Below are 144,179 nucleotides of genomic sequence, written 5' to 3' on the forward strand. Positions count from 1 at the left end.
GGAGCCTCAGTGGTAAAGAATCCAGCTGCAATGCAGAGGACCTGGGTTCCATCCCCAGGTTGGGAAGACACCCTGGAGAAGGGAATGGCAACCTATTCTGGTATTCTGGCCTGGGGAATCCCATGAACAGAGGAGCCTGGTGGGCTACAGTCCATGGGGTTAAAAATGAGTTAGACACGACTGAACAACTGAACAACAACAAAGCTGAACTCATAGAAGCAAAGAGCAGAACTTCAGTTGCCAGGTTTGGGGATGGGGAAGAGGAGGAGAGTACAAATTTCAAATTTTAAGAGGAAGAAGTTTTGGGGGATCAAATGTACAGCCTGGTGACCACAATGACAATACTGTACTGTATACTTGAAAGTAGCGATAAGAGTGGACTTTAAATGTTTTCACAGTAACAACAATGGCAATTACATGAGGTGAAGGATGTGCTAAGTAACCTTACGGTGGTAAACATTTCACAATAGGTACATGTGTCAAATCATCACACTGCACACCTTGAACTTATACAGTGTTACATGTCAATTATATCTCAATCAAGCTAGGGGTGGGGAGAACAAAATGAAACCCTAGAACAAAAACCATACAGAGGAGCACAATGCCTAAGTAAGGAGAAGGAGAAGAGGGAAGGGTAAGGAACTTCTGTTCTTGAATATCTACACCATGCTGGGACTCTGGGATGCCTACCATGGTTATGGGGCCTAACCATGGCAGCCTGTGGGGTAGGCAGGCCCCACATCTGACTCTGACTCCAGGAAACCTGAGCTCAGGGCGCCTTCAAAGCCCTGCCCACAGTCACAGGGAGGAGCTGGAATTTGAACCCAGGTCTGACTCCCTCCTGCGGCACCAGCCTCTATCATCAGTTCCCCCTGGGGCTGCAGGAAGAGTCAGCAGAGGATGCGGAGGCAGAAGAGACTCCTGGAGAATCTATCAGGACCACATTTCTCTTCCGTGCACAGATGACTCACCATCCACTTCTGCTCCTGGGTAACTCTACAATTATTTCTGTTACAAATAGTTAAAAAAACATTTTCCTATGTGCCTTGGAAGATGAAAACCACTTTTACACAGAGCAAAACAAAAACTGAAGCCAAGAAAAGAAAAAAAAAAAAAAAAAGAAGTCCAACACTTAACAATCTCAAACCCCTAAACAACAAATGTACTGAAAAGAAACTTCCAAAACGAAAACTGCCAGATTCGTTGTTATTGTTCTGGGACCATAACATCGGAGTAGATCATAAGTCTAATTGGCAAAAACTGACAGCAGAGGAAGGCGAGGAGGTTCTTGGACAGTGAGCTTGCCGGCCAGAATTAAGAGCTGCTGAGCATCCCTGAGGCAGAAGTGGTACCCGTTCTTTTAGTTAATGAATCAATTATGAAGCATCCTGAAAGGGGGTACGGAACTGTGTCTACACACAACTCTGACATCAGCCAATTTCAACAAGTTTACTAAAACGACAGTCACGGCCTTTGACAATACTGAATGCAAAATAGTGGTGTACACAGACTTTACAGGGCAGCTCCCGGGAGCTGGGTTACAGAAGCAGGTTTAACAGATGGGAGAAGGCCTGAGGGAAGCCAAGCACACGGATTTTATTGAGAAAAAAGCTTATATACTGTAAGGGTTGCCGAAGTTTAATAAATAAAGGTCAACTTATAATATATAAAAACAATATAAACATTTATATGCTACATGCATATCATATAATTTAAAGTAATAATTTATATATGGGGAGAGATGCCAAGTTATGTTCTTCCGATCTTTCTCGACAAGGCACACACACAGGATGTGTCTATCCGTATCCATCGCCAGCCGACCAGTTTGTTGTTTTCTGACGTCAGCGCGCGGACGTAGGTTTGGGAGGTTTTGCACTGAGAGTTCCAGTGTTTGTCATCAATTCCTCTGCAACCGTTCTTGACAGGCCTGGCCTCCTTACATCTCGTCTCATAAAAATATTGTTTGACGGGGGAGTTGCCAGTCTTGATCTCCCCCAGCACCGTGACCTGGTGTCCCCGAATGTCAATGGCCGACGACTTGTCGGTCACCCACAGGCTCTCGCTGTCGCACACGGAGTACTCGCCCCGGTGGCTCTTGTGCTCCGCGTACCTCTTCCTCCGCGATGTTCTGTTGGCTACCACGGGGTTGCCCACATAATCCTCCATGAGGTACAGGGGAGGGGGCTCCAGGGGGGTGCTGTCACTCAGCAGGACCCGGGGCGAGTTGTAGCGTCTCTGGTGCCGCAGCAGTTCAGGGCCCATGGCCGTCACTGGCTGGAATTCCGACTTGGCCAGCTCCCGGGGCGGGGTCTCTGCTTTGGGCAGGGTGCTCTGGTAGTTCTCCTTAACGTCCACCATCTGCTTGGAGAGCTTGTTTTTTAAAATATCTGCCTGGATCAGCTTAATAATCAGGGAATTGAGCGAGTCTTCCGACAGACTCCTTTGATCCATGCTGTTCCCTTGGACGCCACGGAGATAAGCGAGAAACATCACATAAAACAAGATGGACATCACCTTGTTCACCTGTAAGATCTGAAAAGGAAACACGGGTGTTAATAGCAGGTGGTGGCGGCTGCGTCTGTGTCATTCCTGGACCAGATACCTGAGCCTGGGGATCCCTGTGAGGCAGGACGGAGAGCTGAGTACCACCATCCAAGGAGAGCATCAAAACGCCCCTGCCATGGCCAGAGACAGAGGCTGTCTATTCCTCTCCCCTTCCCCTCTTACTCTCCTAGATGTCCAGATGCCTTCACCCCAACAATCCTTCTTCCAGCAGTGTGGCTGGGTGAGAGGGAAAGAGGGTGTGTGTGTGTGTGTGTGTGTGTGTGTGTGTGTGTGTGTGTGTGTGTGTGTGTGTGTCTGTGTGTGTGTGTGTGTGTGTGTGTGTGTGTGTGTGTCTGTGTGTCTGTGTGTGTCTGTGTGTGTGTGTCTGTGTGTGTGTGTGTCTGTGTGTCTGTGTGTGTCTGTGTGTGTGTCTGTGTGTGTGTTGTGTGTTGTGTGTAAGAGAGAGAGGGCAAAATAATCTGTCCCACAAAGATAAATAATATCACTGAAGGGCTACAGCCTGGGAGAGTCAGGTCTCTCCCGAGGACCTAAAGTGCCAGAGGAGGTCACCTCTGGGCATTCAGCCTGGATCTTTCTTGGACAGACAGTACCTGCCACCTGTGCACCTGAGGTCTACAGTCTGCAGCCTTCTGCTGGGTGAGCATGACATCTTGCCGTTTCTTTAAATGTCCCTTGAGCCTGAAAAGACCATATCTCGTTCCACCTCATGAAACTACGAAGAAATGGAACCTGAAAATTCTAAAGGTGCATACACTATGTTTCTAATTAAAAAATACCAGCAGCAGCAGCCTAGCAATTGTGTCAAGAATCAGAGTTCTCTTGCCCACTTCGCTGCGGCCCCTGGGGTCTCTGGAAGGAGTGCATACCCTGAGGCTGGGGGTTGGGCCAGCTGCCCCTCAATCTGCAGCATCAAGAGGGGTCATCGTTGGCCAGCTCGGCAGAGCGGTTCTCCTGCCCCTGTAATGACCCACTCTGTGAGACAGCCTGAGTGTCAGGGTTCTCTGTCGAGCTCTCTGATGGACATGCTTGCCAATGTGCCCACCTGATCCCCAGACACCCCCTTCCCAAGACAGCAGACCCCCCACAGCACTGCCTGTAGAAGTTGGAGACTCAGCTCAAATGAATGGGCTGCACTTGTCCCGAAGCGCAAGATTCCCTGTCCTTTTCTCTTGTCTGATGTTTTAAGTTTCCCACTATGAAACGCTCCTCTTTCGATGGTTCTATTTCTAACTGCCGTCTCCTTGGTTCAGTGGCATCTTAACCCATCAACGCTTTCGTTCTGTTGCCATAGTAGAGCCTCCACTTGGGGTTTCTGCTGAGTCCTTGTGGACTTAGAAGGCTGATCTCCACATACCTTCCTGTTGGTCACTCCCTCCCTAGAGCACAGCCCTGGAAGCACAGCCCTGGAAGGAGAGGGTTATGGTGCGGGAGGGTGGCCACTCCTTAGACCCTCCCCAGTGCCCTGCGCTTCGCCCCACCCGCCAGGGGTGCTCATTCTGTTACCACCATCGCAGCCGCCTCACCGTCCCCGGGGCTCTGTCGTTTCCTCTTTAAAGCTCTAAGCATGGAAAATAAAATCCTTCCCTTGGCTCACCTTGGGTATTTCCAGAAAGGCTACAAAACCCAGGGGAAGAAGAGAAGGGAAATAAACAAAGGTGGCACAAGACACAGAAAATCAGTCCTGGGACTTCCCTGCTGGTCCAGTGGCTAAGACTCTGCCCTCCTGATGCAGGGGGCCCAGGTTCGATCCCTGGGCAGGGAACTAGATCCCACATGCCACAACTAAAAGTTTACATGTCACAACTAAAGATTCTGCGTGCCATATCTAGAAGACCCTGTGTACTGTAACCCTGCCCACCCAAATAAATAAATAAAAATAAATATCAATTAAAAAAAGAGGAGAAAATCCGTCCTGCTTACCCATGGCTCAGAACTTGTGTCTGAGCCCTGCCCCAAGCTAACTCGCTCCCAGGACTCACAGATGTGGCCTCTTTCCCCATCTTGCCTGAAGAGCTGCTCTGGTGTCCCCAAAGGCCAGCAACGCTGCTGTCACTTTCCTCCAGCTTCCTCCTCCTGGCTCCCAGCCTGTTTCTCTGATAAGGGGAGCATCTTCTTTCCATGGGAACCACTCTCTGGACAACTGATTCTTTCAAGGTCAAGGCTGAGCAAAGGATTCTAGCTTTGCTGCCCCCACCTAGAGATGGCCCCCCCAGGAATGGTATGATCCTGGGAAAATGGTTCTCATGGAATAACTAATCTCCCCACCCCATTCCAACTCCACGTAAAAGTGATTTTTCCCTTCAATCTTGCAGGCTCAACAAAATGAAACTTGAACAACACAAAAAATATGGCGTCCATGCAACTAAAATTATACCGCCTTCTCCCTTCCAAAAAAGAAGACAGATGTCATGAAATAATTTGGGATGGAGAAGCTATCAATAAACAATTTATGAACCACCCCTCCCAAAGCCCCATCACTATCAACTAAGACTATGCAGGCTACCCGCTCATACAGAAATTGAACAAGTGTGGTGACTGGAGGGAGGTTCCAGGTGGGATAAGAGACCATGTCTAGATTGGTAAGGTCATTGCAAAGGTGAGTGGGAAGAGCCTTGATGGATTGGGCTGCTTTATGGGGAGTGGCCTGTGTATGGAACCAAAGGGTGTTAGAGGCAGAAAGGCATTTAATCCAACTCCTTTATTTCATATGGGCTTCTCTGGTGGCTCAGATGGTAAAGAATCCACCTGTAAAGCATGAAACCAGGGTTCGATCCCTGGATCAGGAAGATCCCCTGGAGAAGGGCATGGCAACCCATTCCAGCATTCTTGCCTGGAGAATCCCATGGACAGAGGAGCATGGCAGCTACAGTCCATGGGGTTGCAAAGAGTCAAACATGACTGAGCGACTAACACTTTCACTTTTCACTTCATTTTATAGATGCTGCTGCTAAGTTGCTTCAGTCGTGTCCGACTCTGTGCGACCCCACAGATGGCAGCCCACCAGGGCTGGGATTCTCCAGGCAAGAACACTGGAGTGGGTTGCCATTTCCTTCTCCAATGCATGAAAGTGAAAAGTGAAAGTGAAGTCAGTCGTGTCTGACTCCTAGTGACCCCATGGACTGCAGCCTACCAGGCCCCTCTGTCCATGGGATTTTCCAGGCAAGAGTATAGATGAGGAAACCCCAAACTGCAGTTTAAAGAAGAGGAGAGACACAGGAAGCAGAGAGGGAGGGTCTCTGCAGTCCAAGACCAGTGTTCCTTTCCATCACATCATGACTGGGCTCCCATGCCCCACCCCCAGCCCGGCTCACTGTTCAGCAGCCATTTAAATAAGCTTTATGACCCATGTGACCCTTCCTCTTGCACACTCTCATCGCCTCCTCTTCTGCTGAAATGCTGCTCACTCTTCAGCACTCAGTTCAGAAGCTAACTTTTCCCTTATGCTCCCCTGCTAGCAGCAGCCCAACCCCCTCTGCATGCCCACAGCGTGGCGGCACATGTTACAGCCCTCTTGGCATGATGCGGTTTACTCACTAGACTCTGTCCTCCAAGGCCAGGGGCCCCCTCCTTCTTGTCTGTGTCTGCCTCTCCCCTGAGTCCACACCACAGCGAATACAAAGTGGGTGCAGTGAGTCAGAGATGGACTGAGGGTAGGTGAAGGCAGAACCAGCTCCCAAGGCTGCAGGGCCGAGAGCAAACATTTCTCAGAGGCAGAGTGGTGGCAGGAGGTGTGACCATGTTAGAAGCCACGCTCCGAACCCCCAGGCGCATGTTCCATGGTCCCATGTGGCTTCACTTACAAAACCCACAAAGATAAAATTCTGCAGAATTTCAAGATGGTAACCACAGAGTATTACACTTTGAGTTCAAGGTCCCCTTTATGTGTGTGGGCCCCTGTGCAATGCCCTGGCTGTAGGAACTAAGATGGTTTGTCTCGATGAAATTGTTTGAACATAATAGATGGGGGAAAAATGGAAACAGTGACAGACTTTATTTTCTTGGGCTCCAAAATCACTGTGGATGGTGACAGCAGTCATGAAATTAAAAGGTGCTTGCTCCTTGGAAGAAAAACTAGGACAAAACTAGACAGTGTACTAAAAAGCAGAGACATCACTTTGCCACCAAAGGTCCATATAGTCAAAGCCATGGTTTTTCCAGGGGTCATGTACAGATGTGAGAAGTGGATCATAAAGAATGCTGAGTGCCGGAGACCTGATGCTTTTGAACTGTGGGGTTGGAGAAGACACTTGAGAGTCCCTTGGACAGTAAGGAGATCCAACCAGTCAATCCTAAAGGAAATAAACCCTGAATATTCATTGGAAGGACTGATGCTGAAGCTTCAATACTTTGGCCACCTGATGTGAAGAGCTGACTCACTGGAAAAGAACCTGATGCTGGGAAAGATTGAAGATGGGGGAAGGGGATGACAGAGGATGAGATGGTTGGCTGGCATCACTGACTCGACGGACATGAGTTTGAGCAAACTCTGGGAGATAGTGAAGGACAGGGAAGCTTGGCATGCTGCAGTCAGTGGGGTCACAAAGAGTCGGACACGACTTAATGACTGAACAACAACAATAAAGGAGTGGAAAGTCACTGTTGGTCAAGAAAGATGCACAAGGGCCACAGGGTACCGTGAGGCAGGGTGACGCGAGGACAGCTGTGGACGGGAGCTGCGACTTTAGTACAACCTGGCTGGGAGGGCCTGGGGTTGTGGACCATGAGAAAGGCCCCTGAGACCACCTTCTTTGCTCTCCTTGGCAACAGGGGTAGGGGGAGAGGTCAGGGTTGTCAGAGAGGAAGATTTCATCACCAACACTGCAAACAACTGCCCAACCCCATGATCAGATCATACAAAGCAGACTGACTTGCAGTTGACTTATTGCTTTTCAATTTTCTACAGAGACTTACGGCGGCTGCACTGTTTCTACCATCCCATCTACCTCTGGGAGTCCCAAGGCAAACCCCGCCACCCCCTTGGGTTCCAAACACACAAATTCTGTAGAAACATCTGGCCAGCACTGGGGAAGGTGGCGGGGGGGAAGGACAGATGAACAAAATGAATGATATAAAAACTCCCAAATGCCCTTGGCATAGGTCCTACCCATTTCTGGATCTAGACTCTTGCCGTCAAGTCCAAAAACCTTGTCATGATACTTTGGAATCAGCTGCAGGTTGGTAAGTGTTTCTAGATTATTTGCAAGGCTGCATTAAAACCCAGCAGGCTTTCTGCAGACTTCACTTTGATAATTTGTTTTCAGCTTTTTTGCACAGAGCAAGCCCAAGAATGTTACTAATAAAACACGCCCTAACATAGATGTTGAAGCCGGAAGGGGCTGTAGGTAACCATCTCATGTTCACCACTAAGGATGCTGAGACCTGGTGTGGTGTAAAGTGAGCTGCGTAAGGGTCACACAGCTACACGATGCAGAGAGGGACAGGGGAGATTTGGCTCTTTTTTAAAAAAGTATTTGAAATTTTAATTTAATTAATTTATTTTTGGCTACGCTGGGCCTTCTTTGCTGCTCAGGCTTTCCCTAGTTGTAGTGAGCTGAGGCTACTCTTTGTTAAGATGCTCCGGCTTCTCATTGCAGTGGCTTCTCTTGGTGTGGAGCACGGGCTCTGGGACACAAGGGTTCAGCAGTTGTGGCTCCTGGGCTCTAGGGCAGAGGCTCAGTAGTTGTGGCACATGGGCTTAGCTGCCCTGAAGCTTGTGGGATCTTCCCAGACCAGGGATTGAACCTGTGTTCCCTGCATTGGCAGGCAGATTCTTAACCACTGGACCACTTAGGGAAGCTCGAGACTTGGTTCTTAAGTGCAACAGAAATGACAAGGCTCAAGCATGATCAAGGTCACTGTCGGGGTGGATCACGACATTGCTAGGAAAGCTCTCAGCACCGAGCCCGGCACAGAGTGATCCACTGGCCATGCTGGATCAATATGAACCTGAGTTATCGGTGGCAGCAGAGATGCTGCATCCTTGCCCTCCATGCACACACACTGGGTACCAGAGGCCTAGCTCCCTGACGTGGGGAGTGGAGAAGGAAAGACAGTGCCCGGCAAGGCACATCAGTGAAGGTTTCGATTCAGAGAGACTTCTGTGCTCCTTTGCGAGTGGTGACTGCAGGGTACAGAGACCCCCGTTCAAGCAATGATCCTACTGTGTTAACCTTGTCTGCATGTCTCCTCTTGGATGACACGGCCACACCCTTCTCATACCCCAGTCCCTGTTGTCCAGCCCAGGGCTGCACTGTCATAGAATCTCCAGGTCTGTTTACTGAATGAGCATCTATAGCAGGCAAGACCTACCAAGACACGGCTTTCTGGTCTGGGATGCTGTTTGGGCTTCTGCCAAGCCTGGTTTGGAAGCCAATCAACTCTGCCTTCTTCTCCCAAAGAAAATATGGGCCTGGCTCTGCAGCAGGCCAGGGTCCCCAGGCTCTTCCTGGCTATAATTGGAAAAAGACCTGTTAAAGACCCCGGCAAGCCCCCTTCCTGCACTCTCCCCAGCGCCCCTTTCCCCCGCTCAGACTTTTCCAAGATCCCGACCAACTTGCAGATGCTATTTTCCTCACTCAGAAATGCTTTCCCACATATGGTGTTTTCCCAGTCCCCGGAGCAACATTCCTACAAGGTTTCACCATCCCTCAAAATACTCAAAAGAGAGCAATTTCTGATTCCTCCTTTCTGGCTCAGTGTACAACACACACAGAGGGTTTGGGGTCTGCAAGAAGCAGCTGAAATGGAAGAGAAGCTGGTGAGGACAGAGGTACAGGGTCTGAGGCCACAGAAACCCGGGTCTGTTGGGCCACACGCGGCAGATGGTGGCCGTTGCTGCTGGGTTCTATGTCACCACTCCATGACTAGCTCCCTGGCATGACACGCCACCTCCTGGTCACAAACCTGGAGACCTTGCTTTTTGCACCTGTGTATGCGTGCTCAGTTGCTTCAGTCATATCCGACTCTTTGTGATCCCATAGACTGTAGCTCACCAGACTCCTCTGTCCATGGGATTCTCCCAGCAAGAATACTGGAGTGGGTTGCCATGCCCTCCTCCAAGGGATCTTCCTGACCCAGGGACTGAATCCGTGTCTCTTACAAACTTCTGCACTGGCAGGCGGGTTCTTTATCACTAGTGCCACCTGTTGCAACTGTGGTGAGTGAATCTGTAGCCTGGGCATTGGGAGCAGCAAACACAAAAGCGCTCCGGGTAGGGTACTGACACCGCATCTTTCATCTTGGTAATAACCCCTCGGAGGTAGGTACTAATGATGGGAAAAAACCAAGGCGTGCGGAGGTTTAATAATTAGCTAACAAGCAGCAGAGCCCAGATGGCCACCTGGCTCTGCAGCAGAGGCCCTGTGCTGTCTGTCTGTCCTGGATCTCATACCTTCCAGAGGATGCTCAGGTTCCAAGCCTGGAGTCAGGACAACTCAACCTGGCAAGCTGATCACCTCTACAAGCAGCTTCCAGGCAGCTCTCCGCAGAGTTACCAGGGGTTTGAGGACACCACTCCTGTTTCCTCCTGCCAGACTCCCTAGCAAAGTGTTCCCCAGGGAACGAAACAAAACCTGGTCTCCTCCCGTCTCTCCTGCAGGTGCCGGTCGCATGCTTTGCATCATGGGGCGTGAATGTACCACCTCAGACCCTGGGTTTGGTCCCAGTGCTGGAACTCGGGGTGTGACTTACACAGAAGGCCCAGAGGCTCTGTTTTGGCTTTCCTCGGGCAGGAGGCGTGAGATCAAAGGTGGAAATGCTTTTTAATGTGCCAAGTGTTGAATATGTGAATTCAAGAGGTTTCATTACATCCAGGGCAGCCACATCTGTCTGAGATGAGAGTGCTTTCTGGCTGGGGTGAACCAGCACACTGGCCAGCTGCAGCCAGAAGGATCTCATTCCCTGGAGACTTGCTGCAGCGATGACCTGGTCTCTGACGAATGCCAAGGGCTCCAAAGACCACATCCTGCCAGATAATCCTCATATCTTGTTCAGCGAGTGGAAGAGGAGAGAGGTGGGAAGGCAACAGATTTAAAGCCGAATGACAAAAGGGAAAGGAATGTGGTGGAAATATTAAACTAAGGCCTTTATATAAAAGGACCGGCTAGGCTCCTTCCCCTATCTTAATTGCAAAATTAATTCAAATTGGCTTTGTTCTGAGCACGGGTCCCAAGGCCTCAAAATGAGTCAGCTGGGACCACATGAAGGTGTTGTGACCCATGACAAGGCTGGGAGCTGGGACAGAGGGGTCCCAGCGGAGCTTCTGCTGGGGATCGGTCTGGTATGGCTAAATCTCTTTATTAATGATCCGGAAGCAGGAGAGAGGAAAAAGTGGCAGATTAATTAAAACGCACAGATGACGCGTAGGGGGAAGGCGCTACAAACACGGGTGAGGACAAACCAATTACTCCCCAGCCCCCCGAGGGGCCGGCGACCTGGAAGGAGCAGGATGAGATTAGCCTGGAAACACTTAGGTTAACTCGCTGGGGGCAAGATGAATCCAAAACCAACAGAGAGGGAAACACTTGTGGAAGGATGGAGGGAAGGAGCAACTTGGGGTGGCTGGAAGGATCGGATGAGAAATGAACTCACGAGTACAGGCTGGGTGGTGTCCAGGGCCCCATTTCCCCGATGGCTCCATGTGCGTCCCTCAGACCCACCTCGCTCACTCTTAGCACATCTCCGAGGGTGGCCACTCTGACCACTCCCTGTCTTAGGAAGCACGTGTGTGCATTTTCAGTCATGTCCGACTTTTTGTGATTCTATAGACTGCAGCCCGCCAGGCCCCTCTGTCCACAGGATTATCCAGGCAAGAATATTGGAGTGGGTTGTTGTGCCCTCCTCCAGGGGATCTTCCTGACCCAGGGATCGAACCTGCATATCCTGTGTCTCCTGCATTGCAGGCAGATTCTTTGTCTGCTGAGTCATCGGGCAAAAATACATAAATCGAGCCCTAGAGAGGGTAAGAAATGGAGCCAAGGTCAGAGAACTAGTTCACAACTCTCAGGGAAGATGCTGGTGAGCATGGTCTAAACCACCCCCCCAAACTAAAAAGACTCACCTCTCTGCTGTATTTGGTGAGACTACACGTGAGACCCCTGATACCTGGGTAGGTGTGCATCACACAGCCTCAATACAGGGCGACAGCAGAGGCAAGGAGATGGATTCCTAGCCAGTTCTTTAAAAGCACCTCATTCTGCATACCTAGAGGCAGAAATGGCAACCGGCTCCAGTATTCTTGCCTGGAGAATCCCATGGACAGAGGAGCCTGGTGGGCTACAGTCTGTGGGGTCGCGAAGTGACTTTCAGCATGCACTCTGCATAGTTCCTCTTATTGAAACTTCCTGAACCTAGGTTCTGAAACCCATCGACACAGACAACCCTTGGCCAGTATCTAAAGGAAGACAAGGTCCTCGGCTTTCAGGGGATACTAGCTTCCCAGTAGAAACGAGACATGCAGTCAACAGGGAAGGAGTGTTCTAGGATGAGGGAAGACAAAATAGAGACTTGAGAAGGGTGACACCTCCCTCAGAAAGGAATTGCTAAAACTGGTTCCTCTTGGAGGCCAGAAAGTGAATACTGGTGGTAGTTTAGTTGCTAAGTCGTGTCTGACTCTTTGCACCCCCATGGACTGTAGCCCGCCAGGCTCCTCTATCCATGGGATTTTGCAGGCAATAATACTGGAGTGGGTTTCTGTTTCCTTCTCCAAGGGATCTTCCATACCCAGGGATTGAACCTGGGTCTCCTGCATTGCATGTGGATTCTTTACCATCTGAGCCACCAGGGAAGCCCATAAGTGAAGACTGGAAACCCCTGAATGGGAGGAGGAACCAACCTCCCCCCAAAAGCAAGCTAAACGCCCTGAGCTAGAAGTCAGTCGAGAGCTGGGAATTTCTTTGGCACAGCTACTGGAAGAGGAATTTTACATCATTCAAAGCACCCCCTCCTTGGGCCCCAAGGCCGTGAGACGGAAGGTATGGCACATGTCAAAGCAAAGTGCACTGCCCCGCCGAGAGGAAGGTAGCATGGTTACTCCCCAGGCAGGGAACCCTCTGGCTTGGCCCTGTCTTGGCAGAGAGATCTGAAAGGAGCCTGGGATGCCGACACAAGCCCCAGGAAGCCTAGATTCACTTTATCCTTTACGTCCTACCAACTCTCATTTCATGGCCGGAGGGTGAACAAGGAAAGATGTGCAGAGAACGTCTGAGTCAATCCAGCTACTGGCCATAATGGTGATTATAGTAAATTCTGTTTTCTTTGTTCTGGGCACTAATACTCATCTGCCACTGTGCTCAGAAATGTGAGTGCATGGGCCTGTGTGTGTGTGCACACACACACACCACACACACTGTAGCTTCCCAAGACAGGATAGATTACAGTGGAGTTATTTCCAAATTCTTGTATCCTTTCATACGCTGAGACATCTTGATTTCAGTTTCATTTTCTGCATCTGGGTTAACTCCATTTTTCCAAGTGAGGAAACACACAAGGGGAGGTTGCTTCCATTACACAGACAGTTGGGGGTACGGCTAGCGTGAAACTCTTAGCATCAGAGAGTAATCACCCCAAGCAAGTGACACTTCCTGTTCTAGACGCCTCACATCTGAGCCGGGTTTCTGTGTCAAGCATACGCATAACACGCGCAGCGCTAGCCAGCTGTAAGTTAACTGTATTGGGAAGGCTGCTGACTATCAATCTTTAATCATTATAATCATTATGATGATCAATTATCTACTTTGTCTAACCGGCCAAGGGTGGGTCTCAAAATGGCAGGATTAAGGAAGTTGGCTTCATCCTGAGAGCTGGGAGAGAAGGGAAATCCCAAGGCAGGACTCCCCTTCGCCCTTGGGATGCCTCTTCCAAACCAAGACTACAGCTGGCTTGGAAGGCCCAGACCTATGACCGCACCGGCCAGAGCAGTGGCAGCAAGGCCGGGGTGAACCCAAACCATCATGGTTTGGCCCACGAGGACTTGGCCGCAGTGAGTGTGGTCAGAGGGTAGACTGTCTCCTCCAGCCTTGGCGATGGGGCTTGTGTCAGATATAACCCCTGGCCCACAGCCAGCCTCCATTCAGGAGGATGAAGGACTGGCACATGGTCCTCATCTCTCTTTGGTCTGGATGCCTGTTCTAGGAAACCGCGCTGTCTGGGGACTCGGAGGGCCAAGGCCTCCTTCCATGCTGCTGGGCATTCTCTCCATGGCTTGCCCGGCCACCATCATTCACCTGAACTCCCTGCCAGGTCCGGAAACCAGGATGGGAGAGGTGCCTGCATGGAGGTTTCCTAAGGCTCTCTGTGCCCACTTGTTAAGGAAGGCTGGGATGAACACACAGGAAGAAAATTCATCTTCCACCCAAACTCAGGTGTGTGGCAGGCACTTCATAAACATTATGATCCAGACCCAAACTGTCGACCAACTCAGGTTCTGGGCAGCTGGGCAAGACCAGAAACCAATCCAGAGCTTGCCCTCTGAAAGCAATTTTGGCACCAACACTCGACCCAAATCTGTCTTTCCTCATGGACATAGTCCTCATAATCTCTGATAATAACAGCTAGTATTTACTGAGCCCCACCATATGCTGGGGATTTTGAGAGACACTACATGGATTATCTCAATTCATCTTCACAGATATGATGATCAACCCCACTTGTCAGCTCAGGAAACTGAGGTTCAGACAGATTAACTCGTTGTTTCTGAGATCACACATTAACTGAGAGGCGGAGCCAGGATGCAGAGCCCTGGGTGACCCTCAGGCTGCATTTTCAGCCAATACTGCAGACCACCTCCCAACTCATTCCACAGAGGCTAAGGCACCTGCAACATGCTTGCAGAGAGCAAGGCGGGGAGCCCCATGCTGGTACCCTAATGCTGCTTTCCTTATTCAGAGAAAGACCTCCAAGACAGGTCCTCTGAAATGCAAGGAGTCATTACCCTTTCTAAGGCTGGGCATCACCAATTCACAGTGATTGAGAAGCATATCTGTGCAATGCCAGGCTGGTGGGCTCACTTATTTGTGCTTTTAGTTTCCCCAAATATTACACATTCCTTTCCTCCATCCTTACTGTATGGGAGTAAGGATGCAAAATGCAAGAACCCAGAGATTTTTTTTTTAAAAATTTGCTGGATTTTGGAATATAAGACAGATTTCTGATTATTAGGTTTTCATAGATTTTAGCATATTGACAAGGAGAAGTGAAACACTGTGGACTCAGGACTTCCCTGCTGGTCCAGCAATGAAGACGTCACCTTCCAGTGCAGGGGGTATGGGTTCAATCCCTGGCTGGGGTGCTAAGATCCCACATGCCTTGAGGCCGGAAAACCAAACCATAAAGCAGAAGCAATATTGCAACAAATTCAATCAAGACTTTAAAAATGGACCACATCAAAAAAAAAAAAAATCTAAAAAAAATATGGACACTTGCTTGGCACTCTGTATGAATAAAAAGCAACTCTGCCACTGACCAGCTTTGTGGTTACAGAGGAGCCCATAGTCACTGCTCATCTCAGGGTCTCAATTTCTAACAAGCTTTTTCCACAGGGCTGATGCTGGTATTTTGGGCAGGACAGTTAGTTCTTCATTGTTCGGTTCTGTCTCTCACCCATGAAGCTCTGCCCCCCACCTACTAAATGTCAATCATGTCCCCCAGACATGGTGACAACCCAAAAAAAAAGCTCTCACACTTTCCCAAATACCATCTGGGGAGGCCTTATCCCTCCTGGTTAAGAATCACATAACAGAATGCTGGTGGACTAAAGTGGTCCTCAGCCATTTTTGACCTTTTTAGAATGTGATAAAAAATGAAAGAAACTGTCCCCTAAAAAAATTCATGTGCACAAACAGGAGACAGTTTGCATAAAAAATTCCAGGCAGTTGACAGGCTCCCCAAAGCTAACCCAGAGACCCACAGATTCTAGGTGAAGAATTCTTGAACTAAAGAATTTTTCAAAGCTTCTAATACCCTGTGCTTCTAGGACCTTCTGCTAACCTAGAGTCATTTCTTCACCAGTCAAATCATCCTCAGTACTGGTCTCATTTTCTGGTCCTTCCTGCTTCTCTGTGTCCTTTTAAAGCTACCAAGCCAAGCACCGGCATCCTCATCTACCAGCGTCTCACATAATGTGAAGGTTACAGCAAGAAAACAACCTGCCCCATATGCAGTGATAAATTAGTGAAGGAGTCAGAACCAGAGCCAGCTCTCCAGAGGCCCAGAGCTGTGCTGCCTGTCTGGAACAAACCAGAAAAGTAAATAAAAGGACACTCAGAGGGAAAACTGCCGACAAGACGTGAGCACCAGCAGGACTTCCTCTGGGAGGCACAGGGGAATCGGGATCAGTGCAACCTATGAAATGCTACACTGTGAGACAGCTGGAGCCCTTGCAGCCTGACTGAGCCCAAGAGGTAGCTCATAACATAGAACCCTTCCCCTTTTTTTTACATAGATCTATGTAGCACCAGCACCATTGTCTAGTGACATCCGCATGCCTCAAGGGCTTTGGGATTTCATGCTGTTTCCCTTCCATCTCTGGCCCTGCCAGCACTCTGGATGACTTCACCTCCAACCTGATGGCTCCTCCATCCTCTTCCATCCTTCTGGTTTCTTGATTTCCAAGGCTAGGCTGTAAGTGGCCAAGTGGCTTCTGTCTGTTCTTGGGGCCCCAAGTCACCATGGGGGTCACTGACAGTCAAGGAGACCCACCCATGCTAGAGACCCATCCTCCTCTACCAAGGTCTTCCAGCCAGTCTTGCCAAGGCACTCAATCACCTTGCAGGTGGACTGGACTTGGTGGTCCATGCCAAGCCATCAGCCAACCTGTTAAGGCCACCTGACACAGAAGATTCTCCAACCCAGCTCTAATCAAATCCCTGACCCATGACATCCTAAGAAGTGATACAACGGTGAGTCGTTTTTTTTTTTATGCTGTCAAGCTTAGGGTGGTTTGTTACATAGTGAAAGATGATGGAAAAAGTGCAGAGGACAAGAGGCGTCACCTTTTAGTGTCACTGATGACACTTCATTGTTTGCTCAGAAGCGTCTGAGAACATTCCTGGAGGACAGATCTAAACCGGAGCTCTAGGATCATAACCTGAACCACGAAGAACAGGGCAGTTCCCACCGAACAGGAGAGAGGTCAGGCAGCTGGGGAGGCTCTGACTGCAAAGAGGGGGACTCAGAGCCAGGGTCTCTGCCATGAAGTGAGGGAATCAGGATAAGTCACCCTAAAATCTTTGCAGGGCCTGTGCTCTACCCACCCTTGGGGGCTGAGACAAGGCTCTGGGTTCCCTGCTCGCTCTCTGGTCCCTGTGGACACAGAGGGTGGGAGATGGCTCTGGGGTCCTACTGACCCCCTGCATGTAGGGAGGAAGGCACATGGCCCCAGGGGCTCTCTGGGGTTCCCCGGGAATTAGAAACATGTAAGGACAGGCTGGGGATAAGCGGGGAGACAGAAAAGAGAAACTCTGGGTCAAGTTTGCATTTCTCATTATTCCTCCAACCCTTCTCAAATTCCTTTTGTTTAGAAACCTCCCTGAGTTTTGGAAGGCGGCCCCTCCCCCATCCCACCCTGGAAAAGCCTAGGAGCTTTCCCCCAGCCTGTAACCTTTCTGGATAACACGTTCCATATGTCGGTCACTCTCCGCAGGAGACGCGCGCTCCCTTTCCTGGTCACCTCCTCTGTGGTCCCCCCTCAAGCCTCTCCCTTGATAGCACAAGAAGCAGCGAGGGTTTCCATCGGGTTGGAGCCTGTGGAACCAGGGCGTTCCTGCCACTTTGCCTCGCGGTGTCCGGGCTGCGCCTGCCTTGGCCCCAGCCCACCACCACCGACAGCTGCAGGAGACCCTCCTTTAAAGCGCCAGGGCCAACCGAGCCGCACTGACCTGGCTCACCGTGTTGCTGGCTGAGCACAAGGCACACAGCCCCTATTGTTCTCCTCTCTCACCCACCCGCCCCTCCTCCTGTGGCTACCCACCATGGTAAATAAAGGCTGAAGATTTTTCCAACAGCAACTTCCAATGCTTTGGTGGGGGAGACAGGAGCAGACCTTCCATCTCTCTTCCCTTGACCTCTACCCCACGCCCCTGCCCCCTCCTCTGCATCTTATGTAGACTGAGCTTGACTCTTGAAAAATGCAATGCACAGCTTCACACTAGTTTTGCTGTATTTCCCAAAAGACCCAAGAAGATAGATTTTTGCCGCTCTGGAGGGGTTGAGTTGGAAGGGCTGAAGATGACCTTGAATAGGTCCAGGAACAGAACTGTGTGGAGCGCCTCTTCCTCAAAAGCACAATTAAACTTAAAGGCTCCAGGTCCCCATGGGTGCTCAGGAGAGCAAGCAGAGACTGCCGTGAGGCAGGCAGCGAGGCAACCCCTTCATCTAACCAACACAGCCAGGAGAATTGGGCAAAGCATCCATCAAGAAGCTGAAGGTGTTCCAAAATAGACACAGGGGTCGGGCAGAGAAACTGGGGACATGGCGGAGCCACCTGTTCTCTTAAAGAAGGAAGGATGCTACATGGAGTACGTACTACATATGCCAAGGACTACGGTTCAGAACTCACATCCCACCATTTGTAGCTTTTTGGGTAGAGGTGAAGTTAGGGAAATTATGAAGAGAGGGTATTGCTATTTTAGTGGGATTCCCAAGTGGTGCCAGTGGTAAAGAACCCTCCTGCCGAGGCAGGAGACGTGAGAGAGGAGGATTCGATCTCTGGGTGGGGGAGATCCCCTGGAAGAGGGCATGGCAACCCATTCTTCTGGAGAGTCCCATGGACAGAGGAGCCTGGAGGGCTATAGTCCATGTGGTTGCAAAGAATCAGACACGACCGAAGGAACTAGCACACATTGCTATTTTAAAGCTGAGAAATTTAGGGTATAAGAGGAGGTAAGCAATGGGCTCAAAGCTACAGAGCCGGAACCAGAAATCTGGCGCTCTGACTCCTGATCCTACACTCTTGTAAAGATAACCCTCTCTATTCTCAAAGTCTTGAAGAACCCAGAAGACAGAGCACATGCCTATAGTCGTCCAGGAAGTAGAAAACCTCCATTTCTTTTAAAAAAAATTAACCTATTTTTGGCTATGCTGGGTCTCTGTCGCTGCACACCAGGCTTTCTCTGATTGCAGCCAGCAGGGGTTACTATCTAGTTGCAGTGTGCAGGCTTCTCATGGTGCTGGCTTCTCTGGTTTTGGAGCAAGGCTCTAGAGTGCAGGCTCAGTGGCTGTGGCACACGGGCTTAGCTGCTCTGTGGCATGTGGCATCTTCCCAGATCAGGGACCGAACTCGCGTCCCCTGCATTAGCAGGAGGAGTCTTAACCACTGGACCACCAGGAAAGTCCGAGGTCCTCCATTTCTCGGTGAACTTTAAGAGAATCCCTATAGCTACAAAATGCACACTGTACTTTGCTATAGGCTCACTGCCTCTTTGATGTACCCATTTACACAAAGTGGATCATTTCCCAAGTCGGGCCATCTCTAAGTGCAGGAGCATCATTGGGTGGGGGGAGATGGGCGGGGCTGGTCCTTGGCTCAAGTTCTCCACCTACTTTTCTCTAAGCCTCCCTCAGTCTCCCTCTTCCCCCATTCCCGGCTCCATTTCATCTGAGGATTTATTGTACTCTGGAGATCAAACAACTGGCTAAGCAAAAGTGTTTGTTAAAAACAATCTTTCTCAACAATACCTGCATTAAGAAAATGACAACAATCGTGAAGGAAAACACGTCTGAGGATGGGCTTGGATGATACATGAGGCTAATGAGACACCCGAACGAACGTAATTGGGGGCTCTGACTTCAGAAGCTCCAATTATGCTTGATGGGCTTGGCAAGGAACCCTGCAATTTGGTGCTAATGAACGGATTAACAGAGAGGGGAAGTTGGAACCCAAGAATGTGCAAGAATGTGAGTCCTAACCCTGTGCTAGGCACACAGTAGAAGGGCCACCGAGGACCTGATGAGCTTAAGTGGGAGAAGGTTAGGACTTTATGACAGGAGGTCATTCCTGGCCAAGGCTTCAGCTCTTCTGCCTCTGGATCAATCTGCAAAACATTACAGGCCTTCTACTTTGGGGAGATCTATTTTGGTTTACTAGAAACAATGTTCTAGTGAGTTTCCAGGCATGCAGTCGAAATGACCAGCTTAACTGGATTTAATAGAGAGGATTGCAAAACAGTTCTTTCCAGACCTGAGGCTCTGGAAGGCAAAACACTCCACAACTGTTGGGGACACTGATGGGGCCATGGCAATGTGTGGGAGCAGAGAGTGACCTCCACCCTGAAGTGGGTGAGTCATACGGTGGGGAGAGGGAGATGGCTGCAGACTCTGGTCAAACTGAAGGGTCTGGAAACATGCTGGCGCTGATTCAGAATGTGGAACTTTTGATCCTACAACATGATACGTTTGAATTCCCCTTGGTGATGTTAATAACACAGTTGGCTAGTGCCACACTGACAGAATTTATGAAGCAAGGACTCATCCAAGAACAGGAAGGAATGACCTCAGTTTGTACCCTACTTGCGCCTCCGAAAAGGTTGAGAGCAAATCACATTTCTGTGAATTGAATTATATGTTAAAGATACTAGGAGGATTTGCAACAAAAAAAATCATATTGTGAATTCCTATGGAAAGCAGTAAATAACTACTTTCTCATCAAATATGTATACACACACACATATATATATTTCACTATTTTTAGCTTGAAGCAAAGTGTATCTTTAAATGTAGAGCAAGTATGCTGTAAATATGCTACAATTTCACAATGAACACGTGTGCTTTGAAATATAATTCTTCACCAAGGGAATAAGGCTTATTCTTTGATTAGATCTTCAACTATCCGGGTGCCCTGTTAACATGCATGATTCCCTATGGCTTATTCTTTAGGAAACTAGAAACTGGGAAGAAAAGAGGCAGGAGAATTTTCTGCTGGAAGTTCCCATATTTCCCACTCCTGTGCTTTAAACAATGTCAACCTAAGTGCTCCAAAGAAAAACTATGACAAACCTCGACAGTATATTAAAAAGCAGAGCCATCACTATGCTGACAAAGGTCCATCTAGTCAAAGCTATGGTTTTTCCAGTAGTCACGTATGGATGTGAGAGTTGGACCATAAAGAAGGCTGACTGCAGAAGAATTGTTGCTTTTGAACTGTGGCGCTGGAGAAGACTCTTGAGAATCCCTTGGACAGAAAGGAGATCAAACCAGTCCATCCTAAAGAAAATCAACCCTGAATATTCACTGGAAGGACTAATGCTGAAGCTGAAGCCCCAATACTTTGGCCACCTGATGTGAAGAGTCAACACATTTGAAAAGACCCTGATGGTGGGAAAGACTGAGGGCAGGAGGAGAAGGGGGTGATAGAGGATGAGATGGTTGGATGGCATCACCGACTCAATGGGCATGAGTCTGAGCAAACTCCGGGAGATGATGAAGGACAGGGAAGCCTGGCATGCTGCAGTCTATCAGGTCCCAGCGAGTCGGACACAACTTAGCAACTGAACAACTGCCCAAAATAAATGACACTTCTGTCTTCTTCTCAAAGATCCCAATAATGAAAGGAATGCAAGGAAAAGAAAGCAAGCAGAAATCACACATTATGTACATAGTGAAGGCCAAGAATAATTACATCAATAAAGATGATAGCTAGCCTCACTGAGCGTTGGCTCCTGCCTCAAACTGCACTAAGACTGAATTCTGTACAATCTGATTTAATTCTGCGATAACCCTGAGGCAGGTCCCATAGTCAACAGTGTCTTATCTGGAACCTTGTATATCACTGCATATTACCTAACACTCTCGATGGGTCTGTGATAGCACCTGTGATTAAACAAGGTGGTGTTTCTGTTGCAAAATTATAAAGCCTCACTTAAAGGAAATAAAGATGACGTCAATTCAGGTCATATTTTGCAGCCAAATGAATCTGCTGAAACCTTAAGAAAGGATTCTGGGTTTTCAGAGCTTGGTGGGTTTGGGAATTGTAAAGAGACTGAGGGCATGCATTATTCTCTCTATTTGGTGAATAAAGAGACTGTGCTGGGCTCATTTGTGTCTGACTCTTTGTGACCCCGTGGACTGTAGCCCACCAGGCTCCTAGTCCATGGAATTTTCCAGACAAAAATACTGGAGTGGGTTTGTTGCCATGCCCTCCTCCAGGGGATCTTCCTGACTCAGGGATCGAGCCTGCATCTCTTACATCTCCTTCATTGGCAGTCAGATTCTCTACCACTGAGCCACCTGGGAAGCCCTAAATAAAGAAACAGGGCCCCAGAGAAAACAACTTGCCTGAGATCACACCTTAGACATACTAGAGCTGGGATTTAAAGCCAGGTGTGTCTGACACCACAACCCACTTCTCAAACACCACACCATTTTCTGCGTGATGTTTCCCATTGAAGAGACCAAGAGAAAGCAGAGACCAAATTAATCCATGATTGCATACACTCTTTTTATGTTTAAAGAATTTTTTCCTTGAATAAGTTTCCCTAGAGAGATTCTTTTCCCATGTTATAAAAGTCATAACAGCATGTTGGAGAACATTCTAAAAATACATACAGAAACCCATTATTTCCCACAAATATCATGATAGACTATTCAGACTCATTCTTTTCTAAACACATGCAAAGTTTTTCTATGCATCGCAAAGTTGAGACTATTGAATGTACATCGTTGTTTGGCTTTCTTACTTAATCTTATCATCTAAACCGTCTATCACCATATTAAAATTCTACCTAAACAAAGTTTTGATGGCTGCATAATATTCCATTCAAGGAATCTGACACCATTCGCTGGATTATATCCTCTTCGTAGGAAGTTTATAGTCTCCAAGTCTCCATTCTCATAAATCCATGGAGAAGTAAATGGCAACCCATTCCAGTAGTCTTGCCTGGGAAATTCCAAGGACAGTGGAGTCTGGTGGGCTACAGTCTATGGGGTTGCAAAGAGCTGGACATGAGTAAAGCAACTAAGGATGCACACATTCTCATAAATGGGGCTGCCCAGATGGTATTAGTGGTGAAGAACCTGCCTGCCATGCAGGCTAGATATAAGAGATTTGGGTTCGATCTCTGTGTGGGAAAGATCCCGTGGAGGAGGGCACAGCAACCCACCCCAGTATTCTTGCCTGGAGAATCCCATGGACAGGGGAGCCTGGAGGGCTACAGTCTATGGGGTCGCAGAGTCGGACACGACTGAAGCAACTTAGCGCACACACACGCCTTCTCATAAATAATGCTTCAATACACATCTTCCTGCACAGAGCTGACCATGGGTCTGAGTTTTCCCCATGTTCCTCTCCTTCACTCCCTCTCCTACTCCTTCCCTGGTCACATCTGCCCTGCACATCCTCAACTTCAGGTCAGTCAAGCCTCTATTTCTCTGGTCGTCATTTAGGCTGCGGGGAAAGGGGAAGGGCGGCTCGGGCACTGTTTGGTGCTGAGCAAATTTATGTTCTCAGGTTTAGCTTAGCCCTTGCTATAGATCAGGTTTGTTGCTATTCTTGCTGCATCAGGTCTTTCTTTTGTTCCTCACAACAGCTCTTTCAAAACTTCATTTATCCAGATATACCAGAATTTGAAAGGATGCATGTGCCCCAATGCTCATTGCAGCACTATTGACAATAATCAGGGCATGGAAACAACCTAAATGTCCATCGGCAGCGGAATGGATAAAGAAGATGTGGTACATATATACAAGGGAGTATTACTCAGCCATAAAAAGGAACACATTTGAGTCAGTTCTAATGAGGTAGATGAACCTAGAGCCTATTACACAGAGTGAAGAAAGTCAGCAAGAGAAAGACAAATACTGTATAATATCTTTTATATGTGGAATCTGGAAGAATGTACAGATGAACTTATCTGCAGAGCAGAAATAGAGACACAGATGTAGAGAACAAATATATGGATACCAAGGGGGGAAGGTGGGATAGATGAATTGGGAGACTGGGATTGGCATATGTACACTGTTGATACTGCGTATAAAACAGATAACTAATGAGAACCTACTGTATAGCTCAGGGAACCCTACTCGGTGCTCTGTGGTGACCTGAATGGAAAGGAAATCCAAAAAAGAGGGGATATGTGTACACATATAACTGATTCATTTTGCTGCACAGCAGACACTGACACAACATTGCAAAGCAACTATACCCTCCAAAAAATTAATTTAGAAAAGCGAATTTATATTTTGAAGTCTTGAGCACAGAAAAGCTTGTCTCCTACTTCAGAGAAACAAAAGAAAGGGTCCCCCAGATAGGAACCCCTCACTTTGCACCCCCCACGTCTCCCTGTATTCTGGCCTGGAGAATTCCATGGACGGTAGAGACCATGGGGTCGCAAAGAGTCGCACACAACTGAGCGACTTTCACTTTCACTTTTCGTCTCCCTGAATGCACACAGCTGAAGTGACCAGATGCTTTAATCAACCCAACAGTCAACTTTCTCAAGTGAAAAGGGACACTATTCATCATTTGCTTGGGGTAATTGTGGCATGCAGGCCTTCCCTGGGTCAACCAGGACCCATGCTCACCCTGAGTCCAGGCACAATTTCCTCTGAGTGTCTGAGTGGTCCTTGTCACATTTCCTCTCTAACGGCATCTTCAGTGACATCACTGGTCCCACTCTCTCCGTTTCCCTCAGAATCCTCCTTCCATCAGGCCCTCCTTCCCAGCCTTATCTTCAGCCAGCCTGTCTCTACAGGTTTCCTCTCCTCGGAAGACACAGGCTGTGTGTTCAGTTCCAGACCACTTGCAACAAAGCAAATATCACAGTAAAGAAAGTCACATGAATTTTTTGTCTACCCAGTGCATATGAAAGTTATGTTTACACTATATTGTTAAGTCCACGTAGTAGGCAGTAGTATTGTGTCTATGAAAAAAAAAAACAAACCACACTCTAGACACAATGCTACTGCCTACTTCATCTAGAAAATCTAGATGAAGTAGACTTACATACAATCTAAAAAATGGTACAGATGAACCTATTTGCAGGGGATGAATAGGGATGCAGATGTAGCGAACAGACCTGTAGACAGAGGTGGAAGGGGAGAGAGGGATGAACTGAGAGAGGAGCATTGATGTATATACATTACCGTGTATTAAATAGAGAGCTAGAGGGAAGCCGCTGTCTAGCACAGGGAGCTCAGCTTGGTGCTCTGTAATGACCTAGAGGGCTGGGATGGAGGGATGGGCAGGGAGGCTCAAGAGGGAGGGGATATATGTATACATGTAGCTGATTCACTTTGTTGTACAACACTGTAAAGCAACTTACTATGCCCCAATTAAAAAAACAATCCGAACAACAAAAATGTACATGCTTTAATTAGAAAATACCTTTTTGCTAAAAAATGCTATCACCCGAGCCTTCAGTCACATCAAAGATCGCTGATCACAGATCACCGATCACCATCACAGATATAAGAAGACAGAATGACCCAAACGTGACACAGAAACATGAAGTGAGCAAATGCAATTGGAAAAAATGGCACCGATAGACTTGCTCAAAGTAGGGTTGCCACAAATCTTCTATTTGAAAAAACAATGTCTGGGAAGGGCGATTAAGTATAGCAGCATAAATCGAGGTGTGCCCATAATGCTCACGGGTTGCCAACTTAAACAAGGAAACGAACGTAATTCTCCCCTAAGCTGGTCCCAGCCCAGATTCACTTAGAAGCACCTGCAGCAGTTACCTCCACCCCCTCCACCTACCATGGCCTTGGGCAAGGTTCCCTCCAACCATCTTTGCCGCCAGCACCCTACCAGAACAGCTCTGGGCCCCTCGCTTGAAAATCAGGCAGAAGCCTTGCAGCTCCTCCTTCTGTAGCCTCCTGACCTGCCTCCTCCAGCCTCTGTGAATCTCCCACAGTTTCCAATCGTTACCAGTGTTCACCTTTGCACTCTTTCAGTGTCTCTCCTGTGTACCTCGGGCTGTGCACCTGTTCGTGTGGGGGTCACTTCCCCATTCACAGCCCCAGCACAGACCTCCCCGCTAAACTGCAAACCTGTAGACCCAACCTCCTCTTGCACACCCCTACTTGACTGTTTCAAGGGCATCTCAAGGGCAATGTGTCCCAAGCTGAAGTCACCATCACCCCACCCCCAACCCTCCTCTTCCTCCTCCAGCACCTCTGCATGCTCTAGGGTAAGTAAGGGTACCGGCGTTCACAAGAGATGATGCGTGAGTCCCCTGTCTTCCCTATACCACCCCTATAGCACGTGCATGCGTGCTAAGTCGTTTCAGTCGTGTCCGACTCTGTGACCCCATGGGCCGCCAGGCTCTTCTGTCCATGCGATTCTCCAGGCAAGAATCCTGGAGTGAGTTGCCATGCCCTCCTCTAGGGGATCTTCCTGACCCATAACACACTAATCTTCCATTTCAGTTGATTCTGCCTCATGACAATCCACACCTCTTTTCCCTACAGTCCATGCTCTCTCTCCTGCCAGAGTTACTCCCATGGGCTCTTAGTTGGTTTCTGAGACCCCGCTTCCACCCTCTCCCAGACCCCTTCACCCCGCTTCCACCCTTTCCCAGACTCCTCCTCATTTCCTTTCCACACTGAAACTGAAGAATCTTTCTAAAGTGGTGCCTTACTGGGTCACTCCAGAGATGGAGAAATGTCTGTTCTCTTCTATTAACAAAGCCTTCACAGTGAAGCCCAACCTCCTTCACCTGGCACGAGGCCCTTCCTGGCCCAGCCTTGGGTACCACACTCAACAGGAGGGGCTGAGATTCTACAAACCCACCAAGTGCTCTCACCTCTTCAAGGGTCCCTGATGACACCCTGGCACAGTATCCCGCCTGTGCCCTTTAACTAGCTGGTCCCTCTGACCTTGATCTTACACTACCTCCTTAAAGACAGCTGCCTTTCAGCAGATTCTCTTTTTAAAAAAAATTATTTATTTATTTATTTATTATTTTTGAATGCACTGGGTCTTCATTGCTATGCACGGGCTTTCTCTAGTTGTGGTGTGCAGGCTTCTCATTGTAGTGGCTTCTTTTTCTGCAGAGCACAGGCTCAATAGTCATGGCGTACAAGCTTAGTTGCCTCGCAGCACGTGGAATCTTCCTGGACCAGGCATGGAACCCTCCTGCCAGGCCAGGGGCCCTGAGTGGCTATAGATGACCACCAGCTTGCATGTGCCGGAGGGTAAGGCCCGTCTCCCTCAGCCCTGAAGCCTCAGTGCCTAACACAGAGTCCGAAACAATGTGGGCTGTAGGGTGCCGTATGTGGATCAGAAAGAACTTACTCCCAGGAGACAGACAAGCATCTGGGAAGAGCTGAGCAGGTAAAAGGTAAAGAGGAAGAAGGCTTGACTCAGTGACAAAAAGAAGGTTCGGGGTCACGCCTTCAGCAAGAGCTCTGAGGTGGAGGGGAGGCTATATTTGAACCAAATGGGCCAGACTCTCCGCTGGATCCTCCCAGGAATACACACAGCTGACAAGTGAACCTCAGACACAGTGCTCTCCCCATCCAAAGACAAATAACACTGGAAAACTTTTTTTTACCCTTAAAAAATTCACTGAATAACAGGTCTGGGGGTAAATTAACACAGGCGTCAGCATGGAAATCTGAGGTCACTAATCCCTGATCTTCTAGAACAGAAAGCAAAAGCCTACTTCTTTTTTTAGACCACTCCCACTTACTATTTTTTTATTTTTTAATTGGAGGAAAATTGCTTTACAATGTTGTGTTGGCTTCTGCTGTACAACAATGCAAATCAGCCATAATTAAACATATATTACCTCCCTCTTGAGCCTCCCTCTCCTTCCACCATCCCACCCCTCTAGGTTGGGCTCCCTGTGTTATATAACAACTTCCCACTAGCTATCTGTTTCACTTGTGATAGCGTATGTATGTCAACGCTATTTTCTCAATTCATCCCACCCTCTCGCTTCCCCTGCTGTGTCCACAAGTCTGTTCTCTATATCTGTGTCTCCATTCCTTCCCTGAAAATAGCTTCATCAGTACCATTTTTCTAGATTCTCTCTCTATATATGCATTAATATATGATACTTGTTTTTCTGTTTCTGACTTACTTTACTCCATATAACAAAAAGCCTACTTCTGAGACCAGCTGCTGGTCTCTGATCCCACCACTTCCCACTGCCGAGGCTTTCCCCCTCAGCATCCCAGGAACCAGGGACCAGCAGGAAAAAGGCAGGTGCAGATGAGAAAAGAGACCAGCGATGAGGGTGAAGCCTTGAAAACCTGCCCAGTCGCTGGGCATCATGGAGGATCAGCTCCTCCCCTCCCCCATCCCAGGCAGGTTCAAACGACAGGGGCAGATGAACTGACCAGAGAGGACAGAAAATAAGTGACCACTGAAGGGGAAAAGTGAGGGTGGTGGCATTGTGGCTCCCAGTGCCACCATAATAATTCCTAACATATACACTGTTCTGTATACTTTTGAATTGATCGTTATGGTAGCTCAATGAGATATAAGGACCAATATTTACTTGATGTTTAAGAAAACTGAATCTTGGGAAGATGAAATGATTTGTCCAGTGGCAAAAAGCCACTCAGTGACAGAGCTAGACCTCCATCTCCATCCACTGACGCTAAGTCTTTTTCCTAAATATTCCGTTGGCCGAAAAGTTCATTTGGATTTTTCTGTAAGATGCTATGGAAAAAAACCTGAATGAACTTTTTGGCCAACTCAGTACTCACGCCTGGGCTTCCCTGGTGGCTCAGTGGTAAAGAACCCGCCTGCCAAGGCAGGAGATGTGGGTTCGATCCCTGGGTCAGGAAGATTTCCTAGAGAAGGCAATGGCGACTCACTCCAGTATTCTTGCCTGGAAAACCCCATGGACGGAGGAGCCTGGAGGGTTATGGTCCATGGCGTTGCAAAGAGTCAGACACAACTTAGTGACTGAATGACAACAGCAATACTCACACACACTCCACGCCTGATCCTATTTTCCCCACCACACCAACCCCGAGCCCTCTTTTCATCCACATAGTCCTGAGATTCTAACCTATTACCTGATATTAAAAACTAATTTCAAGTTATTCCCTCTTTAGTGCCTGATTCCATATAGAGGGCAACCTGTCTCTTAGCTAAATCACATCCCTCTTGCCAGGTTATGCTTTCTGGACCAGATCTCAGAGATCACATTTATCAAAATGAAACCTGGTGAACACTGACAATATGCAGACAGAGGTCCAGGCCCCCAGCTTGGTTTTCCATCTTGTACACAATGCATTCCTGCACCAGATTTGCAGGATCCATGCACCACACTGAGGAGTGGGGTCCCTCATCTCTCTTGAGCTTCCTACCACTGACCAAGACACAACCCACAGGATGCTAACACCCACTTTTTCCTTCCCCTAGAAAGCAGTGACTTTCCCACCAAGAGGTCCAATTTTTAATTCTGTAGAGCAGCAGTCCCCAAGTTTTTTGGCACCAGGCACTGGTTTCATGGAAGACCATGTTTCCACGGACTGGGAAGAGAAGGGATGGTTTCAGGATGATTCAAGCACATTACCTTTATTGTGCACTTTATTTCTATTATTATTTCATCAGCTCCACCTCAGATTGATGGCTTCCCTGATGGCTCAGATGGTAAAGAATCTGCCTGCAGTGCAGGACACCTGAGTCAGACCCCTCGGTCGAGACGGTCCGTTGGAGAAGGGAATGGGGCTCCAGTCCATGGGGTCACAAAGAGCCGGTCATGACATAAGCGACTGAGCACGCCTGCATGCTCCTCTGATCATCAGGCATCAGATCCCAAAGGTTGGGGACCCCTGCTCTAGCAGAACAAATCCAAGTCTCATGCAAAGCTCTCCCCTTCTCTCCAATGCCTCTTCATGCAGACTTCCTGCTCTTCTTCACTGGCCCCCACCAGACCCCCTTCCATGTCCCCAAGAAGAGCTCCTGAGCAGTCCAGCCACAGAAGGAGATCATGTAATAAGCAGTTGATACCAAAGTTGACCCTTCTGAAAGGCGTCTGAGAAGGGCAACTCTTACTAGCTGTCTGCATCCCATACACCATCCCCATCCCCTGCTGTCTACCCCAAATCTTCGTACTACGACTTTCAATCCCTTTTCTTTTGGGTATAGTTTTTTGTTTGGGTCTTTTTTTTTTTTGGTGTTTTTTTTTTTTTTTTTTTGGCTGTGCTGGGTCTTTGTTGGAGTATGCGGGCTTTCTCTAGTTGAGGTGAGCGGGTGTAGTTGATCTCTGGCATGTGGGCTCTTAGTTCCCTGATCAGGGATCAAACTCTTGTCCCCCGCACTTAGAGGCAGATTCTTAACCACTGGACCACCAGAGAAGTCCCTGGGCATGTTCTTGGTGGGTACAGAGCACCCATAAGATCACACCTCTGTGTTTCAGGATGACCATCTAATTTCCATACATTACAGCACAAGTTTCCCAAACTCACATAGTGTGATGGATGAGGAGGCCCAAAGAGAAAGGCGACTCATTTAAGTTCACTCCCCGGTGGATGAATCCAGGTGTCCCGAACCCTTGTGAATGGCTGTTTGCAGAGGCTGTCTGCTCCACGTTAACAGCCCGTGAAACAGTCTATAAAAACCAGAGGGAGTTTTAGTGCTTTCAAGTCCATGAGTCTTCACACAGACTACACTGGTGGACGAATAAACTATTTAAATATCCACTGTGTAGTCACGGGGCGGAGAGGAGCCCGTGATGGAGGAAATGAACTGCAGTCTGCGTTGCCAGAAGGAAGGGTGGGGACGGGAAGCGGCTCGAGCAGGTGTTGACAACATGCCCAGCTTCTGTGAACACCAGCGGCGGGAGACAGGCACTGTGCATTTCAAAATAACAGCCTTTATCGGAAGTCATCTGGGCGACACGCTCATCTCACAGCCAGACCTGCTGGGGGAGAAGCCTCTGGGCTGGGTGGCCTGCCCACAGGGTGCTCAGGGCTTTGCACAGGAAGGGAAGACAAGGCTTCTGATCTCACAACCCTGCTGGACCAGTCAGGGTGGGCAGAGGCAGGGGAAGGAAGGATGGTGTCGAAATGGCATCTCTGGTCCTGGGTCCCCCTTCTCCAGCCGTCGGATCGGGACCCTGGAGAAGGCAAGGCATTCTTGCCTTGAGGGATAAAATTATCCCTCAAGGGAGGGGAGGAAAGAGGAGGGCATAGCCCGTGCCCTGCAGCCAAGAGAGGGTGGGTGGGTGATGCAGATTTACCCCCTGCACAAGTGGTCACTTGGGCTCCAAGAAGAATGCCCGGGAAACATGGATGTCTCCGCTTCCACCTTGGCATCTGGACTGTGGCAGAGGATTCAGGAATTCAACTTCAGGCTGAGGGTGTGTTTTCCTGCTGCAAAACTAGAATGCACTAGACTTAGAAGCTGGGCATGCTGTCACACCTGCTTGGAGACAGTGTCCCTTCATCCAGCTCCCCGCTCTCAGCAGAAATAAGAAAGAAGTCCTGTCCCTGATCAGTAATTACATATGGATGTGAGAGTTGGACTATAAAGAAAGCTGAGCGCCAAAGAATTGATGTTTTTGAACTGTGGTGTTGGAGAAGACCCTTGAGAGTCCCTTGGACAGCAAGGAGATCCAACCAGTCCATCCTAAAGGAAATCAGTCCTGAGTGTTCATTGGAAGGACTGATGCTGAAGCTGAAACTCCAATACTTTGGCCACCTGATGAGAAGAACTGGCTCATGTGAAAAGACCCTGATGCTAGGAAAGATTGAAGGCGGGAGGAGATGGGGACAGAGGATGAGATGGTTGGATGGCATCACCGACTCAATGGACGTGAGTTTGAGTAAACTCTGGGAGTTGGTGATGGACAGGGAGGTCTGGCGTGCTGCAGTCCATGGGGTTGCAAAGAGTCAGACATGACTGAGCGACTGAACTGAACTGACCTGTCCCTGATTCAGAGGAGGGGCACCATACCAACCCTATGATTCTTCCCGTGGAAACTCTATGACTCGAGTCTCCCTTAAAGTGAACTTGTGAATCAGTGACAATGCCAAAGAGAAATGAGGTTCTTCTCATTCTGGTTTTTAAATACTGGCATGTGTGGGTGCTAAGTCACTTCAGTTGTGTCTGACTCTTTGCAACCCTATGGATCACAGCCTGCCAAGCTCCTCTGTCCACAGGATTTTTCAGGCAAGAATATTGGAGTGGGGTGCCATATCCTCCCCCAGCGGATCGTTCCAACACAGGGATAGAATAGGTGTCTCTTGCTCCTCCTGCATTGGCAGGCAGGTTCTTCACCACTAGCGCCATCTGGGAAGCCCTTTAACTGCCAAGGATCTCACTAAATCAAAGACAGGGATAATTAAAAACATAATGGATGACACAGGTCTAAAATTGTCTCAAAATTGAGAGAAAAATTAAATGCAAGGTGCCAAAATTATTTTTATATTATTCTGGAATGTGAAAGAGGCACGCATTCAATAAGATTTGTGACCATCAAGGTAGGGCGGCCAGTGTTTCTACATTTTGCCTTGCTGGTCAGGGTCAGTTCTAGACTAGCTGTAAAATCTCGTCTAATTCTAGGTTCTTGCATAACCCGGTGAAGAGGCGCGAGGTTCTCCTGGTCCTGTGCACTGTAAGAGAACCGCTGCACCCGGGAACATTGCTGACCCCATCATGGTGAATCCTTCCTCCCTCCCCAGGACTCTGCCCACTCCAGCGCCTCCCCTCCTAATCTGGGTCCCTCTCCCTGCCCCTAGCCTGCTGTCTGAGAAAGCAACTCTTGAGGTCCTTGTGCTCCGAGTCCTCTGAACTGTGGCTCTAAAAGGGTAAGGTGAAATTTTCAGAATTCAAGAAAATATTTCTCTCTTAAGTGCCTGCTCTGGCCAGGAAATCTACGACTTGCCGGAACTGTCTGTTACGGATTTACAACATAAATTCAGCAGTTCAGCTGACTTCTCTTTTCTAGGGGACCTCCACCCTCTTCTCTAAGGTGATGAGTGTTAATGACTCAACAGGTTTGGTTTTGTTTTGGGTGGGGGGAAGGGCTTCACCATGACCTGGACAAGTGTCCTGTTTTGCTGTATCCTGGCATAAACAGGGCAGTGTAATTACTGGCTAGTAAAATTCAGTATGGGCTTCCCTGGTGGCTCAGGGGTAAAGAATCCACCTATCAATGCAGGAGAAGCAGGTTCGATCCTTGGGTCTGGAAGATCCCCTGGAATAGGAAATGGCAACCTACTCCAATATTCTTGACTGGAGAATTCCACAAACAGAGGAACCTGGTGGGCTACAGTCCGTAGAGTTGCAAAGAGTCAAGACAGGACTGAGTAATTAAACAACAGTAGTCTTCCGTGTGTGGGGGTTACTGAGATTCTACCACTGATCTGCCAACCCTGACTTCCTACCTGTGGGCTTCCCAGGGCTGCCTCATCTCTCTTCCTCCAGATAAAACAAAGGACTTAGAAAATGAACGAAGACCAAGAAGAAAATGCTCCACAGTATAGGTAAGGCGTGTGTCAAACAGACAAATTGCCCACCTCACTCTGCACAACTCCATTACATGGATGGGATTTACACTGGGAGATAAAAGAAGTCTGCCCGCGGTTTATAACTCCTTTGTGACCCAGATTTACATAGCTGTTCTTAAAAAAATAAAGAGAGCCCCAAGGGTTCTCACAATGAGCCCAGTGGAGGTGACGTGCATTAAGATACTGACTTGGAGGAAGATGAAAAGAAATTACAGGCATGATGGAAAGCGTATCCTTCTTTCAATACACGATATCCATACATTACGTGTAATATATACACACATATAGCCATTTGAGTGTGTGTATATAAAACAGCCCGAGGGGTGGAGGCCAGAGCGTGAATTACATGAACAAATCAAGGCAGAGTTGATATCACCGAACAGACTGTGATTATGTTGATTGAAACCAGATTGAAAGAACCAGGGGAATTTGTTTGGGAACAGAGAACAGGACCAAAATATTCCCTCTGAGAGGAAATCTCATCAGAGGAAAACCGTGGGGGCAGGGGGGGCGGAGAGGTGGGCAGAGGTGGAAGGAAGGGGCAGAGTTTGGAAGAGCGGGAAGGGAAGAGGCATTTTCTCCACTTTCACGGGGTACGGGGTACCTGGCATGATGGAGGCAGTGGAGAGGGTGGTGGACAAAGGAAGTCTGGGCGGTGAGGGAGGGGGAGGACTGGAAACACAGCCAGTAAGGACCAGCCGTCTGTCCCTCCACAGCCTCGTGCGCTGGGAAATAAATTCACTCCAATTTGGTGATTGAACAGTGAAACATATCTCATCTCGAACTGTCGGAATTCAAGGATGGACATTCATCACGTGGTGGCTTGAAAGAAGCAAGATTAATGGACAAGTCTAGCAGGAAGCTTCAAAAGAATCTTTTTCGACAGAACATTTGGGGGAGGGGGTAAGAGGCAGGAGAGGGTAAGGGTCTGGCATCGGGCCAGTCCCTCAGTGAATTCAAAATTCTACCTTCCAAAGGAGCCAAGGCCCTAGTCAGTCATGACAGGTGACCACAGCCAGACGGGAGGACAAACTCCCTCGGATACAACACAGGGCCATGCTCACCTGGGGGATTGCCCCAAATACATGATTTAAAATGGGATGGTGACTTTTAAGACAAAATCCTTACAAGGAAGATTTCAGCTCTCAGAGGAACCTGGAAATCATTTAAGCCCCCAGACTTCATTTTACAGATGAAAAAAAAAAGGCCATTTTACAGATGAAAAAAACCAAGGTCAAGGTGTTGCCAGCTGCCCGAGTTTATGGTGGAGTCTAAGCTGGGATCTGTGACCCCAATTAAATGTTTCTATGCCTTTTTTTTTTTTTTAGTTTTTTCCCCAAATTTTGGGCTGCTCTTGTGGCAACTTTGCAACCCTCTATAGATCGATTAAATCATAAAAGACATTCAAGGGAATACAGTGTAAGAATAGATGAGTTAAATGCGGAGGAGACCCACCAGCACATGAATGGCTGCTTCTTCCCAGGCATTAGGATGCTGACATTTGTAGAACAACAGTCTTCTCTTTGGCTGCGATGCTCCCATTCCCATCACGGGAAGGACAGAAGTCAAAATCCGATGCAGGTCACAGAACCCAAGCCCAGGCTAGCCCTTCCCAATGCTCCATTAAGAGGAGCCTGGTTCCCCTGCTCCCGCGGTCCCACTCAAGGACACAGAGGAAAAGTGCAGGGGTGGTCTGGTCCTGCTGCTCCTTCCCTTCCCCCACTCTTCCCATGGACTTGAACAAGTACAGAGAGTTCAAGTTCCCCTGTTCTGTCCCAGGGCGGACAGAAGGCTGCCAGTCCTCCCGGGAAATCCCAACCTGCAGCCATTCTCCTCTGCTCATTTTGAAGTGGAGGAATTTCCATGTACAAGTTTGAACAAGAGATTCTACAAAGGAAACAAAAAAAGGCAAATAACATTCCGGTGAGCAGTCAGCACTCTCTGGATAGGTCTCTCTACCGCATCTGAGTGGACTTAGAGCTCCCGTTTCTCCTCTCATCCCCTCTCCCAGATCCCCCTGGAGCATGTATGTGTGCACACACGTCACTTCTGGAATGAACGGATGGCTGAGAAAGTCTTGATCAAAAGGAGAATTTGTCAGAAGAATTATGAGGGAACCAGAAGTTGTTGCAAAGATGCCCCTGGGGCTGGCAGTGCATTCTTCGGGTGTCATCCTTGCAGAGTGGCTTCTAAGGCACAGAAGGGGCCGCGGGGAAGAATACATGGAGCTGGCCTCACCATATGCATCTCACCTCTGGCCACAGCAGGACAGAGCTGGGCTAGACAGTCAGAAGAACATGCTTAAAAGCTCTAGCATCAACCCCTGCCCGGAGTGGGCTAGAGGCAGCTCAGTCTGGAGACTGGGGCATGACCCTGGATGGATACCTACAGATCCCTGCCAGACCCTGCTTCTGGCTACCCTGGCCAGAAGACAGCCTGGGATGCTCAACATCCTTCAGACTGAGCCACATTCAGTGGACGGACGGCTGAGTCATGGACCTGCCTTTTAGTCCCAGCCCTGCCACTTACAAGTTAGATGGTCTTGAGCAACTTGAGTCATCTCGGTAGGGAAGTTTCTTGGGGCAAGGCTTCTTGAGCAGCCCCACCTGATGCACAGTTCCTAATGTATAGGTAAGAAGGGACACTGGTGTGAATGACACAGCGGGCGTTTGATGGAGCTGCTTTCTTGAGGGTTCCCTTGATGGAGCAGCTTACTGGGCCGCTGACTGGGGACTCAGAGCAGTGAAACTCAGTGATCAGCGCAGAGTGGGGTTTGGAGCAAGAGAGTGGTCTGGGAGTTCAGCTGGACCCACACTCAGAGTCTAGCTCTGCCGTTTCCCCCGTCTGTCTGTGAATAAATCACACACTTTCTGTAAGCCTCAGTTTTTCCAACCGTAAAATCAGGCTGACGATGCCTACCCTACAGAGCAGTTAGGGGAATCAATGAGGCATCGCATGACATACTTGCAGAGGGCACGCTGCCTGGCACATGGCAGGCGTGGGATAAAGAGTCTTTCCGTTCAATGAGGAAAATTCCTACCTTCAACTTAAATTCTTCCACTGGTAAATGGGGTGATCAGCTCTGCCTTCTTTCTGCCTCACGTGAATCCCGTGCAGATGAAATAACATAAACATATGTTGTCATGGCGTTACTGTCTTACAAGGCAGATGTAAGGAGCTGTCATTCTCAGCAGACAGGATTATCCCAGATCAAAGCGGTGGCAGCCGTCCTGCTCCTGGGACGGGCTCCAGCTGCGGTCCTCTGCCACCTTGAATCAGCTCTCTATGAAGCTCTCCCCAATCTTCCCAGCCCATGCTGGCCTCTCCCAGCTCCAAGGTCCCAGGGCTCCGGGGGACAAGGATGCTTCTCGGTGGGGATGGGGGAGTGGCAATGAACTCCCGAAAGAGTTGAGCTTTGTGTCTTGGGTCTTCCACTTGCTACTTCTGTGAGTTTGAAAATATGGATTCCTCTCTCGGAGCCCTGGTCTCCATATCCAAAAGAAAAGAGAGATAAACACCTGACCTGTCCACCTTAGGGAGCTCTTTCCAATCTCAGCTGATACAACATGAGTTTTAAATGAAAACCTAAGAGAATGGTGCAGGTACAAATCATGAATTGAGGGCATCATTTCATGTGGATGACCTGCCTGCTAATGAGGTCGACCACTGTGCACATGCTCAGAAGTGGAAATCTCATAATATTACAGCTTAGGGGATCCCCCTATATCTCCCACCTCTGGGATACAGAGGTCTGTATCAAGCACATAGAGAAAAAAACAACAAATACTCAATACATCCAAATAAATAGTTACAGTAGTGACAAATTTCCTCTTCTTAGGCTCCAAAATCACTGCAGATGGTGACTGCAGCCATGAAATTAGAAGACGACTGCTTCTTGAAAGGAAAGCTACGACAAACCTAGACAGTGCATTAAAAAGCAAACATATCACTTTGCCGACAAAGGTCCGTCTAGTCAAAGCTATGGTCTTTCCAGTAGTAATGTATGGATTTGAGAGTTGGACCATAAAGAAAGTTGAGTGCTGAAGAATTGATGCTTTCTAACTGTAGCACTGGAGAAGACTCTTGAGAGTCCTTTGGACAGCAAGGAGATCAAACCAGTCAATCCTAAAGAAAATCAACCCTGAATATTTATTGGAAGGACTGACGCTGAAGCTCTAATTCTTTGGCCACCTGATGCAAAAAGCCAACTCATTAGAAAAGATGCTAATGATGGGAAAGATTGAAGGCAGAAGCAGAAGAGGGTGACAGAGGATGAGATGGCTGGATGGCATCACTGATTCAAAGGACATGAATTTGGGCAAATTCTGGGAGATGGTAAGGGACAGGGAGGCCTGGCGTGTTGCAGTCCATGCAGTCGCAGAGTCGGACACAAGGCGACTGACCAACAATAACAACAGTCATTCTGAGTAGTGATGGCTGAGCATCTTCCTTTGATTGGGGTTCCCTAAACGTGGGCCAGGGTCAAAGTCATCTGGGAGCAGTTAATCTACTCCAGGCTTGCCGAGGCAACATCATTAATGAATGGGCCAAAGAATTCCCACTTAAAAAAAACTCCTCCATGATGGCTCTGATAAGCACGAGGTCTGGGGCCCACTGTCCCCTTCAGATTGACGTGTCTGCCTTGAGGGTGGCAGGAGTCTCTACCCTACTCAACCCCACACAATGCCGAGTTGGGGAAGTGGTCAGAAAAAGTTTGCTGAACTGAGTGGAAATTCCAAGTTGGTGGGCCTGCAATAAGGAGCCTGTTGGGATCTCACATTGGGAAGGAGCATCCATGCTGACTACCTTTGTTGGAGCAGAAAACAGACCAAGCCCAGAATTGGACTGCTGACTTCCTTGCAGAAATGGATGTTGCTTTGTTTCCACTTCCATCTAAAAGAGGAGAGATATATGAAGGAGTGAAGGAAGGAAGGAAGAAAGATACTCCCAGCACCTTTCCATTATCATCACAAAATCACACATGTCAGACCTAGAATTGGTTAATTCATAAAATAGATGACTAATGAAAACTTACTGTAAAGCACAGGGAACTTTACTCAGTGCTCTGTGGTGATCTAAATTGGAAGGAAATCTAAAAAAGAGGGGATATATGTATACGTATAACTCAGACGGTAAAGAATCTGCCTGCAATGCGAGAGACCTGGGTTTGATGCCTGGGTGGGGAACATTCCCTGGAGAAGAAAACAGCAACCCACTCCAGTATTCTTACGTGGAGTATTCCATGCACAGAGGAGCCTGGCAGGTTATAGTCCATGGGGTTGCAAAGACTCAGACATGATTGAGCAAGTAACACAAATACACACACACAGTTGATTCACTTTGTTGTATAGTAGAAACTAACACAACATTGTAAACCAACTATACTCCAATAAAAATTTTCAAAATAGTACTGAAGAAATAATATAAAAATATTTTTTGGATAAGAAATCTGGTCACTTACATATAAATTTCCCTTTCCCCCTGAAAAGTAGATGACCCAAAGAATTTAATGTGCCATGTCTCTCAAGAATTCACTGCAATCTTCTTTTTTTCCTTAATGAAATCCACTGGACATATCTTCTCATTCAAACTTACATCAAATTAAAAAACGTTTCTGTGGGCAAACAACAACACAAACAAAAAGCTTCCTGATTTTGAGTGTAAAAATTGAGGCCCAGAGAAAGGCAGTGGCCTGACAAGTCCTCATAGCAGATGTTGTTACTGTTGTTATTCAGTCACTCAGTCATGGCCGACTCTTTGCAACCCCAAGGCCTGTAGCATGCCAGGCTCCTCTGTCCTCTGCTGTCTCCTGAAGTTTGCTCAAATTCAAGTCTGTTGAGTTGGTGATGCTATCTAACCATCTCCTCCTCTGTCACCCTCTTCTCCTTCTGCCTTCAGCCTTTCCCAGCATCAGGGTCTTTTCCAATGAGTTGGCTCTTCGCATCAGGTGGCCAAAGTATTGGAGCTTCAGTTTTGGCAGCAGTGTGGCATAATGGAAAGCGGACTGAGCCAGGACTGCGATTATTCAAGTATCCGCAGACCTGCCAAGATCCCACATGGGACTTGTCCTAGTGTCTTGCTGCTGCTGCTGCTAAGTCGCTTCAGTCGTGTCTGACTCTGTGTGACCCCATAGACAGCAGCCCACCAGGCTCCTCCGTCCCTGGGATTCTCCAGGCAAGAACACTGGAGTGGGTTGCCATTTCCTTCTCTGATTCATGAAAGTGAAAAGTGAAAGTGAAGTCGCTGAGTCGTGTCCGACTCTTCTCCACCCCATGGACTGCAGCCTACCAGGCTCCTCCATCCATGGGATTTTCCAGGCAAAAGTACTGGAGTAGGGTGCCATTTCCTGCTCTCCTAGTGCCTTAGGAACACACAAGACTTCTGTTTCTGAAACCCAACCTCTGCAAGATAAAGAGTCCTGTTTCTCAGGTCACACTCCTTATATAAAGCTATCCTCACTACAGCCTGCACCCTTCAGGGCTCTTATCTCCACATGCTCACTCTGGTGGCTCCTCAGTTCTGTTGTCATTTCTACTGCCCCAACCTTGCCCCATCCCAGCCCATCCATTTACAGCTGATGCAGGACTGATCTCAAGGGGCTACATTTGCCACCTCCTCCATGAAGGCTTTGGAGATTTGCCTCCTTCGCACTCCCAGGGCATTTTCATGATCTTCTATTTTGCCATATCCTTTGTGTATTTCTTCAGCCCTCATGAGTTTTTAAGCCACATAAAGGCAGGGACTATGTTTTACCCTTTTCAATGCCTCCCATATTGTCTAGCACACAAGCAGGTAGTTAATACCTATTTGTTGAATTACAATGAATCTTGCCCTGAGGCAGTGATCTGGGTTCTGCCCCTTTCATTCCAGGGTAAAAAGAAAGGACATAAGGACCTTGATTAATCTTTGGTACGAACTGCCCACATTTGAGTGGAAAGATAAACAAGGAAAAGTCCGAAGAGAATTTGAAGCCACATGGAAGAGATCTATTTTCACTGTAGATCAGTAGAACAGGAAGTAAAATGCACTATGTGTAATATATATATAATGAGAAAGGCATTTGGAAGTCATTGACATCTCAAGATGTGTGAATTTATGACCCCAGGGGTTTGGTTTGCTCAAAGAATGTCCCATGAGGCTGCTGCTCTGAAAAGAAGGCCTCCCCAGTCTGAAGGTAGCGTCCAATGCCAGTGTGACGTCATGTTGGAGAAGGTGGCCCTTGGGACACCCCACACACCCCTCCTCAGTCTCCTGACCTTGGAATGTATGAAGTACAGTGAAACCTCTTCTAAAAAAGCCTGTCCCACCGCCTCCATGGGTCCCCAGTTTTTTGTCATCACCACCAGCCGGACCTCTAGGACAAGGAGCTGTATAAACATCTCAACCAAGATCTCTTCCAGGGCTTTCCTTAGCCATGGTGAAGTTGCCCTGCAGAGCCAAGGTCTAATGCAGGCCTGGTATCGGCACATGGCTGCACACACAGTGTGTCAGGTCCCGACATGTGGGTATGAACCCTGTAAGGTCTTCCCAGGGTAGCAAGGGGCCATTTTTTTAGTTTGTGAAAGGGAGATTTAATAAGTCTTAACATAGTGAAGTTAAAATGAGGCAGACACAGCCCCAGCTGGTCTCCATCTGCCTTCACTGAGGACATTAAAAGTAGCAGCAAGGGTGAGAGAAGAACTATCTACTGTTATACACGTGGGCAGGGTGTGCCACTGCAAATGTACATTTGGTCGTCCCTTGCCGAGCTGTTACAATGCACCCAGGCTCTGTCCTAGACAACCACAAATGCTATGTTACGTGTTACCTTACTTATAACCCATGGTTTCCCTGGTGGCTCAAGATGGTAAAGAATCTGCCTGCAATGCAGGAGACCCAGATTCGATCCCTGGGTGGGGAAGATCCCCTGGAGAAGGGAATGGCTACCCACTCCAGTATTCCTGCCTGGAAAATTCCATGGACTGTAACAGGCAGGTTATAGTCCATGGTATTGCAAAGAGTCAGACGCGACTGAGCGACTAACACTTTCACTGTACTTAACCCTTACCTCTGTGATAACCATTGTTCTCATACCAGAGAGGAAGAAATTGAAATTAGATAATCATTACTAATAATCAGGTATCAATGACTAGTAGGTTGGAGACTAGAATTCAGGTATTCTGACTTGAAGCCTACTATTCTTTCCAACAAAATAGAGATGCCAAATGGGTTTCAATCTAAGCTCCAAATCCAACTGATTGATATATGGCTCCCTGGAGACTTGTGCTGAGGATTAAAAGGGCTTGTGAAGCTCAGTGGGAATGAGTGTTATGATTGATTAGGGATGTCTACAATGTGCCAAGATGCGACAGTGGAAAAGAGTGCTGTGATTGATTAGTGTTGTCTGCTGAGAGCAAAGAAGTGACAGTGAAAATGAGTGTTATGATTGATAATGATGTCTACTATGTGCAAAGGAGTGACAGTGGGAAGGAGTGCTGTGGTTGATTAGTGATGCCTGCTATGGGCAAAGCAGAGATTGGTAGCACATGTGCTGAATTTGTCACCATTGCACTAAAGCACACTTCAGTGAAAGAACAGGTTACCTTGTTACAAAGTTTTGTCATACATCTCATTCTCCACCACAGCCTTTAAAATGTTTCTGCACACATACCCCTCAAACATTTCCACTATTCTCTCAATTTTCTTTTCCCAAGTCTCCACATTTCTCTTTACATGACCAGCCCCCCAGATAAGTCTTGGATCAGCATGGCTTATGGACACAGATTTTCCTTTCCTGGGCTTCTTCCTGTATGCTGCCACAGTTCGACCTTCCTCATTATCCAGAAAGGCCCTTTGGGGATGGAAAACATTCTCAACACACAGAGGGGGGATGTTTTACATGACCCTTGACAACTATTCCCCAGGACGACTGTTACTGATGCAGGGCTGCAGCTGCCAGGACACGAGGGATGGAGGCTGGAAAGTGGGTGTGCAGATGGAGAAGGGGGAGGGGTTGGTGAGAAGGCAGGATCAGCCTTGGGGGCCAAAAGGCTGAACGCGGGCAGTGGAAAAATGGCTTTCAGAGTTTAGGAGAAACAGCAGGGTCTGTTTTGAGCAGGGAGCTGATGAGGGCAAAGGGCAAGTTTAACAACCAATAGCCACACAACCTAGAATGATTTACTACCTTGTGCAGCTAACCATTAAAAAACATCAGGAGGAAAAGAGAAGGGGGAAACGTCTCTTCTTCATTTTAACGCCATTGTCTTAATCGCTGAAGTCATGTGGACATCACGCCGCGGGCAGAACTGACCGCAGCTGAGAACTGGGAGAAACCAGATCCCACCAGGGGCCCCTTTTAAAGCGATTAAACTCCTATCAGACCCGGCCGGACCCCCTGACAGCAAAGACGTCATGCTTGGAGCGGTAACCCTGGGAAATGCTCATTGGGCAAGTCAAGACCTTAAAAAATAATTACGGTTCACACATCCTGAAGCAATAATGACTTCAAAACTGCCTTCATATGTGATTTATATATAAGTGTATTTCCCCCTTGAACCTTCTCCCCCATTCCCCTTCTGCTCACTCCACCCAAATCCAAGTGGTTAGAAAGTCAATATTCTTAGGTCCTGCTAAAAAGTCCAGATGGAAAAACCCTGGTCTGCATCAGGAGGAAAAGAACTGCTAACACCACCTGCCATTAAAATTCTTCTACACCCAATTGTGCATGAATGTGAGTATGTGTGTGTATTCCAAGAAGTTCAAAGGAGAAAGAGAAAAATTAATTAAGCCTATGCCTCTCTGCCAAAGAATCAAACAGTCTCCAGGGCCTGGTTTTGAGGCAAAGAAATATACTCCTACAGGGCTGTTGGTTCTGATCCAGTTTACCGTAGGAAGAGGGGAGGATGAGGTTAAACCCGAATTGGGGCACTAGAATCGACCCTGCCCTCTCTTGTCATCCCTGTGAAGGGGGCCCAGGTTGTGACCACTAAATGTGCATCTGCTTTGTGCCAGGCGCTGGCCCACGGGGAGGGAGAAAGGAACACGCAAAGCTGGAGAAATCCCTTGGATCATTGGCTTTGTGGTGACAAAAGAACAAAACAGAGACAAACTCTTGCTTTTGGGAGGTCCCAAGGGGGGACTGACAGGTGGGATCAGGAAAAGGAAAAAAGTCAGGATAAGCTGGCCCCTCAGGACAAACCACTGCAAATTAAAATGAGCATCTGGAACAACAAATATCTTTCAATGTCAGCCTTAAAGACGGAAACCAAGAGCTCATGCCTGCAAAGGAGGAAGAATTAGAGGGAGAAACAAGAGAGAGAGGCTTCCCAGGTGGCGCTAGTGGTTAAGAATCTGCTGGCTAATGCAGGAGATGTAAAGAGACTCCGGTTTGATCCTTGGGTCAGGAAGATCCCCTGGAGGAAGGCATGGCAATCCATTCCAGTATCCTTGCCTGGAAAATCCCTTGGACAGAGGAGCCTGGCGGGCTACAATTCACAGGATTGCAAAGAGATGGACATGACTGAGCGACTTACCATGCACACACACAAAAGAGAGAGAGAGAAAAAAAAAGATGGTCCCACAAAGCCCCAGCTGATGAAATTTGCTCTAAGGCCCCAGCCCCTTCTGGGAAACAACAGCTAAAGCATCTTGATAGCCTGGGTCTGGGACATCAGCTGGGCTCTGTCTTCCACTCATGCTGCAACTGCAGGTGTAAAGAAATGGAAATGAAATTTCACAGCCAGGCAAAGATCCCAGACATATGCTCCTCCCTGAAGATAACTGAAATACGAAACAGCCCCAAAGAGGATGGAATCACTTCTAAGACCTCTGGGAAATAGCCGCTTGGCGGGGTGTGAAAGGCAGGAACCAGCGCCTAGTGTCACTCGAGTCAGGGGATAACAGCAAAAGTCTTGGAGAGTGAAGAACAGGCGCATCCTGAACAGGCCTGGGGGCTTCCCAGGGCCTCTTGTCAGATGCTCCTCCACCAGCATGAACTGGCTGCCTCTGGGGGGCCTCCAAGAAATTTTACAGGGGTCAAGGAGGAAAGGCGTGGTTAGTCTCCATCCTCTGATTTCATCCCAACTGAGAATCCAGAAGAGGAAGTGAAGACGAATTCTAAGCACAGAAAGGATAAAGCCAGTTTGGAGGGAAGCAAATGTGATTCTGTGCTCAGTCATGTCCAACTCTTTGAGACCCGATGGCCTATAGCTCGCCACGCTCCTCTGTCCATGGGATTTCCCAGGAGTGGGTTGCCATTTCCTTCTCCAGGGGATCTTCCTGACTTGGGAATTGAATCCTCATCTCCTGCATTGGCAGGCGGATTCTTTACCACTGTGCCACCTGGGAAGCACCAAATCGAGTGCTAATTTCAGGGAGAAAGACAGTGTAAGAGCAATGCTCACTAGATGAGGAGTGAGGGGCATAAAGCAAACCAGAAAACCCAAGCAAGAGCCTCACAGGCCACACCTGCTTCTCAGCTCTCAGGCTGATGGGATGTTCCTGAGAATGCCAAGAGCCCAATCAGAAAAATGAGCACCGTTTCATCAAAGAGAGGAAGGGTTTGGGCATGTCCATGTGTGCGGGCACAACACCCGTATGTATCTGTGTGTGGGTGTGGGTGTGTGTGTGTACTGTATGTTCCTTTTGCTACACCATTCACCACAGAGAAAGAAGGAACCAGTCCGTCTACTGCCAAAATCATTTCAGAGCTTAAGTCTTTCACAAAAAGGAATAAGCTCCTTAAACCTCATTCAGTTTTTTACCTGGCTGTGTGCATGGAGGCACTGCTCCCAGAGTGAATGGGGTTAGTCCCCTGTGCTGGGAATTCCTAACGCCAGCCTGAGGAAGTTGGTGCCTTAAATCCCAGCCTGCTCTCTGATCCCCTTCCAGGTTTCTGCTGGGCAAACACCCTTCACTCACTCATCCTTCTTTTGACAACTGTGAATTGACTATTCATTTGAAGTCAGGCCCTGGGTTTGGCATGGATGGAAATGATGCTGTGAAGATTTCCTGCCCTCGGGGAGTCTGTAGTCTAGGAAGAAAAGTATGGAACCAGGAGTCAGAATAAGAAACCTGAGGTGTTAGGGAAAGTCAAGGGTGCTTTGGGAGCAGGGAGCCCTTGTGAAAAACCAGTGATTAGGGACAACCTCCCAGAGGAAGGGATGCTGAAGCCAACAGCAGAAGGGAGGGGATTGGAAAGGGAGAGAAGGAAGTACAGAGAGGATGCAGGTCATGTCAAGGGAAACTGATAAGATTTCAGGTAGGAAAAATGATCTGAGTGGGGATGAGAGATGAAGGTGCTTTTGGTCAGGGTCATGGCAGTAGAGATGAAGGGCTTAGGTGAACTCAAGAGCTGCCTCTGAGGTTAGAATCCTGATGACATGGAGGCTGCCTGATCGTGGGGACCAGCAGTGGGGTGAGCTGAGGATGGCACCCAGGTTATGTGTGACCAAACGGGGCAGCAGGTGGTTTCACTGACTAAGGTGGGGAACCACGGGGCACACTCCCTGGCGGGAGAGCAGTTTGTGGCCCAGAGCGAACCCCATGCGGAGTCGGGACACACTGAGCTTTTGATGCCCACAAGACATCTGGATGGGTTTCTACTGGGCAGCGGGGAAGACGGGTCTGCAGCTCATGATACAGTCCCTGTGTGCTTGGGATACGACATCACTGGAATACCTGACATTGGAAAGGAGAGCGTGGAGACGGCAGAGTCCAAGGCAGAGGGGAAGCCAGCTCAGAACAGTGGGAAGAGATTGCCAGAGTGAGGGCAGAGAGCAGGATTGCATGGGAGAGACAGACAAGAGAGAAGAGAATTTCAGGAAGATGACAATGTGGGAAGGGTACTTGGAGGCCTGGCAGAAGGAGGCTGGCCTCAATGGCTTCAGTGACGAGGCCGTGGGCGGAGGAGGCTCTGGGGCGTGTGGGTGGTGGGGGCCGGGCTGCAAGGCGCCTGAGCCTTGCAGGGACACTGCAGAGATGGTGTCTCATGAGAGAAGTTTAGTCGTGAGGAGGACAGAGGGTCAAGGAAGGGAGGCCTCCCAGGATGGCGAGAGGGACACCACTTAGCCTCTGGTTCACACACGGCTGGGTCTTCCTGACAATGACACTCACGGCTGGATTAGGTCAGTTTCCACCTTCTGACTGTGCCTACCTCAAAATCCTATTATGCCACAGATGGGCGCACTGCCTGTTCTTGCTGGAGTTCAGAACACGTTCTCATTACTAATACTGCCTCCTGGCTCCCATTCCATGCTGGTGGAACTAAGGCAAGATGATCACTCTTCCCATTTTGCAGGTGAGCAAATCCAGGCAGAGCTGGACTCCACTCAGCAACTAAACAACAAACAACTTTCTGGGCTTCAGCGGTAAAGAACCAGCCTGCAACGTGAGAGATGTGGCAGGAGCGGTGGGTTCGATTCCTGGGTCGGGAAGATTTCCTGGAGAAGGAAATGGCACACCCACTCCAGTATTCTTGCTCAGGAAGTCCTACGGACAGCCCATGGGGTAGCAAAAGAATTGGACACCACTTAGCGATTAAACAGCAACAAACCCAGGCAGTGGAGACCTGTGGGTGGCAGGGCTGGAAGGCAGCTCGGTTCCGCCACCCCCGCCCCGCAGCTTCCCCCTGCACCCATCCCTCAGATCAGCAGCCTCAGGGATGCCCGAAACATTCAGCTACTAACAGGGTCATTTGAGGACTCGGGGGAAACTTGGGCTCAAATCACTTGACCTAAAGGAGCTCACTCTGTTTCCCAGTCTGTTCCAGGAAGCCTGGTAAAACTCCTGGTGAATGTCAGAAACTGAATCTGGTCCCCATCAACCCATCTGTGCGGAGCTTCTGAAAGGGAATCGCACACAATCCTCTCCTCCGACAGCCAGATGCTCAATTAGCACAATGATGCTGGGGCTTGGACCCTGAATCACCACTCCAAGAGGGAGGGGTGGGGATGCGCTCCCAGATGAAGCAGAAGGACCACCTCTGCTCAGTGCGAGCCGAGCTCTCTGAACAGCATGCACAGCCCTGCCTGGAGCAGCTGGGTGCCCCTCATCCCCACAGCAGGGAGATGTGGATTCAGTAATGCTGGCCAGGCTCCACCTGGGGCTGGAGAGGTCAAGGCTCCCTGTACATTTCTAGAATGAGTTTGTTGCAAAATCACAAAAGGAGAATATCTTCATTCGTTCTTGACTCGTTTAAGCAATGTGGGTCTGGGGGATTCTCAAAAAGGGCTGGTACTGCCCCTCTAAAGGGCTTCCCAAGTGGTGGTAAAGAACCCACCCGCCAATGCAGGAAACTTAAGAGATGCAGGTTTGATCTTTAGGTTGGGAAGATCCCCTGGAGGAGGGCATGGCAACCCACTCCAGTATTCTTGTCTGGAGAATCCCATGGACAGAGGAGCTTGGTGGACTCCAGTCCATGGGGTGGCAAAGAGTCTGACACGACTGAAGTGACAGCACGCACACAGGCACTGCCCCTCTAAAGGCCATTGTGAAAGGGGGGCAGGTATTCCTGGTTGTCATGGTAACTGACCCAGAAGAGGCGATTGGCAGTTATAATGCCTGCAGTGCATCTCACTCTCTCTCTTTTTTTGTGTGTGTGTGTAATAAAGTTTTATTAAAGTATAAAGGAGACAGAGAAAGCTTCTGACATAGGCATCAGAAGGGGGCAGAAAGAGCACCCATCTCACTCTCGAGAACCATCCTGTGCAAATGACCACAGCTAATGGCACCCCACTCCAGTACTCTTGCCTGGACAATCCCATGGACGGAGGAGCCTGGTAGGCTGCAGTCCATGGGGTCGCTAAGAGTCGGACACGACTGAGCCACTTCACTTTCACTTTTCCCTTTCATGCATTGGAGAAGGAAATGGCAACCCACTCCAGTGTTCTTGCCTGGAGAATCCCAGGGACGGGGGAGCCTGGTGGGCTGCTGTCTATGGGGTCGCACAGAGTTGGACATGACTGAAGCGACTTAGCAGCAGCAGCAGCAGCCCTGTTAAGAAAAAGGCAGTGCTACCTGAAGACCTGAGCCCAACCAGTGACTGTGGAATTCCCAGGATGCTTGAAGGAAGTTATCACTGGTCATTGATAAGCAAATAGCTTGCCTGCCCTAGGCCACCCTCTTTTCCTCCACTGACCTCCGCAACAATGAGCCTTATGTGGCCTGGGGTGGGTCACTGTGATCTCCAGCCTCATGCCTGACTCCTGATCTCCAGCCTCATGCCCCTCCGCATCTCTGTCAGCAGAGTGCTCCCAAATTAGGGGGGCATGCTCTGAGGGAGACTTCCCCTCTCTGAGCCACGCCCACCCTCCCCTTCCTCATCAGCCCCTAAACAGGATGTAGACTTGGGCCTCCACTGTCCAGTGTGCAAGCAGGCAAGCAGGCTAAACCAGATGGCATGAACAAGGCTCAGGGCTCCTTTAAATATGGGGGAGTGTGTATGTGTGCGTTTTGTGAGTCTCTGTGTGTGTGTGTATGGTGTTAAGGTGATCGTGGGTGATCGTGACCCAAAGGTCACGTCACTGGGAGGGCAGCACTCCGAGTATCCGAGCCTGGCTCCCCGACGGGTCCAGCTCAGGCAGGCTCAGACTGTGTTCAAGAAGCTTGGCATAGCCTCCTGGGCTGATAACAATGGAAGACAGATGTGTGCAGCTAGAATGACGAGGATCATGAAAAGGAGTAGCTGGCTTCCATGTGGGAAGAGATGGGAGTCAGGAGGTGGAGGCGGGAGCTGTTTAAAGCCGGGCAGGCGGGGTGCCAGATGTGTGCTGGGTGACCCTGGGCAGGGCGGCCCGAGGAAGATGTTTCCACAGGAAGAGGGGCTGTGCTCCCTGCAAGGGGCCTGTGCTCCACACATCAGGAGCTCGCTTAATTCTCTTCCAGTGGGAAAGGGGTCCTAGAGAGCAGCCATCAGCCTCCCAGCCTCACTCACGGAGGAGCTGAGGTTTGGAGATGCTAAGTGCCCAGCCACGGGTGCACAGCCCGGGTCAGGGCAGGGGCTGAGGAGCCCTCTGCAGCCTCCTACCACCTTGGGGCTCCGTCACATTCCTTCCTGATCCTGCCACCCCTTTCACACTCCGCCCTCACAGACGGCCACCCCTACCTTCCCTTCCCAATCAGCTGGCCTCCTGCTGGGCTGCTTTCTCTCTGGATGGGAGGATCCCTGGAAACTCCCACTGTGTTGGGGGAGAGAGGCAGGCAGGGCTGAGGCAAGAGGGCAGGACACCATCCTCCTTGGGCGGAGACATCACTCAGGGCTCTTGGCCCTGCTCATCTCAACCCTGAAACAAGGTGACTGAACATTGGCACGCAGCCTGAATTGCCCTGGGTGGGGTGGGGAGGGGCAACAGATCTCCATGTCTTTCCTTCCTGTCTTGGGTTGAATCACATCTCCCCAAAAAAGGTATGTTGATATTCTAATGCTTCTAGGACCTCAGAACATGATCTGACTTGGACATCGAATCTTTACAGAGATGATCAAGTTAAAATGAGGTCACTAGGGTGAGTCCCAATCCTGTATGAGTGGTGTCCTTATGAAAAGGGGAAATTTAGGCCAAGACAGACAGGTGCAGAGGGAAGACAATGTGAAAGCACTTGGGGAGGCGTTGTGTGAAGGTGGTGGGTTCTGGAGATTCGTCTACAAGCCAAGTAACACCTTAAGCTACCAGCAGCCAGGAGAAAGGCGTGGGACGACTTCTTCCCTAGAGTGTTCTGATGGAGCTCAGCCCTGCCAACATCTCGATCTTGGTCCTCTGGTGTCCTGAATGGTGAGACAACAAATTCCTGTTGTTTTCACCCATCCAGGTTGTGGCAGAAACCCCAGGGAATTCACAGGCTTCCCCACCCTCATGGTGTTCCTAGGCTATCTGCCACACACACCCTAGGTCTCACTCAGTGTCCACTGCGATGATGGAAGGATGAGTTTTGTTAACAAGCCACGGAGTTTGTTATGTGTCATGTATCTTGGGGATCAAAGATCCCCAAGCTCCTGGACCACGTCTAGAAACTCAAACCATATCCTGCAGGACCCTACTTCCTCCCCATAAGCAGGCTCCCCAGAAAGTCTCGGTCATCACGCTACTCCCGGTGTTGCCTGGCAAAAGAGAACTTCCGGATAGATGGCCCTGGTCTGCGGTCAGCCGAGTGAAGATCCCAAACAAATAGGGCAGCTTGAAGGAGCAGGAGGCCAGGGCAATGGGAGAAGACAAGTCTGCAACCACGCCAAACATCTGTTAGGAGCACAAATACCAGCTCAACATGGATTAAAGACATTTCGAAGTCACGGAGAGAATGGTCTGATGCTGCAGCAAATGGATCAAGCCAATTGGAAAAGCTGAGGCTGCACTCCAAGTCATCCTGAATGGAATTAATAAACTGACAAGGAGGGAAAGTCTGAGAGGGATGAGAGCAAAGCAAGCACGCGTGGCAAGAGCAGGGAGCTTGAGAAAAAGCCACGCTCTGTAAAACAGCAACGTCTCAGGGAAGGGGGAGGGGAGGATCAGGAGGACAGGAAAGGGGGAGAGAGCTGGTTCTGGACTGGAGGAAACGTCCGGCCAGAAAGTCCACACACACCAGAGTGCTGCCACCCATGTAGCAGACCTTAGACGTCAAAAAAATACGAATACAGATAAGAGTCATAATAATCTGTGATTGATTTATCCACTTGAAGATGTATTTCCTTAAAGCTGCCTTTTATTAAAAGTTTCCCATGTGCCACGCACTGTTTAAAGCATCCTACACGGTTTGATCATTTCATTCCCACAGTTTATGAGTTAGATTTTCATTCCCATGTCACAGGAATCTGGGCTTCCCAGGTGGCTTGGCGGTAAAGAATCCATCTGCTGATGCAGGAGATGTGGGTTCATTTGATCCCTGGGTTGGGAAGATCCCCTGGAGGAGGAAATGGCAACCCACTCCAGTATTCTTGCCTGGAGAATCCCATGGACAGAGGAGCCTGGTGGGCTACAGTCCAGGGGGTCACAAAGAGTCGGACACGACTGAGCGACTGAGAACTAGCACTAGCACAGGGGTCTGAGGGTCTCAGATAACCGACTCAAGGTCACCCCACTAGTAGGTGGAGGAACTGGGATTCAAAGCCAAGCTGGCCTGGCTCCCACACCCATGAGCTTTCCCGTCGAACACGTTAGACATGCACTTTGCTGGAAGCCACCTTCTAGACATCTCCTCTAAGAAAGTAACCACATCTGTGCATAAACATTTATGTAAAAGGATGGTTAACTGTAGTATAAAGACAGTGGCCACAATGCAAGCGCTCCACAATCAAGACACAGTTAAAGGTTGGCACATGATGGAATATTATGCAGTGAAAGGGATCTTATGCAAGGAAACTTAAAGACATGGAGCCAGACATACGAAGCAATAATGTGTGGAAAATTTCAGTTAAAAATTATTCATCAGTATGATGTGCTGTGCTTAGTCCCCTTATTTTAAAATAGGAAACAGAGATTTCCCTGGTGGTCCAGTGGATAAGAATCTGCCTTGCAATCCAGGGTATGCTAGTTCAATCCCTGGTCGGGGAACTAAGATCCCACGTGGCCACGGGGCAACGAAGCCCACATGCTGCAACTACTGAGTGCCCGTGACACAACCAGTGAGTCCACGCACCGAAACAAAGATCCAGCACAGGCAAAATAAATAAAATAAAAATGGAAACACACACACAGAGACACACATGTACACATGCAAACACACACACACACACACACACACACACACACACACACACACACACACACACAGAGAAAGAACATCAGGGGCTATGCTCTAAAATACTGATGGGTTTTCCGGTAACTGTCTTCCTCTATTGACTCTGGTATTTTGCTAATTCTCCACGATGGACACACTACAGAACAGCTATTTATTTCATGATTGTACAGCCATGCTATATGTTATAACTACTTCTGAAAGGATCCCCAAAGTTTCAGCTGTCATCTTTTCCATTTGCCGGTGACCAGATGCAGGAAAGGGGAGCCTTTCAGTAACCCCAGCCAGTCACATGGTGCTTCTTTGGCGCTGATCTTAACCTAGGAAAAGCCAAACTGTTGGATTAAGGAGGCAAACATTTTGCATTTAGACAAAATGCAAACATTTTGCATTAGACAAAATGACCAGATAAGTGAACTGAGTCTGCTGAACTAAGAGGGGATGAAGTAGGACCATGTTCAGGGGAGGACACCAGGCAGAGTGTGTGTCGTAAATGACAACCGTGCCCTTCAATTCCAGCAAGAAGGGTGAGAAGCACTGTAAAGAGGTGTAGAGTAGGAGAAGTGGAATCATTTATAAATAAACAAGAGGGAAGTGTGGGGCAGTGGTGAGGAACACTGACTCTGTAATCAGCAAAGAGTGATTCCGAGCTCGGTCACCACACTTCCTTAACCCCTCAACCTTACATAACTTACGTGGTCATTCTCCAGATATTAACTTGGACAAGTACCACGTGCTATGGGGCATCTCAGATGCCAGAGTTACAGCAGCACAGCCAGGATACAATAAAGCCTTCCAGCCCCCCGCCAACAGCCCCCCTGTTTATAAGCAGGAGAATAAGAACATACAATAGACAAACACCTGAAATATACACTTTCTCAACTGACCTTAGAAGCAACGTAGAAAAACCCATCCAAGCCTCAGTTGCCTTATCTGCAAAATGGGAATAAAATAGCTATTTCCTCAAATAGTTGGGAGATCTCCTAAGATTACACATATAGTACTGAGCGTGGTTCCCACTTCAATAAATGTTAACGGTCAGCATTCTTTTGAGTTTAAAAGAGTCAGGGCTACTCTATTACTCTGAGTGATGACACGAGGATATTATGAGAAGGGGTTGCGACGAAATTGCAGAGTTGAAGAGGGTTCAACTCCATGTGATGAGGGAAAACTAAGCCAACAACACTGTGGTCTTGGGTTTCCTCGTGGCTAAAACCAAAGAGCAAAATCTTCCTCATATTGGGGTGTATCCAGCCTCATTTAGAAATCAGAGGAATCCCTGCTCATTTCTTTTGATAAAGTTAACATCTATCCTTTGATTTGCTCTTATTCTAGGATGGAGTTTAAAAAAGACACAAGAACTGGGGAGTTTTACCTGCTCTCATATCTCCTAAGGGTTGTTTTTGCTGTGGTTCAGTAGCTAAGGCACATCTGACTCTGTGACCCCATAGACTGCAGCACGCCAGGCTCCTTTGTCCTCCACTGTCTCCAGGAGTTTGCTTAGATTCGTGTCTACTGAGTCGATGATGCTGTCTAACCATCTCATCCTCTGCCGCCCTCTTCTACTTTTGCCCTCGATCTTTTTCAGCATCAGGATCTTTTCCAATGAGTCAGCTCTTTGCATCAGGTGGCCAAAGTATTGCCATAGCAAACTGTCCTTGCAAGGTGCTTGGCCGCTCCTCTAAGCCCACAATTCCCAGGGCCATTTGGGAGCCATGGGATAATGAAAGACTCAAGTAAAGTACGGTTCTCCCAAAGCCAGGTGACAGACTATAGCACAACCTCCCACCCAGGCTTTTGGGATAAAACCCTACCAGTCAAGGGCATGTCCAATCCATGCCCCAACCACTGCCCGATGGCTAACAAGCCCCCAGGGGAAGACGGGAAGAGACGACATCTTGGCTAGGCAAAAAGAATAGCTTTCCAGAAATCACACTGTATAAGCCTTGGACTCCAGCCCCCTGGAGAGGAGAGAAATCATCGGACGCTAGAAAAGGGCATGAAGAGATAAACTTCTGAGTTTGTAAGAGCACGTGCCCGCCAACGCATATGCAAGCATGTTTTAAGTAATGGGTTTCAGGGCTTTAACCAGACAGATTATCCTAGGGTTTTGCAAACCAGTGGTTTATTCTAGGCACCCTGCAGAGGGGCTCAAGAGTGTGTCTGCACTTGACACCAGAGACGATCACTTGTGAGGCTTTTCCTCGTCCGTGTAAAGCCAGGTTTGGCAGAGTCCTGTAAGTTCAGGAGCTGGAAGTGTTAGGTTTTCCTCCTAAGCTCTGCTCCTACACCCAAAGGAGTCCTTCCTATCCCCAGCAATGGGAGGGCAACAAAACACCGAAACAGGTACCCAATGCAGATTCACAGAAACACTTCAGGAAGGCAGCATCTCAAACGCTACAACCTCCAGAGCAGAACCTAGGAGACGGAGCAAAGGGTTAAACCAGGAACAGATGTGGAGACCCCCAAGAGGGGCTTTCAGAAAGTTCAAAGAATACTCCAAGGCAGAAATAATGCAAACTGAAAATGGCAAAGGGGAAGGGGAGCCACGTGGGGACATAACAGGGCCTTTCTCCCAAACCACGATGCCCTGGGCAGTGGGGGAAGGGAAGGAGGATGCTGCTCTGAGATGCAGCTTCTAATACTGCATAGATACCCTCCCTTCCAGGCATCAGTCAAGCCCCAAACACTCCATGCCTTTCCCACCTCTATGTCTCCATCTGTGCCATCCAGTGCGCACGCGTGCTCAGTCATGTCCGACTCTTTGCGACCCCATGGACTGTAGCCCGCCAGGCTCTTCTGTCCATAGGGTTTTCCAGGCAAGAATATTGGAGTGGGTTGCCATGTCCTACTCCAGAGGATCTTCCCAACTCAGGGATCGAACCTGCATCTCTGGCATCTCCTACATCAGCAAGCATATTCTTCACCACTGAACCACCTGGGAAACCCCATCCAGAGCTACCCGCCCTAGTTCTCTTGCCTGATCCAGGGGTCTCCTCATCACCCACCAGAAGTCCTTGAACTCCAACTGCCTTCTATGGGTAACAGTCCCATGACCTTCATCATTTCTAGCATGAGGTATGTTTATCCAAGGATGTCTCACCTCCCCAGCTACACTGTGAGTTCACGGAGGTGAGGAACCAGGCATTTTTTGTTACTTCCCACCAGCAAGGACACAACATCTCACCACACCAGGCACTCAGGAGCTGGCGGCTGGATGAGTGGGCTTCCCAGCATCAGAGTTTATGCCCAACAGATCACCCAGCAGAGTTCGTCTTTTGGATTAAATAAATGACGCATAGTGAACCTTCCGTTTCTCTCTCTCTTGTTCACCTTGCCACAACACACACACAATGCTCAGGCTGGAAAGTCAGCTTTTCTGGGGGTTTTAGGGATCCAACACAGTTGATGGTGTGTCTCCACGCCCAGACTTGGACTTGTTCCTTCTTCCATTGACAGGTTTCTTCCTCTCATGTTCTCTTCTCTCACTCGGCCATCAGGCCCTTCTAGTCTTATTTCCAAATCAGATCCCAAGTCTTCTGGTTCCTGAACATGCCTCTTGAGACCATCCAAGTCAGGCCACCATCCTCAATGGCCCACTGTCGCACTGCCTCTGAGGCCTGTCCCCCACAAAACAGGCCAAGCAACCGTCTACAAATGTTAAGCAGATGACATTATTTCCTGCTGCAAAGCCTCCGGTGACTTCCCAACATTCTTGCAGAGGAAAAGACTCTGGCTTCTCACCATATTTGGAGGGGGCGTGGTTTCTAACTGCACACCTCTGCTCCTGACACAAATAAACTCTGTACTGGCCCATGAAACCCTACAGGATCCAGCCAGCCTCTCTCACTCTCTGTCCCAGCCGCTTAAGCCTCCTGCTGTGTCTTGAACATAGAGATCTAAAATATCTTCTGCGAATTCTCCAGTGGTCCAGTGGTTAGGACTCCATGCTTCCACAGCAGAGGGCATAGGTTAATTTCCCGGTCAGGAAACAAAGATCCTACACGGCTCGCAGCCTGGAAAGTAAAATAAAATAAAATACCCTCTCCCACTGTGTATCACATTACTTGGTTTTATTATCCATCCTGACACGAATTCCCATAGGGAAATTCTTTCTTTCTGCCTTTCTTTCTTTCCTTCTTCCTTTCTTTTCATCTATCTGGTTATTCATTTCTGCATTCAAAGTTTGTTTGCACTGGACTCTAAGCTCTTTGAGAACAGAAGATTGGTCTTTCTCACTCTGTGCTCTGTCTCCTGCACCTAGAACTGTGTCCCAGAACATAGCAGGAGGTTACCAAACATTTCTGGATAGAAGACTCTTTTTTGGACACTAATGTAGGAATCACCTGCCGGCAGAGCCAAGATTTTATAGCCCTGGCCAGGAATGAAGCAGTTGCTTTTTCTAAGTTATCCAGTTTAAATTTCCCATGGAAAAAAGAAAGCTTTTAAGACAGCCACAAACATACACTCAACCAAGATAGATTCATCAGTGCTGGAGAAGTCTTGCCAATTTCTGGGACCCCCTTGTGCTGCTGTAGTTCAGTTCAGTGTAACCAACATTTCTTATAAGCTGTATTAATTGCTGGTGGATATAATTATAATGGGCTTCCCAGGTGGTGTCAGTGGTAAAGAATCTGCCTGCCAATGCAGGAGACATAAGAGATGTGTGTTCATTCTCTGGGTTAGAAGGTTTCTCTGGAGAAGGGCATGGTAACCCACTCCTGGAGAATCCCATGGACAGAGGAGCCTGGCAGGCTACAGTCCATAGCGTCACAAGGAGTCAGACACGACTGAAGTGACTTAGCAAGCACGCACACATAATTATAATAAGGCCCTACCCTACAAAGGGCGGACAGACTCATGGGGGAGACAGACCCAAGAGCAACTATAATGTAGCAAATGATGTACCAGAGGTGTGTTTCTGGCCTTCAGGAAGGTTTCCTGAGTGAGCAGTTGTAATGGTCAACCAGGCAGACAGAGTCAGGAGAGAGGTCCTGAGCTTTGAGAATAACATGAATGGAGGCAGGATACTCAAGCCTAACATGGGGGGAAGGGAGAGTGGGTAATGGGGTCAAGTGTATCACGGACTGTACCTGATGGGGGATGGAGAGTCTCCCACAAACTTTATTCAATCATACGCCTGTTGGGTAGTGTGGGTGCATTCACCCTATTTCTATGAGCCACAAAATTGCTCATTCACAAAAATCCCAGATAATGTAGGAGACAAAGACAAGATTAAGAGGCAACCCAGATTCTACATTGTTTTGGAATTTCCAACTTTCATTTTGCGTGATAATAAAGAAAAATATTCTTAAAAATCAAGGTTGCTCATAAAAAGGAGTTAAATATGTAAAGTTCACTAAAAAATGAATCTAACAATTAGATGAAAGGACAATGAGAGAAGAATTTCACCAATGAAATTGTGTTTCTTGCAGAAAGGTGTGTGGTTTCCTGCCCATGGATTCCCTAAGATAGCGTTGTATTTGGTTATTTCCCCCTTTGGGTTAATTAATAACATCATGATAAAAACAGCTAACATGTATTGAACCCTGACTATGTTCCAGATACTATAACTTATTTAGTCTTTTCAAGAAAGTAATATCCTTTTACACTTAAGGAAACTGACAATATTAGCAATATTGTCAAGAACTCATAGCTAAGAATTGGAGATGGGTTTTAAAACCAGGCTGATGCTCTATTTTATTTTTAAAATTTTATTCATTTATTTATTTTTGGCTGTCTTGGGTCTTAGTTGCAGCTTATGGGCTTCTCTCTGATTGGGATGCACTGACTCAGTTGCCCTGCAGCATGTGGGATCCCCAATCAGGGATCAAACCCGTGTGATCAAACCCACATCCCCTGCATTGGAAGGTGGGATTCTTAACCACTGGACCACCAGGGAAGTTCCAGCTGATGCTCTATTTCAACTATAATAATGCACAGCTAACACAACAGCTTTGTCTATCTACAATAAGCTCTGTGCAAAGCAGTCGAAGTTTTATCACTGTTATCTCCACCCTGGCTTAAACATTCCACTTAAGATTCTTAAGAACTTTGAAGGGATTCCTATTTTGAGATGGCAGACTGCATACCCACTGCAACCCTCCTGTCTTAAGGGCAGATTCTTTACCATCTGAGCCTATATTCTGCCATTCGGAAGGGGTGGATGGAACTGTCTGTTGGAAGCGGACAAGCATGGGGCAGTTGAGGTGTGGTCCAGGTGTTACTGTATGAAGTCCATACAATAACAGAAAGCACATTAAAAATGCATTTATAACTGTCTAGGCTTGGAAACAAGAAGGGAGATTTTCATTGATCAGGAACTGTTAAGGAATCTCTAAAAGAAAGCACACGTTCAAAAAGCCACAGAGAATCTAGAAGCTGATACCACGCACTGAATCCACACGCAATGAATGTAGAAGAATCTGCCATATAAGATAGCCCGGCAATAAGAGTAACCAACCACTCTCAAAGGAAAGCTGGCAGCATGAAAAGAAACAGCTAACTCTACTACCAGAAAAACTCAACCCCCTAGAGGCAGCTAAAAGGGCAAAGAGAAAAGAACCTTGAATATTTCATAATCTCACAGAGACAAGGCAGTACCTCCACAAAGCGAGAACAGGGATGTCTCGAGGGGGTTTTCATAATGATGAAATAATAAACAAAAAGGCAGGGTAAGTCATATATGAACTTTGAGACCAGACCCATGATGCTGCTGGAAGGGAAGTTCTGTCTCAAGAATGCAGAGGTAACAGTGTAGAGAAAGGATGACGAGAAGCAGCAGCTGGGGACAGACTCAGGGAATGGCCTTGCAGAAGGGAAGAAGAACCCACGCTGACATGAACTCAAGTTTCCTGGACCACATCTTGACTGCCACACGCTTGTCTGCTTCCAGTGGTCAGTTCCATCCGCCCCTCCCGAATGTCAGCACGCTGAGATTACAGGCTTCCCTGGTGGCTCAGGTGGTAAAGGATCTGCCTGCAAGGCAGGAGACCCGGGTTCAATCCCTGGGTCAGGAAGATCCTCTGGAGAATGGAATGGCAACCCACTCCAGTATTCTCGCCTGGAGATTCCATGGACAGAGGAGCCTGGTGGGATCACAAAGAGTCAGACACAACTGAGTGACTAACATGTTCACTTTCACTGAACTTACACCCCAGATGACATCATCAGAAAATTGTCAAGGAATAACGTTGATGCTTCCAAGACAGAGCGGTAACATTTCTTCCCATTTCTTATGGTGCCTCCTGAAGGCTCTCTCCCCAACTTTCAGTGCTACAGCATCTCTTTTAAGGAATATTTTCCCAGGCTGACTTGGAGGAAAGCTGCCTACCAAAAAGAACACTATGTTATTAACATAAGAATACACCAGTTTCAACCACAACATGTATTTGTAAAGGAATTTACAGCTTGCAAAGCACTTTCCTATGCATTATCTCATCTGAAACTTTACCCTAATATGCTAAATCCCTGGGGTTTATAATCCTAGTTTACAAAAGAGGATACCAAGGCTTTGAGAGGTTGTGACTATTAGTGACTAGAACCTGGATTCTCTTGCTTAAGTATCAATTCTCCATATAGTTCACTGTCATGAAGTTTGCATTCCTTCACCATGATCCCTGGGGCTTCCCATGTGGCTCAGTGGTAAAGAATGAGTCCGCCTGCCAATGCAGGAGACGTGGGTTTGATCCCTGGGTCGGGGAGATTCCCTGAAGAAGGAAATGACAACCCACTCCAGTATTCTTGCCTGAAGAATTCCATGGACAGAGGAGCCTGGCGAGCTGCAGTTCATGGGGCAGCAAAGTCAGACACAACTTATCGACTACAACAAGGTACCATATATACAACTGAATCACTTTGCTGTACACCTGAAACTAACAGCATTATAAATCAACTGAATTTCAATACAATTTCCTAAAAAGAACCCAGATATAAATGTTTCAGCTCATATCTTGCCTCCCCTTTGAAATACTACTGTCCCTGGATTTAAAAACAGAAAGCCATTGCCAAGGGTGATGGTTGTGTGTTGCGGGGTGGGGTGTATGTGTTGGGGGGGGACAGTGGTGGCAGTGGCAGCTACCCATTGCCAAGAATGACTTCAGTTCCACCCACAGGATACACCAGAGAGCCCTGTGGGTTTCTGCTTCCATTGTTCTTTTTTGGTGGGTCTTGTCTCTGTCTCTGATGGGCAATTCCCTAGCAGAGCCTCATGTAGAACGTGATCCCCCACCTGCCTATACCCTCTGCTGCAGATCCTAGCCACACCACCGCCATCTAGCACCCTTCCAGGAACCACCTCCCCAGGCCCAACATCTGGTCAGTGCAGATCACTCCATCAAAGGTCCCAACTACACTCAGGCTTACTCAGCAGTCTGTTGTTGTTGCTCAGTCACTAACTTGTGTCCGACTCTTTGTGACCCCATGGACTGCAGCATGCCAGGGTCTTCTATCCTCCACTATCTCCCAGAGTTTGCCCAACTTCATGTCCACTGAATCGGTGATGCCATCGAACCGTCTCCTCTGCTGCCCTCTTCTTCTGCCTTCAGTCTTTCCCAGCATCAGGGTCTTTTCCAATGAGTCAGCTCTTTGCATCAAGTGGCCAACGTATTAGAGCTTCAGCTTCAGCATCAGTCCTTCCAATGAATATTCAGGGTTTATTTCCTTTAGGACTGATTGATTTGACCTCCTTGCTGTCCAAGGGATTGTCAACAGTCTTCTCCAGCACCACAGTTCAAAAGCATCAATCCTTCTGTGCTCAGCCTTCTCTATCGCCCAACTTTCACATTCATACATGACTACTGGAAAAACCAAAGCTTTGACTATAAGGACCTTTGTTGGCAAAGTAATGTCTCTCCTTTTCAATATGCTGTCTAGGTTTGTCATAGCTTTCTAATTTCATGGCTGCAGTCACCATCCACAATGATTTTAGAACCCAGAGCTCAGTGGTTTGGACTGGAGAACCCCAAAGCCAGAGGCTTAGAGAAGCATGTACTTAGTTTGCCTGCCAGCAGACACAGGCAGTGCTTCTTGCAAACGAGAAACCGCAGGATGACTCCACTCCACATGGCCCACCTTACAATTCAGGAACATGTCTTTGGAACTGTAACCACATTTGGCATTTCAGACCTTGAATTTTAGCTTCCTTCTCTGCCTCTCCACTCCCTTGCCCTCCTGCACATCTTTCCTCATGGGAAAATGGCAAGCGAACTATTGCCTTCTGACCAGGAGGCCCATGGGTTAAAGCCGGTCCTCAGGGTGGACCTCTTGAGAGCACCATCATCCTAAGCCTGACATGTGGGTGGATCCCACAGACCCGAGAGGGGAGAGAGGTGCTAACTTTCTCGCTGAGCCACTGATGCTGGAATCGCCAGCCTTGCTCCGTAATTACACCAGGAATGGGGCCTCTGACTGGAATGCAAGTTCCCAGGAGAAGCAGGGAAGGAAATCTGACCATTCAGTGACCACAAACCATTCTGCACTCTGAAAGCACTGTGGACACCGCGTGCCCTCCAGCGTGGGGTGAGAGCTGCCTCTGAGGGGCAGTTGGGGGAATTAATCAGATGATGAGCACGAAGGTATCTGCACAGCTCTTGGGGCTAGGAATGCCGGTCTCTTCTCCTCTCTCTCCCCCTGCCCCCCAGCCTCACCCTCAACATCCCCTTCAGAAGATGGGATTAGGGGCACTTTGGAATCTGCTGGGCCCCTGTGATCTGCCCTTCTGGGTTCCACTTTCTGAGGCGGATGTCAGATGAGGAGGGAGCAGGAGAGCTCAGCTCAAATGAGCTGAACATCCCTCAATGAGACAACGGACAACTCCTAACTTAGGACAGTTCGACTTAGAATTTTTGGACTTTAAGAGGACATGAAAGTGATATGCATTCAGTAGAAACTGTACTTTTGAATTTTGATCTCATTTTCCCAGGCTGGCAGTATGCATAGATCCTCTCTCATGATGCTACCCCTTGATCATGATATACTTTCAGCCATTCTCTACCCAGCCATCTATCCAACTTTTCACCCGCAGTGCAGTATTCAATGGGGTTTTCCTCGCGGCTCAGTGGTAAAGAATCCGCCTATAAGACAGAAGACCCAGGTTCTATCCATGGGTAGGGAAGATCCTCTGGAGAAGGGCATGGCAACCCACTCCAGTATTCTTGCCTGGAAAATCCCATGGACAGAGAAGCCTACAGTCCATGGGGTCATAAAAAGTCGGACATGACTGAGCGACTGAACACACAGGCATGCACGCAAGCTGATGGAAGTGTTTTGAACCCACTTCAGGTAGACGGGGCTCAGCTGTGATGTTTGCTAGTTGAGGTGTATTATTCAGTGCATTTTCAAACTACTATATTTTCAACTTATAATGGATTCATGGGGACCTCACTGAAAGGGACAAATGTCACAGTGAAGCTTCAGAGGGGCAGGGACGGGGCAGAGGAAGTCCTACTCTGAGCTAGTGGTTCTCAACCTTGGGTGCATGTTGAAACCTTCCAGTTCAGTTCAGTTCAGTCACTCAGTCATGTCCAACTCTTTGCAACCCCATAGACTACAGCACACCAGGCTTTCCTACCCATCACCAACTCCCGGAGCTTGCTCAAACTCATGTCCATCGAGTTAGTGATGCCATCCAACCATCTCACCCTGTGTCGTCCCCTTCTCCTGCTGCCTTCAATCCTTCCCAGCATCAGAGTCTTTTCCAATGAGTCGGTTCTCTTGATGAGCTTTTAAAAATACAGATGCCTCTGTCCTGTTCCTAGACATTCAACTTGAGTTGGCCAAAGTTATAAGATAGCAAAGTATGAGGTAAGAATAGGACAGTAAGCACAAGGGAGAGTCTTTGTTGAGTAAAGCCTTTCAAGGTAACATAGGAGAGTCTCTTTGGTCCCCTCGCCTTCACCAAGGGGCATGCCTGCATTATTGCAAGCCAAGTCACTGGATGGCATGCTAGTGTCTGTCTAGGTCACTGTCATAAATACTTTCCTTCTCTGTGCTAACCAACATGATTGCAAGTGATTCTCTGTATGGATCCACTGTGAGCAAAACAGGCTTTGTGGAACTGGGTATTTAGGAGATTGAAATAGACACACACACACTAATCCATAGGAAACATCAATAGATGGATCTGATGTCCAGAATCTAGACTGGGGGGATCTCTAGACACCCCAGAAACTGCATCATATGTCCACCCATTCCTCCAAGCCTATGAAAAGGTCTTCAGGGCCAGCAACCCCCTCCAGAGAAAGTCACTATTACAGTTTCAGATTTTCTTGGGTACCACTCAAAAAGCCACTTTCTTTCCTGATCTCGAATGAAATCAGTCAGGACAGAAATGTAAGAAAACCAAAAAAGGTCGGGAGAACCTCCCATGGCCCACTGACCTCTCAGCATTGTTATCGTACTGGTCCCCATTTTCCCAGAGTCAGAGCCACGCTGATCCATGACCTGTCCCCTCTCCCCTCAGCCCTTCATCTCCCCAGGAGCCAGCAGTGGTCAGAGTGACCAGTAGTCAAGTCTGGCTTGATGCTCCCTCTGCCTTTCATTCATTTATTCACTCATTCATTCATTCTTCCATCAATCCAACCAACAGTCTTCTTCCACTGAACAACTCTTTATGAAGAGCCATCTCCCATATTGCACCAGAGTGATCTTTTTTAAAAACAAAAGGCTAACTCTACCCTCCCTTGGGCCACCTCCACCTGCTCCATCGCCCTGGGGGTCGGGAGGAAGCTCAGTGCTGCCACTCCCTCCTACCCCCTCCCTCCCTTGACACATCGCCCCTTGCTGCTCCGGTGTGCCCTAGGTCCTGGACTGCTCTCAGCTCTTTTAGTCGCTGGTTTCCCTCACCTGTGGCTCAGATGGTAAAGAATCTGCCTGCAGTGCAGGAGACCCAGGCTCGATCCCTGGGACGTCCCCTGGAGAAGGGAATGGCAATCCATTCCAGTATACTTGCCTGGAGAATCCCATGGACTGAGGAGGCTGGCGGGCTACAGTCCACAGGATTGCAAAGAGTTGTACACGACTGAGTACTTTTTCAGTTTTTTCTCCCCCCTGGGGCCTCTTTCCACCTGCTTCCTCACCTGGAACTCTCCCCTCCCCCATCTCCTCCTACCTTCACCCACGATTACAAATCACATCACAGACCATCAGAAAACCTCCCACATTCATGGCTGGGAACCGAGCAAGCCTCTCCCTCCCTACTGGCTGCTCTTGGAAGAATCTCCCTTTCAACTTCTATCTCAGCCTCTGCTCACTCTCCCTCTTCAAGTAAGAGTCACGGACATCGCTGTACCACGGAAAACACATGATAAACAACAGGAATTCTTCTCCAACTGCTAAAGCTCCCCTTTTTTTCCCCTCACAGTCAAAACTCAGACCCAAGCTAAGGCTCCATCCTTGACTGTGCCTCTGTCGAGAGGTCTCCCAAGAACTCAGAAGACTTTCTGCAGACAGACGGTAACGTAATACAGCAGTCCCAAAAGCAGATAAAAACACTGCTGGGGGCTGGGAAGAGAGAGTCCCGATTGATTCACAGAGAGCCAAAATGTTAGCGGGAAACGCCAGAGGATTAGAGTGACAAGCTGAGGTCTCCCTACCAGGAACTCAACCCCAATCCAACTTGATTTCCTAGACTTGCTAATAGACCACAATCTAAAATATCTTTCTCTCTGTTCTCTCTCTCTCTCTCACACACACAGACGCACCAGAAGACAAGAATGTGGAATAATACACTGACGGTTTCCCGGATGATCACTGGCATGCTAAGAAAGAAAGAGAAAAAGAAACAGTGGGAGAGTGAGTTATGAAAAGCAACTTTCCCCCCATTTTAATCTAAAGCCGTCAAAAGTCTTAGATACTTTATATTGCGCCAGTGTTATTTTCACTGGACTGTCCCCAGCTAGAAATATCACTTGATATTTTATTGAGCAGAAAAATAGTTAATATTGTTAGAAATTTTAAAAATTACTACCAAGTCTGAATATTCTCTATTTGCTAAAATGTGATATGACTATATCAATTGTTAGCTGCCTAATTCAAAGAAAGTTATGATTATTTTTTTCTCTATAAATCTATACAGGAGAAGGAAATGGCAACCCACTCCAGTGCTCTTGCCTGGGGAATCCCATGGACGGAGGAACCTGGCGGGCTGCAGTTCATGGGGTCGAAGAGAGTCAGACACGACTGAGTGACTAACACACACACACACACACATAACTCTATACAAATGGGTGACCTTTTTAAATCTGAAAAACTGTAATTTGGATTTGGTTAAAAACTAATGGATTTCTGAATCCTTTTATGCGATAGAATAGGTAAATAAATAAAATTGAAAACAGAAAGAAAAATGAAGGAAAAAAAGAAGTCTTAGATACTTTAAAAACAAGTCCATAAAGGCAACGGTAGAATGAATTCTAACATGAAACAATCTTAGATCTGAGCTATGACCTACACGAGAAAACTAACGTAGTTTCTTTTGGAAAAACACCTCAACTCAAGCTCTATGCAGATGCATTTTTGGAAGGATGGTCCAGAAGAGAAGCAGCAGGCAGAAACCTCCTGAAAGCCGATCACCTCCTCGTACTGTATAGCACCCGCTGTGATTCTGGGGAAGTTCTCACCCTCCCGCCACGTGTGGGGCTGTCAGGACAGGACCACACCTTCAGAGGTCCTCCCTGCAGCGGTTGTAAGAGGCACTCCGGCTCTACTGGTCCTTGACAAGGTGGAGAGGAGGAGCCATCTCCCACTGCATGCAAACGTGGGATGCGATGCCAGGTGTCATCAAAACTGACAACCCTGAGTCACAGGGAGCTGCCAGATCCCCGATCCCAGCTCAGAGCCTGTTGGCAGCAATCTCAGGAGTCACTCACCAAACCCTGGGCTTGCTAAAAGCAGACCTGCTCAAGCTGTCTACATTTGTTTTTCCCCTATCACCCGGCCTACAAGGACTCCTCATTCCCCCAAACTCCCAAAGCCTCCGAGGTCCCGGCTACTCACGTGCCAAGTACCAAACATAGCTTGCCTCACCCTGTGGCCTGTTTCTTCACAGGTCTGTCCTGATTCCCAACTAGACTGCAAGGCTCCTGAAGGCAGGACCTAGCCTTCCTCCTCTTGGGAATCTACAGGGCACCCAGGTACCCAACAGGGTCATTAAGAAGAGGCATGAGGCCCCCTTCAAATAATATTTTTGTTAAGCTGATAAGAAAAATATCCAACAGATGTGTTATGTTTTTTAAAAACTCCCTTCTAAATTCCAAAAGAAGTCACTTAATAAGGACCTGATGTCTGTTCTCTTTCTGCTGGTATCCGGACCCATTAAAAACAGGATGTGAAAAAAAAAAAAAAAAAAGTGCCGAGGAGCTCCCTGAGCAGGAGGGACTCCTAGAGGACAGGAGTGGACAGTAGGTGGCAGTCTGTCCCCATGTCAACAGTGGTCACAGACAGGACATAGCGCAGCCTTGAGAAGAGGCTCTGAAGAGCTTCAGGCGGACACACCTCCCTGCCTGAGCTAAGAGCAGGGCAACTGCTGGAAAGCACACTCGTGAGCACACATACCTATTCATCCACCCAGACCCGACGCCTGTACAGCATGCACCTTCCCCAAGCTCTCCCGGGGAAGAACCAAGAGCTCCCATCACAACCGGCTCTGAGCATCCCTCACCTGAGGCTTGGTCTGGCCTGCGGAACTCAGGGAGGAGAAGACCACTGTCCTGCAGCAGAAGAGAAGACCCTCATGGATCCTCCAGCCTGCTGCTGCTCAAGAGCATTCCCTATCATTATTCGCAGGAGCCCTGCACTAGAACGTCCATGCTCAGCCTGCCCCTCCCTGGAGCCCAGTGATACGAGCCAAAATATATTTGGTATATGGCACGTGGTCCATTGGCCTCAGCAGCTCCCAGACCCTGGAGCTCAGAGCTGCAGTGTTCATCTCTGCAGCTTCTCCAGCGTTGAGCACATGGCCTGAGACTTGTCAGCCAACAACAGGCTGTTCAATGAATAACCTTTTTTTAAAAGTTAAAAAATAAAATAGAATAAAAGTTTACTTTTAATTGGAGGATAATTGTTTTACAATACTGCGTTGGTTTCTGCCATGAATAATCTTTGAACATATGTTTTCATTAAGTCTAGAGACGTTGTTGTTGTTTAGTCGCAAATTCTGACTCTTTGTGATCCCAGGGACTGTAGCCCACCAGGCTCCTCTGTCCATGGAATTCTCCAGGAAAGAATACTGGAGTAGGTTGCCATTTCCTTCTCCAGGGGATCTTCTCAATCCAGGGACTGAACCTGAGTCTCCTGCATTGGCAGGTGGGTTCTTTATGGCTGAGCCACCTGGGAAGCTCCTTAACTCATGTGCAGTGATACACAATTCTTCTGTCATGAAAACCCATATTTGCAGAAGGACTTGGCAGACTAAGACAGGGGAGGGGAGGAGGGAGTCTCTAAAGAGAGCAAGAATAGCCCTTCCTGGTGGGCAGGGAGTGAGCTTCCCAACCTCAGCCTCGGGACAGGCCAAAAATGGGACACAGAAGACATGACTCTGGACCCGTGGAAAGGCACGTCACCTCTCTGAGCCTGGCCTCTCACCGCTGGACTCCCTGATGACCCGTCATGCATTTACTCACCCAACATGTGTCAAGGTGTTGCGGACACAGAGATGAAAAGATCAGATCCCTTTCTTTGCAGTGCTCATCTTCTACTGAGAAGACAGGGAGGTAGGAAAGATGCCAGGAGAAAGGAATGGTGAATCGAAGGTGTGAAAAGTGTTAGTGTTAGTCGCTCAGTCATGTCTGACTCTTTGTGACCCCATGGACTGTAGCCCACCGTGCTCCATAGTATTCTCCAGACAAGAATAGTGGAGGAGGCTGCCATTCCCTTCTCCAGGGGATGTTCCCAACCCAGGGATTGAACCCAGGTCTCCTGCATTGCAGGCAGATTCTTTACACAGTCTGAGCCACCAGGGAAGCCCCAGAGTGAAAGTGTTAGTTGTCGGAATAGTGAAAGATTGAAGGATGCTTTCAATGTCCCTGGTGGTGAAGGGAGAGCCTTCTAAGTCCAACATACACACAGAATCACCCTCCACGGCCATCGCAAATTCAAGAACAGGAGTATATTTCTGCCACCTGTATCCTCTTGTGATCTGAGGATGTTTCCTTCTACATTTAAGCCATACTACCCATTAATCCATCCATCCAGGCCTTTCTACTAAACCTGTTCCCATAATTAGTGATGTGCCAGGAAAGGTTTAAGGGATCATCTAAGCCTCCAGGAGCCCTTTAGTCTCCACGGGGCGCAGGAAGAAAGTGACTCCTCAAATTGTCAGAGGCGGAGTCTGGGGTCCCTGCTCATGGTTCAGGATCTTTCCGATTTCGCTCACCGAAATCAGCTGCCCAAGGAGATATTTTATCCCACATAAACCTCTCCTGACGCTTCCAAATCTCAATCCAAGACCTGCCACAAATCTGGCAAGCTTGCTTCTTCAGCACTTTATAAACATGCACTCCTCCATATGTTCAAGAACTTATCTGGCATCACATAACTTCATTTCCTCCTCCACCCCCTCCGCATCACTGCACATAAGTCCTCCAAGAGCACCAGGGATACCCGGAAATCCCCAGGCAGGGGCCATGGGGAGGCTTGGGGAAGAGCAGAGTCATGGAACGTGTGAACTGTCATGATGGGCAGGGGCCTTTTGACCTTCCAGTGAGTCCAACTCCTTCTTCTTCTGCAAGAGGAAACAGAGGCCTGTGGAGGGAGCATGGTTTGCTCAAGGTCACGTGGCTAGTTTGAGTCCTTCTCAAGGAGAGGTGCCCTGGAGGAGGAAATGGCACTCTACTTGAGTATTCTAGCCTGGGAAATCCCACAGACAGAGGAGCCTGGTGGGCTACAGTCCATGCAGTCGCAGAGAGTCAGATGTGAGAGTCAGATGTGATGGAGCTGCACACAATAAGAGGTGAGATGAGCTGTTTAAGGAGTAACAAGGTGGGTGTCAGGAGGGCTGGGGTCCTTCCCATCCTGGGACACACGTGTTGGGAAACAAGTGGTTCCCAGAGCTGTATTTTCCCTCCTGGACCCAGTGAAAGCAGGGAATGGACAAGCCCCATCAGGGGGAGGTCTACTAGACACAGAATGGAAATAATCCCAGTCTCGGAACTTGAACTTTATTCCCTAAGGGACGATCTGGAGCCAGAGGGGGAGGATATTTTTAAATGCCAGGGGTTCAGACCTAAAAACAGAGAGAACACAGAGGTGGGGGAGGGGGCGCAAGACCCAGCTCTGTATCATAATACTGATAATAATAGGGCTATTACAAAGAAGAAAGCATTCCCCTACACATGGAACGTCATCTTAAACAAAGCGAACACGAATCTTTTGAGCACTCACAATTGCACAGGCATTAGGTGAATGTTGTATATTTACAAGCACATTGCAAATACCTTTCAGCAACAGAACAAAGTCATTCTCATTCATCACTTTGAAAACGTGTGTATGGTAATGGTGATGGGAAAGTCAGTGGAGGGAGAAAAGACAAGAGCCTAAAGTCACACCCTCCAGGGATGGCAATATGCACCCTGAGAACCTCTTTGGCTCCCCTACTTTTGTGACTGCCCAGAGAAGGGCATGCAACAAGCAAGTACCAGGGATGGGGGACCCTACAACTACTCTGCTTTGCATCAAGCAGAGCCTGGGGACCCCAGTCTTTGGCAGCAACTCCTGCCTTCAACCTCTCAGCAAGAAATCTATGTTTGGTCCCAGTATACAAGGAGGGAGTTCCCCAGCCTTTCAAGGACTGCGGGGTCTCCAAATTCTGAAAAGCCCTCACGTTGTTCTTTATCCTCTTTCACTCTGACTCTGTGTAACCCTCATCACAGGTCTCGAGGACGCTGGGACTCACCACCTCTCATGGGCGAGCGGATCAAAACCAGATGTCGGACTCCAATCTTATAGAGTTTATAAGAAGGCAATTGTGGCTTAAATCAATACCCCCATTCTGGAAGGGCAGATTCCCTTGTCAGTAGGACAGGAAGTGCAGGGGGAGGGCGAAAGGAGCTCAGACAGACTTGACACGTGCTTTCCAGCAGGTGGCCAGAAAGCCTGAACATTTGTCTTGCAGGTGAAAATGAACCTTCCCGTGGAGCAGGCTAACCCGTGTGGTGACAGGCTTTGCAGGGGGTATCAAGCAACCCCTACCTGGATGACATCATGGAATGCAGAAACAGAATCTGACTGGCAGGTGATGGACTTGGAATGGCCACGGGCTTCAGGCTACAAAGTCAGCACATCGAGATCTTAAGCGGACCCCTTAACCTCACATAACCTCAGTCTCCCCAGCTGCAAAAGAGATTATTTTGGGCTCTGAGATAACACCACGTGATATTTGCAGTAAAGCCTGGTGTCCAGCAAGTACTCAAACATTAACTATCACCCTCATCAATCATTTTCAAAGTGGGTACTTCTCTTAGTCAGAAACACTAATTCTAACAGGTATTCACATGGATGCTGGATGAGTAGCATCAGGTCTACCAGAAGGCCAAACCCTACCTCTTTCAGCTCTGTACACACTGTGTAGGCAGAGGCAACTTCGAGAACATTCTTGGCCAAAATAAAACGGTATGGCAAATTATCCACATGCTTTTCTGCCTTTGACTCAGCCATTCCCCAAAGATTAAAAAAAAACAAACAGGAGCTCATTGAGGATATGCCAAGATGCACTCCAACCAAAGCACATTAGTGCCGATGAAGGAAGAGATCGAAGCTACTGTAAAATCCTCTGATGGTGCAGGTGGGATGAACTTTGAGATCCTCTAGTTCAAGTTCTCCATTGACAGATGGCTATGTCCAGGCCTGGGTCACAAAGCAACAGCTGACTAATGACTGGCAGCAAGCTGGTCCCCTACCTCCAAGTCAGCAGGCTTTCTGCTGCCCTGGGCTGCTTAAGATGACCTTGGCCTGGGAGTCTATTGAGATCAGTATGGTCTTGGGTGAGCAAGAACCTCAATCCTTTAAAAAATCCCCGACCAAACAAACCCACAGGAGGTCTGGAACTCAACAAACATCTTTTCTGGAGATGCTTCTGAAAAGCGAGCCATCACAACAGACCACACCAAATTTCACTTCAAAATCCTTCTTCAGGGAAACCATATAGACAGCCAGAGGTCAGTCCTGAGAGGATGCCCAGAGACAGACAGCCTCGGGGGGTTTCCAGTTAAGACTGCTTGAGAAGGACCATGACACAGATGTGGACACAAAACAGCTCATGAATTCTCACCAACCAGGGGTGGGTGCACACTTAGGCCCTTGGTGTTTTTAGGTAGAAGGAAAGGCTGATGTATGGAAAACTATCAACAACAACAAGAAAAGACTTTAAAGATCTTGGTCCATCTGTATGTGCTTTCATAGGTTCTAAAGTAAGTCTTCTGGAAGACTTCCTTTGTCCAGCCTCGATCTTAATAGAAATCTGTTCAGGCAAGAATGAGGCTCCATCTGCACCAGCCTCATACTTGCTAACAGCTCACACATCCTCCATCCCCAGATACAAATGATCTGGAAAAAAAAAAAGCTGCTTCCAGCTTCTTCCACAAGCTGGGTCTTCTGTAAGACACAATACGATACACATTCAATCTGAGCCAAGCACCCACACACCTGCCACCCACATCACAAGCTCTAGGAATGCCTCCTGCCCACGCAGGGCCCCTCCTATGCCCCCATGCCCCCACCCCACACATAGCCCCATCCTCCTTTCTTTCTGCTCATGCCTATCTACGCACAAAGGACACCCACAGCCCTTATCATCAGCCCCTCTCGGGTCTTAAGCTGGTCTCCAGCTGATCTGGTCCTTCTCCAACAGACCCAATTTTAAAGAATGCTAAATCAAAAACCCTAGCAACGATCACTAGCTCAATGTCCCCACCGCCAGAAACTCCCTGCCTCATTAAAGAGTAAAACAGCAGCTGGAGGAGGTTGGGAAGCAGGGTGGTGGGTTCATTCCAGCCAACACGTGGATTTACATTCCTCACAGTTAGGGAGGGAGCGCTGCTCAGGGAAGGGTCTGGAGAAGCCTGGAGCAGAAACTGTCCGCTCCATTAGCCCTCCTGGATGGAGGGGCCAAAGGGGAGGCCTGCACATCTGATCCATCGGGGAGGAGAGCTGCGGAGATGGGAAATGTTATGTAATTAAACTCTGCTGGCCTGTCCCGCCTGGGGAATGTGAGCGCCATCAGCAGTGACCTCTTCCAATCAACTTAATTGGCCCAATCTCGCCAAGAAAAGCAACGGAATTGGTTTAGTGCCTCATGGAAATAGCTTAGCTCCTGACTATTTATGGCCACTGAACTCAAGGATGGGAGCCTGACTCTGTGCCAGCAGTTGACAGCGTGTGCTGACTTCTGGGAGGACTCGGAGGCTTGAGTGGGTTTTCTGGCCCCTCTTTCTCTGGTCTCCATTTTTGTCTCTGGGGAAAGTGGGCCACGTCAACTTGCTGCACTGAGTGTCTGCCATATCGCAGATCCACCGCCCGTGCCCCCTAGGATCCACAGCCCAGAGAAAAACAGCCCTTCGTGGCAACCCAGGATGCCTGGACTTTGCTCCTCTTTAATTCTAACATGCCAAAAAACAACGATTACTTTCTCTGTTCTCAAAATCACATTTCTTTTGGCGTCGTGGTCCGCAGCAAAGGAAAACATCTGTCTCAGATCATTACTAACATTGATTTGTGGACCACCTTTCTTCTGAATCCTCCAAAGACCTTTCAGGAATACAGCTCTCCATCAATAATCTTCTAGGCTTGGCTATCTCCATTTTATGGATGAGTAAACTGAGGCGGCCACAGAAACTTCTGTTTGCACAGTGGATGAGCACCAGACACTCAGTGAACATAACATGTACTGTAAAGAGAAAGAGGTTCAGGACCCGTCTTTGCAATGGTTCACATCCATGCTAGTACCCGTATTCAAATTGGTGTCATCTCTGAGTAAGGCTCTGTACCGCTAAACACACCAAGGTTTGACCCGGGGGTGGGAGCAGAGTGAACTTTCCTCTCATTGAGTCATGGCAGACGATATCATTTTACACAAAGAGAAATAAGAAAGGATCAGAGAGACTGGAGAACTTTCCTGAAGTAACCCTACTCCAAAGTGGCAGAACTGGACTGAAACCGAGGCGTTCCCAATGGGAAGCCTTCCATCTCCACCACACCATCCTCTCACCGCTGCGAGAGCCTCTGCCCAGGGCTCAGACCCTGTATCAACCCTCTTCCATAGATGAATTTCCCCTACAGATAAGGTAGAACCTCAAAATGGCACACCTGTCATTTCAGGAATTCAAAAATGTCTTGTGTCAAATAAAAGAGGTTGACTTACGCCCTTTCAGCAACAGACTTTAAAAAGGAGGTTCTAGGTGAGCAGGTGTGCGGCCAGAGCACACGCCTCCCCCTGCTCCAGCCGAGTTACCTCCCCAGCTCCTGCTGGTATGAACCCAACCAACATCACACTCCCCTCCCTCCCCAAACGCTTCCAAAAGCCTGCAACCCTTCTTTTAACTGTACCATTCAAACTTTGATCCACACGATACACATCTGAGCGTCCAAGACGATTTGCATCTTTCCTAGGACCCAAAGAATTCCTGCAAAAACATACATCCCACCACCGCCACTGGAGCCAGAACATACACCCCTCTGGTCCTCCAGGCTAGCCTCCTCCCAGGTTCTTCCCTCCAGCCCTGCAGTATGTGTGCACAAATACATGTACACACATGCCAGCTTTCCACTCAGCTCAGAAGTCATCCCAGGAGACTAACACTCCCAAGCTTCATCTTCCTTGCATCTTCCTCCTGATCACTGCCTCACCCTCATGCAGCTCCATGCAGGAAGCCTCATCCCTGCCTTGCTCTCAGAAACTCCACCCTCAGGTGTATCAGGACCTCCGTTCTGACCCGGCTTGCTGCCCCCTCCCATTCCCAGCCCACACTCCCTGCAAGGAATGGTAACAGCCCTCAGCTCCCTCCTCAACACATAAAACTATCCATCATCCCTATCTTTCTACAAAACCAGATATATTTCAAGTCTGCTTCCCTTTGGCCTCCAAGATCCATAAACATTTCTTGAAACTGAATTACAGTTCTTGAAGAAACCTCTAGCACCGAGCTCTCCTGGTTCCTCCTGGCAAAACTGCAGGAGTTGGCTGAGCCCTGGGAAGAGTTTTTCTAGGGCACCATGCCATGCCCCAGAGCCCAGCAATGGGCTGAGTCTCCAGCGGGCATTTCATACATTTTAATTGATGATCAATAATAATTGGTGATGGTGAATTCCTTTATTAAATTGAAAAACCCATTATAATCATCATACAACATGCATCCCCACCACTAGACATGCAAAGCACATTTCTCTGCTCACTCCAATCTTACACACACATCCTCACCCTTTGCCAACGCACAGAAGACTTTTCCCCTTAAATGTGCATCCCTCATCCTAAGCCTTCTCCAGTCCCCTCCTCTCTGGGGTGGGGGATGCAGAGGAGGAGAAGGCAAAAACCACTGCAGCATCCTTCTCAATAGATGCCCCATCTCTCTAGAATAAGTGTCTGAGCCCACATTTTCCTGTTCCCCACAGACCCCAGTGCCATTCCAGCCAAATTCCCCAGATCTCATTCACAAAGTTCACACTCTGATCTTCGCAGATAATACCCCGCTCACCATCCCTTTGGTAATCGGAAAGCGCCTAGCTCAACCTTCCACACACGTCCCACCCCCCTACGGCCGCCCTCCCACGCCACACCCACTCCATGTGTCTGCGCGTGCAAGCACGCACAAGCCATCTGCTGTAACACACCGTACCTCTCCTTCTGCTCTGACACCTTTAGCGGGCACAGATTTCTCATTAGTACACCTATGGGCCCACATGCTCTCACCTGCTGCTTGGCAGCCGTGTGCCCGCGAAAGAGACCCTCAGAAACAGGTATCCCCACCTGCACACTGAGCAGAGGGAGCGCCAGCACTCTGATTTTCCAAACAACCTCCTTCCCCGACCACACAGCTCCCAGAGGACCCCGATGACCCTCCATAGGACCCAGATCCTGTTAGCCCAGAGCCAAACCCTCCACTTCCAGCTACAAAACAGTCCACAGCTGCACATACCCGCGCGCGCTCCTACTGCAGCCCCGCAGACTTCCTTCTGTCCCCCAACACTATTCAGAACCCCCTTTCTTACCATCTCCCCCTCTTCTAACGCCATACCGAGGCCTAAGCGTTAAAGGCCAACGCAGAGGCGGTTGGATTTTCTCCCCTGTATCCTACGCCTCCACCTTCTTTGTGTGTGTGTCGGGCGGGCGTTAAGTGGGGGCAGGCTGAGGACGTCGGTGGATTTCTGAGCGCTGGGAAAACAGAACCGACGGCAAAGTTCCCTCGCGTTACAACTTTCTCCATCCTGACGTTTGGAACGGTGGGTTGAGATACGGCTCTAGGTTCTGTAGGGTGGGAGGGGATATTTCTTCAGTAAAAAGCAGGTCTCCCAGCACAGTCGGTAAGCGGCTGAGTCCTGGGGTGACACCCACCCCCTTTTAGCCCGCCCCCACCCCACCCCACCCCCAAGCTCCCGCCCCCTGCTCGTCGCGCACATAAACAAGTCCAAGGCGCGCAGTCGCCAGCTCTCCATCTCGGAGCCCTGCGCTCTGGCTGCCTCCCGGCAGCTGCCTGCACTCAGACCTCTGAACCTGCCGCCAGAGGTCGAGACCAGGCGGCCTAGTTCGGAGTTTCCTCCACCTGGAAGCTCAGAGCCAGGGATCCAACGAGAGGGATCCTAACTAGTCAGCAGCCCCCACCCGATTCGGCGCGCCGGTCTCCGTGCCTTTGAGGAACGCAGCCTCCCAACTCCCCCAAAGAAGCAGGGTCTCCTCCGCGCACCCACTCGCGCCCGAAAGCCACCAGGACTGTCCCCTCCCCCACCCAGCCTCTCCTTTCCCGAACCTTCAACTCCCAAACTTCCCAAATTTCCTTCGGAGTGTGACTTGGAGCTCTGGGGCCACGGAGCACTTTGGTCCTTGGCGGGGTGGAGGTGGGGGGGCTCTGAAGTCCGACCTAGGTGCGTCGCGCCCCGGGCCTCCCAGCCTCCCCACACCTCCGATTCCTAGAGCTGGCCCGGAGGAACCGGAGGGACTCCCCAGGGATCGCCGGGCCCCCAGCGCCCGCCGCTCCCCGGCGGGGACCCAGAGGCGCGGGCCGCGCACGCAGCTCCGACATCGGCGGCGCAGAGACCCAGAGTGGGGTGGGCACCGGCCTGCACGAGCCCCGGGGTGCAGGCTTGTTTCCCAGGAAGCTCTGAGCGGAGGTAGGGGGACTCCGGCAGGTAGCCGCGCCGCGAGGAGTCTCAATTCCCCAAACTGGGAAGCGTCTCTCCAGGTCCGGAGCTCCACATCCCCTCCCCCAGCCCCGCCGGGCCCCAGAGGGGGAGGAGAGTCGAGAGCCCTGCGCCGCGGCGAACCCGGCGCCGGGGGCGCGTGCGGGGAGCGGCGGCGGCTCCCTAGCCCCTGCGGATCCGCGTGCCACCCCCTTTGTTACGGGGTGCGCGGGGAGCTCCTCTGCGCGAACAGACGGGTGTGATGTTGAGGGGCTGGCGGTTCTGCCGAAGCCCTTCCTTGCCCTTCGGTCGTCTCCCTTTCCCCTCGCCTCCGCCCCCCCATTTCCAATCCTGGTCCCTTAAACCTGATCACTTTCCCAGATATTGGGCGGTTTCTCCGGCGGCGGCCGAGGGACGGGAGAGAGGAGGTGGGGAAGAGTGAGTGAGTGTGTGTGTGTGTGTGCGCGCGCAGGGGTAGCTGTGATCTCGCCACGGCCTGGGCAGATCCCGGCGTAAACTTCGGGAAGACAAGAGCCAGGGAAAGTGCGGGAGCGCAGCGCGATGGGGTGGGGGCGGGGTGCGGAGCCGGGGCCCCGCGCGGGTCCCCCAGTCCACCCCCCTACCGGGCCTCCGGGCCCCCGAACCTGCCCACCCAGCGCGCCTGCCTCCCCTTACCGTGGCAGAAGTAACCATGGCATCCGTGTGACTGTTTCCAGGGACGTCGACATGAAGAGAAAGGTGGACGCGAGCTCGGTCATCCAAAGTCTCCCCCACTCCGCCGCCGCCACCCCCCAGCAGGGGACAAAAAGAGCAGGAGAAAGAAAGGCGAGGGAAGAAAGTAGTTGCGCCGGGCTCTCTCGGGGGCCGCGAGCGGAGCTGCTCGGTAGGGAGAGGAGCCTTCAACTCTGAGTCCCGCGAACATAATCTGCGCGGTTATAACCAGCCAACCCGGCCAGATGGCTCCGCGCTCAGCGCCTTAACCCCTTCGGCGCCGCGCCGCCCGCCCCCGCGCGCCGCCCGCTGCGCACGCCTGCGCCCCAGCGCCCCTCCGGCTGGGGTCGGGGGCCAGTGAGGGGACCGGGTCATTTCCCATAGCCGCTCTTAAAGAAAAATACCCCCGACTTCCAAGGGATATATGCTTCGGTTTGCCCCCTCGATCTCCCTTTTAGAGATCCAGGGAAAAAAAAAAACACGAGATATTCAACTTTTCACTGCACTTTACACGTTCATGCCTTCAGCCTGTCTTATTTGTTCCTTTTCTTGAAAAAAATATTTTTTATCTCCTTTTTGCTTTTTATTTAAGGTTTTTCTTTACAAAGCGGAAGGATCTTTCTTGCCCCTTTCCCCAAGGCGGCTGGGGGTCTAATGTGCAAACCCCTCAGAACCTTCCCGCTTTCCAACCGCTACCAAACCCACCGGTGGGTCCTACCCCCTCCCCGCCGCCCGAGCGTGCCGGGTACCGCTCCCCAGGGTGCTCGCTGCTCCGGGACCAGCTCCTAGGGCGCAGCCGGCGGTGCAGGGGGATCAAGCCAGAGAGGTGTGAGGTGAGAGTCAGCGGACCCAGGGACGGGCTGTTGTGTGCGCGCCCGTGTGTGTTTGTGCGAGCCTGAGCTTGGAAGGGAGGGGATGATGAATCGGAGGCTCCCACTCCACGAAGCCTTCAGTTCCTCCTAAGCCCCTTCCATCCAAATGAGGGTCTGCCCCTGCAGCCTTGCGCCCTTCCAGCACCCACCCGTCGGCAGGCGGGGACCGCGCAGGAAGGCCAGCGACAGACCGACTTTTCTAAGCGCTCCGAAAGCAGTGACGTCCACTTCCCCACCCGGTGATTATTCGAGGAATGGAAGGACAGGGGGCAAAAATCTCTTATTTCGAGATAATTTTAGCTGCCCATTAGACCCTGCTTGAGGCGAGCTCTAAATTTACCAACTTAAGTCATCTTGCTTTGGCCCCTTTGCCATCAAGAGAAGGGGGGGGGGTGCTGGGAAATGTCACTTAGGGGTCAATGATTTAATCCAGAGTCTCAGTGTTTCGCCCTCCAGTCCCCGGGTCGTGGCGTGGGGATCCTTATCTCCATGTCCCCCGACTTCTTCCTCCGTGCCATCTCCGCGACCCCTCACCCCATCTCTTGCCAGGACCTCTGGACTCGCGCGCCATTGGGAGGGGAGAGTCAGTAGGTATCTCTTCTCCCCGCGCCCTGCCTTAAGCAGCACACGCTATGTTTCCGCTGGGGTCCAGGTTCCAAAAAAAAAAAAAAAAACACCAAAAAAACAAAAAAAAACCCAAATTCCTTTGACTTGTTGGAGCATTTGGTCAGACACCAAGAAGTACGAAGGGCACTGCACCTACCAGATCAGGCCGAACCAGCCGCGGACTGAGGCCGCCGGTCCGAGGGGAGGTGGGAAGGGATGGGGAGCCTGGGATCTGCGTACTAGATAGATTGTACCTGCCTCATCATTTTGCTGGCTGCTGGAGGCTGCCACATCGAAAACGGCCAGAAGCGCCCACTGAGGCCCAGGGGCGTCACCTCGCGCGGTCCCTGGGGGAGGGGGAGGGTCTCGCTTCAGTGCCTCCCTCGCGCGAATAGGTTCGGGTCCTCCTCCGGGCCAGACTAGGCTGCCGAGCTGTCCCCTCCAGCCGGCGCGCGGCACCAAGAAGGTTTGGACTGGGCGTGCGCTGCTGGGTCGTGGTTTTCTCGCTCGGCTCTGGACCGCCCCCCTGCCCTCCCCCACTTCCCGCGCTTGCAACCCCCCACCCCACCCCCACCCCGGCTGCCGAGCAGTCCAAAGGCGGGATTCGGGTCCCAGATCCAGTTCCACTGGCCAAGTTCTCTGGGCTCTTCGCTGGAGCTCCAGGTCGTCCGTGACCCCGAAGATGGCCAGAAGAGAGGTGATTGGCTCCCGCTGCAGCGAGGAATGGGTTAAAAACAAGTCCTGGCTGTTCTGCCTGCCGCTCCTCTGTCACCCGCAGCCTGGAGGGAGGAGGGGAAGGGAGAAGGGGGCAAACTTAAATTTGAAAAAAAAAACAAAAAATCAGAAGGAAAAAAAAAGGAACAAGAAAAAGATGAGAGGCAGCGTGAGTTTAAAACCGGTTTGTTCTGCAGATGCCCGGCGCTGGCTGACTGCCTCGTTTAGCCAGGACCTAGGCGATCTCGGGAAAAGTTTGTGCCTTTTCCCAACTCGAAAGGGGTTTTGTCCTGAGCTGGTGGGTCTGTCTTTGCGTGCAATCAACACGCCTTGTAATATGAGAGGTGACACCTTAATCTTGCCAAATACGCGTGGTGCCTTGGGGGGGTGGGCAGGAAGGGAGGGAGGGACTGAGGGAGGAGAGAGGAAGAGGAGGGAACCAGGCAGAGGCTGGGTAAGAAGGATGCACTTTGCTGCTGTTCTTTAGTGCCTCGCTGTTCTCGGTAAGTGCTGTTCTCGCTAAGTCGTGTCTCACTCCCTTTGAGACCCCATCGACTGTATGTAGCCCACCAGGCTGTCTGTCCATGGGATTCTCCAGGCAAGAGTAGTGGAGTGGGTTGTCATTTCCTCCTCCAGGGGATCTTCCCCATCCAGGTATGGACTCTACCTCTCCTGCATTGGCAGGTGACATTCTTTACCACTGAGCCATTGCTTACTGTCTCCCAAATGGAGAACCCCTGGCCCTTTCCTTTGCAGAAGGCCCCTTTCAGACAATCTTCCCTGAGCCAGCAAGCTGCCTTTTCCTTGACTGCTGTTCTTTCCACTTGAGAGCTATTTGTTCTCTTTCCCCCTCCAAATGCCAGTGCTGGAGTCCTCTCTGACTCCCAAGAGAGGAACAAGTTAACCAGGAAACAGGGTGTCCAGAAAAAGAAGTACAAAGGTGTATTTCTTTAAAGATAAACTAAAAGACTGTCACATATCTTATGGCCTCTCTTAGAACTGTGGAACATTGTGACTTCTGAGCAAATCCATTTTTCGGACTAGAGACCGATCTGAGTGGTTGCAGGTTGCTAGGACAAAGAACAGAGTTGGGAGGTAAGCTGGGCAGTTCCTGCCCCAAGGCAGCGCTGGGTCCTGCAGAGTCCATTCAGACTAGGTCTTTTTGGATCACTTTCTCCAAGTGGAGCCCCTGTCGCAGTCTTGACCTTGGTGTCCATCTGTTGGTTGTATTTTTAGGTTGCTGATCTTTCTTTTTCTTCTGGCTGCATCTGGAAGACCCTCCTCCTGAAGGTGGCTTGTGGTTTTGTGTGAGCGGGGGACTGGATCTGGTGTTTGGAGACCTGTTGGAAAACTCATTCCTAAAGCAAATTTCTGGAGCTAGCCTGCCGCCCACCCTTGTCTTTTGCAATAGCACCACTCTGTGGTTGAAACACTGAACAGAAACAGAATGGAAAAGTTGGCCTGAAGCGTGCCTTTCCCTTGTAAAAAGCAGCATGTCTGGGGTTGATGTTTGAGTTCAGTGGACTGTGGGTTGGTGGTGGTGGTGGAGGGGTGATGCTCAGCGTGTGGTCCTGTGCTCTAGCGGCCTGCGGTAAATTCATTGTGACGTATTGACCCAGGAAATGAGAGAGGTGGGCCGAATGGTCTCCGAGGACCCTTTCGTCTGTGACCAAACGTGGCAAAGACAAGCGAGGTGATTTTCCCTGTGAAAAGTTAGCTAGTCTTGAACATTTGCCTTCTCTCATTGTTTTGTTTGATTTGTTTGCTTTTCCTTCTGCTCAGAGGTTGCTCCTCTACATCTTAGCTGATCCTCAAATATTTGCATGTTACATCTTCCGCGGCTGGAGAGCATGGTGGAGAAGTTCGGCAGAGTGGCCACAGTTCCTTTCTTGGGCCCTAGCCTGTCTCTCCCCACCCCCATTCATTCAGACTGTTGCTCTGTCAATGGAGCCTGAAAGTCTATGTTTCCGAAACAATGAAGTGATGGCAAAAGGTGTTTGCACAGGGACTGGAAATTTAGGGGTCAAGGGAAGACCATGCACTCCCGTGGCTCCTGGCGCTCAAGAGATTCCTGACTGCCCATCCATCACTGCACAGGTCCTAACCACTAGCCACAGAGTTAGTAACCAACAGGCACAGGAACATCACACCCATTAGCAGCCCCGCCCAAAGGCCTTAGAGACTCCTGTGTGAGGAATTACTCTTTTTTTTTTCAAGATGGATGCCATGTGTGTCCCATCAGGTCTTCCCTAAAATTTCTGTCATCTTTATCAGCGCTGGTCTCTGACCAAGCAGGGATCCTAGAGGTCAAGTTCTCTGAGCCTCTGTGTCCTCACTCTGCCTTGACTAGTTGATGAAACTGAGGTTCCAACTGTTTCCGTTTCCAGGGAAACAGGAAAAACCTGGTAACAGATCAGGAGGTAGGGCTCATTGAAAGAGAGACTTCTGGAGTCATCCCAACCCAGGTTTCACGCGACCTTCATCACGTCGAAGCTGTGTGTCTTTGGACAGACTCTGAGCTTCTCAACGCCAGCCTCATAGGAGTGTTGGTGGTGGTGGTTGAGTCGCTCAGTCATGTCAGAGTCTTTGTGAACCCATGGACTGTAGCCCGCCAGGCTTCTCAGTCTGGGGAGTCAGCCTTTAGAAAGACTGTCCTGTCTGTCCTTTGTAAGCAGTCTTAAACATTTCATTAATGCAATTCCATGGATTTGTTTTCCCCTTTGGACAAAGACAGAAAGAAATCAGCAGGATGAAGAAGTGGACATATTTAGAATCTTTAGAGCTTCCTAATATGGACCTTGATGAGCCTGGAAGACATAGTTGAAGGATTTCAAAATCTCATCTTATTCATTCTTTCATTTGTTCTCTAAGGCAGAACCACCTCATTGTTTTAAAGGAAATTCTATCATGTCCTTTAACTCTTAACAACTTGCCTAGTATATTCTCTGTTTGTTGTTACTGCTAATTATGTTCTAGAGCTTACATTGAACAATATAGAGTTACACTGAACAATGATGGATCAACTCATTTTGTGAAATAGCATACAGATTCATAATTAGGTTTCAAGAAAATACCCAGAATAATAGAGAGAAGGTATGTGTTCCTACCACACAGGTGGAGATGGAAATCATAATAAAGTCTCCTATTTCACCAGTCATGACATGAATTCCTCACCACCCTATAAATTAGCTTTACGTTGCACCAAACTCCACTCATAAAAAAAATGACATTAATGTTTCCTAGGTAACTAATGCATTTCCAGAGGGCATAGGCCTCAGGAGACAAAGGGGGTAAGGAAGGGGATGGGGGTGGGGAAGTGAAGAAAGAGAAAAAAAAAACATTCGATTAGACCCATGTGACATAAACAAAATATTTCATGGGTAGGAACTCATAAAGTTTTATTAGCTGGGTTCGACATAGCTGTGGCACCGCCATTAATTCCATCTTCGGACAATAAAGGACTTGCTAGGTTCCCCCCACCCCCCACCTCTCCAATCATGTGTACCAGCATCTCTTGGTCCAGGCTCAGAGTTACAGATGTTGAGAGTAACTGTTCATCTGCTGAGCTGTGTCCACTCACCAACCAGCTGTTTCTTGAGGCCTCCAAGGGATATTTAGACATCACCAAATGCTGAGAGTGAAAACTGTCCATCTGGATGGTTCAAGAGATGCAGATGCATGCGATCATATAGATGCTGAGCTCATTGGAGCAGGGCTGTGAGACTCAGGGGAACTTTCCCTGGGTTGGGGTTGAACAGACAGGGTCCGTGTCCGATTTCCAAATCTCCAGTCCGGTAGTCTTTTCACTGTGGCTTCCTTCACCTGGGGAAGGGTCTGGATGCTAAAGAGCCCATGAATGCTTAGGAGGACATGGAAGGTTGTAGGAGGAGCTTAGGTTTCCACTTATGCTGTAAGAACATTGTTGTTGTTCAGTCGCTCAGTCGTGTCTGACCCTTTGTGACCCCATGGATTGCAGCATGCCAGGCCTCCCTGTCTCTCACTGTCTCCCAGAGTTGGCTCAAACTCATATCCATTGAGTCAATGATGCTATCCAACCATCTCATCCTCTGCTGCCTGCTTCTCCTTTTGCCTTCACTCTTTCCCAGCATCAGGGTCTTTTCCAGTGAGTTGACTCTTTGCCTCAGGTGGCCAAAGTATTGGAGCTTCAGCTTTAGCATCAGTCCTTCCAATGAATATTCAGGGCTGATTTCCTTTAGGATTGATTGGTTTGATCTCCTTGCAGTCCCAGGGACTCTCAACAGTTCTCCAGCACCACAGTTCGAAAGCATCAATTCTTCAGCGCTCAGCCTTCTTTATGGTCCAACTCTCACATCCATACATGACTACTGGAAAACCCATCCGTATATGACTGCTGGAAGAATGTTGGGCCATCCTAAAAGGCAACGCAATCCAGGAGCCCAATGAGAAGGAAACTCAGAGAACATGAACACTGGAGAGAAAACAGCCTTATCACTGGCTTTGTGAGCCCAGAGAATTTATTGAACTTTTCAGCTCCTTGGTTTTACCTCATATAAAAGGGACTTGGCCTCATTTTCTTGTATCCCGGGGAATATAAATAAGAAAATAAAGAAACATGCTGATTGGGGTACACTTGGGAGTTTTATATCATCTGCTCTCCTCCATCTTCAGGAATTCGACTGACAGTGAGACTGAGACAGTTTCCAAGCCACAGCCATATGACTTCTCTGTGCAACTCAGTGAGTTGTTGATTCCCTGTGGCTGGAGAGTTCCTACCCATTACCACAGCTTAGGGTGAAGCTTGACTTTTGCACTTTCTGTGGCTTGCTGGCAAAAGGGCACGAGATGCAAGTTCATTCTTTTTTTTTTTTTTTCACTTTTGGCTGCACCATGGGGATCTTAGTTTCCCCACCAGGAGTTGAACCCCCATCCTCTGCACTGGGAGCTTGGAGTCTTAACTGCTGGACCACCAGGGAAATCCCAAAATGCAAGTTCTTGGCGAAAAAGTCAACTAGAAAACCAGAACCCTTTCCATCGCACAATCCCTTCCACTGGGTGGTTGAAGTCATTTGGATATTTACCTCCGGCTCGGGACTTGGGATGGATTCAGGATTAGACAAGTCTCTGACTACACCCTTCCCTTCATTCACTGCCCTTACTGGGTAGTCAGGGGCGGGGAAAGTCTAGGAGGCGAATCTGTAGCAATCCGAAGGTGCAGCTTTCCCAGGGACTTGAGGAAAAGTAGGGCAGGATCCCAGGTCTCCTTACTCTTAATGAAGAGCCCCATCCAGTCCAGCCATGAGTATGACAGCAACACACATTAAAATGTCCCATGAGTAGTACTCTCCTTTGGTACAGTCCTCTGCAGAATGCCAGGCTAAGGGCACTGACAAAGGCCACCTAATCTGTTCTTCTGCCCCCAGTACCAATCCTTACTCACCACCCAAAAGACTTGCTTTAATTGTGCAGGGTGTGTGGGGTGGAGAGCCAAGAAGTTTCCTCCCATTGTCCATGTCTCCTTAAAACTTTCCTCCATATATGCATGCTCAGTTGCTTCGGTCATGTCCGACTCTTTGCAACCCTATGGACCGTAGCCCAGCAGGCTCCTCTGTCCATGGGGAATCTCCAGGCAAGAATACTGGGGTGGGTTGCTGTTTCCTTCTCCAGGGGATCTTCCTGACCCACGGGTTGAACCTGCATCTCCTGTGTCTCCTGGATTGCTGGCAGATTCTTTACCCACTAAGCCACCTGGGAAGGCCACCCAGCAGTCTAAAAACACTGAGGACAGGGAAGTAATCACCAAGTTCTTTCCTTTAAAGATCTTGTGCTCAAAATCCCCACAAAGTACTCAAAAGAGATGTTAGCAATTCCTGGGGGCCAAGGAAAGCTGAGTTCAAGTTAAAGTAGGCACCACTTTTCTCCCCAAGCATGCAAATATATACAGACGCATCCCTGAGGCCGCCCTCTGAAGCTTGGCTGTATTTACCGGTCCATTCATGGGCAGGTCTGCCCCTGCCCCGCCCTTGAGAGCAGGCTGTCCTCAGGACCCCATTCAGAATGCAAGGAATGCTCCAGCCACAAAGAGTACCCCAACTGGGGTCCTGCAGAACCCTAAATGCAGCAGGTGGGAAAGTTTTTTACAGATTTTCATCTTAATCATATTAACAGTGTGTGTGTGTGTGTGTGTGTGTGTTAGTTGCTCAGTCGTGTCTGACTCTCTGCAACCCTGTGGACTGTAGTCCACCAGGCTCCTCCGTCCATGGGATTCCCCAGGCAAGAATATTGGAGTGGGTTGCCATTTCCTCCTCCAGGGGACCTTCCCTACCCAGGGAGAGAACCTGTGGCTCTTACATCTCCTGTGTTGGCAGGTGGACTTTTTACCACTAGTGCCACCTGGGAAGCCCATATTAATAATAGATAACATTTATTGAGTGTTTAATGGGTGCCAGGTATTATTAATAATATTAGCATTATATGCCAGGTGCTTTTTTAAGCCCCATGGGTGTGTATTTGTATATGTATGTATTTATATACATAGATAGATATATACACACATTTGAAAAGACCCTGATGCTGGGAAAGATTGAGGGCAGGAGGAGAAGGGGACGACAGAGGATGAGATGGTTGGATGGCATCACTGACTCAATAACATGGGTTTGGGTAGACTCCGGGAGTTGGTGATGGACAGGGAGGCCTGGCGTGCTGTGGTTCGTGGGGTCGCAAAGAGTCGGACACGACTGAGCAACTGAACTGAACTGATATGTATATATATGTATGTGCACATGTTCTACCATATATTCATACGTTATAGTATATATATACATATACATATGTATATATATACACATATACCTCCATCTCCCAGAACTGGACACAGAAAGCCTGGTTCATGTCTGAGCTCCTGTGTGATCTTAGGCAAGCTATTTATCCCTTTCTCAGTTCAGTTCAGTTCAGTCACTCAGTTGTGTCCGACTCTTTGCAACCCCATGGACTGCAGCACACCAGGCCTCCCTGTCCATCACCAGCTCCCAGAGTTTACTCAAACTCATGTCTATTGAGTCAGTGATACCATCCAACCATCTCGTCCTCTGTCATCCCCTTCTCCTCCCACCTTCAATCTTTCCCAGCATCAGGGTCTTTTCAAATGAGCCAGCTCTTCGCATCAGGTGGCCAAAGTTAGAGTTTCAGCTTCAGCATCAGTCCTTCCAATGAATATTCAGGACTGGTTTCCTTTAGGATGGACTGGTTGGGTCTCCTTGCAGTTGAAGGGACTCTCAAGAGTCTCCTCCAACATCACCGTTTGAAAGCATCAGTTCTTTTTTTAAAAAAAAAATCTGTTAAGTAGAGCTAATAATAGCACCAACTTGTAAGATTTGCTGATGATTAAATAATGTGTAGGTAGATATGGTTATCATCTCCATTATATTGATTTCAAGTGTTCAGGTATAGAGAATAACTTTTCCAAGGATATGTAGGCAGTGAAAGAGTTGCAAAATAGAGGTCTGGACCCTCACCATGTATTAGCTCTACTCCATCCAACCTTGAGAGGGTGCTGCTTTACAGGCAAGGAAGCAGGCTGAGGAGGGGACAAGAAAATTATTTAATATCACCCAGAGGAGCTCAGACGGGAGTGAGTTCTCCTGCCTCTGGTTCAGGGCTAAGACCAGCAGTAGTGGGTTGAAATATTCGTAGAGTCAATTCTCCTGGCCTCAAGGTCATCCTTGGACAATGAGAGAAGAAAGGAGATGGACGATGGGGTGGAGTAGGGTCAAGTCCATCCACGGGCCCTTTGTGAGCCTTTGTAGATGGAGGACCCTCCTTCCAGAGTAAAGAGATGGTACATGGAAGAAAGACCGATTTCAGCACCTTCCCAGCTCCTCAGCAGGTCTCTTTGCCAGGACACAGCCTAGATAGCAACATGCTAGTCCTGGTTAAGAGAAGTCCCACAAGCAAGCAGGACAAAACCATGTAGTGCTAAGAAATTCTTCCAAGGGGGCAAGCCATTGGCTTTGCTCCAAAGGTTTTCAAAAAGCCTCTAATCCAAACTACTAGCGTTGGCAGCATCAAGACATACAGAGAAAAAAGTTGAGCCTTGAATCTCTACTGAGTCATAGGTCTGTAAATGCTCATTCCAAAACCAGGGAACGCTGGTTTAGAACATTCTGGACAACTGATGTATTGTTACCTGTTTCTTTTGAATCCCATCCAGTCACAAATGTACACTCATGCAAATGTCTCCCCCTTTAGCTTAGACTGAGACTTGAATGCCACTGAGCACTCAGACACAGCGGGCCAGCCAGCAGTCCAAACCTGCCTTTGAATGAGCTTTCAAATTCGGGGCTGCTGCCAAGATAGTCACCATGAGGCTTCAGATTTCTATTTTACTGTTCCACCATGTCCAGCCTCTCTGCGTCCAAACAAGGATAAGAGAATCTGACCGGTCCTTCTCCCACTGCTTCCAAGGTCTCTTACCAACAGTTTTCAACAATGAGTCCCAAAGTTAGACATTAGCTCCTGTGGCACAGAGAGAAAGAAGAACTTTGCAAATGATGACAGTGATAACCTTTCCACCTGTATCCATTTCGCCCCGCTGACTTTGTGGACATCTTCAAAATAAGGTTAATCAAAGAGATACACAACAAAGTTGGAAATAACCAATACATGGATATTGATAAAACCCAAACCCTGTATATCTTTCCAGGGTTTAGCAAGGAGTCCATGGTCAAGATGGAAATGGAACCATTACTCGTAGGAGGTTTACTGATATATTTAGAATCACTGGTCCACACTGTGTATCTCAAACTGGAAAACAGACTGGCTGCAATGTGGAATCAATGCATGAGTGACTTAAATTCTTTCAGAGTTGAAAGGTGTCAGAGATTCCTCTAGTGAAATCATTCGTTTTACAGAGAAAGTTATTAAGACTCAGGGTAATGAGAGGGCCAGCCAAGGCACACATAAAACAATGAGATTTGTCAGTGAGAGTGTGGACCCCACGCTCCTGACTCCTAGGACATTGCTCTTTGCCTGCTCTGTCTGTACAACCCCCAGGAAATAGACACAATTCCTGCTTTCCTTCTGGAAATGCCCCACATTTGTCCCCTTTAACTCCCAACCTTTTCTTTTTTATTTACTTCAACTTATTCTAATATTTCATTGTCTTAATTTTGTTCCCATTGTGCACTATTGGCAAGACAAGAGAAAATTAACTTAACATGCAGAAGGCAAGTCCTCAGAAGGACATGGAAAAGAGTTTCAATCATGGAGAGGTTAAAGGACAGCTTCAAAAGTGAAATGGAGGGAACTTCCCTGTTGATCCAGTCTTCGTATGTCCTATGCAGGGGGGTGTGGGTTCGATCCCTGGTCAGGGAACTAAGATCCCACATGCCCTGGGACCAAGGAACGAAAGTGTAAAGCAGAAGCAATACTGTAGCAAATTCAATGAAGACTTTAAAAATGGTCCACATCAAAAAAATAAAGTCTTTAAAAAAAGTGAAATGGATACTTTCCTATTTGGATGACAATAAGATCAATTCTTTCTGAACATACAGGATTGATTAGACCAATTCTATTTTTCAGTGGGCTTCCCAGGTGGCTCAGTGGTAAAGAATTTGTCTACCAAGCAGGAGACACAGGCTCGATCTCTGGGTCGGGAAGATCCCCTGGAGAATGAAATGGTAACCCATTCCAGTATTCTTGTCTGGAAAATTCCATGTACAGAGGAGCCTGGTGGGCTACAGTCCATGAGGTCGCAAAAGAGTCAGACATGACTTAGTGACTAAACAGCAATAGGGAATTAAACCCAAATATGTGTATTTATATATTTATGGATGAATATATTGAAATAAAGCAACTACCTCAATTAAAGGAGAATAACTGAATTTTTATATTATAAAAAAAAATTACATGGCAATTACATGAAAGTGTTAGTTGTTCAGTTGTGTCCAACTCTTTGTGACCCCATGGATTGGAGCCCACCAGACTCCTCTGTCCATGGGATTCTCCAGACAAGAATATTGGAGTGGGTAGCCAATTCCTGTCTACAGGGGAATCTTCCTGACCCAGGGAGGTATTGAACTTGGGCCTCCTGCATTGCAGGTGGATTCTTTACTGTCTCAGCTACCAGGGAAAGCAAGACCATGAAAATATTTTCAAAATGAAATGATGTAACTGTATTAATATAAGGTAAAAAAGACTAAGTCAAGATTCATTATTGAAAATAAAGAGGGACATTTTATAGCATTAAGTTTCCATACACTAAAATCTAAATTTCCATGCACTTAGTAACATATATATATTATATATACAATATAACACACACATACACACATGCACACACTCAGTGGAGAAATAGACATGACCACAATCATAGTGAGAGATTTTAATACATCTATCCCCATAATTGGTAGATCAAATAGACAAAAAAATCAATAAGATTATAAAAGATTTGTGTAACATGTTAAACAAACTCAAACTTATTGACAACAAATAATTAAAACTCTGCACCCCACAATTTTTCCCAAGGACAGCACACATGTAGTAATAAGCAGCATTAACAACATGCTGATTCATAAAGTAAGTCTCAAAAAGTTTGTGAGGTTTAAAATTATCCAGAGTATTTTCTCTGACTACAGCCCAGAAAGCTAAGAATAGCAGGAATTCTCTTGACTAAGATAAAAGGGCATCTATACATACATATATACACACACCAAACCTACAGCAAACAACATATTTTAATGGTGAAAAATGGAAAGATTTTTACTTTGAAACCATAAACAGGACAACGTTGTCTGCTTAGTTGGAAATCCTACTCAGGATGGTAAACAAATAAATAAAATATAAGGGTTGAAAAGGAAGAAATAAACTTGTCATTATTCATGGACAACATTATTGTGCATGTAAAAATTTCAGAAGAAACTCTAGATAATTAATTTATATTCAAAAGTAAGTTTATAAGATCAGTAGCTACAAGGATGCCACACACACACACACAAATCCATTTATTTATTAGCAGCAAATGATTAGAAAATGAAATCTAAAAAAATACCATTTCAATAGAATAAAAACATTTATATCCAAAAATAATGCTAGTAAAATCTATGCAACATAAGTAGGTATAGTCATTTTAGAAAACTATCATATAAATATTTATAGAAGTTGAACACATAATTATCTTTGGCCCAGCAATTTCACTGTAAAGAATAAACTCCTCAGAAACTCGTTGCAATGTGGCCCCAAAACATGCAGAAAAATGTAGCAACAATATTTTAGAAACAATCTACATGCCCCTCAAATGTAGGACTAAACCAACCATAGTGTACTTGTACAATGAAATACTCTATAGAAAATGAAATGTGATGAATTACTGCTGCATGCAACAAACAGATACATCTGACTGCCAAAATGTTGAACAAACAAGCAAAATATATGTAAGAGTGCATAGTATCTAATTTCATCTTCAATAAGTTTCTAAAAGAAGCCAGACTAATTTGTGGATTTTGCAGTTAGGATAGTGATCGCTTTTAAGAAGAAGAAAAAAAATGTAGTGCTTAGAAAGAGGCAGAATGAGGATTCCTGGAGTATTGCTGATCATCTCTTGCTTTGGATGATAATTAGATGACTGGTGGTGGTTTAGGTGTTTTAGTTGCTAAGTCATATGCGACTCTTGCACCCCATGGACTGTAACCTGCCAGGCCCCTCTGTCCATGGGATTCTCCAGGCAAGAATACTGGGGTAGGTTGCCATTTCCTTCTCTAGGGGATCTTCCCAACCCAGGAATCGAACCCAGGTCTCCCACATTGCAGGCAGATTCTTTACCAGCTGGCTTCCCTAATAGCTCAGTTGGTAAAGAATCTGCCTGCAATGCAGGAGATCCCGGTTTGATCCTTGGGTCGGGAAGATCCGCTGGAGAAGGGACAGGCTACCCACCCCAGTATTCTTGGGCTTCCCTTGTGGCTCAGCTGGTAAAGAATCCACCTGCAATGCGGAAGACCTGGGTTCTATCCCGGGGTTGGGAAGATCCCTGGAGAAAGGAAAGGCTACCCACTCCAGCATTCTGGCCTGGAGAATTCCATGGACTGTGAAGTCCATGGGGTCGCAAAGAGTTGGACATGACTGAATAACTTTCACTTTCACTTTCTTTACCAGCTGAGCCACCAGGGAAGCCCAAGAATACTGAGGTGGGTAACCTATCCCTTCTCCAGCGGATCTTCCTGACCCAGGAATCGAATCAGGGTCTCCTGCATTGCAGGTGGGCTCTTTACCAACTGAGCTATCAGGGAATCCCTCTCTTTAACTAAAACACACTAATTAATTAAAGAAAAATAAGTTTCTAATAGCTTTAGTGATATGCATATATGGGAAAATCATTATGTGGCTTGCAAAAGACAGACATTTGGGAAATATTGAACTTGTGGCAACTTACATTCTGCATTTCTCATCTTTTTTTTTTTTTTTTGGTACCTGGATAGACCGAGGACGAAAAGACAGACTGTCCTGACTCTAGGTATTTCCAACCCCTCACTCTTCTGCTGCCCTCACAGTCACATCACACTTGAGAGATCGCCTTGTCTGATTCCCCTAATTTTATGAACAGAGGTATTAAGCAACAGGGAATATTTTAAATGATGTAACATCTCCAGTTGCTAATCCAGCCTTCATTCTGCTCAAATTTCAATAACGCTTGGTGAATTTGACATGTGCCTCCATCCTGCTTCTGTGACATCCCTTCATCAGTCCATCCTGGATGATCTCCATCATAAAAGGGCTAATGTACGTGAGAGAGCATAGGACAATTCAAGGGAGAAAGAAAGGAAGGAAGAGAGGAAGAAAAGAAAGAATAAAGGCAGGAAAGAGAGGGAGGGAGGAAGGAAGGAAGAGGAAAAAAGAAATGAGGAAGAAAAGGAAAAGCAAAGCAAGGGCTTTAGAACCAAACTTGTTTTGAATCCCAGCTTTTTTAGCCACTTTCTAGCTGGAGAACCTGGGCAGAATCATTAACGTGTAATTGCTTCTCCGAGCCAGCATTTCCTCGTCTGTGATGACGATTAAGCAGGATAACGTATGTGAGGCCCCTGGCGCAGCGCCGAGGATGCAGGCACCGCAGAATTAAGGGGTTCTGCCTCACTCAGCATCCGATGCATCAGTCAGGGATGAAGCGGGAGGAAGTGATCTCGTGTTGTACATCTCAGGCATGGGGTGTTATTATTCATCACATGCCAAGCTGATGAGGGCAAGGGCAAGGTTAAACTCTCCTGAGAAAATCTTTCATAGATCCCCTTCTGGGGCCCATACTCCAAAAGTATTTGCTGAGGTAAGTTCATGCAAAGACATCATCTCCAAGAGATCTCCATTACAAAGTACAAATTGAGAGGGACCATTTGTGCTCATTTGGGCTCATTGGCACTTAGCAGGGTATCAGATCAGCTGGGTCGGGTAAGGAAGGTACTTTCTGCCTGAAAGGAACAGTTACCCCTCTTAGGGGGACAATATGGTTGGTGTACCCCTAGGAACCATCAGTGAGTAGGAGAGAGAGCTTTGCCTAATGGTTAAGAACACAAATTCTAGAGCCACTCTGTTTATATTCAAATCCCTTAGCTGTTCTGAAGGCTTAGAAAAATTATTGAACTTTCCCTGTGCCTCTGTTTCATGAAAGGGAGATGGTGGCAGGGGGTGTAAAGGATGATGGGAAGAGGTGTAAGGACCATTCTAAGGAATTTCTGCAAGAGTCATGTCTGCTTCTATTTCTGGTACCTTACTCACAGAATCTTTTTGTAAATTTGCTTAAAGTTCTGCTTCTGTTTTGCCAAAATCGGTTGCCCCATTGATAACTGTCTCCTCTGAAAAGCCACCTAGAATTTAGACAAGTGATCCTGTGTCATGGAAAGAGCTTCAGATTAGAGGTCAGAAGATAGAACTTTCAAGCTTATCTTCACCAGGAGCATACTCAATAGGCCATTCCCTCATTCACCCCCCCCCCCACTGTGAGGGTCACTTTTATCTGCAAGATGAGGGGCTCTGTTAGACGGTCCTCAAATTTCCTCTGGGTTCTAAAGTTTTACCACCTTTTTTGCAACCTCATGGACTGTAGCCCACCGGTTCCTCTGTGCATGGGATTCTCCAGGCAAGAATACTGGAGCAAATCTCCATTTCCTTCCCCAAGGGATCTTCCCAACCCAGGAATAAAACCCACGTCTCTCTCATCTCCTGCATTGGCAGGCGGGTTCTTTACCACTGAGCGACCTGAGCTTCCCTTTCAATTTACTGATCAGTTTCAAACTCTGAGATGATGGATGTGTTTGGAACACATCATGACCTGATGGTGTGGCCACCTGAACTCATGGGGAATCTTTCCCATTTCTCATCTTGGGTCTTGGGTGAATAACTAGCGTTTTCTGTTCTCCTTGATAAACAGATAACAGGAGAGGTGTTCATGTGTATATACAGGGGAAATAAATAGATTTCAAATTTATTTGCAGCCTCCATGGGGGAAGAGACAAAGAGACACAAAGAGGGCACTCAGTCACTTTGAATTCAAATCTGGCTTCGCTAAACTACATATTAACATATGAAGTGAACTAGCATTTATGATCTTAGACAGTTGTTTATAACATTAGAGATTCATGGAAAAAGGGGCTAGATACTGAAATAGACAAATGTCTTTATTTTCAAAATAGGTGAGAAGGAGGATTCAGGACTCTACAGATGCAACTGAACATTCTAGAAAAGATTATTAAATTAATGGCTCCCAATTCTTAGACTGGAAGGAGGCAGTCTCTAGGATCTAAGAAAGATTCACTGAAGGAGTGGCACAGAAGCTGGGCTGGTCGTCAAGGAATTAGGCTGTCTCCATGGATTGAGCTGTTGTCTGTTGTTGTTTAGTCTCAAAGTCATGCCTGACTCTTTACAACCCCATGGACTGTAACTATCAGGCTCCTCTGCCTATGGGATTTCCCAGGCAAGGATACTGGAGTGGGTTGCCATTTTCTTCTCCAGGGGATCTTCCCAACCCAGCGTTTGAACCTGTGTCTCCTGCATTGGCAGGCAGATGCTTTATCACTGAGCCACTAGGGAAGCCCTTGAGATCAACCAGCAGTTAAGTCCCAGGAGACATAAACAGAGGACTGTGTCCATGTTCCATACTTTCCATCAATGACTGGGAAGAAGATAAGTGCTCAAGCTTTCCAAATTTATGGGTTACTCTAGTCTTGGAAATACTTGTTAATATTTTCAATGGCAGAAATAATATTCAGAAAAATTTTGAGACATCTAATGCAGAGTGAAAACTAGCAATATCAAATTTAAAAGGAAGGGAAAGGACAAAATGTCAAGTCCTGCATTTTGATGCAAGGGCATAGGAGTTCAGTGATGGGCTTGACAGTGAGTGGTTCATGATGACGAGAGCGGGAGGGTCAGAAGAACACAGAACCAAGATGGTGATGCAACCACGGGTTGCATCAAATGAATTTAACTCCATTTCAAGGGAGCTAAGCCCAGAAAAGGCTTCCCTGGTGGCTAAGTGTGTAAAGAATCCACCTGGCAATTCAGGAGACACAGGTTCCATCCCTGGGTCAGGCAGATCCCCTAGAGAAGAAAATGAAAACCCACTCCAGTATTCTTGCCTGGGAAATCCCATGGACATAGAAGCCTGGTTACAGTTCATGGGGCAAAAGAATCAGACACAACTTAGTGACTAAACAACAACAATCCCAGAGAAACTGGTCAGACAAGTTGGAGGTAGAGAGGAGATGGAATTGGCAGACATGCTCAGGGTCCAAAGTCCCTCGCAGCTGATAGCAAAGCATCCTGTGAGTCTCTGTGCAGCGTTTCATCTCGGTGCCTTCTGGCTCTGAGTGCAAGGAATTTCCTTTTCTCTCCACTGGATAGTTTGTCTTGTACATGATTGTGTCCAGAGCACCAGTCCATTAGGATGACAAATAAACTCCCCTGAAATTTCCCAATTTATTGAATAGTTCCATTTAAAAGCATTCTAGCAGCAGCTCAAAATAGCTTTTAGAGGCAAAGCGCTTTATCACTCAGAGAATGTGTTCAAGGGTCTATTTCACACCCAGGGGATGATGCTGAATTCCAGCAGGTAGTCCTGGTCTGGAGTCTGAGATTGCATCAAGAAAGAAGGAAGAATCCTGTCTTATCAAATAGGGGCAAGAGGCCAGTGGTTAAGGGCTGGGCTCTGCTGGTCAAGTTCAATAACAGCCAAACCACAGTTCAAGAACTTAACAGCTGTGGACTTCCCCAGTGGTCCAGTGGTTAACAATCCGCCTGCCATTGCAGGGGACACAGGTTTGATCAGTGATTTGGGAAGATTCTACATGCCGTGGGGCAACTAAGCCCATGCACAACTCAGCCTGCACTCCAGAGCCCACCTGCATGCAGCAACATTCAGTGCAGGCCAAAAATAAGTAGGTAATTTTTAAAAAAGCTTTAAAAAAGAACTTAACAGATTTGTGACCTTGAAATCTCCAAGCTCTGATATTCTCCTATGTTAAACAGGGATGACAGTACTGGGCTTCCCTAGTGGCTCACCAGTAAAGAATCTGCCTGCAGTGCAGGAACCACGTGAGATACAGTTTCAATCCTTGGGTCAGAAAGATCCCCTAGAGGCGGACAATGGCAACCTACTCCAATATTCTTGCCTGGAGAATCCTACGGACAGAGGAACCTGCCGGGGTACAGTCCATGGGGTCACAAAGAGTCGGACATAACTGAGCGACTGAGCACATATGCACAGAGCTGCCATGAAGCTCAAGTAAGACAATGCACAGAGTTCTTATCATAGTGTCTGGCAGCTTATAGGATCTCTGACCTTGATAGATCTTCACTGGAGGGAAACGTACAATTTCTCTAGTTCTTTGACACATAACCTGTTCTAAAATGAGGACCCTGGTATGATGCCAAGAAACACAAATGTCATCATACCCTACACAGAACAGTGCCTGCTCGTCTAGGATCCATTAACTGAGAATATTCATGATGACAGAAAGATATAAATTCAACCACTCTTTCAAAGGGATGTTTATTTTTAATAATCTTAACCTGCACATCCCTCAGCAAAATAGTGGCAGACATGTGCAAAATATATGTGTGTGCAGCAGCTGGTAATACTGACCTAGGAAGACCACAGAGGCAGCAGTGTTCAGGCATATTTCTGTGTGTGCTTTGAGCTCTGCACAGGAAAAATCAGGCCATGATGAGATTTGCAATGAGTGTCCCCTCCCACTCAGATACCCAGGCTGCTGCTTCATTTCACGCCGGGGGTTTTTCCCTCTCCCCTTTCCTCTTCTTATGAAATATACTCCTGGCACTGTTGCTAGAATACCTAGGAGTGATGCATTGGACATGGGCTTTAGAATTGAAACTGCACCTTTGATCGAGACTTGGATCCATGCAGTTGGGACTCAAGAAAAAAACCAAAAGCCAGATTGGAACTTGAAATCACGGTCTTTTAACTGAGATCACACCTGGTCTCAGGACTTAATGAACCTCAGGTTCTTGATGTCTCATCACAGAAAGAATTCAGTGAGAGAGAAAGTGATAGATAAGAAGTGGATTTATTTAGAGAGAAACACACTCCACAGACAGAGCGGGGGCCATCTCAGAAGGCAAGAGTGGCCTCAAAATATGACGAAGTTAATTTTTATGGGCTGGGTAATTTCATAGGCTAATGAGTGGGAGGACTATTCCAACTATTTTGGGGTAAAGGCCAAGATTTCCAAGAACTGGGCCACTTCCTTCTTTTTGGTCTTGGATGGTTGGCTTTGGAATTAGCCTTCTCTGGTGGCTCAGATGGTAAAGAACCTGCCTGCAGTGCGGGAGACCTGGGTCCAATCTGTGGGTTGGGAAGATCCCCTGGAGGAGGAAATGGCAACCTATTCCAGTATTCTTGCCTGGAGAAGCCCCATGGGCAGAGGAGCCTGGCGGGCTACAGTCCACGGAGTCACAAAAAGTTGGCCACGACCGAGCAACTAAGAACACACACTTTTGGAATTGTGATGGTGCTTGCGAATGTGTCACTGAGCTTATGCTGATGAGAGCATATGATGAAGCTCAAGGCCCATTGGAAGTCAAACACTGCGCCATCTTGGGCCTAGTTGGTTCTAACCAGTTTATGCTGTGTCCTTAGGCTATGTCATTTTTTTTTTTTTTAAGATTATGTCCTGCCCAGTTCCCTCCTGTTTCAGAATGACAGTGACAATACAATGCGCACTGCAGTCTGTGTCAACTTGAGCAACTCATGTCACCCATTCTTTGACCTGCACAATAGAGATAATAATGACATCTTTATTTCAAAAATAAATAATGGCGTACACACCAAATTACCAGGGTAAGGCCTGGTAGTCAACAGAGGTGAAATCCTCTTCTTGCTTCCCTCTCTCCCCTTTCCGTGCTTCTGCATCCCCCTGTGGTACCCAAATCTAGTACATGTTAGGTAAGCGATGGCTGGCAAATGTCTGAATGACTAATGGACTCTCAGTCACAGGTCTTTCCATCTCATTTGCATGAACAGTTATTTTAAGTGATTGAGCTGAAATATTAGGGTATCATTAGAGTAAAAATATTCTAAGATGTAAATAGGCCTTAATCCAAATAATTAATTAATTAATGCAGGAATTCCTGGTACCCGTAAAGGCCAATGAACCATACATCTGGCCCCAGCATCTTGGTAAATCATCACACCGTGAACAACTTGGGATGCTCTGCCTGAGGGTGGCCATCCCTTGGGTGTGGCTCTTCTCCTGTGGTCTCCTCAGCTCACAGTTCAGATAAGGTGTACATTATATATATTTGAACTGTGATGCTGGAGAAGACTCTTGAGAGTCCCTTGGACAGCAAGGAGATCCAACCAGTCAACCCTAAGGGAGGTCAACTCTGAATATTCATTGGAAAGACTGATGCTGAAGCTGAATCCCCAATACTTTGGTCACCTGATCTGAAGAGCTGACTCATTGGAAAAGACCCTGATGCTGGGAAAGACTGAAGGCACTAAAGGAGAAGGGAGTGGCAGAGGATGAGATGGTTGGATAGCATCACTGACTCAGTGGACATGAGTTTGCACAAACTGGGAGATAGTGGAGGACAGGAGAGCTTGGCGTGCTGCAGTCCATGGGATTGCAAAGAGTTGGACATGAGTTAGCAACTAAACAACAACAACAACTGCTATTATGAGCCAGATTCATACATTGAAGCCCCAACTCCCAAGACTTCAGAATGTGACTATATTTAAAGATAGGACCTTTAAAGTGAAGGTTAAGTTAAAAATGAGGCAAGGGTGCTTATAAGAAGAGGAAATTTGGACACACAGACAAATACCAGGAGTGCACACACACGGAGGAGAGGCCACGTGAGGACACAACGAGAAGACGGCAGTCTGCAATGAGAAGATGGCAGTCTGCAACGAGACGGCAGTCTGCAACGAGAAGACGGCAGTCTGCAACGAGACGGCAGTCTGCAAGCCGAGGAGACTTGACTCAGTAAAAGAAAACCAAAAAGACATAAAACAACTTTGCTGACACCCTGATCTTGGACTTCTAGCCTCCAGAACAGTGAGAAAACAAATGTCTGTTGTTTGAATCCCCAGTTTGTGGCATTTTGTAATGTGAGTCCTAGCAAAAATATACACTTATAACAAGCAAATTGTTCTTATTCATCTAAGAATGCTTTAAATTCTGAGGACTTAGAGCTTCTTGGAACATAGCAGGTAATCAATAAAGGTATATCAAAGGGCAGAAGGCATCTGCGATTGGCATCATCCAGCAGGGCTTGGATGGAAGCCCCAGATTCTGGGGGAGAGGGCATATTCAGCTGCAGAGAGACTGGGGCGTTCCCAGGAGCACAAGGCCATAAGGAACATGAGAGGGGTTCAGGGCACTGCTGATTACTTCACATCACCAGCCAGGCGCGTGCTCAGGGACCCTCTGAAGACATCGCTTTCCTCCTGAAGACCTTCCTATCCCTTGGGGATGACAGTGAGTTGCTAGATTCTTGGCTTGGTTTTCCCTTTATCATAACGAGAGAAAGTCTCCTTTGTTTTTTCCATGTCAAAATTTATTAGTATAACCTCCACCCCACATACTGCCTTCTACCTCTTAAAAATAGGACATTCCTCTTCAGTGAAATAACATGCCAGCAACAAAGACAAATGGAGAGTAGCAAGAAAAAGAACCCGGGAGGCTGTGAACTGCTTTCTTTCTTTCCCATATAAATATAGTAAGAGAATGTCCGATGCATAATTGCGCTTTGGCGAAAGATCGTAGCCCATTTATAGGGGAAGAGTGAGGACTCTGCTTCTTACTGAGCCAACTGCTTTTCTACTTGAGGGAAAATTGATGTTGGAGCCAAGTTATACCCAGCCTGACCTTTTCCTTCTCTTCCTCCTCAAATGACAACATTTCCAGACTGTCTTATGGGGTTAATGTTCCCGTTTCACTCTCTTGTTGTTGTAGTAGTTATTCAGTCACTAAGTGGGGTCTGATTCTTTGTGACCCCATGGACTGCAGCATGCCAGCCTCCTCTGTCCTCCACTATCTCCTGGAGTTTGTTCAATTTCATGTCTGTAGAGTCGATGATATTATCTATCTCATCCTCTGCTGCCCCTTTCTCTTTTTGCCTTCAGTCTTTCCCACCTCTGGTGAAATTTTTTTACTTGTATCCTCACAACACATTCACTTGCATAGTCATATGAGGGCCTCCAACTCATACTTGTTAGTATATATACATTGTGACCAAGTTCACAAAGCTTTTGTTTCAAGGTGGAACTGCCTGACTTAGCGTCTGATGCTTATAGATGCCCCGCAAATGCTTGTATGGATGAATGAATGAGATCACCTAGTTTTTCCTACTTCCATCTTATGCTTATACACACACATACACACACACGCAGATTGTATTGGTTGATTGGCTGTTGCCTGCGGCTAAAGGGAACTGACTTGCTTGAATGTGTAACTTCAAGACTCAGCAGTCAACAGAGAACTTAGAAAATCAAGGAAACCCTGAATGCTAGAGCCACAGAGATGCTACCATGTACTGTCAGCGCCAGGCTTCCCAGGTGGCACTAGTGGTAAAGAATCTGCCTGCCCATGCAAGAGACATAAGAAACGCAAGTTCAATCCCTGGATTGGGAAGATTCCCCAGAGGAGGGCAGGGCAACCCACTCCAGTATTCTTGCCTGGAGAATCCCATGGACAGAGGAGCCTGGCAGGCATTGCAAACAGTTGGACATGATTGAAGCGACTTAGCAGGCATGCACACATGTATATACTACCAAGAAAATGCCCAAGAGAAAACATTGGGAAGAGACACTTACTTTAGACTGAGTGCCCTGGGAAGACTTCTCTGAAGAAGCATCATCTCAGCTGTGCTATGAAACGTGAGCAGGAACATGATGAGAATGTGAAGTCTCCAGGGAGAGGGACCAGCCTGGGCAAAGGCTTGAGGCAGGAAGAAACTTGGCATGATCAAGGCGTGGGGAGGGGACTAGCTTAGCTGGAGCTTGGCAAGTAGGGAAAACCCATAGGAGATGAGGATGTTCCAGATGGCCCAGGTCAGGCGAGGGAGAGCCTTGGAAGCTGTGTTAAGGAGATCTGAGCTTTGTCTTGCTCACTTGGGACACTGGCGGGAGAGAAATGGTCTACTTATATATTACTAAGACCCCATTGCTGATGTCTGGAAAAGAGAGAGGGGATGATAAGAAAGAAAAAGGAAGGAAGGTTTTGAACCTCTTGCAGGGCTTCCCTGGTGGCTCAGTGGTAAAGAATCTGCCTGCCAATGCAGGAGACACAGGTTTGATCTCTAGTCCAGGAAGATCCCACATGCTGCAAAACCACCAAACCCATGCTCAACAACTATTGAGCCTGTGCTCTAGAGTCCAGGAGCCACAACTACTGAAGCCCATGCATCTGTAGCCTATGCTCCTCGATAAGAAAAGCCACCACAATGAGAAGCTCACGCACAGCAACAAATAATAACTTTCACTCGCAGCAACTAGAGAAAAAAAACATCATGGAAGACTCAGCACAACCAAAAATCAACATTAAAGAAACTGTTTGCAGTGGTTCCAGTGGGAAAGGATGATGGTTTGGGTGAGGGAGTGGATTGAGGGTGGAAGGTGTGGACTGGGACCCATTTGGGATTGAGTGACGGATTGGATTGCAGATGGCAAGGTAGATGGGATCCTGATTTAAGAAGGAATGGCTCTCCCAGGTTTCTGGTTGAAGGACTTGGTGGCTGATGGTACATGCTGCTGAGGCAGAGAGAAGGACCAACTGAAGACTATGAATTAAGGTGATTAGCGGAGTGGGCTTTGCAAAGATTTTGAAACGAGGGTAACCGCTGCAAGGCAACAAAATGAGGTCAGACCCACTCTGAGTGAGCTTTCTGTATGCAGGTTACACATGCACCTTGCAAATTCCTCAATGAGGGGTTCTTTGGGATGAAAGTCAGTTCACCAGATCAATCCAGAGATGCTCAAGCTATGCTGGTCAGGACCAACCCTTAGTTCCGGGAGATTGATAGGGTATTCCATGGGGGGATGGGGAAAACAGTCTTGAAATTACTTTGTCTTTTGTTGTCTCAGGAAAGCTAATGTGAACATTTTTTTATTCCATAATATTAATATGTACTTGTATTTACGTATAACATACATGTATGTGTATATGTAATGAGATTAATATTATTAATATTAAATGATGTCTCGAATAACCCACAATCAAGTGAAACTGACCATCCAAGAAAAAGTGTCTCATTTATATGTTGGTTTCATGGACCTCCTGGCATACAGCCAGGCAGTTTCAGAGGTATGTGTCTCCCGTTCTGAGAAATATGACTGTCCATGAATAAAAATCAGAATAGGAACCAGTGGATCTGGCTTCCCCGCCATCTCCGGTCTTGGGCGAGATGGTTCCCATCCCTCAAATGATGATAATACTGTCTATCTGCCCATTGTGTAGAGGCCAACTTTGTGTCAAGTACGCAGGGGTCGTTTCACTCATCAGCTGAGCTGGACGGGAGGCACTGCACCTTTCTGTCCCCAAGCTCTTGAGGTGTCTGAAGACCAAGAGTAAGGTGCCCAGGGACAGCAGAGCTCTGATGGTACCCTGAGCTCCTGGAATTGAGCCGGGACACGTACACCACAGACAGACACACACGCTGGCTTCTCGTCTGAGCACGCAGCTCCCGTCCGTCCCCAGTCCTGGGCTCCCTTCACAGAAGTGGGAGTGGGAGACTTGGCTGGGAATGACCTTCATTAGCTCTGAACCAAGCTCTTCCTCCTCTCCCTTTCCCCCTTAGAGATTTATTTATTCATTTGCCTTGGCGGAGTTAATGGGGACGCAGGCTGAGATGGCGGAGAGCCAGTAGTGGATGGAGAGTGTTATATATTGCTTCCTGCAGGGTGACACTGGGGGCGGGCAAGGTGGGAGGGAGGGGGTGGGGGATGGGGGAGGGAGATGGGTGGCTGAGGTCTGCTCTAATTGAATACCTTGTGAACAAGATGGATGGTCCACCCCCCCACTTCCCGCCTCCACCCAGGGAGCAATTAGAACTTGAAGCAGCAGGAAGAAAAAGGAAGGAAAAGGCTGGGTGGGAACGGAGAAAGGGAGTCATGGAGAGAAAGCCCTGGTGATGTTCAGATCTCAGAATGAGGCAGATACCCGGAGCAGCAGAGATGGAGGCAGGGTGGGGTTGAGGGGCATCCCGGCAGCCCGCACACCCCAGCACCGGGTCCAGCCCAGGGCGGAGGCAGGCAGTGTGATTTAAGAAAGGCCTTCCTCTCTCCCCTCGGATCTTGCATCTCCGTGTTTGATAATGCATGAAATTCGTTACTTAGGTTTAGGATTTTGAGTCCCTCTATGGGAGGCAATAATTTAAGCTGTGGTCACTGTTTGACAGCTCAGTGTGAATGAGCTGTGAGATGGTGTGGTGGGGAGGGGGGAAATTCATACCTGGAGAAAGCAAGGTAGGGGCTATGAGAAGAGGCTGAGAAGGAGTGAAATAAGGTTGAAGACCCAGAAAAAGATCATTATGGTCTTCTCTATCACTCCTAGCTTAGTGCTCTGTGGCTGAATCTGGGGGATTCAGGGTCCTGCCCCAGAAACACAGAAAGGGGTGCAGGAAGGACGCTTGAGGAAAGCAGAGTGTGGGTGGAGCTGGGGGGACATGGTGGAGAGCATGTGAGGATTTGGGGGGCTAGGCAAATGGTAGCTCAAGTTTGTGTGCCTGATGCACAGTGAGGCCAAACAAACAAAACTTCGGAGTTTGGAGCAGAGAGAGGTTTACCCAGTTGATAAGTCATGTCCGACTCTTTGCGACCCATGAACTGCAGTAAAGCCAGGCTTCCCTGTCCTTACCCAGTGACCCAATGGTAAAGAACCCACTTGCAGTACAGGAGATGAGGGTTCGATCTCTGGATTGAGAAGATCCCCTGGAGAAGAAAATGGCAACCGAGTCCCATATTCTTGCCTGGGTAATCCCGTGGACAGAGGAGCTTGTGGGCTACGATCCGTGGGGTTGCAAAAGAGTTGGACACGACTGAGCGACCAAACAACAAGAACAACGTGCAAGAAGACAGGTGGCTCATGCCCTGAAAAGCCTCAAAGTTCCCCAAAGGCTTTGGCAAAGCATTTTTAAAAGCCAGGGGAGGGGGGTGAGGTCCACAGGGTCTGTGATCAGCTCCTGCACAGTTCTCTGATGGGCTGATGGTGAGGGAGCAGGGTGGTGTCACAGGGATGAACATTATCAGTCCTTAGGCTGCAGGAGGCCTGGAGCTGTGTGCTTTAGGTCATCAAGTAGTTAACATCATCCATTCGGTGGGGGGTTTTCACATCTGCAAAACAACTCAGGAAATTTGCATCAAACACTTCAGAGAGGAGTTAAAACAGAGGTTGTGAGGGAAGTTCTGTTCCAAGAAGCCTTCATAGGGTCCTGCCTGGTTACAAGGAGACTCGTTTAGGAACAAGTTAATGCCAAGAGTGGAGGTTTTTAGGGAGAAGCTGATTTGGCAGATGGGTGAGAAGTAGCCCAAATAGGAATGATCTTCAACATACACTATGGAGTTTGGGATTGACTCTACAGATCACTGGAAAGAACCATCGGTGTTTTCTGAGCAGGAGAAGAAGAGAAGTGGCTGAAGGGGAGGGTGAAGAAAATTAGCTCAGGGGCCTGATCTCACTTGCTGCTCCTGGAAGATTCCTTGGAGGAGGGTATGGCAATCCACTCCGGTATTCATGCCTGGAGAATCCCGTGGACAGAGGAGCCTGGTGGGCTACAGTCCAGAGGGTTGCAAGAGTCGGACACGACTGAAGCAGCTGAGCATGTATGCACGTACACCCCCAAGGGGAGGTCTTACCATCTGCTTTCTGCCGCTAAGGACCTTGTGACTTCAGAGGCTGCAAAGCAGGAGGGGTGAGATTCGAATCTGGGTCTATCTGAAACCCAAATCTGTGCCTTTTTATGACAACATGTTGATGGGTTTTAGTGAGACTTACATTCTCCAACATGCCAGGTTTTCTAAGTGAGCATCTTGAAAGTAAAAGTGAAAGTGTTAGTCCCTCAGTGGTGTCAACTCTTTGCAACTCCAGAGACTGTAGCCCTCCAGGCTCCTCTGTCCATGGAATTCTCCAAGCAAAAATACTGGAGTAGGTTGCCATTGTCTTCTCCAGGGGATCTTCCTGACCCATGTATTGAACCTGGGTTTCCCACATTGCAGGCAGATTCTTTACAATCTGAGCCACCAGGGAACCTAAGGGCCATCATATGTATGACCACAGCAGACTCGGTAGATTCTCTTACAGCTCTGGAGGCTAGAAGTACACTTTCTCTCTGCAGAGTCTAGTGGAGAATCTTCCTTGCCTCTCCTGGCTTCCTGTGGCTCCAGAAATTCCACAGCTCATGCAGCATCCCTGGGATCTCTGCCTCCATCTTCATATGGACATACCCTCAGAGGGAGAGAGGATCTGCTGGCCAACACCTTGATTTCAGACTTCCGGCTCCAGGCTGTGAGCGTATACATTTCTGTTGTTTAAAATTTCTGAAATTGTGGTGACTTCTTGCAGCAGCTATAGGAAACTAACACAGGATGTTCAAGCAGGTCATTGTGCTCCACTAGTAAGGATGTCCCCAGAGGAATCTGAGAATCAGAAAAGGAGGTCATGGACTTCTCTGGCAGTCCAGTGGTTAAGACTCCAGGCTTCCAATGCAGGGGGCAAGGGTTCGATCCCTGGTCTGGGAACTAATATCCAACATGTCACGTGGCATGGGCGAAAAAAATAAAAATACATAAGCGGGTCATTTGGCTGTGTTCAGGGTTCTTTCTAATCCTCACATTTTATAACTCAGAGGGTTTTTACTCAACTGCATTATGTGCTTATAATTTAACATTCTGCTTTTATATTTAATATAATTTTATAGGCTACACATACAATTTCTCTTATTTGTCTGTAATGACTACTTAATATGCCATTAAATGAAAGTATCATCATTTCCTAACATTTTCATACTGATGATGCAAATGATTTAAATATTTTTTACTATTATAAATAATGCCACTGCAGACCTCCCTAGTCAAGCGACTATTTTTCACTTGATGTCCTTTGACAGTGTTGCAGCCGAAAACTTGGCTTTCCCTGCCCACTGAAGCCGAATAAAAACAATACAGTGACAGAGTTTGGAGGAAATAGAAAGGTGGCTTTAATCCTCAGCTGACGGAGAGGAGAAACACGATAGACTAATGCCTCCAGAACTGTGACCCCTCCCATGAGGAGTCTAAGGGCTTCTATAAGATGAAGGCTCTCTCTCAGGGGTCGGTGATGAGGAACAAAGGTGTCAGGATCTTGTATTCTTCTTTCTCTTACATTGTTTCAAAAACAGTCATAGGCTGGCATCAGGTAGCCGGGTAAACTGGGTCTGGCAGTCCACTAGCCCATAGTTGGGTCGGTTGTCTTCTATCACTACAAGGGCTGGTGTGCAAAGAGAGTGCGGTAAAGGTGAGCACCAGACATAGGATGTGATTAACGTAGAGTCAAAGGATTATAGCCACAGAACATAGCTCCTGCAGAGTTAGGGGCAGAAAAGCAAACTTAGTTACAGGCTACAAGATGTTTTACCTGGTGGCTCAGATGGTAAAGAATCTGCCAGGAGTGCAGGAGATCTGGGTTCCATGGATCCCTGAGTCCGAAAGATCCCCTGGAGAAGGGAATGGCAACCCACTCCAGTACTCTTGCCTGGAGAATCCCATGGACAGAGGAGCCTGGCAGGCTACAGTCCATGGGGTTGCAAAGAGTCGAACACGACTGAGCGACTAACACTTTCACTGATTGCCACTCAGTCGTTCAGTTGTGTCTGACTACTTGTGATCCCATGGACTGCAGCACGCCAGGGTTCCATAAAAGCTAGGGGTGATCAGCCTTGCTCACTGTTATCTTCTTTGTTCTTAGGAAAGAAAAATAAAATCCCTCATTCCTCTTTTTTCCTTTTCACAGCAGTAACAGTTGTTCTCAACCGGGGGTGAGATATTCGGCAAGGTCTGAAGACTTTAACGATCAGTTGTTGGGAGGTGTGTTACTGTCAGCTAGAGGCTAGGGATGCTGCTAAACTTCCTACTTATGGGGCATCTTTCCACAGCTAATGCTTTCTGGTCCAAAATGTCAATAGTGATGTGACTGGAAAAACATGCCTTAAGATAAAATCTTGGGATGGAATCAATAGGTCCTTGGGTTCAGCTCTTTTTAAAAAAAAATTATTTATTTATTTCATATTTGGCTGTGTGGGTTGTCATTGTTCTGCTCAGGCTTTCTCTAATTGTGGCGAGCAGGGGCTGATCTCTAGTTTTGGAGTGCAGGCTTCTCATTGTGGTGGCTTCTCTTGTTGCAGAGCATGGGCTCTAAGCAATTGGGCTTCAGGAATTGCAGCTCCCAGGGTCTAGAGCACAGGCTCAATAGTCATGGCACACATGCTGTTGCCCCACAGCATGTGGGTTCTTCCTGGATCAGGGATGGAACCCGTGTATCCTGCATTGGCAGGCGATTCTTTACCACTGAGCCACCAAGGAAACCCTGGGTTTGACTCTTGACGTGTGTTGGAAGAGTGTAAGCACCTGCCCGGCAGGGACGTGCTGGCCAGCGCAGAGCCGGGTCCACAGCTAGGACAGACTGTCATCATCATAGTTCAGCTGCCTCTCCTTCATAGTCTGAAGCCAGGAAAGCATCCAACAGGGGGTTTTAGGACTGAAACTGACAAAAGATAAATATGCCTGGGCCTTCAGGGCTCAGGCTCTTGATGACTTTGGGGAAATGAAGTTAACCCCTCTTCTGGACAGACTCTCAATTCCCACTGTGTTAGGAAGACTTCCCTGAACACTCTAGTGCACACTGCCCATCTCATTGTGAATGCCCCTTACTGCCTACACTGCTCGAGAAATCACTTTAAATATTCTGGCACTTGGCAGGCCCTTAGGAGATGCTTGGAGAATGTCTGAACAATGATCAGTTTAATGTGTGTGTGTGTGTGTGTTAGTCACTCAGTTGTGTCTGACTCTTTGTGACCCCATGGACTGTAGCCCACCAGGCCCCAGGTTCCTCTGTCTGTGAGCTTCTCCAGGCAAGAGTACTGGAGTGGGTTGCCATTCCTTTTTCCAGGGGATCTTTCTGACCCAGGGATCGAACCTGGGTCTCCTGCACTGCAGGCAGATTCTTTACCATCTGAGCCACAGGGAAGCCCGATCAGCTTAACAGCTTCCTGTAAACTACCCTGGTTATGAACAGAGTCTGGTCTGTAATAGTGACTATGGGAAAATACACACTCACTGAAACTTGGAAAGGCCCAGGCAGAACCTCCAGCCTCTGGTCCCCGTCAAATGGTGGAGGAACCCATTCTATCCCGTGCTCTCTGAGCACCGACCAGAGGTGGACCTCTTCCATGTCGCCTGGAAGCTCATTAACCATGCAGGAGGCTACTTCACAGGTTTGTAATCCACCACCTAAAGCCTGGAGCTGTGTTTCTATGTGGATGGATGAAGAGGGTGTCCCCTTCCCCTACCACGATCACAGATGGAGCTGGAGCATTCAAGAGAAGCGATCTGGGCAAGACACTCTTCCTTGTCACTGAATATGATGAAGTCACATAGTAAAACAGAGGTTGAGGAAGGGTCTCCTCAGAAGAAGGTGAAGATTGGTATCTTGCTAGCAACATGAAACGAACACAGATTTCTCACAAAGACCAGACAAGAGTCTTGAGAACAACATTAATCCTCATCATGGGATGACACACTAGTTTCAGATCCTTTTTAGGGAAAAATTGTCAGAGTGCGGAGAACCCCCTTTTGTCCTCATTTTTCTCCCTCTGCCCTCAAGCATCGTCGAGAACTCCCTCCCCTCCCCACCCCCATCCTCTGGTCATCTAACAGGTATAAACCACACTCTCTTCACGGATTATTGGGTAGCAAGAAGTATTTGCCCTCAGACTGTGAACCAACTGGAAAAAACATAAATAAAATAGTCCTTAAGTAGCATCACTCTCTGTGAGAAAGTAAACTAGGGTCTTCCATGCAGATTATATTCAGATAAGAAAACTGAGACCCAAAAGTTCTACTAATAGCATCATGGTAAAATAGAATTTTGGATCCAGAACAGTAAGTGTGGGTTCCTCCCTATACAGGACTATCTCTGTGCTCCTGGGAGGAGAGAGGAAATCCACCTGTATGGTCTCTGGGGGTTGGTGGTAGGTGCCAAGCAAGGGATGTGTGTACTCAGTCTCTCAATCCTAGCCGATTCTTTGTGACTCCATGGGCTATAGCCCACCAGGCTCCTCTGTCCATGGGATTCTCCAGCAAGAATACTGGAGTGGGTTGCTGTTTCCTAGTCCAGGGGATCTTTTGACCCAGGGATTGTACTCACGTCTCTTGCATCTCCTGCACTGGCAGGTGAATTCTCTACCACTGTGCCACCTAGGAAGCCCTCTGGTGACCTCCCACTCTGAGTACCATACAGTTCCTGCATCCTACCTTGTGATTTATTGCTCTTAACTTCTCCCTTCCTTATTGCAGTGGAACTGAGAGGGGGTTTGCTCTCCAGTAAGCATCCAGAAGTCTTTGAAAGACATCGATCATTTCAGAGCAGACAAGTGCCTCCTTGAAGGACAGTTGGGTTGCAATGGAGCAGTGATTTTGGAGGGAAGATCAGATGTTTAGTCTTGGAAATAGTGACTGTGTCAGCCCACTGGGCTATGGAAGTGGGGATGTATAGCAGCTCTTTTTTCTGCAATTGCAAGGTTGAAGTTTCAGAACTAAGAGTCTTCAGAAGAGATTCTAATTAGAGCAATCAACCTGGCTAGTTTGTCAAAAACAAGTCTAGGGAAAGAAGAGGAGAAGAATGGAGTAGAAAAGAAAGGAGTGGGGAGGTCAGATCTTTAGATAAGCTATGGTTTAAAGGCAAAAAAAAAAAAAGGAAGTTAAAGAGAAGAGAAATTGGAGAAGATAAGAAGGAGAAGGAGGAGGAGGAGGCGGGATCAAAAAGGGGTAATTTGAGAAGCTTGAGGACAAAGAGCACTACAGTTCATGGAAGCTGAATCAGACGTGATATGATTAGATTTGCTGGATTAAAGGGAAAACCAGAATAACAATGGTTTAAAATTTTAGAGATGTTTTTCTTTCATAGAGGAGAAATCTGAGATAAACTGTTAATTGGCTGATGTGGCTGCTCCGTGTTTTCATCAAGACTCTGGCTCATTCTGTGCTTCTGTTCCATAGGTGAAAGTGAAAGTCGCTCAGTCGTGTTTGACTCTTTTGCACCCCCATGGACTACAGAGTCCATGGAATTCTCCAGGCCGGAATTCTGGAATAGGTAGCCTTTCCCTTCTCCAGGGGATCTTCCCAACCTAGGGATCGAATCCAGGTCTCCCACACTGCAGGCGGATTCTTTACCAACTGAGCTATCAGGGAAGCCCTGTTTCATAATGTTTATATTATCTTTCCATAAATGTTTGTATTACATGGCTTCCCTGTTAAAGTTTGTCTCATGGTCCAAGATGGCTGCTGGAGCTCCAACTGTCATGTCCACATTGCATTAAAGAAAGAAAGAGGGAAGGGCAAAAATGCTTGTGTCATTTTTTTAGATGACACTGCTTTTAGACATTGCAGTGCTTTTAGATATACTCCTACAAGTCCATTCAGATAACTTCTGCTTCCGTATTATTGGCTGCATTTAGCAGCAGTGAACCTGGGAAAGGTAGCATCTGCATTGCTGCCTGGAATAAAATCAGAGTCTGCTTGTAAGTAAAAGAGGAAATAGATATTGGATAAGCAATCAGCAGAAGTGTCTACCATAGAAGCCAAATGTAGACAGTCTTTCATATAGTCCAGAAGAGTCAATAGCAGTGGATTTAAAAGTGTGGTCACCAAACCAGTAGTTTCAACATTATTTGTGAACTTGTTGGAAATGCAAGCTCTTGGGCTCTGCCTTCAACCTACTAAATCAGGAACCCTGGGGATAGTTTTGTTGTTGTTCAGTCACTCAGTCGTGTCTGGCTCTTTGTGACTTCATTGATTGCAGCACACCAGGCTCCTCTGCCCTTCACTGTCTCCCAGAGTTTGCCCACGTTCAGGTCCATTGAATAGGTGATGCTATCTAACCATCTCATCCTCTGCCACCCTCTTCTCCTTTTGCCTTCAGTCTTTCCCATCATTAAGGTCTTTTCCAATGAGTTGGCTCTTCCCATCAGGTGGCCAAAGTATTGGAGCTTCAGCTTCAGCATCAGTCCTTCATGATAAATTAACAAGAAATTGGCTTCTTAGTAACCCCTCCAGGTGATTCTGATGCTCTGTAATTTGAAACCCATTAATCTATAGGTTTAAATGCTGCCATTTACCCCATATTGTTTGCTTCAATAATCATTGTTTGAGCAAATATCATGTGTCAGGTGCAGTGTTGGGTTTCTCTAGTTAGATTATATTATTTAACAGGTGGTTTAATTAAGGGACCATGAGAACAAATAATAAAACTTAAAATTACACTAAAATAAAAGTTTCTTTGATGAGTGAAAAAGGCCTTATTATAACCCTAAAGATATTCTTCTGAGTATCACTTCTTATTTCACAGGACTAAGCAAAAACCTGGCTGTGACCATTCTGTGTATCTGAAATTTTAGATAGAATTTTGACCAAAATGAACCTACCTGAAACTCTGGTCACGTGTACAGTGTGAGACGGTTCCCAACAGAAAACATAATTATTTTTTACTAAATTAAGGAAGAGGGGACTTCCTTGTTGGTCTATAGGTTAAGACTCTGCTTCTACTGCAGGGGTGTGGGTACAGTCCCTGGTCAAGGAACTAAGATCCCACATGCTAAACAGCAAGGCCAATAATAATAATAAATAAATAAATGGAGGAAGGGAAAAGGCATATTGTAAACCTAGAACTCACCAGTAATCTCATCACCATAAGACGACATGACCATGGGCACTTACCTCTCCCCGTAGCTTCAATGAGCTGTGAAGAGATAAAAACAGACTGGTTACAGTTTTTCTCAGTTCTGATTCCCCTTACAAAGAGACAAATAAGTAAGCAAACGGTCTCAAAGATGGTTAGAAAATTGAGGTAAGAAAGACCAGTTCCAGATAATCTTATCAAATAATCAGAAGAGTTACTCAAATTTATTCCCATTCATTCATTCATTTATTTAAGGAGTTTCTAAGTTTCTGCTACATCAAGCATGGCACCGAGGATGGGGTCAAGGCCAAGGAGACCAGTGTCCACTCTCCAGGACTGCATGTGTGCCCTGTAAAGGAGGAAGACGGGTCAGAGAAACACACAGTCGGAGAGCTGCAGGGGTGACGTGGATGCACGCTTCCCTGGGGGCACAAAGGCCAATTCTTCCTGGAGAGATAGGATCCAGGATTCACTCTGTCAATTGGCTTCTGTCCTAGGTGTGGCGTTTTTCAAGGGTAGGTGTGAATTTATCTCTGTATTACAGAAAATCTTCCTCTCTTCTACCATGGATCAATAAGCCCTGTGAGGGCTTCCCAGGTGGCTCAGTCCATGAAGAATCTGCCTGCCAATGCAGGAGACGTGGGTTCGATCCCTGGATCAGGAAGATCCCCTGGAGGAGGGCATGGCAACCCACTCCAGTATCCTTGCCTGGAGAATCCCATGGGGGTGGCAAAGACTCAGACATGACTGGAGCAACTGAGCATGCACAGAAGCCTGGTAAACCTCACTTGATCACTGTCCTGCTGCAGCCAATGAATGCACAGAGAGCAATGTCTTGAATAATCAGAATATTGAGTATTTGCTCAATATTCAATATATTCCATTGCGTGCTTACTCTAGGTTTGCAGACCCTTATCCAAGAGTTAATCCTGAATCATAACTAATGTTTTGGTCCTGTGTGTGTGTGCGCGTGTGTGTGAGTGTGTGTTTGTGTGTAAAACAACTGGAGATCATTAAAAGAATCTAAAACCCCAATCCCATCAAGAGGCTGAAACACACCACTGTGTTATTAAACCCAGTTACCCGATAAAATTTTTCTTTGACTTGGAAAGGAAATATTTGTTCCTACACTTCTTGCCGGCTATTACCAAGGAACTTCCTATGATCTTTGGTCAAATGCATTTTCTTCCCCTATATTTTGACATTTTCTTCCCTGAGGCCATCCTGAACTCCTCCAAGACACCATTCATACACATTCAAAGTGTTGTGAGACAGTCCCATGTCGCTGAGGGCCTGTGCAGACCATTCCCAGGGGTGGCAATTTCCACTGCTTCTTCTATTCCCATTGTAGAAATATCTACCCTGGGAGTTGTACTTTAATCTAGCTAACAAGCCCATGAGGGGATGAAAAAGAGACCTATAGGATGATAATGTCATGTTGTGTGTGGGACAGTAAAGAGCCTAGTGTGCTGGAATACAGTGAGAGGTGGATGGAAAGCCAGAAATAGTTCAAGGATTTGATATCTTAGGCCGAAGAGTCTGGACTTCCTCTGTCCTAACCATCCGCATGACCTTGAACCAATCTTGTCCCTCTCTCAACCTCAGTTTCTTCTGTAAAAGGAATGAGGTTGGATTAGAAGCCTCCTCTTACAGGTGATAAAGAGGAGGGATCTAAACCATTCATTGGTGTGTTGGAAGGGTTTTTAGGGAAGATTCATCTGAACTGGTGGAATGGATGGCCCAGAGGAAGTGTGAGATGCAGGGAATCACCTAGAAGTTATTTCAGGAGGCCAGGCTGCTTCCATTTGGTACTGATCCCTGGGCCTGTAGCAAGATATGTTGTCTCTCAGTCCTTATCTCTCTGTCCCCTTCCTACACTGCTAGGAATTCCAAGTCAACAGTAAGGCTGGCTGGACAGTGGAGTTTTCCCTTGGTCTCCCACACAGTTTAATGTAACTTCGCCTGGAAAGCTGCAGGACAGGGTCTCAGAGGTAGTGGGGCCAGTCTGCTATCTTCCCCTCTGGTTCTCCAACAGCCAGTTAGAGCACTGGGCAAAAGCAGGTTGCTGCCATTAGCAAAAAGAATGGGCCATAGTTCATCCCTGGCTTCAGTTTCTCAATTACATAAGGCAGCTTCAAGAGATAAGGAGGGGAGAGCTCCTGATCTAGCTGATCTTCCTGATCCAGCTCTGCCCTCTCTGGACCTCTTGGCTCCTCTACTGCACAAGGGCCTGCAGCCTCCCCTGAGTTTGCCATCTGTATTCACTGATGGTGGTGGTTTAGTCGCTCAGTCGTGTCTGACTCTTTACGGCCCCATGGACGGTCACCCGCCAGGCTCCTCTGTCCTTGGAATTCTTCAGGCACGGATATTGGAATGGGTTGCCATTTCCTTCTCTAGGGAATCTTCCTGACCCAGGGGGAACCCACATCTGCTGTGGCTTCTTCATTGGCAGGCAGATTCTTTACCACTAGCGCCACCTGGGAAGCTATAGAGGTAATGCTACAATGCAGGGCAGAGAGTGGATCTGGAGGGGCAAAGAGAGGCTCCATAGCACACCAGGCAACTCATGTTTACTTCCATCATTGCACGTACACATGTAGCAGTTTGCATTGAGAAGTGGCATCCTCAAGCTGCCAGCTGTTTTTTTTTTAATTAATTGATCAACTTTTGGCTGTGCTGGGTCTTTGTTGCTGTGCGCAGGCTTTCTCTAGTTGTGGTGAGCAGGGGCTTCTCTTGTTGCGGAGCACAGGCACGGATTCAGTAGTCATGGCACACGGGCTTAATTGCATGTGAAATCTTCCCGGACCAGGGATCGAACCTATGTCCCCTGCATTGGCAGGCGGATTCTTATCCACTGCGTCACCAGGGAAGTCCAGCTACCAGTATTTAGTGTCTGTTCCTCAAGGGTAGAAATTCATAATCTTCCCTGATGGAATTCAGGGGATCAGTGAACTTGAGTTGGTAAAAAATGACATTCTTTGCTTTCACTAAACTCTAATTGAAATTTAGCATTTCCTTCAATTATGAAATAGGCAAAAAGCCAAAGTAGAATTAGCAGTAACTGTAACATTGCCATCCATAAGATATTTTTATGTATATTACAGATTTTGCAGATATCTGGAAAGATGCTTTACATTCTTCACTACTTCAAAATTGTAGCAATTTTTAGACCTGGCTGTAGATCATGTTATTTAATGTGTTATTTAAAAAAAAAAAAAAGCACATCTATTATTGTATCACACATTTGGTTTTTTAAAATTATTTTGACAACTGTATCTCAATAAAACCCATGTGTTGCATGCACTTAAAAATGTTAAATCCCATGTAGTGTACGTGTTTAAAGTTTTTTTTCTGAGTTCAGAGGTTCATCAAACTCCCAGAGGGGTCTATGTCTTGAATAAGTTTAAGGAATTCCTAGTCTTAATCATTAATGGGGCTGTATTTAGAGACATGGTGTTTAGGAGGTAATTAAGGTTAAATGAAGTCGTAAGAGGCTTCGCACATGGCACTAGTGGTAAAGAACCTGCCTGCCAATACAGGAGACACAGGTTCAATCCCAGAGTCAAGAAGATCCCCTGGAGGAGGGGGTGGCAATCCACTCCAGTATTCTTGCCTGAAGAATCCCCATGGACAAAGGAACCTGGGAGTGACTTTGCGACTAGACAGCAACAACAACTCTCTAGGCTATAACAGAACTCTTAGGACAGGGGTCCAGGGAAGTCCTGGAAGACTGTGATTGTCTTAAGAAAAATTCCTTAACACATCACCGGTTATAGGTCAGATCCTATTCAGGAATGGAAAAATGATGTCCGTGAGCTGAACTGTTTAGCATGGATTGTCCAGAGAAGCAGACATGATCATACACTCAAAGTGTTTCTTCTCTAGGTCTGGGGTCCCGGGCTGGGGAGTGAGGGCAGAGAAGGGGTGGCCAAGGTGGGAAGTCACAGCCTAGGACTGAAGGGGATGGTGGATACACTTGAGCGGGTGTGGTCACTGCTATCGACGTCATGCTATCCATTTCTGCTCCGCCCTGTAGACACGTCTGTTAAGCCCCAAGTCAGATCTCACTTGGGGCATGAAGGGCAAAGTGGGGAGGAAGGAGTAGCAGAGAAGCAACACTGAGCCCCAGTGGGCAGAGAGAACCCAGATAGAGGTGACAAGCTGGTCGCCTGATCCCTGGGGTGTTCCAGAAACCCTCAGGAAGAGGACCTGACAAAGCCTGGACTCCCACAGATACATAGCCTGGGGCTGGGCTGTTTTATCATCCTAGTGCATGCGTGCTCAGTCCTATGACCCCATAGACTGTAACTCTCCAGGCTTCTCCGGCCATGGGATTCTCCAGGCAAGAATACCGGAGTAGGTTGCCATTTCCTACTTCAGGAGATCTTCCCAACCCAAGGATCAAACCTGCATCTCTTGCATTGACAGGTGGATTGTTTAACTGAACCTACATCTCTTAAATTGACAGGCAGATTGTTTACCACCGTGCCACCTGGGAAGCCTGTTACCATCCTACCTTGACTGCAAAAAGCCAAATGATTGCAAGAGGACCTCAACTCTGTGCACCACTAGGAAAGAAAAATGCTGCCGATTACAGTGGTGAGACATCAACTGTACGGTGGATTCTGATTTCAGACATTTTAAATGTGAATAAATGTGTCGCTCAGAATTAATGAAATACGGTACTTCAATATTGAACTGAAGAGTGACTCTCCCCTCCAAGGCTGGTGGGTCCAGGGACGTGGATGTTTTCTGTTGTAGCCATTGATAGCCCTGACCGTCTCCCCCATCCTGTGAGCCCACTGAGAACTGGGGCTGTGTCCCAGCTGCTTCTGTGTCCCCGGCATCAAGCACCATGTCTTTCTCCTGTAGATGCTCCTAAAGTGTTTGTATTAGTCACTGACTGGCTGAATGCTCTGATGAAAGGATGAATTCTTGAAGAGTGTGGTTCAGAGACATATTGAGGTGAGGTGGGGAGTGAAGGAAGACACCCATCCCAGCAAAAAGGATTATTTTATCACTGAACTTAAAAAAAAAATCTCCTTTTATTCATTTATTTTGTTCTTTTGGCCGAGCTTCGCAGCATACAGGATCTTAGTTCCCAGACTAGGGATTGAACCCAGGCCCCCTACAGTGGAAGCATGGAATCTTAACCACTGGACTGCCAGGGAATCCCTCCTTTTTTCTTTTTAATCTTTTTATTTTACACTGGAGTATAGTTGATTAACAATGTTGTGTTAGTTTCAGGTGTACAGCAAAGTGATTCAGTTATGCATCTACTTGTATCTACTCTATTTCAAATTCTTTTCCCATTTAGGTTGTTACATAATATTGAGCAGAGTTCCCTGTGCTATACAGTAGGTCCTTGCTGGTTATCCATTTTAAACATAGCAGTGTGTATCACTGAGGTTTTTTGATTGCTTAGTTCATGGCGGTAATAAAAAGCATATCAACTTTTTATCCATTTTATGATTAATTTTAAATCCTCTGCCTGCGGTGCTTCCCTTGACTACCTGCACCCAGGACAAACTGCTACCACCAGCCCTTTCTGCATGCTTCATGCAAACCTACAAAGTGCTGAAGCTCTGATTCACTGCACAATGAATCAAGTCAGAGCGAATATGCCCGGACGTCTCTGGCTGCCCACTTAAGCAGTCACAGCCTCGCTTTATTTGAGGTTTTGCCCTGAAGCCCTGCAGGCACCGAGGAGCATTGAGAAGACGTGCTGATTGTAGGACTGAACCACTGAACGGGCAAATGGATGATGTGTGTTAAGCGGTTTCCACTGTGCTCCAGACTCCCCTGCCTCCTCCATCTCACTGTGGCTGAATCAGTACCACGGTCCCCCTAAGGATGCCATTTGCTTAAGGAATGGCTCTCCGAGGGAGCCATTGAACATTTGCTTAATGAGTTTTGAAATAGCCTCTGCTTTAGGCACCATGGATTGGGAGAAGAGAGTGTCCACATAGAGGGCCACCCCTGCAGGCTCTGTCCCTCAGCTGTGCATCCCGGGGACCGGCCCAGCGAGCTTGCTGAAGGGATGAGGGGATGGGGAGAGATACTGGCTGCAGTCATGTGGCTTGTTGAGATGACTTGTGGGGCCTGGGACGGCTCTGTGTTCATGAGTCACTTCGGCTAAGTTTAGTGCTGGCTCCGGTGACAGAACAGATGGACAGTCAGAGCAAAGACATTCTGCTGGACTCTAGCCCGGCATGACCCCATCTGATCGGTCTGAGCTGACACAGGCTCCCGGGTCCTGGCGATGGCAGGCGGGGGACAGGAATCAGTGACTGCCCATCGCTCATTCACTTCTCCTTCATTCAGAAACTTTCGGAGAACACCCAGTAGACAAACGGAAATGCCTGCCCCCCTCAAAGAGTGTGGAATCTAAATGGAAGACGGATCACAACACAGTTATAGCAAACGGCATCAAATACATGGAAAAGCGCAGGAAATAACCAGTGACGGCAACTTGGACAGTGTTCTACAGGGAATGATGCTCCTCCCAAATCTATCGTTTTATTTGCTTCAAACTCATCATGGGAGTTGTATTGTTATCCCCAAGTGTCAGATCAACACCCTGAGAAGTGAAGCAAGTTGCCCAAGAAAACAGAGTGGGGAGCTGGGCATCCAGACCTCCTCCTTCAGTTCCCAGTTCAGAGTCTTTTTCATACCACTCTGCCATTGCTGTTGTGGCTGTTAGGTCAGGCTTTTGAGAATGGGATGCTCATTTGCTCCGTGAGGAGGGAGTGTGTCTTGAGTCCTAGCTCAGAACAGTATTGGCAATTTCATGATCTTGGTGTTTCCTGGCTTTACTGTTCTTTCGGCCTCTGTCACCCACTTGAGATTTCACTGCTCCCTTCTCGACAGATACTGTTGTCTTTTTTCCTTCCTGGGTGTGAATGTGCTTTATTTATTTTATTGAAGTAGAGTTGATTTACAATGTTTCAGATATACAGCAAAGTGGTTCAGTTATATACATATTATATAGTATATATTTATGATCTTATTGTGTTTATATTTATTATATTTATATAGTTTATGATGTGTTATATATTACAAATAATACAGTTATTTATAATAATAAATAATATGTTATTAATATAATAATGTGCTTAGTTGCTTAGTCATGTCTGACTCTTTGTGACCTTTTGGACTGTAGCCCACCAGGCTTCTCTATCCATAGGGTTTCCCAGGCAAGAATACTGGGGTGGGTTGTCATTTCCTTCTCCAGGGGTTCTTCCCAACCTAGGGATCAAACTCGAATCTCCTGTGTCTTCTCCATTGAAGGTGGATACTTTACTCACTGAGTCGTTGTGGAAGCCCCCATATAATAATATATTATATTGTTTATACAATATATACCATATATTATATATATTAAGATTCTTTTCCATTATAGTTATTACAAGATGTAGAATATAGTTCCCTGTGCTATATATCCTCTTTTATGTATGAAATATAATTTTATTGCTTTTGTATCATAGAGCATCTCTACTAATAAAAAGGTGAAGGTGGGAATACATTTGATTACTTAGTAACTCTAATGCAGACAGGTAATAGACAAATGTAGGTATACAGTGGTATTCTTTCTTATTACAACTACCCAATAATTAGAAAATAAAAAGCATAGTGATTATCACATGTAACATCATGTGGTTTAACAGCAATATTTGTATACAATGATTTTCTGAGAGGTCTCTCCATGCTTATTTTTTAACTTTAAAAATTTTTGTCTCATTTTTTATTGAGGTATGATTTTTAAAATATTTTAATTAATTTATTTGTTTTGCCAGTTGTGGCATGGGAACTTTTAGTTGTGGTATGTGGGTTCTAGTTCCCTGACCAGGGATTGAACCTGGGCCCCCTGCAATGGAAGCACGGAGTCTTAATCACTGGACCACCAGGGAAGTCCCTACTGAGGTATGATTGACATAACAGGGCTTACCTGGTGGCTCAGATGGTAAAGAATCTGCCTGCAGTGCAGGAGACCACCTGCAGGGCAGGAGACTGGGATTGGATCCCTGGGTTGGGAAGATCCCCTGGTGGAGGTAATGGCAACCCACTCCAGTAGTCTTGCCTGGAGAACCCAATGGGCAGAGTAGCCTGGCAGGCTATAGTCTATGGGGTGACAAAGAGTCGGACATGACTGAGCAATAACACTTTCACTGACATATAACATTGTATTAGTTTCAGGTGTACAATAATGATTCGATATCTGCTTTTATTTACAAAATGATCACCACAATAGGTCTAGTTAGCATCCATCACCATATGTAGTACCCTCAATTTTTTTTTTCCTATGTCGGGGACTTTTAGAATCTACTCTTAACAAGGTACAAATGTATAATAAGGTATTAATACAGTCGCCATGCTGTGCATACATCCTTATCGCTTACTTAAACTGGAAATTTGTTTCAACTCCCTTCTCCCACTTTGTATTTTATCCTTTTGGTACCTTTCTGCTTTATCCTTTTCCTGCTTCCTCAAGAATTACACTTCTCTCCCTCTCTAGAAGGGCCAGTGTCCTGGACAAGGGGAATAGGTGTGTGGGTGGGAAGGGGTGGACGTGACATTTATGGAGGGAATGGAACATTACTTAGATACACTCCTGGATGCCTCCGTGGGATCTTTAGCTCCTGTCCAGTATCTCTTGGGATTATGGTGAGAATCAGCCCAGGGGTAGCCACTTCACTCTGCATCCCAGGAACTCAAGCTCACATGCAATTTCTTCAGGGAAACCCACTCTGCCGCCCCATAGGGAAGTCCCAGGATGAGTCACCTGGGTTGGAATCCAGAGACCAGGCCTCTTTCAAGTAGATGATATACGTTTTCAGGCAAGACATAAGATCTGTTGTTCTTGGGCCTGTTACAATCCTCTGATGGCTGTTCTGTGGGTTTTCTAGCCTGAACTCAGACATGCTCCCAGGTTTCCCTTTAGATGTGCATCCTACCATTTCCAAATTCCAGTTTTTAACACAAAACCTCAGCGTCTGTAAGAAGAGCTCTGGCCATGTTTCTGATCAGGAGCAATGAATCCTGCTGGGCGTCACTTCCTAACAAGATGATCTGGGGATGTGGCGGGGAGAGTGGGGTGGGGGGAGGGGAAGCATGGGGGGGGTTATCAATAGTCGGCAGGATGACATTCTTGTTTCATCACATGATGAGTGTTTTCAAGGCACTGAGCCAACACTCCCCATAAACCTGTCAGGGGAAACATCTCCGTGAAATATTCTCGCGCTCACAAAGCAGATGTCCACAGGGGCAGTGGGCTCACCTGGCTCACTCCTGGAGGCAGACAAAAAGCGCAGGATCTGAGAAGGTGGAGGGGTGTGGGCATCCAGGAGGGGAACCCAGATCTAATGAACCCAAGCTCCTGGTCTATTCAGAGCCCCGGAGTACAGATGGGATAGTTATTCTGGTTCTAACGACTCCAGCGATTAGTGTCATGGCCTTGGCTATGTTATAATACTCATCCCCTCTGGCCTTTAGTTTCCTCCTTTGTAATGTGTAGTTTTGGAGAAATTGACCTGTGGCTCCCTAGGGGTAGGGACTATGTACCCTGGTCATGAAGTGCCACCTGGCACTCAGTAAGCGCAACATGAATATATGGAGAGACTAAACCAAAATACTAAGATTCTAGGAATGTCCATTCTCACATGAGCTCTGTGAGTGAGGAATGCTGCTGCCATGTCAGTAAACAAAGGGTGTTGCACCCATTAAGCCATTGCATTTCAGGTGACCTAATGGTGAGCCCTGATGGAACTCAGGATGGGAACAGGATGCCCACCATCAAGCCATCAGCCCCTCGTTCCTGTGTTCCCACCCAAATGTTGAATCTTACTGAATTCCCAATTCAGGAAATTCTAGTGTGGTCCAAGGAGTGAACTGCACAGGAGTTGTGAAAGAGTGTCTGGGGGTCTGTGTGTTGAAGGGACAAGGGAGACGGTGGAAAGAGCCCAATTTCTGACTCTGAATTTAGCATTTGTTGACAGTACTGCACTGTCTCCTCCAGTCAAGGGCACCCATTTTAGCACGGGATGATTCTGGAATGCTTTTTACACACTAGTTCCTTTCCCTTTGAAAGCAGGAAACACACCTCATACTTCTGAATCTCTCGAGTGCCTAGCTCAGTGCAAAAGAGAAGGGCTTACCAACTCCCATGGATTGACAGATTTTTCACTCACTAGATGTGGTACCATGCAATTATTAGATGCTAGACAGGACTCAGCATAAATATCACTTATGAGAAGGAGTTGACTTAGCCCCTGGAAATTTCTGGCATTTATGGCTTTTTATTTTTGTCCTTGGTAAGGAGAAATACTATGGAGGCAAGCCCATTGGGTTGTCAACGGGAGCTAGGAGAAAGCAGAAGTTATAAGTGTTGGAGGAATTTGGGTAGACATCTTTGTAGGGTTGGTATTTTGAACAAAGGATTGAAATATTGTGTGTACATGTAGGCATCAGAAAAGATGTGTTTAGAAGCCTATGCTGGTGACTTCCAGACAAGAAAATGTGGAAAGAAAATAAAATCTTGGAGCATACAATTTTTTTGCAATAGGTCATATTTTTAAAGGAAAAAGATATGAGAATTCTACTTACTTTGGCCTTTTTTTTTCTTTTTCGGCAGTCAGAGCATCTTTTTTGCACCTGCCTAGCCAAGTCCTTAGGCAACAGGCATGTCAATATTCAGAGAGAAGACCACCAGGTAGACTTGGGTACTTCACTGACACCACCACCAGCACTCCAACCTCAAGATCCAAAGACCATTCAGTTAACGCTTGGCCCAATATGGCACCATGGAATTACTAGACAAACATTGCTCTCACCTCAGATGGCATGATGGATGGTATTGGACCATCTAAGCAAGCAGAGCAAATAAAATTCCTGAACAAGATCATGCTGTAGACACCACACCATGTTCTTGAAACCAACTAGCATCTTTCATAGGAAAGACTGATGTTGAACCTGAAGCTCCAATACTTTGGCCACCTGATGTGAAGAGCTGACTCATTGGAAAAGACCCTGATGTTGGGAAAGATTGATGGCAAAAGGAGAAGGGGGAGGCAGAGGATAAGATGGTTAGATAATGTCACCAACTTAGTGGATGTGAATTTGAGCAACTTTCAGGAGATAGTGAAGGACAGGGGAGCCTGGCATGCTGCAGTCCATGGTTCACAAAGTGTCAAACACGACTTAGTGAATGAACAATAACAAGAGCGTCCTTCAGAAGATTATATATGGTAGATATTCGGTTTTTTGTTTTATCACCCTTTTAGAGCATTCTTCTTCGCAGTAGTCCAAGCTTATAGGAATGGTAATGCTCTAGACAGCCAACTAACATGTTGATAAAATACCAGGAGTCTGTGTGCAGGCGTCATCTTGTGTACGTGTATGAGGGTGGAACACACAAACACGGACGCTGAATAGAGAAGAAATCCATACAATTGATCTTGAAGAATGTTCAGTAATGCTGATCTAGCTACTTAACTTCTTGGGCTCTCATAACTACAGGATCAAATTTTCTCCTTCTTAGGATTTTTTAATCATTGCTGAACCTTTTTCTCTGAGAAAGAAAGGACGCAGGCTTAGGTTCAGGTCAGATTTTCTGATTTCATAATTGATCCAGACAAAAGGGAGTTTTTAAACTAGGCTTCACATAATGAAGCAGAATTTATGAAATGCCCCCCTTGGATCTATCACCAGATACTTTTAAGAGAGAATTAATCATAGACCCCAGAGAAAACGGGAGTCTGGAGGGGAAGCCCAGGGGAGGGAAACGTGGATGAGCTTGGCAGGGAGAAAGGAGGAGAGAAAGTGGGTGGAGAAGGAGGCTGGGGGCTTCATTACCTCATCCCTGTGGTCCTGAATTCCTCTGCAATCTCTGCTCCGCTTTCCTGAGGGATGGGGCCAGGTTTTCCCTCTTCCCATCCATCCTGAGCACCATGGTCCCATCCGTCCTCCTAAATCACGGCTCACTTCTCATCACTCCCCTTCTAAGGAGTCAGAGGGGACTCCCTATTGCCTGCTAAATCAAAGCCGGCTTCTCTGCCTCGCTAGCATTGACTCTCGGAACTCAGTCCTTCCCAGCCGCTCCAGCATCATCTCCCTCCTTCCAGCAGCCCAGCCTCCTCACTGTTTTCTGCACAGACCTGGCCTTCCCTACTTCTGTGCCTTTGCTCCTGCTGTTATATTGTGGGGGGACGAGGTGCAGCTCAAGGTTAGAGCCTTGACTGAAAACAGGAATATGACACTGTCTCCCCTCCCATCAAAGTCCCACCTCCTTCATAAATGTCTCCTTCCTGACCACTCTGGTCCTTTCTTTCCTTTTTATAAAATTATTTGTTTATTTGGCTGCGTCGGGTCTTAGTTGCCACATGTGGGATCTTTCATTGGGGTGCACAGACTCTCTAGCTGCAGTACATGGTGTGTGGGCTTAGTTGCCCCACAGCATGTGAGTTCTTAGTTCCCTGACCAGGGGTCGAACCTGCGTTCCCTGCACTGTAAGGCAGATTCTCAACCACTGGACCTCCAGAGAAGTCCCTATTCCGGTTCTTCTAAAGTCTCCCTCCTCTGAATCCAGTGATAGGATGGTAGACATTTAGGAACAAGTCCTCCAGGGGTGGGAACTAAGGACGCTCTCCACATACATGAGTCTATTATACTTTTTACTGATATAAAGAGTGGGTAGTACACAATTTGCACATAAAAATAAAATATATAATACTCTTTACTGTAAGTTCTACATAGCTGATGATCATGAAACACTTTCATTGATGTTCGCCAGACTCTTGTATCTGCAGACAACCTATGATTGCAGCTGACGAACATGTTGTTCTGATATGAATGCTGGTCGATCTTTAAATGAATAAAATGAAAGTGAAACAACAAAGACATGCCACAGACTCACGTGTTCATCCATGACATGAGAGGCTTCTTTGATGAGTTGGAAAACAATTTTCAAATACTCAGGGTTTGTATCTCTGTATGTGTGAGTCACAAGGTAACAGTTACACTCACCATACACTCTCAATTTATCTTTCATTAGTAACATTTTCTCCGTCACTTTGTTAACTCTAGATAGTCAATAATACGATGAACCAAGCCCTGATTAGTAGTGTTGCCAAAACTCGGCCTTTGTTCACCAGTGCTGAACAGAAATGCAGAGACAGGGTTTTGGGTGAAGTGGAAGAGTGGCTTTTATGACACTTCCAGCAAAGGGGGCCGCAGTGGGCTAATGCCCTCAAGACTTTGTGATCCACCCTGGAGGGGGCAGTGAGGAGTTTTATAGCATTCAAGGAACAGGGTGTGATCTGCTCATGGGACAATTCTCGGATTGGTTGGCATCAAGGTGAATTTGGCAAGCATCATCAGCCTTCTGCTTTCAGCCAGCCTAGGGTCTACCTTCTTGCAATCAGCAGTTTTCATCTGGAGGGGTGTATCAGGCTTTTATCTGTATCTTTCAGGGAACTGGGAGATCAGTGATTCTGCTCTGTGGCAGAGTTACAGGCTAAATTGTTACCAGTTTCACAGCCCAACACCTATTCTTTGTTTCTACCTCTTCATGTTTCCCAATCATTACCTCTTAGGTTAGCGTTTTACTTCAAAACATGAGGACATGGGAAGTTGTACATGGTTTCAGTACCAGTAGTGGTAAGTTCTCGGTGTGGACCTAAGTTCTCATCTCATTTGGGTAAACACCAAATGAGCTGAAGCACATGTTAAGAGCATGTTAAGCTTTGTAAGAAACCGCCAAACAATCTTCCAAGCACTTCTACCATTTTCCATTCCTACCAGCAATGAATGAAGGTGAACTCATTTAATTAATTACTTGTTTAATAAGCGGGTTGTCTTATCAACACTTCCAACTTCCCACTTTTGAACTTATTTTTAATATCTCCTTCTTCAGATCTCCTTTTCTTGATGAATGGTCCCACTCTTCACCCGAGCACTCATGCCATGGCCTCTTCTCTCCTTCACGCAAATGAATTAACCGCTATATTCAGTTGAATCTCACACTTGCATTTCTCTGAGATTTGTTCCTCTTCTCTATCCTTTCAGCCTTTATCCATGAAACAACCTCCTTCTGGTTTGCCCCTCCTCCACATTGCAGGCAGTTGTCTTCCAAAATACCATGTTGCTTCCTCATTACAAAAAAAAACACAAACAAACCTTGAAATTCTCCATTGACTTCAGGTTAAACTCCCAATTACCCTGGATGGACTATAAGGTCTTCAGGAACTGTGCTCTGCTAACTGCCCATCCCAGCTCCCTGTCAATTTGCAGTACCATTTTCAGTGTTTGTGGTCCCCTAAACTCACAGAACCATTGAAAATCATTGCATACTCTGTCCCATGGCTTTTTCTCCCTGAAGAATTTCTACTCAATTTCACGATTCAACTCAAAATCACCTCCCTTGACCACTGGGAGAGTAAAGACATCCTTCTCTTTTCGGTCCCCACTGACCTCCCCTCTGAGTTATATTCATCTCATCAATAGGCATTTATTTGTTTATGAGTGTGTCTTCCCCTCTCACTTCCAAGTCTGTGAATTTCTATATCCTTCAAACCTGGTCCACTTAGTGTGACATCCCTTATATGCAGAATTTAAAAAGAAAGAATACAAAATAACTTATTTACAAAATAGAAAGAGACTCACAGACTTAGAGAAGGAACTTACGGTCACCAAGGTGGAAGGAATAGTTAGGGAGCTTGGGATGGACATTTGCACACTGCTATATTTAAATGTGGAGAAGGCAATGGCACCCCACTCCGGTACTCTTGCCTGGAGAATCCCATGAACTGAGGAGACTGGTAGGCTGCAGTCCATGGGGTCACTACGAGTCGGACACGACTGAGCGATTTCACTTTCACTTTCCACTTTCATGCATTGGAAAAGGAAATGGCAACCCACTCCAGTGTTCTTGCCTGGAGAATCCCAGGGATGGAGGAGCCTGGTGGGCTGCCGTCTATGGGTCGCACAGAGTCGGACACGACTGATAACCAACAAGGACCTACTGTATAGCACAGGGAACTCTGCTCAGTTTTATGTGGCAATGCGGAGGGCAGTAGAGTTTGGGGGATAATGGATACATGTATATGTATGGCTGAGTCCCTTCATTGTCCACCTGAAACTCTCACAGCATTGTTAATCAGTTATACTCCACTATAAAATAAAAAGTTTAAAAAAATCTAGTCTGCTTAGGAAAATTTGCTGGAATGAATTTTGAAAAGGGCAACCTCAGAGTTGAGGGTAGAGAAAGGCTAACTGTGCCTCCAATAGAGCCCAGGCATCTCAGTCATGTCCAGCTCTTTGTGACCTTATGGACTGTAGCCCGCCAGGCTCTTCGGTCCATGGGGATTCTCCAGGCAAGAACACTGAAGTGGGTAGCCATTCCCTTCTCCATTTCAGAGAATACACATAATCTCAACCCACACTGGCTGATCAAACCACACAGGATGGGGGAAACAGCAGGAGAAAGCACTCTGTAGCCTTCAGCTACATTTTCCTCCCTTTTAACAATTTTGAATAGGTTCTGAGGAAGAAGAGGCCAAGGTCATCGCTAACTACTACTCTTGTACCAATGGGGGAGGCAAAATGATGAAATGCAAGATATGCAATTAGTTAGATGGCTGTAGAAAGACCATAAAAATTACTCATTGTCATGGGAAGGATTTATTCTGGCTCCTGAAAATGATCCTGCTTCATAGAACAGGTTTGCAAGTCATTGGCAAGAACTCTGCCTGGGTCTCCGTGGACTCCTGGCCCTATAGACAATCTCTTGCAGGTACCTTTGTGTGCAGATGAGGGAGAGGGGGGCTCTGGGAGCATCTATTGGGTGGGATAGAACCATCTAGGTTCTGGGTCTTCCCGATTTTCTTGATCACCGGTAAAACTATCCACATTTAGCCAGTTACCTTCCTGTCAAACAGGACTGAGCAACTATACTTACCTTAGAAGGAGTTTTCTGTTTCTTTCACTGAAATTGTTGCAAGGAGAAGTCAATTCTGACTCCATGTTAGAACTGTTTCTTTGACATTGCTTTTGTTATTATTGCCTTTTTGTGCTCAATCGTGTCTAACTCTTCGCAGCCCCATGGACTGTAGCCCGCCAGGCTCCTCTGTCCATGGCATTTCCCAGGCAAGAATACTGGAGTGGGGTGCCATTTCCTACTCTAAGAGATCTTCCTGAGCCAGGGATTGAACTTGCATCTCCTGCGTCTCCAGCATTGTATGTGGATTCTTCACTGTTGAGCCATCAGGGAATCACACCTGACGGCCTGCCTCAGAGAATCCTGCCCCTCTGCTTGGCTGTTAAAGTGCATTTGTTAAGAACCCTGTCCACCTGAAGATGGCAGGAAGGAAGAAAGTAACACAGCCCTCTGCCTGAGGCTTGATGTTCTAGGAGATACTTGCATGAGTAAATAGCCTTTTTACTTTGTTTCCTCACCTCCCTGCCCCCATCTCTGATCCAAAAGAGCTCCTGGCATCCAGACCCTAGCAAAATGGTTATTTATTCAACTTTCTGAATTAAGTTGTGTTCCTTGCCTCAACACCTGGTCTGTTGGATTCATTGGCCTGTCATGCGACAAGTGGCAAGCAGAACAAGCTTGGACTTGGTAAGAAATGCATTTTGTAACCTTGGAAATTGCGGCCCCTCCCCTCACTGGGTTTCCTAAGGAAAGTTCTCAGAAAGTCATGATTACTTGGCCACTCAGCCTGTCTGTACAAGCCTTAAACTCTGAGATTTTCCTGGAAGCAGCGTTTGTCCTTTCTTACAAGCCTTCTCCCAGGTCTTGAACCTATGCCCGGAAGGATCCTAAGCTATGCTGTATGCTTCCTTGTTGCCCATCTTTTCAGCTGCTTGGAAGTCATCTTTTTGAGTCAAAGGGATCTGAGTTGAAATCCTGGCTCTATTAGTTGCTGGAACGGGACACAGAAGTCCTTGAGATGGTTCTGGGGAGTGTATTCAGGAAATGAACACGTTTTTCCTTTAACAGGGATGGGTTGAGATAAAATGGTTCTGTTGCCTTGCGATCAGATGGGAGGATTTCCTCTGATGGAAATCCAGTTTGCCTGCAGAGCAGGGAGGTGCTGTAGGTGAGTCCCGGGTGAGAGGGTCCTGGGACACAGTTTCCCATACCTCTCCTGGAACAACCCTCAGCTTTGGCCTGTCCATCCTCCTGTGGGACCCCAGAGCCCCTGACCTGGTACTCTGGGAATCTCACTCAGCAGCAACTACATGCTTCTTTGGCCCTTCAGTGACTTCTAAAGATACTAGGTGGGCTGAGAAACCGTGACCCGCTGGGTCCGCTCTGCTTCAGCCTTGCACGTCCAGACCTCATCCTGAATCTCATTGTCACTTGAAATTACTCTCAGATTTCTTTTTTTTTCAAAAAGGAGAGTTGTGGGTTTTTTTGTTTGTTTGTTTGTTTGTTTTTTTAAGGAGAAAATACTGAAGCCTTAACACGTAGGATTCTTATTCCAAAGCTAAAATCCTGTACTTTTATGATCTACTCTATACATGTTTGGGAACGGGATTGTCAGAAACTAAAATCACCCAAAGGAAATTTAACTCAGGTGCTTTGCCTTAAAAATTTTTAAATGAGAATTTACAGGACTTGTGTTTTTATTTAATTTAATATCCACGGCACCGAGGGTGAGCTAATAGAATGTTATGGTAAAAGATTAATCTTCATGCTTTGAATAGTGAATATAAGCATTGAATGTAGATGGTAACTCAAATAGGATTTGGATTCCAAGGATAAAGAGCTAAAACTGAGAGAGGCTATGTCAACAAAGGTCCGTCTAGTCAAGGCTATGGTTTTTTCAGTAGTCATGTATGGATGTGAGAGTTGGACTGTGAAGAAAGCTGAGCGCTGCAGAATTGATGCTTTTGAACTGTGGTGTTGGAGAAGACTCTTGAGAGTCCCTTGACTGCAAGGAGATCCACCCAGTCCATTCTAAAGGAGATCAGCCCTGGGTGTTCACTGGAAGGACTGATGTTGAAGCTGAAACTCCAATATTTTGGCCACCTTATGTGAAGAGTTGACTCATTGGAAAAGACCCTGATGCTGGGAAGGACTTGGGGCAGGAGGAGAAGGGGATGACAGAGGATGAGATGGCTGGATGGCATCACCGACTCGATGGACATGAGTTTGTGTAAACTCCGGGAGTTGGTGATGGACAGGGAGGCCTGGCATGCTGCGATTCATGGGGTCACAAAGAGTTGGACACAACTGAACGACTGAACTGAACTGACTGATGTGTTTTGGAGTACTTGCTCTATGAAGATTATAGTTGCTGCTGTTGTTCAGTCACTAAATCGTGTCATACTCTTTGTGACTCCATGGACTATAGCCCGCCAGGCTCCTCGGTCCATGAGATTTCCCAGGCAAGAATACTGGAGTGGGTTCCCATTTCCTCCTCCAAGGGATCTTTCCCACTGAGATTATGAGCTGCCCTCAGACTGATTTCCTATTTTGGCAATTTTTTTTTTTCTAACTGTTGATAGTAGATCCTTATTGTATGGCTCCTCAGTATCCATTTCCTCTCTTTTCTTTCATTTGGTAACGGTATTGGGAATTTCCTCTCTCAGTTGGGAAACTTCTAGTGGGGCCCCCTCCTTGGTACATGGGTGACACACATGACATAGGCTGGCCAATCACATGTTTCATTGGCCAAAGTGATTGGATTAGAGATGAACATATGACTCAATCAGTCATATGAGACTTTTGCTAGGATTTTTTAAAATTTTTATGTATTTATTTTTGGCTGTGTCAGTTTTTAGTTGTGGCATGAGGGACCTTTCAATGTGACATGCAGGCATAGTTGCCCTGAGGTATGTGGGATCTTGGTTACCCCACCAGGGATTGGTCCTCTGCATTGGAAAGCAAATTCTTGACCACTGGACAGCCAGGGAAGTTCCTTTTCTAGGATTTTTGAGAGAGGCAGGGAAATTTTCCCTAGAGACCTGAACCCAAAGCTGTTGCTATCAAGGTTTAAGAATGAAATCAACACAACGGGAGAAGAAGGCCTGCCAGAATCACTTGAGATAAGCTACTTTTGAAGCCTTAGCCCTTTGTTCTATGAGCTTACAAATTATGGACCTTTTATTGGTTAAGTAAGTTAATGGATTTTCTGTTACTTGTAATCAAAAGAGTCCTACTTCATTGATACAACATTCTTTCGAAACAGAAAGAAGGTATTTTAAATACATAGGATATTTGAAGAGTGAATTTGTACAATGAAGAGGTTTTTAGTGTACACAGTTGTGCAACCATCACCACTATCTGATTCTAGTCTGTTTTCATCACCCCAAAGCAAAATCCTGTGCTCACTATCAGTTACTCCTCACTTGCCTCTCCTCCCAGACCCTGGTGATCAATTATCTACTTTCTGTCTCTATAAAGCTGTCTATTCTAGACACTGTGGACAAATGGAATCATACAATATGTGGTATTGTGTGGATAGTTCTTTCACTCAGATAGAACTTTCACTCAAAGTTCCTTTCAAAGTATTGTGTATCAGTACTGCATTTCTGTTCCTAGCTGAAAAATATTCCACTGTATGCATATATTACATTTTATTTATCTATTCTTTGATTGATTGACATTTGAGTGTCTCCATTTCCACTTTTTGTCGATTATGAGTAATACTGCTATGAACATTTGTATACAAGTTTTTGTGTGGGCATATGTTTTCATTTCTCCAGGAGTGGAATTTTTGGATCATGTGGTAAATTTGTGTTTATCTTTTTGAGGAACTGACAAACAATTTTTAAAGCTGGCTGTACCAAAAATGTGCCAAAAATTGTGCCAAAAATGTATGAGGTCTCCAGTTTTACATCCTCATCAACACTTGCTATTGTACATCTTTTTTTGTTATAGCCATTCTAGAAAGTGTGAAATGTTATCTCATTGTGCTTGTTATTTGCATTTCTGTAATGGTTAAAGATGTTGATTTTTGCATGTTCTTTTTGGTCATTTGTATTTCTTTTGTGTAGAAATATTCAAATCCTTTGTCAGTTTAAAACATAGGTTATTTGTCCTTTTATTATTGATTTGCAAGTCCTATATATCTATCTGTCTGTTGTCAGGATACATATGATTTGAAAATATTTTCTCTCAGTCTGTGGTTATCTTTTCATTTTTTGATAGTGTCCTTTAAAGGACAATTTTTTCATTTTGAAGAAGACTAATATATCTATTTTTCCTTTTGTTGCTTGTACTTTTGGCGCAACAACTAAGATATCATTCAAGGACTAATTCAAGGTCATAAAGATATGTTGCATTGTTTTCTTTCTAGAGTTTTAATGTTGAAGTTCTTACATTTATACAAATGATCCACTTCAAGTTAATTTTTGTATATGATGCAAGGAAGGGATCCAACTACATTATTTTGCATGTGCTAGATATCCCAGCACCATGTGTTGAAAAGACTCTTATTTCCCCATTGAGTCATCTTGGCACTTTTGTTGAATGTCAGTTGACCATAGATACGTGAGTTTATTTTGAGGATTTCAATTCTATTCCATTGACATATATGTCTGTTCTTATGTTGGTACCGGTACCATTGCTTTGAAGTAAGTGTTTAAATTGAGCACCCTGAGTCTTTTTGATTTTCTTCTATTTTAAGATTGTTTTGGTTACTCAAGCTCACTTGAATTTTCGTAGGAATTTTAGGATCTGCTTGTTAATTTCTGCAAAAAAAGCAGTAGTATTTTGATTGGGATTGTGTTGGATCTGTAGATCGCCTGGGGGGAGTATTGCCATCTTAACAATATTAAGTTTTCTGATCTGTGCACATCGGATGTCTTCCTATTTATCTCAGTTTTCTTTAGTTTCTTTCAGCAATGTTTTTGCATTTTTCAGTCAACCTAACTTTATTTCTTTTTAATTAAAAATTATTTTTGGCTGCCCTGGGTCTTAACTGAGGCATGGGCTTCTCTAGGTGAGGTGCCCCATGTAGTTGTGGTGTGAGGGCTTATTTCCACAACTCCTGAGCTTGCGGGACGCCGCAACTGGATGGTCTGAGATGTGTGGGCTCTTAATTTCCCAACCATGGGTCAAACTCATGTCCCCTGCATTGGAAGGCAGATTCCTAACCACTGGACCATGAGGGAAGTCCCAACCTAATTTTAATAGTACACAAAGACTTTGCTTCTTTCGTCCATCCTCTCCTTATATGTTGACATGATGGCATGACATCTTTGTGCAGTGGGTGTCCATCAGCACAGATGAATAATTGTTGTTTTTGCAATTGTCTTTTAAATCAGATAAGAGAAGAAAAGTTATAAATAATATTTAAAAATGCCTTTATAGATGGCTACTCACAAGCTCAACAGTGAGAGTAAATTCCTCCTGAGATTTTGCTCCCAAAGCATCTCACTTAACTCACCCTAATCTCAACTCTGTTGCTCATTTCATCCTCTCCCGTGCATGCAGGTATTCTAAGTCACTCAGTCGTGTCTGATTCTTTACAGTCCACGGACTGTAGCACATCAGGCTCCTCTGTCCATGGGATTCTCCAGAGAAGCATACTGGAGTAGGTTGCCATGTCCTCCTTCAGTGGATCTTCCCAGCCTAGGGATCAAACCAGAGTTCTTCCTCCCCCACCCCTTCCTCAAATGCCAACATTTTTATTTTCTTTGTTTTCATGAGTGTGGGTGATGGTGGCCAAATGTAAATGACTGAAGCAGTTCAGTGGCTCCCAATGCCACGAGCCTGGTGCGGATTCCGAGGAGACATCGCCAGCCCTCTAACCAGCCCTAGTGCACTGCTGCCCACCAGCCTGGCCAGTGGCTGCTGCAAACAAAGGAGGGTGTGGAGTGGCAGGGGGAGGAGGCTATCCTGGAGGGGGGTTCTGTTGGAGCAGAGTCCCTGTGTCAAAGGGGCTCCTTCTTGGAATTCAGCGCTATGGAACCACAGGTATGCACAAACAGGGAAAAAAGAAATCAATGAATGCCTGGTCTGTGCTTGGGCTTGTGGGAAACGATTGCATTTCCTTTCCTTTTGTCTATTCATAGACTCTCAGACCACTAATTCCTTTAATCAACAGCAAAGATTTGGACCAGGTGTCTCAGAGATGCCGGCATTCACTTGTTGGGTTAATGCCACTTAATCCCCTGTCTTGCAGAGCCTGCTCGGGGGCCCCAAGTAGAACCACCACCCCACCCCATTTCACCCCCGCCCAAGTAGAACCCACCAGGGGGCTGGCTTCTCCAAAGCAGTTTGGATGCCCCAGGACCAGGGACTGAGGGAGGCCAGTGGCAACCCCTGTTTTACTTCTTTTGTATACGCTCCCAGTTTGCAAACTCTTTTATATTCACATTTCAGCAGGAGGACAGGTCAGAGGGTACTAAGAGTCTTAGAAACTAAGGAAGAATTAGGGTGATGGTGGCCTCATAGAATGAGTTTGGAAGTTTACCATCTTCTGCAATTTTCTGGAAGAGTTTGAGTAGGATAGGTGTTAGCTCTTCTCTAAATTTTTGGTAGAATTCCGCTGTGAAGCCGTCTGGTCCTGGGCTTTTGTTTGCTGGAAGATTTCTGATTACAGTTTCGATTTCCGTGCTTGTGATGGGTCTGTTAAGATCTTCTATTTCTTCCTGGTTCAGTTTTGGAAAGTTATACTTTTCTAAGAATTTGTCCATTTCTTCCAAGTTGTCCACTTTATTGACATATAGCTGTTGGTAGTAGTCTCTTATGATCCTTTGTATTTCTGTGGAGTCTGTTGTGATCTCTCCATTTTCATTTCTAATTTTGTTGATCTGATTCTTCTCCCTTTGTTTCTTGATGAGTCTGGCTTGTCAATTTTGTTTATCTTCTCGAAAAACCAGCTTTTAGTTTTGTTGATTTTTGCTATGGTCTCTTTTGTTTCTTTTGCATTTATTTCTGCCCTAATTTTTAAGATTTCTTTCCTTCTACTGACCCTGGGGTTCTTCATTTCTTCCTTCTCTAGTTGCTTTAGGTGTAGAGTTAGTTTATTTATTTGATTTTTTTCTTGTTTCTTGAGGTACGTATACACAATGGAATATTACTCAGCCATTAAAAAAAATACATTTGAATCTGTTCTACTGAGATGGATGAAACTGGAGCCCATTATACAGAGTGAAGTAAGCCAGAAAGAAAAACAACAATACAGTATACTAATGCATATATATGGAATTTGAAAGATGGTAACGATAACCCTATATGCGAGACAGAGTAAGAGACACAGATGCATAGAACAATTTTATGGACTCTGAGGGAGAAGGTGAGGGTGGGACGTTCTGGGAGAATAGCATTGAAACATGTATATTATCATATGTGAAACAGAACACCATTCCATGTTCGATGCATGAGACAAGGGCTCAGGGCCGGGGCAATGGGATGACCCAGAGGGATGGGATGGGGAGGGAGGTGGGTGGGGGGTCCAGGAAGGGGAACACATGTAAACCCATGGCTGATTCATGTCAATGTATGGCAAAAACTATTACAATATTGTAAAGTAATTAGCCCCCAACTAAAATAAATAAATTTATAAAATAAAATAAAAAATAAATAAATAAATAAATAAATATAAATAAATAAAAAAAGAAACTAAGGAAGAAAAATGCTATGGCACATTGTGGGTGATGAGATATATTCCAACCTCAGAGACATTAAAATGTGATTAAATAAATACTTGTGTGTTCATGTGTGTACGTGTATATCTTAGAACAGGAGTCCTCTACCTCTGGGATCTAATATCTGACGATCTGAGGTGGAGCTGATGTAATAATAATAAGAATAAAGTACACAATATATGTAATGCCCTTGAATCATTCCAAAACCATCCCCTGACACCCTCAGCCCAATAACAAATTGTCTTCCACAAAACTGGTCCCTGGTGCCAAAAGAGTTGGGGACCGCTGTCCCAGAATCATTGAAATTTATTATTTTTAATTTAATTTTTATTTTTTAGCACCAAAAACCTTTTGTATTTGGGTAGAGCTGATTAACAATGTTGTGATAGTTTCAGGTGAACAGTGAAGGGATGCAGCCATACATATACATGGATCCATCCTCCCTCAAACCCCTCTCCCATCCAGGCTGCCACATAACATTGAGCAGAGTTGCATGTGCTATCGGAATCACTAAAGTTTAGTTCCACACCTATTTAACATGCAAGAAAAACTAGGGTCCAGAGAAATTAAATGACAAAGCTAGGCTTCTAGTTCATTGGCTCCTGGTCTTATCAGCTCACTGCAATGTTGAATACAAAGTCTGTAACATAGCATTTAAGGGAACTGGGGCAAACCATATAGTACTCTGGGCTTCATGTCTCTCACCTGTGAAATCAGGGTGAGACTATCTGGTTTCCCTGCCCCAGAAGGTTATTAAGAGGCTCAAATTAAATAGTATAGTTGCTTCTCTTCTTTTTTCATCAATTGGCTAAAGTTTACTGAGTGTCTCCTATGTGGTGAGCACTGTGTCAGGTTCGAGGAGATGAATGGAGACAGAGAAGGCCCCTACCTTTGTGAATTTTCAACTATAGCACTTTGCCGAGGTCGGTACAATTACAAGGGCATCCCCCATGACACAGTAGTAAATAGTCCACATGCCAATGCAAGAAATCAAGGTTGGATCCCTGGGTCAAAAGATCCCTTGGTGAAGGACATGGCAACACTCTTCTGTATTGTTGCCTGGAGAGTTCCATGGACAGAGGATTCTGGCAGGCTACAGTCCATGGGGTCACAAAAAGTCAGACATGACTCAGTAACTAAAACAAACAAACAAACAAACAATTACAAAGGCTTTCCTGGTGTCTCAGTGGTAAAGAATCCACCTGCCAATGCAAGACATGTGGGTTCCATCCTTGGGTTGGGAAAACCCCCTGGAAAAGGAAATGGCAAACCACTCCAGTATTCTTGACTGAGAAATCCCAAGGACAGAGGAGCCTGGTGGGCTACAGTCCATGGAGTTCCAAAGTGTTCTACATGACGTAGTGCCCTAACAACAACACTAACCTACAATTACAAGGACTACAGTTGCTTTTGTTAGCATAGGAGATGCTGGAAGAAAAGCCCTCAGTGGAGCCTGATGGGGTTAACAATGAAAGAGCAGAAGGGGGTGGCCCAGCTTTGCCTAAAGGAACCCTCAGATATGATAGCATTTTCCTGGGTCTAATGCTAATACTCAAATGTCTAAAATTGGAACTCTGGCCCCAGTGTTCTTCTCTAACCCTCTCTTGTTCTGCGAGTCTGTATTCCCTCTCTAGTCCCTTGCACTTGCCATGGGCTTTCTCATCCACACATGTTATTCCCATCCTTTCATCTTCTCCACTCACTTTGGAAAAATCCTGCTCACCCTCAAGCCCAGGTTTTATGAATATTTTTCTAATCACCTCTGACCACAGTGATTTCCTTCTTCTCAATTCCTTCCTCATGTTTTTGCAACCCTTCACCATGTTTTAATTAACAGACGCACTCTCTCTGCATGTCTTCCTACCTAAGGAAAGGACCCTATCCTCCCATAGAATCCACATGTTGATTCATTTATTGCTGGTTGCACTTTATTCCTCACTTTCAAGTGCCTCAGCACCCTTATCATTGGACACCATGAAATTGACATTGAAGACTGCCTTTTATAAAATGGCATGCTGGATGCTAGCAAAGGTTACCGGTGGTGAAACCAAAGCTAGAAACTGGTACAGCATTTGCTCCCCAAACATTCTCCAAATTGAAAGCTGAGGACAAGTGACAGATGAACTCCTTAAGGCACGCACAAAGGGCCCATTCCACTATGCTTTTTGTTGTATTTTCCTAGCACACTCTCCATATTCTGACCCTAAGAAGAGAAAGGAATTGATATTTAATCCAAGGAGAGAGTGAAGTTAGTAAGAAAAGCTCTCCAATATCTGGCAGTATGTTAGTGCTTGCTAAATATTTGTTAAAGGAATGAATGAATGAGTAAACAAGAGCTGGGTGGCCCTGTGAGATGGTGGCCAGGGGAGTGTATTGGCACCTGTGGCTACCAGGTCTCATTCCTTCTTCTGCTAATGGACTGCTGGTCCCTGGGTGGCTCAGTGGTAAAGAATCCACCTGCCAATGCAGAAGTCCCAGGAGATGTGGGTTCAATCCCTGGGTAGGGAAGATCCCCTGGAGGAGAAAATGGCAACCCATTCCAGTATTCTTGCCTGGAAAATGCTATAGACAGAGGAGCCTGGCAGGGTATAGTCCATCAGGTCACAAAGAGTCGGACGGGACTTAGTGGCAGAGCATGAGTGCATTATGGTCCCATGGCTGTCTGGGAGCGTGCTGTAGGATTACAGCATCTTAGAGTCTAATATAAACCATGCCCACTCCCACCTCAGTGTCCCACCATCCAGACAGTGTTCTCAGGCATTCTAATGCTTTCAACATGTGTATTAATCACTCAGTCATGTCCGACTCTTTGTGGCCCCATGGACTTGTAGCCCGCCAGTCTCCTCTGTCCATGGGATTCTTCAGGCAAAAATACTGAAGTGGGTAGCCATTCCCTTCTCCAGGGGCTCTTCCCCACCCAGGGATCGAACCTGGGTCTCCTGCACTGCAGGAAGGTTATTTACCATCTGAGCTATCATAAATACTTTCTTGTCTCCAAAGGCAAATAAATATTATTGTCCCCTTGGACTGAAAAGACAGTAATGATCTTACCTACAGTCTGTTCTCCCATCTCCAGGCAAGGCTACAGTGTCCCCAGGCATCATCCTTTTCACAATCCAGACATGCCTGGATCTGAGACTGGTGTTGTTCCAATGGATCCGTTCCCATAAAGGCTTTTGGTCAATGGAGTTTGATTTTAAAAACACCGCATAAAAAGACAACCCAGTTAAGAAGTGAGCAAAGGATTTGATTAAACAGCTCTCCAAAGAAGATATACAAATAGTTAATAGCACATGAGAAGAGGCTCAACATCCTTAGCCTGTAGGGAAATGTAATCAAAACCACAAAGAGAACCACTTCACATCCACTAAGATGGCTACTGTCAAAAAGAAAATAACAAGCCTTGGTGAAGATGTGTACTTTCACACATGACTGAGAGTATTATAAATGGTGTACGCCATTTAACATGCGTAATAAACAAAACCTGGGCACAACTCAAATGTCCATCGATTGATGAAAGGATAAATCAAACATAGCGTCATATAAGCATACGGTGGAATATTATTTGGTCATAAAAAGGAATTCAGTACTCAGTTCATTTCAGTTCAGTCGCTCAGTCGTGTCCAACTCTTTGTGACCCCATGAATTGCAGCACGCCAGGCCTCCCTGTCCATCACCAGCTCCTGGAGTTTACCCAAACCCATGTCCATCAAGTCAGTGATGTCATCCAACCATCTCATCCTCTGTGGTCCCCTTCTCCTCCTGCCCCCAATCCTACCCATCATTAGGGTCTTTTCCAACAAGTCAACGCTTCGCATGAGGTGGCCAAAATATTGGAGTTTCAGCTTCAACATCAGTCCTTTCAATGAACACCCAGGATTGATCTCCTTTAGGATGGATTGATTGGATCTCCTTGAAGTCCAAGGGACTCTCAAGAGTCTTCTCCAACACCACAGTTCAAAAGCATCAATTCTGCGATGCTCAGCTTTCTTCACCATCCAACTCTCACATCCATACATGACCACTAGAAAAACCACAGCCTTGACTAGATGGACTTTTGTTGGCAAAGTAATGTCTCTGCTTTTAAATATGCTATCTAGGTTGGCCATAACCTTCCTTCCAAGGAGTAACACATGCTATAACATAGGTGAAACTTGAAAGCATTCATCTAGGTGAGCTTGTCACAAAAGACTATATCTTGAATGTGTGTGTGTGTGTGTGTGTGTGTGTGTGTGTGTGTGTGTGCGCACACGTGCGCATGCTCAGTCATGTCTAACTCTTTGTGACCTCATGGACTGCAACTCTCCAGGCTCCTCTGTCCAAGGGATTTTCCAGGCAAGAGTACTGGAGTGGGTTGCCATTTCCTACTCCAAGAGATCGTCCTGACCCAGCGATTGAATCTGAATCTCTTGTGTTTTATGCATTGACTGGCAGATTCTTTACCACTAGCACCACTTGGAAAGCCCCATATCTTGCATAAATAATTCCATTTGTGTGAAATGTCCAGAATAGGCAAATCCAGAGACCAAGGTAGATTAGTGGTTGCCCATGGCTGGGAGGAATGGGGCAAAGGGAAGTGACTGCTCATGGATAGCGGTTTCCTTTTGAGGTGATAAAGATATTCTGGAATTAGCAGAGGTGATGACTGCAGGACTCTGGATGTACTAAGTCACTGAATGCTACACTTTCATATGCATTTTATAGTATGTGAGTTATATCTCAGTAAAGCTGCATATCCTTCCTTGTACTTTAAATCATCTCTAGATTACTAAGAATTCCTAATACGTAAATGTTATGTAAATAGTTGTAAATACAATTTAAAGTGAAAGTGTTAGTCTCTCAGTCATGACTGACTCTTTGCAACCCCATGTAACCTGCTAGGTTCCTCTGTCCATGGAAGTCTCCAGGCAAGAATACTGGAGTGGGTATCCTTTCCCTTCTCCAGGGGACCTTCCCAACCCAGGGATCAAACATGGGTCTCCCTAGTTGGCAGCATGCAACAAATTCAATTTTGCTTTTTGGATTTTTTTTTTTTTTTTGGTATTTTTGATTCTCAGATGGTTGAATCTGTGGATGGGGAATCAGTGGATACGGAGTGCAAACTGTAGTTCTATTTTGTTTCTTTGTTCTTTTTTTTTTTAGTTTATTTTTTGCTTATGCTAGATCAATGTGTTTTTTTTCCTTGAAACAGTCCTTCCAATCCTAGATAATCTAAGAACAGCCAAAATGATGCTAATGAGCTGAATGAAAGTGGATACTGAGGCCAGCAGAGGTTCAATCATTTATTTGAAGCTATTCTATGGTCACTGAAGAAACAATGAGTTTTTAAAGTGTTTTTCATTCATTTTCCTTTTGTAAAACCTTATCCTTTTCTCTTTTTTCCTATTTTTTATTTAAATATTTTTGCAATGTTGATTTGGTTTCTGACATACAACAACAATGAGGTTTTAAGTTGCCCCAGGGCCATAAAGAATGGGTAAAGGAATCCCAATTGCTTAAGCAGAGAGATGTGAGGGCTAGTGATATTTGTGAATGATTTTATGAAGCATATATGGAGCAATTGCTTTAACTGAAACAGAAGGAATTCTGGAAGGAGGACATAAAAGTTACTCCTCAGGTCATCACATATCTGGACAGTTTGCAGTTTCTCACCCTGGAAACTTCAAATGAGACTAGAAACCCGTGACCCTGGATGGTGAGACACTCAACACCTCTTCTGAACACCTGTTACACATCTAGCAACAAGAAACGCCATACACAACCCTGCCCATAAGAAGCAAACAATATAAGGCAGCAAATGATTAATTTTCCCAAGGTGTGGTACAGATCTACCCATTACAAGCAATCAGTAAAGGAAACGTCAGCACAGTCTGGAATTGCTGAGAAAGTCTTCAAGAGCAAGTTTGGACCTGAGTTGATGTATGGAAGTATGAAAAAGATTTCAATACCTCTCATGATAGGAAGATAAGAAGAGATAGAAAAGAGGGAAGGAAGGCAGGAGGGAGAAAGCGCATTAGGAGAGGCTTCAGTGTAAGCCAAAGACAATGAAATTAGCCCCCTTGGCATGAGGAAGTGAGCTTGGTTGAAGACCACCTTTCTCATCCCCCTCCTCTTTGGTCATGATCTATCTCTACTCTTCCGCTAAACCCCTCCTAACACTAGAACTCTCTGAATTCCTGCAATACCCTCATCCCTCTTGTATGCTTCAAGAATAGCCTGGTATTAACAATGTCTAGATCATTTAACACTTTTATCTTTGCAATAGGAGAGTAGCGCCTTGAGAATAAGGCTTACGTCCAGAATGTTTTGGCATTCACCCAGGACTCAACGCAGAAAGTCGAATTTTAAGTTCTTGGAATAAATAAATGGATCAGGTGGAATCTGGGTATCATTTCTGGCTCTAGCCTTCTGAGAGCTGCTGTCTCTTGCATTCTTAATTCTTTATACCAAGGCTTTGCTGAGTATCGACACCAGGTGGTAGGTGGGTGAAAGAGGAGCTGGAGACACAGGCCCCTTGGACTGTGCTTCTCTCTCTGTGGTGGTGACACCCATCTCAGCTCTGCTCTAGGTAGTAACTAATCCCAGTTCTAGAATCCAGACCTTGAGTATAAATTAGGTGCACTCAATAAGAAGTCAGGAAGCAAGTGAACATTTACATGAAAATTGGAAGGAAGGATCCCTGTTTCTCCCACTGTCTACTGACACCAGTCCTTCCAATGAATATTCAGGGTTGATTTATTTTAGGATTGACTGGTTTGATCTTGCAGTCCAAGGAACTCTTAAGAGTATTAGTATAGAACATTAGTAACCAAAAGGACCTCCCCTTTGAAGCCATGTAGGAAGTACTGAGATTGCCCCATCACATCTATCCTGATAGTCTTGTCTCCTTTGCAAATCAAATGTTTTGGTGAGAAGGCACCCAGAAATTAAATGCATTTGCCTCTAGAAGTGAAAACATCTGGAATCTTATGATAAAGCCAATCAATATTACCTGCTGGTCTTTATTGCTCTTCTGGATTTGAGAACCCTTTGGCCCTATTGTGAACCTGGTTGCGTATCCCTGTGGCCATGTAGACCCTGGAAGCACTTGTGGGAGCACCTGGGAGCATTGGTGGTGGCCCAGCTCAGCCAAGATGGAGAAGAATGAGCTCCCAGGGAGTGGAGTTTAAGGGAAAACCAAGCTGCTTTGGGTGTACAGCGTACTGGGTTCCACCCTCACTGTGCCATTTGTTAGGTGTGTGCCCTTGGGCAAATTAGTTAGTCTGAGTCTCGGTTTCCTCATCTTTAAAATGAGAATAATAACAAAAGCTAAGCTGAATGGGTGGTTGCAAGGATGAGATGAGACCACGTGTACACAAAGCCTTGTGCACGACAGCTGGGCAGAGTTAGGACTTGGTTGCTTGTTGTTTAGTCACTAAGTTGTATCCAATTCTTCACGATCCCGTGAACTGTAGCTCACCAGGCTCCTCTGTCCATGGGATTTTACAGGCAAGAATACTGGAATGGGTTACCATTGCCTTCTCCAGGGGATCTTCCTGACCCAGGGATCAACCCACGTCTCTTTCATTGACAGACAGATTCTTTACCACAGAGTCACCTGGGAAGCCCAAGGACTTGCTAAGTGATAACTATTATAGTTACTATGCCTCAGTGCATCACTCAAAACATCCTCCCCTGCTCAGTCCTGCTTGGGATTGGGTAGAGCAGAGGAGAAGCAATGGGTCTCAGTGTGGCTGGTTTGTGTGTTGGTCAAGAGGGATAGGTGTGTCCCAAGATCATGACAGTATCATGGGTGTGTCTCAGACCAATTCATGTTGAAGCATCTCTGACAAAGACACATCGCAAGTCTGAGCCACGTGAGATGCTCAGGTTCTGGGCAAAGCCTGTTTCCCAATTCTCCCTACTGCACTGTTCCCACAGGAAAGGATTTAGCAGCCACATACCCTTAATTTCCTACATCTCTCTTTCTCTCAGTTGCTTCTTGATGTATGGGCTCAGTGGAAGAGCTGGGGCCACTTCAGGGACCTAGCTTTATCACTGAAAAGAGATGAGCATAACCTATGCTTGACACACCTACTTGGACCTCCTGGTAAATGACCAGATGCCATTCCTTGTTAGGTGGATCAGGGTTGGACGAGCACAGAATGCTCTGTGTTCACTCATTGGGCCTGACCTGTGAGAGCACCACAAAGAGTCGCTCAGTTGTGTCCAACTCTTTGTGACCCCATGGACTGTAGTCTGCCAGGTTCCTCTGTCCATGGGATTTCCCAGGCAAGAATACTGGAGTGAGTAGCCATTTCCTTCTCCAAGGGATCTTCCCAACACAGGGATCAAGCCTGGATCTTCTACACTGCAGGTGGATTCTTTACTGTCTGAGCCACCAGGAAAGCCCAGGAGCACCACAGTCCTTATCCAAACCATCATGTCATTCACCTACTCTAGAGGCAGAAGTTCCACCCTTCTAGAATCCTCTTTTGGCATGATATCTTTGTAAGGCTACAAATTCCTCTCTGATAGTGGGGTGATTCCTTAAGTCAAAAGCAATCATTATCTTCTTTTTAAATATAATTGTATTTATTTATTTTTGGCTATGCTGCACCTTCGTTGCTGTGTGGCTTTTCTCTAGCTGGAGTGAGCAAGGTCTACTCTCTAGCAGCCGTGTGCCGGCTTTTCTTGTTGCGGATCACCGGCTCTAGGGCTTGCAGGCTTCAGTAGTTGTGGCTTTCAGGCCCTAGAGCACAGGCTCAATAGTTGTGGTGTACTGGCTTAGTTGCTCCATGGCATGTGGCATCTTTCTGGACCAGGGATCAAACCCGTATCCCTGCATCGGCAGGTGGATTCTCTACCATTGAGCCACCAGGGAAGCCCAGTCATTATCTTCTTGATGTAAGTTGTTCACAGGGGTTTCACTCATCGTAGCAAGAAAATATTATGAGACTACAAGAAATAGAAGCATTGAGTGGAAAGACAAATGGTTGAGAGGCAGCCAATGACTTCACTCCAGTGTGTGGAGCCCTGGGCAATGGGAAGAGGATGACTTCATCCATTGGGAGGGAGGCGGGGGAGCAGGGACCAAGCTTTCACCCACTTCACAGTTCTGCTGAGATTCTGCCGCATCATTCTTTCTGCCCCGTCTGGAACGGAGAAGTCAAGTGTGGAGAGAGGAGGCAGACCCTTATCAAAGAGTGAACACATGTAGCGGGATTAGGGCCCGTGGACACGAATAACTCCAACAGGCTGGCCCCGATATCTTCCTGATCTGTTTGAAGGGAGGGAT

General features: G+C 47.1%; 1 protein-coding gene and 1 non-coding gene across 5 annotated transcripts; one reads left to right on the forward strand and one right to left on the reverse strand.

Moving 5' to 3' along the window:
* Window positions 1-510: 510 nt before the first annotated feature.
* On the reverse strand, window positions 511-77,039 carry NTF3 (neurotrophin 3). 4 transcript variants are annotated; one of them, XM_081587342.1, is made up of 3 exons: window positions 76,666-77,039; window positions 74,866-75,121; window positions 511-2,532 (listed from the first exon to the last, which is right to left on the reverse strand). In XM_081587342.1, exons 2-3 carry the CDS (start codon window positions 74,887-74,889, stop codon window positions 1,750-1,752), a joined length of 807 nt encoding a protein of 268 aa, XP_081443468.1. In that variant the 5' UTR covers window positions 74,890-75,121; window positions 76,666-77,039; the 3' UTR covers window positions 511-1,749. The 4 variants fall into 4 exon arrangements, 3 of the variants coding, with proteins under 3 accessions (XP_081443468.1, XP_081443469.1, XP_081443470.1); XR_014081416.1 differs by lacking the exons at window positions 511-2,532; window positions 76,666-77,039 and adding exons at window positions 72,235-72,547; window positions 75,636-76,154 and having other exon boundaries at window positions 74,892-75,121; XM_081587343.1 differs by lacking the exon at window positions 74,866-75,121 and having other exon boundaries at window positions 76,666-77,014.
* Window positions 4,255-4,327, forward strand: TRNAR-CCU (transfer RNA arginine (anticodon CCU)). The gene has a single exon. It is a non-coding gene; the product is annotated as a tRNA-Arg (tRNA).
* Window positions 77,040-144,179: the final 67,140 nt, after the last annotated feature.

This window comes from Giraffa tippelskirchi, chromosome 4, assembly GCF_054371585.1.
Source record: "Giraffa tippelskirchi isolate mGirTip1 chromosome 4, T2T-mGirTip1v1.2.pri, whole genome shotgun sequence".
In the NCBI taxonomy this organism is placed as follows: Eukaryota; Metazoa; Chordata; class Mammalia; order Artiodactyla; family Giraffidae; genus Giraffa; species Giraffa tippelskirchi.

Bases quoted from the DNA above. Each gene is read 5' to 3' on its own strand.
- NTF3 (XM_081587342.1), bottom strand. From the start codon at position 74,889: ATGGCGTTAGAAGAGGGGGAGATG. The intron at 2,533-74,865 runs GTAAGAAAGGGG...TTTCCTTTTCAG, and splicing joins CGTTAGAAGAGGGGGAGATG to ATCTTACAGGTGAACAAGGT.